The 144,179-nt window shown below is 45.0% G+C and overlaps 3 protein-coding genes and 1 long non-coding RNA gene across 9 annotated transcripts; 1 reads left to right on the forward strand and 3 right to left on the reverse strand.

Annotated features, from left to right (window-relative positions):
- Nucleotides 1-35,717: 35,717 nt before the first annotated feature.
- On the reverse strand, nucleotides 35,718-40,246 carry LOC100191228 (Endonuclease/Exonuclease/phosphatase family). 3 transcript variants are annotated; one of them, XM_035961741.1, is made up of 5 exons: nucleotides 39,806-40,243; nucleotides 38,551-38,696; nucleotides 38,368-38,478; nucleotides 37,208-37,744; nucleotides 35,718-36,617 (listed from the first exon to the last, which is right to left on the reverse strand). In XM_035961741.1, exons 4-5 carry the CDS (start codon nucleotides 37,733-37,735, stop codon nucleotides 36,018-36,020), a joined length of 1,128 nt encoding a protein of 375 aa, XP_035817634.1. In that variant the 5' UTR covers nucleotides 37,736-37,744; nucleotides 38,368-38,478; nucleotides 38,551-38,696; nucleotides 39,806-40,243; the 3' UTR covers nucleotides 35,718-36,017. The 3 variants fall into 3 exon arrangements, with proteins under 3 accessions (XP_035817634.1, XP_008646247.1, NP_001130134.1); NM_001136662.2 differs by lacking the exon at nucleotides 37,208-37,744 and having other exon boundaries at nucleotides 35,786-36,617; nucleotides 39,806-40,244; XM_008648025.4 differs by lacking the exons at nucleotides 37,208-37,744; nucleotides 38,368-38,478 and having other exon boundaries at nucleotides 39,806-40,246.
- A 16,902-nt stretch (nucleotides 40,247-57,148) lies between these two features.
- On the reverse strand, nucleotides 57,149-58,238 carry LOC103643596 (uncharacterized). The gene is made up of 4 exons (XR_561116.2): nucleotides 58,133-58,238; nucleotides 57,541-57,605; nucleotides 57,374-57,412; nucleotides 57,149-57,189 (listed from the first exon to the last, which is right to left on the reverse strand). It is a non-coding gene; the product is annotated as an uncharacterized lncRNA (long non-coding RNA).
- A 3,305-nt stretch (nucleotides 58,239-61,543) lies between these two features.
- LOC103645415 (uncharacterized) lies at nucleotides 61,544-114,886 on the forward strand. Its single transcript, XM_020543716.1, has 4 exons — nucleotides 61,544-61,592; nucleotides 113,684-113,982; nucleotides 114,185-114,257; nucleotides 114,333-114,886. The coding sequence occupies exons 1-4, from the start codon at nucleotides 61,544-61,546 to the stop codon at nucleotides 114,884-114,886; spliced, it is 975 nt and encodes a 324-aa protein (XP_020399305.1).
- Nucleotides 114,887-119,188: 4,302 nt separating this feature from the next.
- LOC100193040 (uncharacterized) lies at nucleotides 119,189-142,009 on the reverse strand. 4 transcript variants are annotated; one of them, XR_004850428.1, is made up of 14 exons: nucleotides 141,726-141,973; nucleotides 137,424-137,525; nucleotides 136,815-136,892; nucleotides 136,469-136,717; nucleotides 136,122-136,381; nucleotides 135,707-135,860; nucleotides 122,252-122,361; nucleotides 122,094-122,181; nucleotides 121,701-122,012; nucleotides 121,535-121,609; nucleotides 120,869-121,437; nucleotides 120,396-120,752; nucleotides 119,595-119,774; nucleotides 119,189-119,517 (listed from the first exon to the last, which is right to left on the reverse strand). XR_004850428.1 is itself a non-coding variant. In XM_020539678.2 (14 exons), the coding sequence occupies exons 4-14, from the start codon at nucleotides 136,622-136,624 to the stop codon at nucleotides 119,356-119,358; spliced, it is 2,175 nt and encodes a 724-aa protein (XP_020395267.1). In that variant the 5' UTR covers nucleotides 136,625-136,698; nucleotides 136,815-136,892; nucleotides 137,424-137,525; nucleotides 141,726-141,981; the 3' UTR covers nucleotides 119,189-119,355. The 4 variants fall into 4 exon arrangements, 2 of the variants coding, with proteins under 2 accessions (XP_020395267.1, NP_001345528.1); XM_020539678.2 differs by having other exon boundaries at nucleotides 120,396-120,504; nucleotides 136,469-136,698; nucleotides 141,726-141,981; NM_001358599.1 differs by having other exon boundaries at nucleotides 120,396-120,504; nucleotides 141,726-141,900.
- Between the last annotated feature and the right edge of the window lie 2,170 nt (nucleotides 142,010-144,179).

Below are 144,179 nucleotides of genomic sequence, written 5' to 3' on the forward strand. Positions count from 1 at the left end.
CAACATCAATACCTTTCCCCGAGATGATATGAGTTTTAGATATAATAATTCAAAATAACCTTGGGTCAATCTTGGATATAGATCATTTGAGATTGATAGCTTGAGTTAATTGAATTGTCTCTCTCAAGCATCCCAAAGCTTCATACCATCTCCTTCTCCTGCAAAGCTTGTCAAGCATATTTGGGTACCCATCTTTTGATGGGTCCATCAAGGTTAGTCCACAAAGATCTAGGAACCCAAGAGTCCTTTGTGTTAGCACTTGTTAAAACACAAGTTGCAATTTTGGGTTGCCTAGTTATATGAGAATTAATTGACAAGCTCGAAGTGGGATTATTACCAATGGGACAATCCTTGCATTGATGTCCCTTTTTTCGGCATATGTAGCATAGGCGATCCTCAAGTCTTGAAGATTTCTTCTTTCCTTGTTTCTTTCTTGCTACATGGTTAGTGAATATTTTCTTTTCTAACACTATGCCTTTTTGTTTTAAATAGGGACAAGATTTAATTGTCCCTTCTTTGAGCATTTAAAACAAAGTTTATCATCCTTGTTACTAATCAAGTCATTTTTAATATAGGGACATGACCTAATCGAGTGTCCCTTTTCAAAGCATTCACTACACTTCTTACTTCTCTTAGTGTGAAGTGTGACTTGATTGTTACCTTGGATGTTACCTTGTTTGGAGGCATGGTTGAGGCTTTTGGAAGAGTTATTGATTTTCTTCTTTTGTTCCCTCTTCTTGGAAATCCTCACGTCCTTGACCTTTTCTTCAAGGGATTTAGTGCACGCCACGGTTGTTCCCGTCTCAAGCTTCTTCACCATGTGATCACGGTTATCTTGAGAAGGTTGAGCAATGCACTTCCCTTTTAGTTGTGTCAAGCTCATCTTTAGCCTCTCGTTTTCTTCTTTGAGCTTTTGATATGTATCATCTTTTGTTGCTGCAAATTCTAGCTCAAAGGAAGATTTGCTTGTCGACGGACAACAAGCATTAGCACATGGTAATGTAGTTTCAATTTGAATACATGTGCATAGGTGAGGTTGTTGGGATTTTAAGTTTTCTATCACAACCTCATGAGCAATGTTTAATATGATATGATCATCAATAAGATTTTCATGAGAATATAGAAGCATATCATATTTTTCTTGAAAAGCTAGATTTTCATCTTTTAGCTTTTCCACTTGGTCCTTAAGCAAGGTATTCCTATTTACTAATTGAGAGATACAATTTAAAGTGTTATCTTGCTCAATTGAAATAGTTTCATACCTTTGGACCAAATCAACATGAGAGCGCTTTAGCTTCTCATGTTCTTTAGTCAACTCGTCAAAGCATTGCATTTTCATGGAGAGAACATTCTCTAGTCTTTGACGAGCTTCGCTTTGCTCTCTCGCTCTTTCTAGAAGTTTGAGCATGACCGCCTTATCTTCTTGGCTTAGGCGAGCGTAGAGTTGCACGGAGCTTCTTTCTTCCTCCTCATCTTCGTTTGTGCTTCCACTATCATTTTCATTAGCCACACAACACATGTGGGAATCGAAATGGGAAGACAAACCTCTTGGAGAGGTGGATTCGTCGTTTGGTCTCCATCGGTTATTTTCTTTTTCTTCCTTGCAAGGGTTAGTAGCACAAGGACCAAAGGAAGTAAAAGCACAAAATGAACTATCATGTTTGGACTCATCAAATTTAGTTTTAATTCTAGTCCAAATATCATGCGCATCACGAATAGATTCATTATAATTCATTATGAAGGCATGATAATCTTCTTTGCTAAGAGAATTACTTAAGATGTCATAAGCTAGATAGTTTAAGCGTATACATCTTTGATCTTCCTCGGAAGTATTTTTCCTATCATAACTAGGAGGAATAATACTCTTGTCTAAGATTTGTTCTAATTGTGGATCTACGGTTCTAAAAGCATTTATCACTCTAGTGGACCATGAATCATAATTAGAACAATTGGAAAGTAATATCTCAAGAGTTACCTCCTTGTTCTCCTTCGGAGTTGTCTTCTTGTTCTTTTGGGATCTTCTACGAGCCATCACATCGAGTTGTTAGACTCAATATGAAGTGCCTTGCTCTGATACCAATTCAAAGTCGCCTAGAGGGGGGTGGATAGGCGAAACCTGAAAATTAAAACTTTATCCCCCAACTAGATCCCTTGATTAGTGGTTAGAACAAGATATACAATTAGGAGTATACAAAACTAAGTCCTTGCTTGTGAAGAGTATTGCTTTCAAATAATACGAAATTGATAAATCAATACTACTAATAAGTCTATGAGAATAAAGTAAGAAGACTTAGATAAGAAGAGCAATAACACAAGTTATTTCTTGCAATGTGTTGCTTCACTAAATGAGAATTTAACTTAAAGCAACACCAAATAGAATTAGCAAAGAGTAGTGCAAGAAAAACTTAGAAAGGGAAAGAACAAACAAATCACAAGCAATAAGCACACAAGACACGGGTGATTTGTTTTACCGAGGTTCGGCCCTCGAAGGCCTAGTCCCCGTTGAGGAGTCCACAAAGGACAGGTCTTTTTCAACCCTTTCCCTCTCTTCACTGCTCACTCAAGACCGGCGAGCTCTTCTTTTTCTCAAGGATCACTTAAGACCCCGCAAGGACCACCACACTCTTTGGTGTCTCTTGCTAGCTTTTACAAGCCTCCAAAACTTTGGAGGAAGTTCAATGGGAGTCAAAACTCCACGCACAAATGATCACAAGATGTAGTGCTCACTAACTCTCAATAATTCTCACAAGGCACTCTTGCTAGATTCACACTAGAGGCTTTCTTTTGCTAGCTCTCTTTTGTGGCACTTGTGTTGGTTGTAGTGGCCTAAATCTTGCGCATAGGATGGATCAATGAATATATGTGGTTGGGAGGGCTTGAGTATGTCAACTAGATGACTTGGAATGTTGCTTGGGCTCCCACATGTTGAAGTGGCCGGTTGGGGTGGTATTTATAGCCACCAACCAAATTGTAGTCGTTGGTGAAGTCTGCTGGCGATGGGCGCACCGGACAGTGTCCGGTGCGCCGCCACGTCATCCTGCCATTAGGGCTTGGAGCTGGTCGACCGTTGGAGGCTCTGTCCTCATGTGGCACCGGACAGTCCGGTGCCCTCTGACCGCTGCTCTGACTTCTGTCGTGGTACTGTTCATCCGTCAGAGTCGACCGTTGCGCAGGTAGTCGTTGCTCCGCTAGTGCACCGGATAGTCCGGTGGTGCACCGGACACTCTCCGGTGGCTCACCGGACAGTCCGGTGAATTATAGCGGAGCTGCGCCTGGGAAACCCGAAGGTGAAGAGTTCGAGCTGATTCACCCTGGTGCACCGGACACTGTCTGGTGGCGCATCGGACACTGTCTGGTGGCACACCGGACTGTCCGGTGCGCCAGACCAGGGCAGCCTTCGGTTTCCTTTTTGCTCCTTTCTTTTGAGACCTAACTTGTTTTTTTATTAGTTTGTGTTGAACCTTTGGCACCTGTAGAATGTATAATCTTGAACAAACTAGTTAGTCCAATTATTTGTGTTGGGCAATTCAACCACCAAAATCAATTAGGAAAAGGTTTGACCCTATTTCCCTTTCATTGGACGGTTAGAAAGTGCAGCCCCTGGAATAAGATCGATTTGATGCTCAATCCCTCGAATTGGAGGTAGTCCAGCCGGTGTTTCTTGTGGAAACACGTCTTCAAAGTCCTGCAAAAGATCAGCCACAACACTAGGAAGAGATGTTATGTCGTTAGGAGAAATCAAAACATCTTTGTTCACAAGTACAAAGAGCACTTGATATGGGTTGTTCCTCACTTCTCTCAGCTCAGATTTTGTGGCTAGCATAACTAGATGTTCTCTCTCTTCCTTCCTTTTATCTCTTGAATTTGGCTTGTAGCACTCGCTCATCGAATTGTGGATGGCACTCAATTTCTTTTGCTCTTCTCCTCCTCTACTTTTTGCACTAATTTCAGTTTTCTTTTGTAAATGTTCAGCCATGATTTGTTGAGGGGTCATAGGCTTGAGTACAAACTTTCTCCCTTTCAGATCTAGCGTGTATTGATTTGTTCTTCCACAATGCTGAGAATATCGGTCATATTGCCAAGGTCTTCCTAGCAGCATGTGACACACAGACATGGGTGCAACATCGCACTCCACTGTGTCAACATACTCTCCAATCTAGAACAAAACTTTCACCTTATAACCAATCTTGATATCTCCTGACTCATTCAACCATTGGACATGATATGGATGAGGGTGTCGCTGCAACTTCAAACCAAGCTTTTCAACCATCTCACGACTTGCAAGATTATGGCAGCTCCCTCCATCAATGATCACCTTTACTACTTTGTCTTGCACTTTTGCTCGCGTTTGAAAAAGATTATGTCGCTATCCAATTTCAGCTTCTTTCATTTGAACACTCAAGATTTGTGTAACCACAAGAGTAGTACCATGCTCAAATTCACATCCAGTGTGTTCCTCAATTTTATGAGTGTCTTCTACATTTCCTGCTTCAGCTTCCTCTTCACTAGCTGATGTATATTCTCCATCATCATTCACAAGGATCACACGATTATTTGGACACTCCTTTATGACATGACCACGACCTCCACACTTGAAGCACTGAATACCACTACTCTTGGTTGTTGAACCCACTGATGTTGAAGTGGATGCTGCTGGTTTATAACTCGTGTTTGGAGCAGCACCGTTCTTTCCACTAGAATTGTCTTGAATATTGGAACCCAAGCCTCCAGTTGAACCTTTTGTCGCTGAGGATGCAGCAGTAAACCTTGAGATTGATTTGCTTTCTCCAGTCATGGTTTGTGCACCATATGACAAGGGCTTGGTGCTCTTAGCATCTTGTTACATCTGGCGTTCAGCTTTGATGGCTTGATGTACCAAATCAATAAGACTTTGGTATGGCTGAAACTCAACAATACGCTGAATGTTGCGGTGTAACCCAGCCATGAAATGTGCAATGGTTTGCTCCTCGTCTTCATACACATTGGCTCTAATCATGGCCTTCTCCATCTCCTTATAATACTCCTCAACAGAGAAACTTCCTTGCCTCAAATTTTGTAATTTATCAAAAAGATCACACTAGTAATGCTTCGGCACAAAACGAATTCTCATTTCTCGCTTCATCTCTTGCCAAGTAATAATAGGGTCCTCTCCATATTCTTCACGATCACGAAGAAGTTGCTCCCACCAAATCAGAGCATATCCTTCAAACTCAAGAGATGCCATTGCAAGTTTCTTCTCCTCTGAATAATTATGTAGGCGGGAGATTTTCTCCACCTTTAATTCTCATGTGAAATAATCTTCAGGTCAGATCTACCATCAAATTTTGGCATGGTAAACTTAAGTTTCCCAAATCTCTCTTCTTGGTTGACGCCTCTATGATGACGACGACCATAGAGATGTTGGGACTGATCATCATCATTCCCAAATTCAGATTCCTCATTGTCATCATTTCTTCGATTCCGGCCTCTTCCTCTACCACATACAGCACCTTGATTTCTCCTCCCATGTTCACTTGCCCTTCTAGAATAGTTTCCTTCACCTTCTTCCCCATCTTCATCATGGTTTCTTACACCATCAGGGAGTCAACGACGACATCTGATTTCAGCCATAAGTGTCTGAAGATCTTGTGCTGACAGATCTTGCTTGTCTTCTATGCTTTGTTTGAGCTCATTGAATTGTATCATGGTGACACATTCTTCAATCTCAACGTTGGGATCCATCTTCCTGCGAAATTAGTGGCGACAAGGCAACAAGTATAGGTGGAATATGAAGCTATATAGAATCTCACAACATCACCACTCTTATCAACCAAAGCTCTTATGAGTTCCCTGCGGATTGCAAGAGAATGTGTGGTGGTAACAAGGAAGTGGTGGTTAAGCGAATACAAGACCAGAGTACCGATTACGATGGCTTATATGTGGAGCTTGGTGGGGAATAATAAACAAGGGATGCAATCTGAATCCTAGTTGTTGTAAAGTTAAATAACCATCCAACTAGAAGTTCCCTGCCTAGTGCTGACCACAAGATACGAGTGATGTAAGTAGATCAAACACACGCGCAAAGAATTTTCAAATTTGATGCAAATCAAGGAGTATGGTTGGAATGCAAGTGTTGTGATCAGACCCAACCAAAATTTTGCACCAAATGACAATAGCAAACTGGTTGAACAACTTGATGAACTTTCAGCACTTGTGCACATAAACAAACTGATCGTTCTACTTTTCTTTCACAATCTTGTTCAACACTTTTTTTTGGTACTTTTCTTTCTTCTCTTTTTTTTGATACTCTTTTTTATAGAACTAAACACAGAGATCTGCTATGATATTGCACACTTTATAATACTTAACAAAGAACTCAACCAGCAGCTATAACTTAAATAGGATCAAAGTTAACGCGAAGGAAATGATGAGGGTTTTCAGATTTTTCTTTTTGTGGATATTTTCAGATATATATAAGAGGCTGAAAGGAAACACAAAGGATAGAGTGACCAGCAACTAAACAAAGACTCTAAGGACTAAAACTTAACAAAACTCACTTGAACAACAGATTGAAACAAAGGGCTATGGCAAAAATATTTTATGGCTTTTTGGTGGATAGGACGAACACAAAATATATGTAGCTAAGGGTAAATAATTCTACCGTGGCAACTGAGGCTTTGATACCAGATGATGCGTCATGATGCCCGATCTTCACGATGTAGGATCAATCTTCAGATAACTAGCTTCGAAGAAGCCAAGATAACTTGCTGCAAGCAGCGATAACTAGTGCAACCTGACAAATAAAACTTGAAGCCAACCACCGTCTTTAACCGGCAACCTGAATCGAGGATTCGCCCAACCACACTCTCAAAGAACCAACCAACACAGCCTACAATCAATCGAGGAGACCTCGAAGGGAGTAGGAGCACCACTTGGGAGCGGATGAAGCCGCCGCTTCTGCAATCCTGCGAAGGAATTCACAAGAGCAAAGGGGTAGAGATCACTCTCAATATTTGTTAGCACACAGCTGAACAAAAGGGTTTTGTTTTTAGATTATCATAAGATGCCTTACATCTTAGACATATGGGGGTATTTATACTAGTAACAACCAGCCTTAGCAAGGTATAAACATGAAACAAAAGTATTTTCACGTGCTAATGTGAAGGAGCCTCTTCGGGAGATCTGAAGAGCTGTTTTCCGTGTGGCTGTTTGACTTCTGCGCAGCCTTCAGTATTTTGACAATAACTTCTTCTAGGAATCTTCAAATGACGTGGGGCTGGATGCGTTGGAAAGCTGACTTGATAAGCTTTCTCACCATGTATAGCATGCTTATTGAAACTTCGTAGAATGATGCAGTTTAATACGAAAACTTGGTCATCAAACAGATTGTTGACCTTCTGACCAGTCAGCACTAAAGTAGGTCGGCTGCCTTTCTGGTAGATTTGATTAAGCAGACCTTAGAAGCATTGGAAACTAGACTTCAAGAGCTTTCCAAAAAGTACTTATGGGATTTTATAGCTTTTGAGAATCAAAAGATATGACTATTTCTTCTGGACGGTTCTGTTGCGCTGGACTGACTCGGTCATAGCTCTTCTTGCTGATTCGCCCTTGATATGTTTTGTCCTTCCTCTTTGGTGAACCTAAGTAATATTAACATACATGACTTAGGTAGCATAAAGTTCTCATTAGTGTTTAATTGAAATTCAAAAAGTAGCGCGTGCACCTCTTGTTGTAGCTTCTTAGCTCGGCTATGTGTAATTGGTCCATCAAAGACTTGGGTTGGTGATGATATTGGTTGTACTTGAGTTGATGTAGTATGACTTGGGGGTTGTAACGTGTTGCTTAATAGCGTGGTTGTATCAGTCATCTTTGGCGCTTTTCTGTGCCCTCAAGGCATTACTAAGAATTAAACCCTGCAAAGAAGAAGAAAGAATTGAGCATGACAAATAAAATACTTCATTACCAACTTCAAGGTTAACTTTCATACCTTTATACTGTTGTACGCCAGGCTATCAGCAAGATCATCCTTCGACAAAATCGAAAGGCCTTCTTCAAGTTTCGGAAATCCCATACTTTTAGCTATCTCCCGGCAAACGGATATTTCTTTGTTGTCCGGGAGACAGTACAGGAAATCATATTCATTAGTGTCGTTAAACACTAAGGCCCCCTTAGGATATTTTAATTTTTGGGCATAGTGTCTGGCTTCCAGGACTTCTTTTTCGGATAATTTTTCCCCGAAGCATGTCAAAAAATGTAATCAACATCTTCGACTGGAGCTTCGCGGGCAGGGGATTTTGCTTTTTCTGCCACACTTTGCCCTGAGGTTTGCTGATCAGCCTTGTCCTCAGGCGCGACAGCCTTTGTTTCAGTGGGCGCTGAGGGCCCAGCTTCGGCTTCGGCTTGGACTTTGGCAGCTTCAGCAATTTTCTTAGTAGGAGTGGGGCTCAAGGCCTTTGTGGTATCCAGCACAGCATCTAGCACGCTGGCCATCCTCCTCCTCTTGGGAGTTGCGGTAGGAGCCTTTTGCACCTTCGGCAGTTTTGTCTCTGCTGGAGGGCTCATAGTTTCTGGCATTTTCATTATTTCTTCCACCTTTGGCTCTTCGGCCTTAACATCCTTAGCTTCAACTAGCTCGACTGTAGGCATCTTCGACACTACAGTTGGCTCTTCAACGCTCTGCACAATTGGAGCAGCTTGTCTTGCTTCGGCAGTTGAAGAGGCCCCTTCGCCAAGTTCAGGCACTACGGCCGGTTCAATGTATCATGGCTGGTGGGTCAGAACCTTCACCTTTTTGCCCTTCGGCACAACTGTGGTGGCCGAAGCGGCAGTCTTCCTCTTTTTTCCTTGCCCTCGTAGCGGGTAGCGATAATCAGGGTATACGAAGCCAATCGCGTCAAATACCATGTTCAATATTTTCTTCCCCCGGCCCCAGAAGGCTGCGGACAGGGCATCATCTTCAGCCCTGGAATATGTCCCAAGCAGCTCATCGCTGGTAGCTTCAATACATTTCAACCAGTCATCATCTGGCTCATCAAACTTCTCCCTAAATTTGAAGGTATACTTCAATCGAACCAGGCCACCTTCACTGGATTCGGCAACAGTATCCTTCGACATTTCCTAGTTCTCCACAAGTGGCCATACCCTGAAGGCTATGTGCTCTTGAATTAAATCCCTTGTGCCAATAAAGGCGCAAACAGTACTAAAAGCCTTCTGGCATGCTTCAATATCGCCATCAATTTCCACCTTCGACCTCCGGAGGCCGAAGCGAGACCAGATAGGGCGCTGGATAATTTCCTTGATATCTTCTCTTTTAATCAAATCATTTTTAACATAAAACCACTCCTCCATCCAGGCCCCGGGCCATCTTTTCCGGTATTTCGGCACCGGGTAACTTGCATTAGAGCGGGCGATGAACCCATAGCTGCCGAAGTTGTTGTGGTATTGTTCTTTGCCAATAGACTTCGTCTCGTATAAAAGCCCGTGCATACTACAGAAGCACTTCGCGCTCGGCTCCAGTCCCTGGCTTCTTACAGCCCAGACAAACATCCCCATTTTGATTATAGCTTCGGGGGTAATCTGATGAAGAAAAATCTGAAAAATCTTCAATACCTCAACCACAAATTTTCTCAGTGGGAACCGGAGATCTGCTTTCAGGAAGCTTCGATAAATAACAACTTCGTTTTTCTCAAGGACAGGGGTAGTGTTGTCTCCTCCAACTCTGACAATAGACATGTCATGAAAATATCTCCCCCTCATGGCGTCAATATGACTCTGTTTGATAGTCGACTTTCCGAAGATAGTATGACTTGGCCGCCAGGGCCGATCCTCAGAATCTTCATCCCCACTCTCCACGTCATAACTATCACTGTCTTCAGAATCTTCAGATAAACCCTCCATGATCTCCTTAGTAATTTTCTCTGTATTCGTTTTTGCCATGGACTCATAAAATCCAGCGATGAAAGGATCTGCAACTTTTTTCTCTTCATACAGCTTCGTCTCCTCGGTTACTTTCTTCTCTTCAGTCATCTTCTTCTCCCCACTCATCTTCTTCTCTTCAAATTTGGAGCAAACACGCCTCTAAACCGAAGCTCTAAAAACTCGAAAATCAGGCGAGAGCTATTGAGCAAGAGCTAAAAATTTGAGAAAATAAAGCAAATAGCAGAGACAGCGTATCAAATGATGTCGCTCTGGGTTCATATTTATACGCCTAGTGCTATGCAACTTGGCGGGTCCCGTCTGTCATTAACTATCGCTATTCTAGCGAAGGGAAGGTGTTTTTTCAGACCTTCAACTTAAAGCCTTCGTTCACGTCCCAGTCTAAATTCGTTGTTATAACAAATTAATACTGCGAGGGGCTACTGTTGGGGGCCTTCGTCTTCCGAAGGTCCTCAAAAACACGACTAACATGTTTCCCGGGTATAATATGTGTACATTAACCTTCAGGTATGAAATGAAGCTATACATAATATGAAGAGCGCGGTTTGAGAGAAGGCTGAATCAGTGTCGAAGCTACCTGTGAAGAAGCTTCGGCTTAGCGATGGAAAATGAAAGCGACTTAAAGGGGAAAAGGATGTATAGTCCTCGATAGATTTTCCTAAGTAAATAGTAAATGTCAAGGGCATGAATGTAATTCTACACAGGCTACGTCATGTGCCTATAAATAGATGAACAGTGACACCATACTGTTCACGCTGACTGGTATTCACTCGCGCGTCATACTTGAACTTTTGCCTTCTGTCAAGCCGAAGGTACAAATGTAATTCAATATTGTTTATGCTCATTCATGATGATATAATAAAGACATATCAATGATGTCATATGATTATTTATGTTATTTCTCATGTTACATATACTTGTACTTTCATTAATATAAACTGTGATGATGAAGGTACGTCCTTCATAACCTTCGTCTGAAGATCATTATATCCTAAGGGAGATAATGCTTCGAAGGACGAAGAACTTTAACCACTAATGTTTTGTGTTGCCTTGTTCTTAACTCATAGCATTTAAGTACAAGTCCTCAACACGAAGCTCCTCAACATTTTTCTCCAGCCTAGTGTTCGACCATTCACTTATTTCTTGCTTCGCTTTTGCAAGTTCAAAATTTTCATTAGCTTCGGCAAGTTTTTTCCGAAGGTCTTCAACTTCGGCTTTATGAGCTTCGGATTGAGCGTTAAATTTTGCTTCGTCTTTTTTCACTTTATCCACCAATGAAAGCATAATTTTATCTTTTTCCACGGCTTCATTTCTCAGCTCGATAACTTCTGACCGAAGGTTGCCGAGGGCTATCACACAGCTTTCATCTTTAGCATTCTTCTGCGCCCTCAAAGCGTTGCTAAGAATTAAGTCCTGCAAAAAGATAGGATCAGCACAAGATTTCAAGACAATATAATCTATTTTTTAAGTTCATCACTTCCGTACCTTCAGACTATTGCATGCAAGGTTGTCTGCGAGGTCATCCTTTGACATGGCGGAGACGCCAGCTTCAAGCTTCGGAAATCCCATATTTTTGGCCATCTCCCGGCAGACGGATATTTCCTTGTTGTCTAGGAGACAGTATAGGAAATCATCTTCGTCCGTGCCATTGTACACCAAGGCCCCCTTCGGGTATTTTAGTTCTCGGGCGTAGTGTTTGGCTTCTACAATTTCTTCTACAGATAGTCTTTTTCCCAAAGCATGTCGAATAATAAAGTCAAGATCTTCGGACGGTGCTTCGGGAATAGGAGATTTAGCTTTTTCGGGCGCATCCTTCTTCTCCAGAGCCATGCCAGTATCTGGAGATTCTTGCTCAGCTCTCTGCTCAGTTCTAGCAGGCTCTGCCTCAGTGGGCGCTGAGGGCCCAGCTTCGATTTCAGCACGAGCTATAGCGGCTTCGGCTGCCTCTTTAGCAGGGGCAGGAGTCAATACCCTTGTTGTTTCCAGGACGGTGTCCAGCACGCTAGCCATTCTCCTCCTCTTGGGAGCTATTGTGGGAGCCTTTGATACCTTCGGCAATTCTGGCTCTATTGGTGGGCTCAACATTTTTTGCAACCCTATTGTTTTCTCTGGCTCTTTCACCGTCTTTTCTTTGGCTTCGACTGGCCCGGCTGCAAGAACCTTCGGCAATTCATTCAGTTCTTCCCTAGGGGTGGTAGGAGCAGGTTGTTCTGCCTCAGCAGTGGAAGATGTCCCTTTGCCAAGTTTTGGCAATATTTCCGTTTCGATGTATCTTGGTCGGTGTGTTAAGACCATGACCTTTTTGCCATTCGGCACAACAGAGATGGCCAAAGCGATAGCTATAATCAGGGTATATGAAACCAATGACGTCAAAAACTCTATTCAATATTTTCTTGCCTCGGCTTTCGAAGGCCAAGGTCATTGCATCATCTTCGGCTCTAGTGTAGGCCCCAAGCAATTCGTCACCGGTTGCTTCAATACTGCTCAACCACTCATCGTTTGGTTCATCAAACTCGCCTCTGTATCTGAAGGTATATTTTAAATAGACCAGGTCGCCCTGACTTGACCCAGAAGCAGCCTTCTTCGGCATCTCCCATTCACTAACAAGCGGCCATACTCTATAGGCGATGTGTTCTTGAACCAAGTCTCTTGTGCCAATAAAAGTACACACAGTGTTGAAGCTTCTCTGGCATACCTCTATATCGTTCCCAAAAGCAGTGGCTGGCCTCTTGATGCCGAAGTGAGACCAAATGGGACGTTGAATAATTCCTTTTATATCCTCCCTCTCAACTAAATCATTCTTCACATAAAACCATTCCTCCATCCAGGCCCCGGGCCACCTTTTTTGAAATGTTGGAACTGGGTAACTTACATCAAAACGAGGAATGAAGCCATAGCAACCGAAGTTATTGTGATATTGCTCTTTGCCAGTGGCCTTCGACTCGTACAACAGCCCATGCATGTTGTAGAAGCATTTTGCGCTTGGCTCTAGCCCCTGGCTTCTCACGGTCCAAATGAAAATCCCCATCCTGATAATGGCTTCAGGGGTAATTTGATGAAGGATAATTTCGAAAGTCTTCAGCACTTCAACCAGGAATTTGCTTGATGGGAACCGAAGCCCTGCCTTCATGAAGCTCCTGTAAACAACAACTTCATCTTCTTCGGGCGCAGGGGCAGCGTTGTCCCCCCCCCAACTCTCGCAATTGAAATATCTCGAAAATATCTCTCTTTCATAGCGTCAATTTGACTCTGCTTAATAGATGATTTTCCGAAGATAGTATGACTTGGGCGCCAAGGTCGATTTTCAGCATCTTCGTCTTCACTTTCCATATCAAAGCTTCCACTATCGTCGGAATCCTCAGACAAATTAGCTAGTATTTCATTTGTAATCTTCTCTGTGTTCGTTTTTTCCATGGCCTCGTAAAAGCCAGCTAGTGCAGGATCATAAACCTTCTTCTCGTCAGCCATTTGATGGACAATTGAACAAATGTCGAAGCTCACAAAACAAGCAAAATCGGAAAGCAAGAAAATTAAAACTTGAGAAAATAGCACAAGTGATTGAAATGGCGCAGCAGATGTTGTCGCTGCGGGTTTCTATTTATATGACTAGTGCATTGCAACTTGGTGGACCCTATTTGTCATTGACTTTCTCTATTCTAGCGAAGGGAAGGTGTTTTTTCGGACCTTCGGCTAAAGGCTTTCGTTCACGTCACAGTCTGAATTTGATAAACGCAAAAACAAATTAATACTGCGATGGGCTACTTTTGGGGGTCTTCCTCTTCTGAAGGTCCTCAAAAGCACAACTAACATGTTTTCCAGTATAGTATACTGTCACAGGAAGCTTCGGCTTTGAGATGAAGGTGTGCATGGTATGAAAGGCGTGATCTGGAAGAAGGATGAACCAGCTCCGAAGCTGTGGGTGGAGAAGCTTCGGCTTAGCACAAGGACGGTGATGGAGAATGAAACCGACCTAAGGAGGAAAAGACTGCTTAGTCCTCGACAGCTTACCTTTTGGCTAACAGTAAATGCTAGGGACATGAATGTAATTTTGCCCAGGCTGCGTCCTGTGCCTATAAATAGATGAACAGTAACACCGTACTGTTCGCGCTGATTTGTAATCACTCACACGTCACTTCAACTTTTCTACCTTCTGTCAAGTCGAAGGTACAAATATAATTTAAAATATTGTTTATGTTTGTTTATAATTATACAATAGAGATATGAAAAGTCTAATGATTCGGAATGATTATTCTTATTTCCTATGTATTCCATATCTCTGTTTATATCCATGATTATTGAAATGATGAAGGTACATCCTTCAAGACCTTTGTCTGAAGATTATTGTATCCTAAAGAAGACAAAGCTTCTAAGGATGAAGGTCTTTAACCTTTAACACGTGTTGCCCTGTTCTTGATTCATAGCGTTTGAGAACAAGTGATCAAAAGCTACAGAGGGGGGAATATTCTTTCAAAGGGGGAGTAATTGTAACACCCCAGGTGTTACTAGGGTTCCTGCTTGGCACTTTCACCAACCCTATTCTCTCACCCATAAGGAAAATAAAGCAAATTAGGTCACACTTAGAAAGCAAAGCTCTAAATAAATATCAAGGTAGCTTAAGACATTGCCATATTTGCTTCAGGATCATCCAAGGAAGGGAGTAACCAAAACCCCAAGGATGCCCCTACCATAAGCAAGAAAGATCAAATGAGAAAATGATTGAAGCATACTATCATAGCTTGGGCTAGTGACATAAAAGAAGAATGACACACCAAATTCTTACAAAGATTTGTCAGCAAAACACCCAAGGAAAATGTAGCTAAGTTACCCCAAACAAGCTACAAACGAGAGGGGAGTAGGTAAAAATTAGAACTTGCACATTCTGAAAATCAGCCCTCTAACTAAACCTCCAACGTTCATTAGGTTACAGATCCTAAACTAAAAAGTTCCATTGGACAAAGTCGTGACTAATTAGCTAACCTAACTTATGTCAGAAGAAGGCATCAAAACTCGAAGCCAGACACGACCAAACCCTGGCTTTTGCCTCGGTAATAGCCTGTTGGACAGATCACACTTGAGTGTGCGAGATCTTCAGGTCCGCTTGTCAGCGCTTGCCCGCACGTCCGCGCTCGCACTTAGACTCTCTAGACTTCCTCTCTCTTCCTTTTGATTAGAGTTATGTCAATTAGGTGGGGGATTAACTATTTATTTTGTCAATACCTATGTGAGGCATGAAATGTTGCATCATGCTAAGCCTAAATTATTATTTTGTTTGATGCACATGTTTGAATTGGTTTGAATTTGAATTTGATTTGAAATCCATAGAGAAAATAAAAAGAAAAGCAATTAGAAATTCGGAAAAATAGGAAAAAGGAATTCGGCCCGTTAAGCCGGCCCAACCTAGCCCCGGTTTTAGACTACGTGTTGGGGACTTGTTCTCAAATACTATGAATTAAGAACAAGGCAACATAAAATGTTAAATATTAATGCCCTTCGTCCGCTGAAGCATTATCTCCTCAAGGATCTAATGAACTTCGGACGAAGACCATGAGTAGAATATCACGAAGGTCGTACCTTCGTGATTAAACTTACAAAATAATATGAAATAATACATAAAACATGAAACATGAAACATTAAAGATAGATGTATTAGAAATAGGTAACATCATTCACATATTTTATTATATGAATCTAAAATGTTAGAACATAGTGTTTAAGTACATTTATACCTTTGCCTTGACAGACAATAATTCCCGAGCAATGCATTTGCAATTACAGGAATCCGTGAACAGTAAAGGAATATTGTTCACTATTTATAGACACAGGACACAGCCTGTAGGGAATTACAATCATGCCCCTTATAAAAGTTTACAACAATGACTCAGACCCTTATGGGCAAAAAGGTCATTCTATCTTTAAGTCGGTTCGATCCTTCGTCTTCGGACATGCTATAACACCGAAGCTTCATGAGTGGTAGCTTCGGTCATCATGTATAAGCAGCTTTAGCCGAAGCTGTTTCTTCCTGCAGGACCTTCGGCGACGAAGCATGGTCCCAACAGTAGCCCCTTCGCGGTGCTAGATCGTTTTTCGTAACGAGCTTGATCCGTGAAAAAAGTCTCTTAGGCTTCGGGAAGCCGAAGGTCCGAAAAACACCTTCCCTGAGCTCGTTGCCGAGAAACGATACAGTTTCCGAGCGCGGAGCGGTCCCACCATGCAGGTTCACCTTCTTGGTTTTTGCGGCCCGCCGTGCAGTGGGTGCGAGCGACTGTTTGCCCGGTGAAAAAATCCTGACGATTCACCTTCTTACCTGCAACACTATATAAACAGACAGGTAGGTGTGAAGTTACCACAACATTCATTGCTATTGCACTGTTTTGCTGCCAAAAATTTAACCATAGCTGAAGCTTGATTTTTGCATTCAAACGAAGCTCCAGTTTGGATTGTGCTTCGTCACGAGGATAGCTTCGAAAAAAAGGTTATCGACTTCCAAAGAATTTTTTCAAGAAAATTTAAAAACAAATGGCTAGAATACGCTCCACTGCTAGGGTTGAGCGTGATGGAGACGAGACCGAAGCCGTTGAAACTGTTCCGATTTCTGAAGCGATGAGGCGCTCTGGGCTGGTTCCATCAGAGGACACACCTGCTGCCGAAGCAACGCAAGCTGATGTTGAAGAAGTTGGTTTCGAAGATGAGTACAGCTGCGGGATGCCAAGCAAACCTAGTCATTTGGACTTTGGAAAGTCCACCATTTCTGAAGCTGATCTTCCAAAAATGGTGAAGCTGGGCTACTTTAGTGAAACAAAAAAGGAGCTGGTTCGTTTTGGCGGGGAGGAGATTACTCCGAAGCCGGAAAAGAATGAGGTGGTTGTGTTCAAAAGCTTCTTTAAAGCAGGATTAAGATTTCCTTTGAATGGGATGATTGCTGATGTGTTGAAGAAGTTTGGGGTTTACCTTCATCAGCTGACCCCTAACGCTATTGTTAGATTAAGTGTTTATATTTGGGCCCTTCGTAGCCAGGGAGTGGAACCGTTCGGTGAAGGTTTCTGCTGAGTCCATGAACTACACTATCAGACTAAAGCCAGAGGAGATGGTCTTCATGAGAATTTTGGATGTTACAACTTTGCTTATCGCAAGACTACAAAGTTTCTAGTGATAAGCTACCGGAGCAAATGGCCAGCCGTATGGAAATCTGAGTGGTTCTATGTTAAAGTTGATAAAGATGAAGATAAATTGGTCCAGAGTCCACTAGAGCTAGCCTTCGGAGAAACGAGGCCCCGATGCAACATGATAAGGGGGAGCCCGAGCCAAATTGCTTTGGCTGAATTTCGCGTGATTTCAGATCATATTGGCACTAGAGACTTGGTGCAGGAATTTCTGGTTTTTAAAGTGTTCCCAACAATGAGGGATTGGGAGATGCCAAAGCTGGAGGGAGAAAAGAAAAAGGGTGAACTTGTTCAATTGTCGTATTACTACAAGTTTAAGAAACACTTTAAGAAGCCCTGCCAGGAGTGGTTGGACACAATCGAGATTATGTGCAACGATATCCTCGGAAATTATTCTAAGAAAGAAGATCAGTTGATGATTGCAGCCTTCGGCACTCGTCCGAAGCGAAGATTGAATCGTGTGCTAGATGCTTTGAATTTTGATTACCCTGATTATGAACAACTGGGCGGAGATGCCGAAGGCCCGAAGAGAAAGAGGATTGCCATCGCCCTGGACAAAGAAAGCACCAAATTGGCCAAAAAGGAAAAAGAAATTTCTGAAAAACTGAGCCCTGGACCGAAGGTAGCTGTTTCAAAGAAAAGAAAAGCTGCATCTCCAAAACCTGCATCTCCAAAACCAAAGACATCGGCCTGGGAGGAGGAAGCTCCTGCGACACCTTCTGCTGCCGAAGTGGAAGAGATCCTGAAGGTAATGACTGAACCTTTGCCTGTCAAGCTAAGTCCGCTGGCGCCAGAACTGATGAAGTTTTTTCAGAAGGGCAAAGAAGCTTCGGCAGCAGAAAATCCCGCAAAGTCAAAAAAACGAAGAATTATCCAAGTGGCTGATGCCATTCATCAGACACCGCCACCGACCTCGGCGTCAAAAATTGTCACTGCTGATCCCACAGCCATCGGAGCCAAAACCGCCGGAGCCGAAGCCACCGGAGCCGAAGCTACCAGAGCAAGCACTGAAGCCGAAGCCATCGGGGCCGAAACCGGGAACAACGAAGATCCTAACCTGGAAACTACACTTGATGATATTGACAATATGCTTCTGAGAATGGCTGAAGAAGAAGCTGTTGTGGTTGCAGTGAACACGACAACAGAAAAAGGAAAAGATCAGATTGAAGACATTTTGGAAAAAAAAATTTTAATTTTCAAGATATACTTGGACAAGGGTTGTTAGACGCTGAAAAAGAAGAGCTGAAGAAATATGCTATATCCTGTGGATACAAACCAGGGTCTCTGCTATTTGGTGGAGTTAATGAAGGGAAGCTGAGATGCCTTCGGAACCGAACCGAGGCCAAGGTTGTTAGGACCTTCTCCAAAAGTGTTGGCCTGCCGAAGATAGAAGCGGACCTCTGCAGATACCAGCGACAGCATATCGCCGGTAGCCTGCTCTATGCTAATTTCAAGGTAAAAAACTCTCGAATTTTTATTATTATATTTTTTATTTTGAATTAAGTTGTTTTCTGATGAAGGTTGTTTTGGCAGAGTATACTTCTAAGTAAAGTGCTGAGAATGCAACAAGATCTTGAGGATGAAAAGAACGAAGCTACCATCAAAGATCTAGAAAACAAAGTCAAAAATTACGAAGCTGCTCTGAAGGAAAAAGACTCTGTTGTTCAAGATCTTGAAATCAAAGTTAAAGATCACGAAGCTGCCTTGGAAAAGAAGGACTTCGTCATTCATTATATGGAAGGTTCATTGGCTGAAGCCCAAGCCGAAAATAACAGGTTAAACAATGAATTACTCAAAAAGTTAGAAAAATCTGAGCAGGAAAAGAATAACCTCGAAACAAGTCTCAAGACCGAAATCGAGAAGAATTCAAATTTGCAAAAATCATTGAAGGAGCTTCAGGAGAAATGTTTAAATTTCGGCAGCCGATGCGTGCAGCGGCTGAAGGATGTGTTTCACTCAATTGGAGCCAGCTCTGATAAATTTACACCTTCAGCTGAAAACCTGCCCAGCACCTTGGAATACATTGAAGGTGAGGTTGATGCACTTGACGAAGTTATTGCTGGGCATGCTGACTTTTGTGCCCTGCTAGCTTCTCGAGGCACAGCCACCGCTTTCCTGAAGGCTGGTTGTACGCACGGAAAAATTGTAAATAGGCCAAACTTCAGCTTGTCACCAGCAGATTTGGTTGACATCCCAAGCCTAGCCCGAAGCATTGGAAACAGATTTATGACCCAGATTTGGGTAAATGGCGGGCGAAAAATGGCTGGTGACGAAGCTCGGAGCCACCTTAAGCCGGTGAGAAACTTATACTTATTACTTTTACCTTCTCCTTGAAATTTGCACCTTTCTTATTCTGCTTTAATATGTGCAGGATGATGAAGTTGAAGAATGACGGGCTGAAGCTTAACAGTTGCTGTAGAAGTCTTTCCTGCAAAAAATTCTGGAGAAATCTTTGTAATATAATTATGGGAAAAACTTATGTAAATTTGTGCATACCTTGTAATATATATTTTCTCCTTTATCCGTGTACAATCTGCTTTGTTATGAACGAAACTTCACTTTTGAGCCGAAGGCGAAAAACACCTTCCCTTCTTTTCGTACACAACGAAGCATGAAAATTTCCTCTTTCTCCGAAGTTTTTCCTCATAGCCGAAGCATCTGCCTTTTATGTATGGTATGATGATGATCCTATATATGTCTAAATGAATGTTTATGAATGCAAATGTCATGATATAATGCATTGTGCAAATGATTATCCGAATGTACATCCAAAAACCATAATCATAGCCTCAAATCTTTTTGTCGTTTATTTTTCGGCTTCACCGTTTACTTTTCGGTGTATCAGCGCTGACTTTTCGCTGTAAGCCTCCCTTAGGAGCTTCTTCGCCTTTTACTTTCGGCGGAATCAGCGTTTATTTTTCGCTGTAAGCCTCCCTTAGTAGCTTCTTCGCCTTTTACTTTCGACGAAATCAGCGTTTATTTTTCGTTGTAAGCTCTGCATTCCCTTAGGAACGACTTTTGAGCTTCCCCTGCTTTCTTTTCTCTTTCCTTTGCACTCGACGGTGCGTTCTCAGTTTTTACATTTACATCTTTGGGGGATATTGTTCTTATAGAATTTAAAATAAAGAAAAGAAAAATTACATGTTGTGGCCCCATTAAAAACCTTTCTCCCCCTTTGGAAAGGAAAAGGGTACCACAAAAAAGAACAGAAAAAATTACATCAAGCTATACATAATATCGCCGAAGCTCGTCCGCATTCCAAGATCTAGGAATGTCGTTGCCATCCATATCCTTCAATCTGTAGGAACCGGGTCTTGACGAAGATACTACCAGAAAAGGTCCTTCCCACTTCAACTGTAATTTTCCTACTGTCTCTGGGTTGGCTACTCTTCGAAGCACCAAATGTCCTGGTTCAATGTTCTTTAGCCTAACCTTTCTATCACGCCATTTTATTGTTTCAGCTTGGTATTTATTGATGTTTTCCACAGCTTGAAGCCTGATCCCCTCTATAGCATCTTTTTCCACAGAGTAATTAGCTTCAGCTTCGTCTTCTGTCGAAGCTACTATTCTTATTGATCCTACTTTGGCTTCTTCCGGAGTTATTGCTTCGTCACCAAACAATAGTTTGAATGGTGTAAAGCCTGTTGATCTTGATACTGTTGTGTTGTGGCTCCACATCACTTTGATTAATTCGTCTGGCCACTTTCCCCTGGGCTGATTGAAGATTAACTTCATTATTCCTGTCATTATGATGTCATTACCTCTTTCAACAAGTCCATTTGACTCTGGATGTCGGACTGACGCGAAATGGATCTTCGTGCCAATTTGATCGCAAAATTCTCTGAAAGCTTCGGAATCAAATTGTGTCCCATTATCCACAGTAATGGCCTTCGGCACTCCGAAACGACAAACAATATTTTGCCAGAAAAACTTTTAAATAGTGACCGAAGTTATTGTGGCTAAAGGCTTTGCCTCAATCCATTTAGAAAAATATTCCACTGCCACTACAACATATCTTAATTTCCCTTGTGTTGGTGGTAATGGACCTAACAAATCAAGGCCCCACCTTTGCAACGGCCAAGTGGGTTGTATTAACTGAGTTAAAGACGAAGGTTGTTTTTTATCTCTTGCACACTTCTGACAACCTTCGCACTTTTGGACTAATTCCGCTGCATCCGAAGCTGCCTTTGGCCAATAAAATCCTTGACGAAAAACTTTTCCAAGCAAAGGCCTAGATCCAATGTGAGATCCACATAGGCCTGCATGTATTTCCTTCATCAATTCTATACCTTCGGCTCTGGATAAACACTTGAGTAACGGAGAACAGACCCCACGCTTGTATAGTTCCCCTTCTATTATAACATATGGTCGAGCTCTTGCCTCTATCCTCCTGTTATAAGCTTCGTCATCTGAAAGAAAGTTACCCTGAAGGAAAGAGATTATCTCAGTTCTCCAGTCTTCACTATAGACAAGGGATATGTTGAGGACTGCTCTTTCAAGAAGCTCAACCGAAGGTGCTTTTATTGTTTCGAAAAATACTTCCGAAGGTAATGGCAGCCCCTGTGCTGCTGACTTAGCTAATAAATCAGCATATTCATTTTCTCCACGAGGAATATTTTTAACAGAAAATCCTTCAAAGGAAGCCTCAATCCTTCAGACCGTGTCTAAATATTTTTCAAGCTTCGGATCTCTTGCTTTATAACTTTTGTCAATATGACCAGAAATAACCTGGGAATCAGTTTTTTAAGAACCGCCCTTCTGATTCCCATTGCCTTTAGCTTTCGAAGACCCAGGAGTAAAGCTTCGTACTCAGCAATGTTATTTGTGCAACTGAAATCAAGTCTTGTTGCATAACAAGTTTTAACTTTGGAAGATGCGACCAACACAGCAGCTGCTCCTGCTCCGAAGGTTCCCCAAGATCCATCACAAAATATTGTCCAGACTTCGGCATCTTTACTCGCTTCTTCTTCCTGAGCCCCTGGCGTCCAGTCAGCAATGAAGTCTGCCAATGCTTGGGACTGAATCGAAGATCTATGCACATAATCAATACAAAATTCATTGAGTTCCGCAGCCCATTTTCCAACCCTTCCAGTAGCTTCTCTATTTCTCATAATATCCTTCAACGGTTGTGAAGAAGGAACAACTATATTGTATGCCTGAAAATAGTGCCGAAGCTTCCTGGAGGCCATCAAAACAGCATACAGCACCTTCTCCAATTCTGTATATTTTTTCTTTGATAAACTAAGAACTTCGGATACAAAGTATATTGGGGCTTGCTTTTTGACTTGGCCTTCAAGCTTCTCCTGGACAAGTGCTGCACTTACCGCTGAGTGCGAAGCTGCCACATATAACAACAGAGGAGCCCCTGGCGTTGGTGGAGTTAGTGTTGTTAGGTCTATCAAATATTGCTTCAGCTCTTCGAAGGCTTTCTGCTGAACTGGTCCCCATTGAAAAACTTCGGCTGATTTCAGCACTTCAAAAAATGGTAAATTTCTCTCTGCTGATCTAGATATGAATCTGTTGAGAGATGCCAGTCTTCCTGTCAGTCTTTGAGCCCCCTTTTTTGTACTTGGTGGTTCCATTCGAAGGATAGCTTCGATTTTATTTGGATTAGCCTCAATCCCTTTTGTTGAAACTAAACAGCCAAGAAATTTCCCTTTCTTCACTCCGAAGACACATTTTTCTGGATTCAACTTTAAATCGGCCTGTCTAAAATTAGCAAAGGTCTCCTGCAGATCAGCAATGTGATTATCTTGCTTCGTGCTTTTTACAATGATATCATCAACATAAGTTAGCACATTTCTGCCTATCTGAGAATGAAGAACCTTCGCTGTCATTCTGCTGAAGCTTCCTCCAGCATTCTTGAGCCCCTCGGGCATCCGAAGGTAACAATATGTTCCACTAGAGGTTATAAAGCTGGTTTTCAGCTCATCCTCCTTCATCCAAATTTGATGATAGCCTGAATAACAATCCAGCAGACTCATAAGCTCTGATGAAGCTGCTGCATCAACTAGAGAATCTATCCTTGGCAATGGAAACTCGTCCTTCGGACAGGCCTTGTTGAGATAAGTAAAATCAATACACATTCTCCATTTACCATTGGACTTTTTTTTACCATAACAGTGTTAGCCAACTATTCTGGGTATTTTACTTCTCTGATAACTCCGGCACTGAGGAGCCTTTTCACTTCAATCCGAGCACCTTCGGCCTTGTCATCAGACATCTTTCGAAGCCTCTGCTTTCTGGGTCTAAAGGATGGGTCAACATTGAGCGAGTGTTCAATAACATCCCTGTTGACTCCACAAAGATCATTAGCTGACCATGCAAAAACATCTTTGTTGTTGAACAAAAATCTTATCAAGGTTTTCTCTTGTTCTTCAGACAGTTGGGATCCTAATAGCACCTTCTGCTCTGCTATGTCCTCACATAAAAGCATGGGCTTCTGCTGATCGGCCGAAGCAGCTTTCTCCCTTCTAAACTTGTACTGCTCACAAGCTTCAGCTCCATCTATGTTATGGATTGCTTTTGAGTCTGTCCAACTTCCCTCGGCCCTTCTGGCAGCTTCCTGACTTCCATGAATGGCAATAGATCCATGGTCTGAAGGTATCTTCATGCAAAGATATGCTAGATGAAGAATTGCTTCGAAGGCATTAAGAGTACCACGACCAATGATTGCATTGTAAGGGTATTCCATGTCAACAATATCGAACACAACTTGTTCAGTTCTTGTGTTGTTGATAAATCCGAAGGTTACTGGCATTTTGTTTTTTCCAAGTGCTACAATCTGCCTTCCTCCGAAGCCACAAAGGGGATGTGTGGCATCATGGATCTTGTCTTCGGGCTCTTGCATCTGTCTGAAGGCCTTAGCAAATATGATATCAGCTGCACTGCCTGTATCAATCAAAACATTATGGACCAGAAATCCTTTGATCACACAAGAGATAACCATAGCATCATTGTGTGGGTAATCCTTGAGCTGAAGATCCTCTTGAGAGAAGGTAATTGGAATGTGAGACCATCTTGACTTGATGAAGGGTCCTTGTACCCCTACATGTTGTACTCTTCTCTGTGCCTCCTTCTTCTGTTTCTTGTTAGCCGGCTCTGAGCATGAACCACCTGTTATCGGGAGAATCAGCTTCGGAGCCGAAGCAGTTCCAGCTTGGTTCTTGAACGAAGCCATTGTCTCAGGAAAGTGGAAGTGAGTTCACCGGAGGTGGGCGCCAATGTTGGGGACTTGTTCTCAAATACTATGAATTAAGAACAAGGCAACATAAAATGTTAAATATTAATGCCCTTCGTCCGCTGAAGCATTATCTCCTCAAGGATTTAATGAACTTCGGACGAAGACCATGAGTAGAATATCACGAAGGTCGTACCTTCGTGATTAAACTTACAAAATAATATGAAATAATATATAAAACATGAAACATTAAAGATAGATGTATTAGAAATAGGTAACATCATTCACATATTTTATTATATGAATCTAAAATGTTAGAACATAGTGTTTAAGTACATTTATACCTTTGCCTTGACAGACAATAATTCCCGAGCAATGCGTTTGCAATTACAGGAATCCATGAACAGTAAAGGAATAATGTTCACTATTTATAGACACAGGACACAGCCTGTAGGGAATTACAATCATGCCCCTTATAAAAGTTTACAACAATGACTCAGACCCTTATGGGCTAAAAGGTCATTCTATCTTTAAGTCAGTTCGATCCTTCATCTTCGGACATGCTATAACACCGAAGCTTCATGAGTGGTAGCTTCGGTCATCATGTATAAGCAGCTTTAGCCGAAGCTGTTTCTTCCTGCAGGACCTTCGGCGACGAAGCATGGTCCCAACACTACGTGAATGGCCAGGGATACACTACGTAGCGTTTACAAAGACTCTCTGGTGCATAGCTTCTCGTTAGGTTTCTCCAATCGTACAAACACAGTACACCTCCCTAAGGTGGGTGACTAACAAAACCAAATTAAATGAACCTCGACACCCACCCTTAGCAGAGCGAGCACTATGCCCCAACCCCCATTGACGGCCCTACGGCAAAAGCCAACTACACCCCCAAGTTCATTTAATTATTCAGCTAAGGGTGTCCCATTCCATCCTCATGGTTGCTGTTGGGGACTTGTTCTCAAATGCTATGAGTTAAGAACAAGGCAACACAGAAAATGTTAAGCATTAAGATCCTTCGTCCTTCGAAGCATTATTTCCCTTAGGATATAACGATCTCCGGACGAAGGTCATGAAGGATTAACCTTCATCACTACAATATACATTAGTAAAAGACGAAGCATATGAAACATAAAAGATAGCATGAATAATCATGTAACATTATTCATTTAACTTTATTAATTCATCATAAAGAAATAGAAACAATATTGAATTATAAATGTACCTTCGGCTTGGAAGGAGATGAAAATACAAGTGTGACGCAAAAGCAAATGCCAAATCAGCGTGAACAGTACGGGGGTACTGTTCACCTATTTATAGGCACGGGGTACAACCCATACAAAATTACATACATGCCCTTTACATTTGGTGATAATTCTATAGCATTCTATCGAGGTCTAAATGGCCTTTTCATCTTTAAGTCGGTTCCCCTTTCTGCGAACATGCCGAAGCTTTCCTGCTTCACAGCTTCGGCACTGTGTCAACCTTCGTATCTTTTGAGCTTCTCCCTTTCTGATTCAAGTCCGAAGATACCTGTTCACACATTATACTCCAGAAACATTGTTAAATCATGTTTTTGAGGACCTTCGGAAGCCGAAGGCCCCCAACAGTAGCCCCTCGCAATATTAATTTGTTTGAAATAATAAATTCAGATTGCGATATGAACGAAGGCTTTATGCCGAAGGTCCGAAAAAACACCTTCCCTTTGCTAGAATAGCAACATTCAATGACAAGTGGGGTCTTTCAACTTTCAACGCATCAAGCGTATAAATACGGCCATACCGCAAACTTATTTTGCACGCTTTCTGGCCAACCACTCCTGCTCACTCATTTTTTAGCTCTTGTGCACTGTGAACTGCTAAGTTTTTAGCTTTGAAGCTTCGGCTTTTAGAAACAGTTTTTTAGCGCTTCCGAAGATGTCTGAAGCTGCTAAGAAGGCTGCTGCTGAGATGAAGCTGAGTCTTGATGAAGAGAAGAACCTAGGGTTTCTTATAGCGATGTCGAAGTCCAACACAGAAAAGATTACCAAGGAAATTCTGGAGGGGCTGTCTGAAGATACTGGTGACAGTGAAAGTTATGATATGGACAGCGGTGGCGAAGACTCCGAAGATCGCCCCTGGCGACCAAGCCATTCAGTTTATGGGAAATCAACTATCAAAGAGAATCATCTTGTTAATATGAGAGGAAGGTATTTCCGGGATCTGTCCATTGTGAGGGCGGACGAAGGGGAAAAAACTTGTCCACACCCTGAAGAAAATGAAGTTGTGGTGTACCGAAGCTTTTTGAAAGCTGGATTGCGATTCCCCTTGAGTAGCTTCGTCGTGGAGGTGTTGAAAATCTTCGAAGTTTATCTTCATCAACTTACTCCCGAGGCAATTATAAGGCTAAATATCTTCGTGTGGGCCGCGAGGAGTCAAGGTCTGAAGCCTGACGCAAGAAGCTTTTGTAATGTTCATGAATTATTATATGAAACAAAGCCTTGGGGCAGAGAACAGTACCATAACAACTTTGGCTGCTACAGCTTCGTTTCTCGGTCCGGGGCAAGCTGTCCCGTACCAACCTTTCGGAAGAGATGGCCCGGGGATTGGATGACAGAATGGTTTTATGTGAAGAATGACTTATCAGCACGAGAAGACATCAAAGGTATAATTATGCGTCCTATTTGGCAAAGCTTCGGCCTTCGGAGGCCGAAGGTTGAAATGAACGAAGCCGCCGAAGAGTGCCAAAGAGCCTTCGGCGTTGTCTGCTCTTTTATAGGAACAAGGGACTTAGTACAAGAACATATCGCCTTCAGGGTGTGGCCGCTTGCTGAGAAATGGGAAATGCCACAAGAAACCATAAAAGAGGCCGACGAAGGTAAGCTTGTGAGACTGAAGTACACTTTCAAATTTGGAGATAAATTTATTGAGCCAGATGATGAGTGGTTGAAAAGCATTGACAATTTAAGTGATGAGCTACTCGGGACCTACTCGAAGGCTGAAGATAATGCAATGTCAGCAGCCTTCGGAGGCCGAAAAAAGAAGAGACTGAATCGGGTATTTGATGCCATTGGGTTTGTCTACCCTGATTACTGCTATCCCATTCGAAGGCAGAAGAGAAAAAACACAATCTCTGCAAAAGAAGAAGCTGCAGCTGCTCCTAGCGAGCCAGAACCGAAGAGGAAAAAGATAAAGGTTCTTACGCAACGGCCGCGTTATATTGAACCAGCTTCGGTGCCGGAGTTTACCGGGAAAACTTCTTCAGCCACCGAAGCTAAAAAACTAATCGAGCCAGCCTTGTTGCCAGAGATCGCAGAAACGGCCGAAGTGCCACCAAAGATAGAATCAGAACAATCAAACATTTTGTTGTCAGAAACAAAAGAGAAAACCGAAGCGCCGCTCACAGAAAAAATTGAGGAGGTAAGAGAAGCAACTGAGGGCTCCAAAACATCAGAAGTTTTGAGTCCTACAGCAATCATTGGGACAGCAAAAAACCAAAAGGGGCCATCAGTGACCCCAAAAAGGAAAAGAATGGTAAATGTACTAGACGTCTTGGAGACAATTAAGTCTTCAAGCACAATTCCAAAAAAGAGTGTTGAAGTTGCTGAAGCTTCTACTGAGGCTTCGGCTCAACAAGCTGAAGCTGAAGCTGGGCCTTCAGAGCCCTACAAGGAGCAACCTTTTGAAGCCGAAGCAATAAAAATTCCAGAACCAGTATTAGTTGAAGAAACTGACACCGCCATCCCCGAAGCACCTGCCAGCACGCGTGATTACATGATACGACATGCTTCGGGGAAGAAGCTATCTGAAGAAGAAACTCATGAAGCCATCCATTATGCAAAGGAACTAAAATATCCGAAGGGGGCAATAATATTCAATGGAACGAATGAAGATGACTTCTTATACTGCCTGCCTGACAACAAAGAGCTATCTGTCTGCCGAGAAATGGCCAGAAGTATTGGTTTCCCGAAGCTTGAATCTGGATTAAGCGCCATGACGAAAGAAGATCTCGCAGACAGTCTTGCGTACAACAGCCTGAAGGTATAGGAATTAAACACTTGAAAAACCCCCTTATTTTTACGCAACTCATTCCTTTTTTCTTATATGAATTCTTTTTCGTATAGGGCCTGATCCTAAGCAACGCACTAAGAGCCCAAAAGAGCGCCGAAGATGAAAGCTATGATATTGCGTTTAATAATTTACGCTCCGAAGTTATCAGACTGAGAAACGAAGCTTTGGAAAAAGATAAAATTCTGCTGACACTGGTAGATAAAGTGAAAAAAGACGAAGCTGCTTCAAAGGCCCAGGCCGAAGCTCAAAAACGCGAGATTAAAGATCTTCAGAAACAGCTGGCTAGAGCTAAAGAGGAGCGCGCGCTTGAGGAAACGAAACGAGAACTTAGTGATTTTATGGTCAACAAATTGGAATCAAAAGTTAAGGAGCTTCGCACATCTCAGGGGAAATGCTATGTCAAATCTGTAGAATGTGTGAATAAAATCAAATCCAGCTTCGCCAGCGTAGGCGCCTTTTCCAGCGAAGAGAATTTCTCTCGAGGCAATCCCGAAGGTCCGCTGGAATGGATTAGCCACGAAGCAGAGGCCTTCGAAGAGATTCTGAACAGTCGTGGCGACATATGCGCTTTTTCGGGCGCCAGAGGAATTGCTTCTGTCTTAGAGAAGAAAGGTTGCGGGCATGTAAAATTTTTAGCTCAATCCGAAGCTACCTTATCTTCCGAAGACGTCAAGGACCCCTCGGCCGAAGCAAGCGTGGTTGGTGGCAAATTTTTTACTGATATCTGGAACGACGGCGGCCGAGGAATGGCGCGAGAGATCATTGAAAGAAGCGAAAAAGGCATTCACGATGCTAGAAGAGTAGCAGACGCTGCCGAAAGGAGTAGGGAGCCCGAAAGACAGTTAGGTACCAACTAGTCGTTCTTGTTGCGTTGTAATTTTTATTTTAAACTTTGCTCGCGATTTGTAAAAGTACTGAAGAAGTGTTCTCTTCGCTCAGAAACTGTTGGACGATCTGCCGACCCCCACACAAAAGGGGATGAAGAAATTAATCAAATGGCCGAAACTATCATGGACAAGGTTGTTGACCAACTTCTGAATGAAGCCGCCGAAGCAGTATTGAGGGAAGATTAGGTGCTATTTGGAAAAAACATTTAAAGTGTAATCTATGCAACACTTTGTACATTTGAATGTAATATACAAGTCTCTTTTCATTATTGAATTCTTTACGATGCATGAAACTTTAAATACATACCACTTTTGAGCCTTCGGCGAAAAAACACCTTCCCTTCTTTTCATGCGTCGTGAAGAAGATAGCCTTCGTCAAAATTATTCTGATGAATGACATCGATGCCTCGTGAAAACATTTTCCGAAGCTATTTTCCGAAGCTATGCAACTTTGATATTGATCTGATAAAGTTCGCCCATGTTTCGTGAAAATATTCCCCGAAACTGTATTCCGAAGCTATATAATTTCAATGTCACTTTTTCAAAGCATCCCTTCGAAGGTTGAGAGTGTCCCCTTCTCTTGCCAAATGCGATATGATGTATGATGCTTATGCTATGCAAAATGATGTGATGATGTTATGTTATGCATGTGACATTTGTTCCGAAGGTACACATAAAATATATTCGTAAGCTCTGCATTCCCTTAGGAACGTCTTTGGAGCTTCTTCGTCTTTTACTTAGACGGCATCAGCGTTGACTTTTCGCTGTAAGCCTCCCTTAGGAGCTTCTTCGTCTTTTACTTAGACGGTATCAGCGTTGACTTTTCGCTGTAAGCCTCCCTTAGGAGCTTCTTCGTCTTTTACTTAGACGGTATCAGCGTTGATTTTTCGCTGTAGGCTCTGCATTCCTTTAGGAACGACTTCTGAGCAGAAAGCTTACGCTGCGCTCCCTTTGGAACGACTTTTTGTGACTTTATAAACTTACTCTGCGTTCCTTAGAACGACTTTTTGTTACTCCGAAGGATTTTTAGTCCGAAGGTCCTTCTTGGTGACGGAAGAAATTTTAGGCTTCGGCAACTTAGGCCTGTGAATCAAATAAATTTTTCTCGTGGAAACAACGAAATTATTACATGGAAACTATCAATGTTTTTTGCTTCACAGAAAATAAAACTGAATAGAAAAGACTGTTATCAAAGGTAGGATATGTCAATAAATGTGCTTCGACTCTGGCACAGTGCTGTTGACTGTGCGAGCTTCGGACTGTTCTCTGAAGTCCCTCTGCTGTGGAGCGTATTGACTCCCTTCTGGCTGTTGACCTTGCTGCAATGGAGGTGGAGGCGGAAGCTGCTGCCAGGAAGCTTGAGGTTGACTTGCCGAAGCTACAGAAGCCGCAGGGTGGTTGTCTATGTATTGTGGGACATAAGGCGGATGAAACGAAGCAGTATGCATAACCTGCTTCGACTGAGCTTGTTGAGATGCAGCTTCGGCTAGTTCCTTTTGCTTCTGGATTGTAACATGGCACGTCCTAGTGGTGTGGCCCTTGCCCTCTCCACAGAATAAGCAAAACAGTCTCCTTGGCTGATCTCCGAATCTTCCGCCGAAGCCCCTGGCGCCTCTGCCTCTTGGAGCTGGTGGCCGAAAGGAAGTTTGTTGTTGCCCCGAAGCCTGTGAGGAGCACTGCGGCCTGTTTTGCTGACTCCCCTTATCATCATTCTGAGTGCTGTGAATGGAACGGACATGCCTCGGGTAGTATCTTCCTCCGAAGCCCCTGGTCATCTCAGAAAATCTGAAGGCCTCCTCCCTTCTTTGGCGAAAGTCATTGTCAGCACGAATGTACTCATCCATCTTTTGGAGCAATTTCTCCAAGGTCTGAGGAGGCTTCCGAGCAAAGTATTGAGCTGCAGGTCCAGGACGAAGCCCCTTGATCATGGCTTCGATAACGATTTCATTGGGCACCGTTGGTGCCTGCGCCCTCAATCGTAAGAACCTTCGGACATACGCCTGAAGGTATTCTTCGTGATCCTGAATACACTGGAAGAGGGCTTGAGCTGTAACCGGCTTCGTTTGAAATCCTTGAAAGCTGGTCAGTAACATATCCTTCAGCTTCTGCCATGAAGTGATTGTTCCTGGCCGAAGGGAGGAATACCAGGTCTGAGCAACATTCCTGACGGCCATGACGAAAGACTTCGCCATGATTGCAGCATTGCCCCCGTACGAAGACACTGTTGCTTCGTAGCTCATCAAGAATTGCTTCGGGTCGGAGTGGCCGTCAAACATGGGGAGCTGGGGTGGCTTATAGGATGGAGGCCAAGGAGTAGCCTGCAGCTCAGCAGACAGAGGAGAAGCATCATCAAAAACAAAATTTCCCTGATGGAAATTATCATACCAGTCGTCTTCGTTGACGAAGCCCTCCTGATGAAGGTCTTTCTGATGAGGCCTTCTGTTCTGCTCATCGTGAGTGAGATGGCGAACTTCCTCAGAAGCTTCGTCAATTTGCCTTTGCAGCTCAGCTAGGCGGGCCATCTTCTCCTTCTTCCTCTGCACTTGTTGATGTAGCATCTCCATCTCTCTGATTTCTTGGTCTAGCTCTTCTTCCTCAAGCGTCGGGCTAACAGCTTTTCTCTTCTGGCTTCTGGCCTCCCGAAGAGAGACGGTCTCCTGGTTGTGGTCCAGCGGTTGTAGTGCTGCAGCCCCAGCCGCTGAAGCTTTCTTCGGCGCCATAGCGAAGGTCTATAGCTTCCGAAGGTGTTCACGAAGACTCGAAGTGGAAGTGAGTTCACCGGAGGTGGGCGCCAATGTTGGGGACTTGTTCTCAAATGCTATGAGTTAAGAACAAGGCAACACAGAAAATGTTAAGCATTAAGATCCTTCGTCCTTCGAAGCATTATTTCCCTTAGGATATAACGATCTCCGGACGAAGGTCATGAAGGATTAACCTTCATCACTACAATATACATTAGTAAAAGACGAAGCATATGAAACATAAAAGATAGCATGAATAATCATGTAACATTATTCATTTAACTTTATTAATTCATCATAAAGAAATAGAAACAATATTGAATTATAAATGTACCTTCGGCTTGGAAGGAGATGAAAATACAAGTGTGACGCAAAAGCAAATGCCAAATCAGCGTGAACAGTACGGGGGTACTGTTCACCTATTTATAGGCACGGGGTACAACCCATACAAAATTACATACATGCCCTTTACATTTGGTGATAATTCTATAGCATTCTATCGAGGTCTAAATGGCCTTTTCATCTTTAAGTCGGTTCCCCTTTCTGCGAACATGCCGAAGCTTTCCTGCTTCACAGCTTCGGCACTGTGTCAACCTTCGTATCTTTTGAGCTTCTCCCTTTCTGATTCAAGTCCGAAGATACCTGTTCACACATTATACTCCAGAAACATTGTTAAATCATGTTTTTGAGGACCTTCGGAAGCCGAAGGCCCCCAACAGTTGCACTATTATCCTAGGTGGACACTCAACGAACAGGTCCTTACGGAGAGGTACTCAGGAAAACAGTGAGTCCCCTAAAGTGCCATAAGAATATCATCATAATCAAGATAACATCATATCATAAATATTCGCATCATGTTTGTTGATTAAAGTGGAGCAATAGCATGAAGCTAACCATAATAATCCAAAAGGTAAACAAGGACATGATAAATACAGACTAGTCAATCCTTAGGATTCAATTAAGTAATGCGGGGCAGTGAATTTTAAAGAAAGTAGGACATAATATGTTAGAGGACACTTGCCTTCACCAGGTTGTTGCTCAGGAAGATCTTCAGCAACACACTCAGGAACCATGGGTTGCTCGTTGTCTAAAAAAGCGATGATGCATTCAATACATTTGAATAAATACAAAGAAACAATACACCAAACATGTACAATCAAGTGAACACAAACTCGAAAGAACAGCATAAACACGAGAGGTAGACTTAGGTTCTAGGGTGCATTAATACACCTAGAGGTTCGTGATTCTCTAAGTATTGCTATCTCGAGGATCATATAATTTAAATTCATGTATCCTAATAGATTACCAAAATTATACCAGGGATGGGTTCATATCATATTAACTTACAAAGTTAACCATCTAATTACCATTAGGGTTTTCTTTTAATGCACAACCCATCACTAATACTAATCTATAGACTAAGAATAAAATTAATACATGCAGACAGTAAATGATTATAATTTAAAAAGATAGAGAATAATCTTATGAACATTTTGCAATTTGAATCACTCAATTTGGAGCTCATATGCAAAAAATATGAAATAAACAAGTTTTGGAATTCAAAATACAAAACTAGGTCTAAATCTGCGATTAAACAAAAGGCTAGGGTTCTTTCTACAAAATTATAGGGGCCTGCGCGCGAAACTGAGGGACAGCGGGTTGAATCTCGGAAACCCGAGGGGCTTCTTAGCAAACCTACCGCGCGAAGGGGTATCGGTAGATCTCGACCGCACGATCGCGAACGAACGGCCACGATTAGATCTGAGCGCGACCAGACAGAACCAGCGTCAGGGGTCGCAGGCACTGACAGACGGGGCCAGGGGCATGGCGCGCTGACGCGGCTGATTTCCACAGATCTGAACTATTAGATCTGGGACGGACGGTTGTGATCGGGTGCGCTGGGGTTTTGCAGCTCGGTGTCCGGCGTTGCCTCTCCGCGGTCGCCGGGGATAAGGCAGACGCAGTCGCCGGTGAGGGCTGGAACGGGCTAGGGAGGTCCGACAAACTCATTGGTGGGACTCCGGCCGCGAGAACGGGAGAACGACGGAGGAAGGTGCTCCGGGCGGGTCGGGCGACTCCAACGAGGAATCTCGGCCGCGGGGAGAGGGTTTCGGGCGCGCTAAGGCCTGGACTGGCTTCAGTAGGGTAAGGGAAACTCCACTGACCAACGCAGGGGCACGACATGAGGCTAAATCGGCCTGTCTTCGCGCGAGCGCGGCGAACCGACGCGGTCAAACTTCGGCGAGGCCAAAAATAGCTAAAGCAAGGCAGAATTAAGATAAACCAGGGACGGAAGCGACTTCCTCACCTCGGGACGGAGCTCGGGGTGGCTTCGCGCAGTTTCCGGTGGGCTAGACGGCCGGTAGCACGACTGCGGATCTCCGGCGAGCGCGAGCGGCGAGGGCAGAGCACGAGAGAGCGAGCGTGTGCGAAATGAGGCAGGGGAGAGAGAGCGGGTGTGGGCAGGGCTCAAAAGGGAGCTAGGGCGCGTGGGCAAGCGGCGTGGGTGGTCTCCACGGCGAACGCGCGAACGTGGGTCAGCGGCGGTTGCAGGGAAGACAGAGCTGACAGGGCTGGCCCACCGCGCAGCGAGACAGAGTGAGCGTGTGGCCGAACGGTTCATGGTGCTGACGAGGAAGGCCCGCAGCGTAGAGAGGGAGTGGGTGCGCGCACGCGAGAGAAACGGCACCGACAGGTCAGCCCCACCGGGCAAAGGGAGGGAGAGAGTGCGCGGGCGCAGGTCGTCGCTGACAGGTAGGACCCACCTGTCAGGTGACAAGGGCACACGCGCGGCCTGGCTGGGCTGGGCTGACTTAACAGGCCGATTTCCGTTTTTCTATTTTTTCTGGATTTCTAATTGCTTTTCTTTTTATTTTCTCTATGGATTTCAAATCAAATTCAAACATGTGCATCAAACAAAAGAATAATTTAGGCTCAGCATGATGCAACATTTCATGCCTCACATAGGTTTTGACAAAATAAATAGTTAATCACTCACCTAATTGACATAACTCTAATCAAAAGAAAGAGAGAGACAAGAGGTAACACCTGAATTTGGTAGGCATTTAGAGAAAAAATCTATACCCCCAAATGGTGTTACATATACCCTTACACGGGTGCTCCAACAAGGACTAGTGATGCCAACTCTTCGATACATCGAAAAAAAATAGAGTAGTCATCTAAACCCTTTGCTTTACTTTCCGCATTTCATTTGAGAAATTTATTTTTGAGCACTTACATTACATTTTTAGTGTATGTCATGATTGTTTAGAATTGTTCTAGAGTACTTAGCATTATTTGATCTAGCTAGTTTGGCATAGCTTACAGATTTAAATAAAAGTTATACCAAAATAACGCTTCTGTAATAGCTTATCTTTAGCTGCTTCTCAGAATAAACTAAAAATATGCAATAAATAGAACTCACAATAAACTAAAAACAGATAATAAGTGAAAGTTGTTTTTCATCATTGTTTCAAATAACCTGATTTTCTAATAAACAGCAGGTCTCAAACTGTTATGGAAAATACGGCGACTTATGGAGAGTTATATGTAAAGACGGAGACGAATGTATATTCGTTTTAGGGGTGCATCTACACCCCTAAAAATACAAACCAAGTTATAATGAGTTTATTTTTATCTTATATGCACCATCACCTATGCACAAGACAATCACACCATCAAGTTTGTTATAGCTTCGCTACCGTGTAAAGAATGGTTTGTCTCTAGAAACTTTGCATGTTGTGTGACCCACAAGGGATTCGCAGATGCTGGCACAAGCAATATAATGACTTAATGAGAGGTGTTTTTACTGGCTTTCCGTGTGGCCATAATAGTAAGACATCGAGAGGGCATGTTTTTTAGCCAACCCAAAGTTTGATAAGAAACTAAGCATCAGGTATCAACAAGTAGCCATCTGGTAATAATACCACCATTTGCACGTCCTAGCAAACTGATGCCTCCACCAAATTTACAAAATCCAGAGGCAATCACTAAAATGTGGACAGTGGAACCGCTCTATATTCCTAAATCGCAAAAGAACATGAAATGTCCTGCAATCACTAAAATGTGGACAGTGTAACGGTTGTTCAGACGTTGTCATCCTTTTGCTGGGTGATGGTCAAAACAAGCCCAAAGTGGTCACTTGGAAAGACAGGCAGTTCAATCCTTTGGTTCTCTTTCCGAATCTTCTTCTCCTTGAAGTAGGAGACACCAGGTATTGCCTCCTTCCCGATCATCTCAATGCTGTCCATCTTGAAGTCTGCTAGCTTGCACACAAACCGGTCCAATCGCTTCTGCAGCTTGCGGTTGCCTGACAGCATGCCATTGGCCTTGGTGTCGTAGGTCCAGCCATCCTCTCCAGGTTTCAGCTCAACCCAAGCATCAGTCCACCCATCCTGCAGAGGGAAAGGGCCGTCTCCCTTGTCGTCCCAGTTCATGTCCCCACAGAGTATGGCATTGGGGAAGCCTCCCAGAATTTCCAGGGATTGCTTTGCCTGAGCCACACGTTCTTTGCTATACATCTGATCCCACTTGGGAGGTGCAGGGCATGGGCTCTCGAGGTGGGTTGTGGCCAAAATCAACTTTGTGATCTCTCCTGTCCTAACACTTGCGATGCATAGTTCTCTTCCCATTGTTGAATTCGAAAATGGGATGCAGTCAGATGGCTTCGTCGGCATTTTGCTCAACTGTAATTATTGAGGTCAAAAGAAATCAGTAAAAATAAATGAACTCTGAGAAAAGAAAGGAAAAATGCCAACCTCACAATTTCCAAAGGAAGGTCAACTATAGATTTGAGATGATTCTATCCATGAGCCACATGAATCCCAATCAAAATAGCCATTTGTAACTTGTGAGGATTTACTGTATATGTGAAGTTATGAAACATGTAGTCAAATTGCTTTAGACTGATGAAAAATGCTTCACTAAAAATATGCATAAGTGCTTGGATTGACCATAGTGCAAAATGAAACTATTCTAACACACGCATCCATATTCTCCAGGCATTATATCAACCAAAAATGTGTAATAGATGACATGACCAGTCAAAGAAAATATTTAGCAATTTCTTTGGGAATCTTACAAATAGTTTTCCATGCAGGTTCTGTTACAAGAAATTGAGTGAGAACCACAGTTATTAAAGCGGTAAAATGTTAAAATGTTATGAACCAACTTTTTTTAACATTTAAACGTTTAAGCGAACGTTGAAACGTCTTTTCAGACTTGACATAGAAGTTCAAATATAGAATAAGTTCATACATAAGTTGAGTTCACAAACCAAATAGTATAAAAAGAAACAGATCAAGTTCAACAACTTCTTTGGAGCTGCAATTGGGTGGGGCTTCAATTGGAAAATTGCTTTGTTTCTTTTGGCAGTTGTTCCAGGACTTGGCACGGTACATGAGGAAGCCTTGGATGATGCTGACATTGACCTGCTTCCCATAACTTGGACATCATCATCTTGTCCTGCTTCATCTTCCAATACATCGTCATCTAGGTACAACGGCCTAGCCCGCTTCCCGTTATTCAAAGCTTCGTTCATCTCTTTAGAAATCTCTCTAGTAGTGTTAGGACACTTGACAATGTCTCCATAGCCACCAGCTAGATGTTGTTTCACCCTCTTAATACCTCCTTTTATTTGTTTGGGGCACAAAGCACATTGAATCAGCTCTCGCTTTCCCGCCTCAACATAGTATGCATATTTCCATCCTGGATCATTTGACTTTGGCCTTCGTGACTGATCTTTGAGTGGGTCATAGGAGTGATTACTTTGACCGACAGACAATGCCTCGCTATTTGTTGCCATTGAAATTCACTGTGAGCAAATAGAGATTGATTCACTATGAGCAAAATCAACAAATCTTGGGCGCTGGCTACTGGTCTTGTGGAGGAAGGAGGGAGGAAGGGGAGCCGCAGAGGTGACAGGTCATAGGTCGATGGAGAGCGGCAGCGGCGCGGCGCAGTGGCCTGTGGCCGGGCAGTCTGCGGCGCAGTGGCATGTGGGAGGAGGGAGGAGGGGGAGCCGAGGTCAGTGGAGGGCGGCAGGCCGGCGGCGTACCTGGGGGCCGGCTGAGGAGCGCGGCCGTAGCTCCACGCGCTGGCTGGGCAGCCGTCTAGGAGAGCTACACGCGCTGGCTGAGGAAGAGGAGGCCTCCACACGCGCTAGCTAGAAACCTAAAGGCCCTCGAAGGCCCACTAATGACTAGAACATCCTAAAATGCCCTAAAACGCGTTTAAGACGCTTAAGCGACGATTAAACGTCCAAAACGGACGTTCTACGCCACTTTACTGAACGCTCAGACGTTCTAGCTCCTAATCACATTTTATCTCTTAAACGACGCTTAAACGACATTTAAGTGACGTTTTAATAACAATGGTGAGAACATTCATCGAGAAGCTGGAAACAATATCAGACGTAAAATTTGCGAGAAGAAATACCTGCATGCAGTAATACGGCATCTGAATAGCATTCTCATGTGACAACAAGCATGTGTATTGTTGCCACCAGTCAGATTTTTGCATAAGCATATATATGTATGGTGTAACCTCCTGCCCCACAGTTCCACATATTAGAACCATAAGGACGGGGAAAGAAAATAACTCATAGCTCAAAGCGTCAACCTGGAAGCATATGAAGTCTGGGCAGTGCTGCTTTATAAGATCCCCGAGAGCATCCATCCTACTTCTCAATTCCAAATCCTCCCGGAACCAGACATTGTATGTCATGATTTTGAAGGTCTTCTTATCCAAACAAATCTCAAGATTTCCTGTGGACACAAATCTGGATTTTCATGTGACCGTAGCAAACTAAAATGCATCAAAAAAAACTAACAGCTTCAAAAATAGATTGAACTTTGAACCTGCATCACAACTAGCTAGTTTTGAAGTTTATGATGTGACATCGAACAGAAAAAATAAGGAACATCCATTGGATAACCCTCCTACAAGTTATTTTAGCATCGAGCTAAATACCCCCTCTGCTCTGCATTGTTTATTCATCAAACTGAGTAATAGTCATCGATTACATGATAAACACTATCTCCTTCCTTTATATTGATGTTTTGACCTCGTTCCTGGATATTAGAAGTAATTAAAAACCGACCACACACCTTAAGTAAAGCTATGTCTATTGCTACTTATTCTCATTATTTTCTCCCACAACACCAATTGTGATCAACAAAGAGTTAAAAATGTAAATTTTCAGCTCAGACAGTGTCAAATAAAAAAAGATTTACTGAAGTTCCAAAAAATTTTTTTGGATTGGGACCCAGGTCAGATTTATGCTTGGCTTGGTCACTTCCTGTGCTCTCGGAATTTGCAAATGGTTTTAGTGGTTTGCAATTTCGCTTGACACGAACAAGCTTGTACAAAACAAATATCAAATCAAATAAAAGATCAGATTCCAGTGAATAGAACTTGTAGTAGTCCATAAACACAAGTTGTGATCAAAGTACAACTGTGGTTCTACCACCAATACGTTGTTCAGTGTTAGCATGTAAAATAGGGTACCTTTACATTACATTCAGATTTTTTTTTACAACACACACTTTGAAAGCAATTTGAGGGGAACCAGAAGTACCACAGACCATGTAAATTTTACACCAAACTAAAACAATGGGACTAGAAAAATATTTTCTTCTCTAAAAAGTATGTACATAAAAGGGAGATAGGTAACATAACATAGATACAGTATTCGACAGTAGCACCATAGCACGAGGAAATGACATGCATAAATCCTAGACGCCCTGAAAGCGCAAGAACCACAAGAACGGATCTACAGATAACGGAACGAGAAAAGCGACCCCATTCACCAACGCAAACAGAAACATCCCAATCAATCTACACGCCAATGCAGTTCAAAGGGCCGCGAACGAACCTTTCTTGGTGGCGGGCCCCTTTCCCGCAATATCGCAGAGTTCGACCACCTCCGGCGATGCATCGTGCTCCCTCTTCCTCCCAAACCGCTGGGGTGGAGGAGAGGCACTGCGTTCATTCTTCCTCCGGCTCCGCTTGGGCGAGGCTAACGCGAGGGCGGCGCCCACGACGACGGGGCTGTCGATGTCAACCTCCACTGGGCGCGAGGCCTCGCACGCCACGCAGGAATCGGAGTGGTCAGGGTTGAGCAACGTGCACCGCACGCAGCTCCACTCCGAGGCGACCGGAGGCGTCGTTGGCGAGCGGGAGGGGGAGGGCATGGTCGTGGCTTGGGGAAAACTGGCGAAGATGCGGCAGCGGCGGCGACGGCGGCGGAGTTAAAAGGAAACACCTGGTGGCCTTTTCGAATTCGAAATAGCGGGTCACGGCTGATCTGAATTCTGAACCCTTGGTTGACCCCATCGGACGGATCCCGTCAATAGTACGTTGAGTTTTGGGTAGATACATTTGATTTTGTTTGGTTGAATAAATAAAACAGTGTCGATGATCTGCATCTACTCATATTTTGATGTTATTTTGATGTGCCGTTGTTGTCATGCTTCTAAGATCTAACTAGGTAGGTGTCCGTGTGATACCATGAAACACAAACTGCGAGCCTCCAATGAACTTAGAGCCCTACCAACGGGCGGCGTGAATACAATGGTGAGTGCACGTGCGTTGCGACGGAAGTAAAAAAAATTGTATGAAATATATAAACGGAACGACAAATATCACTATGATATGTAAAATCCATGTGTGATTCCTCTCAATGACTGTAAGATTATTGTATACATGACTGGAGATATTTAGTCTTCAAACTGTCCAGAACAACCGCATGGTGGTTCTATGTCCCTGAACCAGCACACTACACAGACTGTGGAATCATAACCCCCTCTTTTTCTGGTGCTACTAAGCCGTTATTTGTCAAACTGAAGACTGAATTCCAATGATACCTGCAAATTATTTATAGCCAGATGTATTTGTAAGTGTCATTGATCATATGACTTAGTAAAACAATTAAATATTTTGATAGATCACTCGGTCTTTTGCTAGTCGAATGTTCTGAGACCAAACGAACCACGCACGGGTCATAGTTTTAGTTGATCCAATTCTCACGTCTACATAAAACGGCCAACTGGGCACAATTCCAATTGACTCGATTAATCAATATGAGTATATGACTGCAGTTTTCCTACTCACAACGAGTTGCATTAGTCATTGCGGTTCTACTGTGTATGGCTGGATCCCAGGGGAAGGTGGGATGTGTCGCCTGTGCCTTTGTTACCTTATTTCTGTCGGCGTTTCGAGACAGGGGGGTCCCTAAGCCGACGAGTGAGTGTGCTGCGTGCCCCAGCCCAGATGGGTCGAGCGCGTGGGCGAGCGCGGAGGGGGGAGAGGCGAGGCGGCCGGAGCCGAGCGTGAGAGAGGTGGAAGTCCCGCGGCCTTCGTGTTCGTCCCGCGCCCAGGTCAGGTGCGCTTGCAGTAGGGGGGTTACAAGCGTCCACGCGGGTGAGGGAAGCGAGCGGCCCCAAGAGAGCGCCTGTCCCGTCCTCGGTCCCGCGCGGCCAACCTTCTCTGAGAAGGCCCTGGTCCTTCCTTTTATAGTCGTAAGGAGAGGACCCAGGTGTACAATGGGGATGTAGCAGAGTGCTACGTGTCTAGCGGAGGGAGAGCTAGCGCCCTAGGTACATGCCGATGTGGCAGCCGGAGAGATTTGGGCATCCTGCTGGCGTGATGTCGTGGCTATCGGAGGTGCGGCGGAGCCTGATGGAGGGACAGCTGTTGGAGCGGTCGAGTCCCTGCTGACGTTGTCCTGCTTCCGTAAGAGAGCTGGGGGCCGCCGTCGTCATAGAGCTTGTGGAGCGCCATCATTGCCCCTCTGGCGGAGCTGGCCGGACGAGACGCCGGTCTTGTTCTCCGTGACCCGAGTCGATTCGGGGTAGGATGATGATGACGTCTCCTGTCGACGTGGCGGTCTGTGCTCTAGGCAGGGCGACGTGGGGTTTCCTCCGAAGCCGAGGTTGAGTCTTGCCTTCAGTTGCCGTGGCCGAGCCCGAGCCAAGGGGTCGGGCGAGGCGGAGGTCGTTCGGCCGAGGCCAGGGCGGAGTCCGAGCCCTGGGGTCGGGCGGAGCGGAGTTCGTCGTCTTCCGGGTCTTAGCCCGAGTCCGAGCCCTGGGGTCGGGCGGAGCGGAGTTCGTCGTGTTCCGGGTCTTAGCCCGAGTCCGAGCCCTGGGGTCGGGCGGAGCGGAGTTCGCCGTCTTCCGGGTCTTAGCCCGAGTCCGAGCCCTGGGGTCGGGCGGAGTGGAGTTCGCCGTCTTCCGGGTCTTTGCCCGAGTCCGAGCCCTGGGGTCGGGCGGAGCGGAGTTCGCCGTCTTCCGGGTCTTAGCCCGAGTCCGAGCCCTGGGGTCGGGCGGAGCGGAGTTCGCCGTCTTCCGGGTCTTTGCCCGAGTCCGAGCCCTGGGGTCGGGCGGAGCGGAGTTCGCCGTCTTCCGGGTCTTTGCCCGAGTCCGAGCCCTGGGGTCGGGCGGAGCGGAGTTCGCCGTCTTCCGGGTCTTAGCCCGAGTCCGAGCCCTGGGGTCGGGCGGAGCGGAGTTCGTCGTGGCGCCCTTGGCAAGGCCTGATTGCCTGTCAGACTCACTCTATCGAGTGGCACTGCAGTCGGAGTGGCGCAGGTGGCGCTGTCCTTCTGTTAGACTGGCCAGTGGAGCGGTGGAGTGCCGGCGGTCACCTCGGCTCTGCCGAGGGCGCGTGTCAGGATAGAGGTGTCAGGCCACCTTTGCGTTAAATGCCCCTGCAATTTGGTCAGTCGGTGTGGTGATTTAGTCAAGGTTGCTTCTGAGAGAAGCCAAGACCTTGGGCAAGCCGGTGATGTGTCCGCCATAAAAAGGGGGCCTCGGGCGAGACGGAAGTCTCTCGAGGTCGGCTGCCTTCGGCCGAGGCTAGGCTCGGGTGAAGCGTGATCGAGTCACTCGTGTGGACTGATCCCTGACTTAATCGTGCCCATCAGGCCTTCGCAGCTTTATGCTGATGGGGGTTACCAGCTGAGAATTAGGCGTCTTGAGGGTACCCCTAATTATGGTCCCCGACAGTAGCCCCCGAGCCTCGAAGGGAGTGTTAGCACTCTCTTGGAGGCTTTTGTCGCACTTTTTTGCAAGGGGACCAGCCTTTCTCGGTTGCATTTCGTTCCGGTGGGTGCGCGCGAGCGCACCCGCCGGGTGTAGCCCCCGAGGCCTCGGAGGAGTGGTTACACTCCTTCGAGGTCTTAATACTTCGCTTTACGCTCCGGCTGGTCTGGTCGTTCCCTCATGCGAACTGGCCGTAGCCCGGGTGCACGGTCGGGGCCCAAGCTCTCGGGCTGGTATGTTGACGCTGTCAACGATTTGGCCGGAGCCGGTTTTTGCGAGAGCAGCCCCCGAGCCTCTGCACAGGGCGAGAGGACGATCAGGGACAGACTCGGCTTTTTACATACGCCCCTACGTCGCCTTTCCGCAAGGAGGAGGGGGGAGTGCGCCATGTTACCCTCGATGGGCACCGAACATGGTGTCTCCGGTGAGCTGCAAGCGGGTAATCCGAGTGGACGTCCGTGCCCCGTTCGTTGGGGGTCGGCTAGGGGCCCAGAGGCACGCCCAAAAGTACCTGCGGGTGATTTGCCGGACCCGGTCCCCTGGCGACGGGGTCCGAGGGCTCGATGCCTCCCTCCGATGGGATTCCGTTACAAGATCGTTCCCGCTGGTCTCGGAAATGTCCTAGGGTACCTCGGGAGCGCAGCCCGAGCCTCGGTTATGTATCGAACGTACCCCTGGTCATCCCTCGCTCGGTGTCTGAGGCGACTGTGAACCCTTCGGGGGCCAGCCTTCGAACCCCTGATCAGTAATGGGCGCGGAGCCCGAGTAGCCTGAGGCGGCCATGGAGCCCTTCGGGGGGCTGGCCTTCGAACCCCTGACCAGTAGTGGGTGTCGGGCCCACGCGATCTGAGGCGGCTGTTGAACCCTTGGGGGGCCAGCCTTCGAACCCCTGATCAGTAATGGGGGGCTCGGAGCCCGGTTCCTTCGCGGAGAAGGATCCCTTTCGGGGTGTCCCCCTTCCCCGGTCCCTGTTGCAAGAGATAGAGAAAGAGGAAAACGGAAAAGGATACGAAATCGGACGACCTGGCGTACCTTTTCTGACGCGGTTATTACGGCGAAGGTGAAGCGTCGCGCGCTCCTCCTGCCAGAAGCGCCGCGTGTCCCGCCGCGGAGTTAATGCGACGGGGCGAGTGGTTGGCGGGGCGGCCGTTGCGCGCGTGCGATCCGTTCGAGGAACGGGTCACGGGTGCACCGTCTTCACGCCGCGAGAGGAGGTTCTCTTGCTGTCTCAGGATGGGACGTGAGCCTGGCTGACGACGTGACCGCTGCGCCCGCCCGCCTGCTACTGCTATTACTGTCGGCCCGCTTTCGGTCGCTTTGACCGACGCGCCAGTCTGGCGCTGTTAGGTCGCCTCGAGTCGTGGCATGGGCTTCGCAACCGAAGAGGCGCGATGGTGGCACATGTGGCGGTGCGGTCGCTTGCATGCAGCAACTGGCGCGCCGGTTGTTCGACGCGTGGGCCTGGGTTCCAAGCTGGCGTGTCAGAAGTCGGAGAAGCGCGTCCATCTGGCGCGGTTGCATGCCGCCTGCATGGCTGCCCGCCCCTTCTGCCCGTTGGTCTGGGCGAAAATGGGGGGTCGCCTGTAACCGCTGGACGGCCGTGCGCACCAAGCGCGGCGGTTTGGCTTCTTCTGCCCTGAGCCGGCTTGCATGACATGCAGGACCCAGCCCCCGAGTCGCAGGGGAGGGCCTTGGAGCGTGTTGGAGAAGACTCGGCCCGCGGCGCCTGGGGGCGCACGTAGGGGGAGTTGCCTTTAAAAGGAGGGGGGCTCCTTTCGTAAGGCAACCATGTCTTCTTCCTCCCTTAAGCGCCGGGTCTTCCCGTCTTCCAAGCCCCCGGATGGGGGATATCCGCCGCCTTTCCGCCTCCTCGTTGGAGGAACGCAACTCCATGGGAGTTGGTACCTCTCAGCCATCGTTCGGCTTCAAGGATTTTCATCAGGCAGCCTGGTTGCTCCCTTCCGCCGGTGGCCACCCAAGACGGTGACCTCCAGCTCCTGGATGGGGAGAGACAGACCAGGCTGTGATCCCGCCCTCAGCGTCGGGTGTGTTCGTCACCCTCGCTGGGGCGGGGGCCGAGGCGAGCCGGGGCTCTGCCTCGCGTGCGGGTCGGCGAACCACCTCCTCTTCCAGCTTCTGGTGGTGGCAACCGTCCTCCCGCGTCGCGACGGAGTCGTCCTCCAGTCATGCCGGGGAAGGCGAACTGTTGCTGTTCAGCTAGGACGCAACATTCCGTCTTCCTCCTCGCATTCGGGGCGAGGACGGCAGCGAGGATCTACCGGAGCGCTCGGGAGCGGCCCGCTCTTTGGCTTTGATGGCTTGTTCGCATCCCTTGAGTGGGACCGCGAACAAGAGCCTTTCGGTGACTGCGTTCACCTGAGGCCATGGCTGCCGTCGCAGAGGTCGTCGCCCCGCAGGCCCGAGGTCGCTTGTACCCTCGGGGACGGAACCGGAGTCCCGTTTGTGATGGCACCTTGGATGCCAGTGAGTTCGTTCATTGTGGCTGTCGAGGCCTGAACGTGTATGTAATTTCGGCACGGAGCCGTGTTTTTTTTTTCTCATTTTTGAGCACTAAGTCTCGCCTGTTTGATTGTCTGAACCGCTTCACCAAGCATGAGTTGCCCCATGTCAAGGTGACGGGTGAGGTATCCGTATCCCGGAGGCGTAGGAATCCCTCGGCCCGTTCGGCCTTGTTATGTGAGGCTCCTCTAGCTTAGTTGAAGAGATCCCTCGGCCGCCCTTTGGTGGATTGAGGCCGGGGGTAGCGACATCAGTATGAACAGAGGCGGAGTTGACTCGAGAATGGGGAACCTGGTTGGCCGGAGCCTAGCCGTGTTGCCCGTCAGCGGAGCCGACGCCCAAGTCGGTCAGTCGAGGCCTCGGATCGGGCTAGCGCCCTTGGAAGCCGGTTGCCCGAGGCCTCAGGGGTAACCGGTTGAGCCGCCTGCTCGGGCCGGATTCCTGGAGGAGCCCCTGAACCTCGGCGCCGCCCGAGGCTGGGTCGGAATTTGCTGTAGACGTCGTCGATGCCGAGGGTGCTACGGCTCCCTTCGGCGTGAAGACCCGAGCCTGCAGGATCAGGTCATCTTGTAGCGTGCGCTTTCTGCGGCCGCCGAGGCCAGAAGAACACGCCCTCGCCGCGCTTGCGAAGCTGCGTCTTTTTTCCTCCTGCTTCGAGCATCTGGACTCTGTCGGTAACAGGGACGTTTGTGTGAGCAAGAGTTGCTTTTCGCGGAAGGGACGAGTGAGGTATCCGTATCCCAGAGGCGTGGGAATCCCTCGGCTCGGTCGGCCTTGCCACTTACGCGTACTTTCACCCGTCCATGAGGCCCTGTCCCCGACTTAGTCGAGAAAGCTTGAAGGACTGCTTCGGCAGGAGAGCTTCCGAACGTGATGACTCGTTCGGTCCACGGAGTCGCTTTACCCGAGCGCAAGTTACTTATCGCAGAAAGGGACGAGTGAGGTATCCGTATCCCAGAGGCGTAGGAGTCCCTCGGCTCGGTCAGCCTTGGCTGCTTACGTGTACCTCGTCGTTTCCAGGATCCGCTTTCCGAAGTAGTCAAGAGGCACGGAAGAAACCCTGCTAAAAAGAGATCCTTTTTCGAGGAAAAATTCGACGCAGAGGGGGTCTCCCCCCTTTTAGCCCCCGAGGGAGGGTCGAGCTTTGCCGGGGCTAGGCCGACCCTTCCTTGACAACTAAACTTTGCGTAGGTGCGAGGTATATGGACAACTTGAAAACATCTTAAGGGTAGAAGCGACGTAGCTGTTTGATGTTCCAAGCGTTGCCGTAGATCTCGCCTTGATTGTTGGCCAGCTTGTATGTTCCGGGCTTCAGAACTTTGGCGATGACGAATGGCCCTTCCCAGGGGGGCGTGAGCTTGTGCCTCCCTCGGGCATCTTGTCGCAGCCGAAGCACCAGGTCGCCCACCTGGAGTTCTCGGGACCGGACCCCTCGGGCGTGGTAGCGTCGCAGGGACTGTTGATACCGCGCCGAGTGTAGCAAAGCCCTGTCCCGAGCTTCCTCCAGCTGGTCCAGCGATTCCTCTCGGCTAGCTTGGTTGCTTTGTTCGGTGTATGCCCTCGCCCTCGGGGAGCCGTATTCCAGGTCAGTGGGCAAGATAGCTTCAGCCCCGTAGACCAGGAAAAACGGCGTGAAGCCCGTGGCACGACTCGGCGTCGTCCTTAGGCTCCAGACCACCGAGGGGAGTTCCTTCATCCATCGCCTGCCGAACTTGTTGAGGTCGTTGTAGATCCGAGGCTTGAGCCCTTGTAGAATCATGCCGTTGGCACGCTCTACTTGCCCATTCGACATGGGATGAGCCACGGCGGCCCAGTCCACCCGGATATGGTGATCCTCGCAAAAATCCAAGAATTTTTTGCCGGTGAACTGGGTGCCATTGTCGGTGATGATGGAGTTTGGGACCCCGAAGCGATGGATGATATTGGTGAAGAATGCCACCGCCTGCTCGAACCTGATGCTGTTCAGAGGTCGGACCTCGATCCACTTGGAGAATTTGTCGATGGCGACCAGCAGGTGCGTGTAGCCCCCGGGCGCCTTCTGCAAGGGGCCGACGAGGTCCAGACCCCATACAGCGAAGGGCCAGGTGATGGGTATTGTCTGCAGAGCCTGAGCGGGCAGGTGTGTCCGCTTCGCATAGAATTGGCACCCTTCGCAGGTGCGGACAATTCTAGTGGCGTCAGCCACCGCCGTTGGCCAGTAGAAGCCTTGCCGGAAAGCATTTCCAACAAGGGCTCGGGGTGCTGCGTGGTGGCCGCAAGCCCCCGAGTGTACTTCTTGCAGCAGTTCCCGACCTTCGGCGATGGAGATGCATCGCTGGAGGATGCCCGAGGGGCTGCGATGGTAGAGCTCCTCTTTGTCGCCCAGCAAGACGAATGACTTGGCGCGTCGCGCTACCCGCCGAGCCTCGACTTGGTCGAGGGGTAGCTCTCCTCGACGGAGATATTGCAGGTACGGGGCCTGCCAATCTTGGTCTGGCGCGGCCCCGCTCTGCCCTTCCTCGATGTTCAATGCCCCGCCCTCGGGGGCCGAGGGTACCTCGGGCTGAGCCGAGGGTACCTCGGGCCGAGCCGAGGGTACCTCGGGCTGAGCCGAGGGTACCTCGGGCTCGGGCGCGTCGTCGAGCTTGACGGAGGGTTGATGCAGGTCCCGGGAGAAGACGTCCGGGGGGACTGTCGTTCGCCCCGAGGCTATCTTCGCCAGCTCGTCTGCGGTTTCGTTGTAGCGCCGAGCGATGTGGTTGAGCTCGAGCCCGAAGAACTTGTCTTCCAGGCGCCGAACCTCGTCGCAGTAGGCCTCCATCTTCGGGTCGCGGCAGTGGGAGTTCTTCATGACTTGGTCGATGACGAGCTGCGAATCACCGCGGGCGTCGAGGCGTCTGACCCCTAGCTCGATGGCGATCCGCAATCCGTTGACCAGAGCTTCGTACTCGGCCACATTGTTGGACGCCGGGAAGTGGAGGCGCAGCACGTAGCGCAAGTGCTTTCCGAGGGGCGAGATGAAGAGCAGGCCCGCACCGGCCCCCGTCTTCATCAGCGACCCGTCGAAAAACATGGTCCAGAGCTCCGGTTGGATCGGAGTCGTTGGTAGTTGGGTATCGACCCATTCGGCCATGAAATCCGCCAACACTTGGGACTTGATGGCCTTCCGAGGGGCGAACGAGATCGTTTCGCCCATGATCTCCACCGCCCACTTTGCGATTCTGCCCGAGGCCTCTCGGCACTGGATGATCTCCCCCAGGGGGAAGGATGACACCACAGTCACCGGATGGGACTCGAAGTAGTGTCGTAGCTTCCGCCTTGTCAGGATCACAGCGTACAGCAGCTTTTGAACTTGTGGGTAGCGGATCTTGGTCTCGGACAGCACTTCGCTGATGAAGTAGACCGGCCTCTGAACGGGCAATGTATGCCCTTCCTCCTGCCTCTCGACCACAATCGCGGCGCTAACCACCTGAGTGGTCGCGGCAACGTAGACCAAGAGGACTTCTCCGTCCGCCGGCGGCACCAAGACTGGCGCCTTTGTAAGGAGTGCCTTCAGGTTGCCGAGGGCTTCCTCGGCCTCAGGGGTCCAAGCGAAACATTCGGCCTTCCTTAAGAGGCGGTACAGAGGCAGACCTCTTTCGCTGAGGCGTGAGATGAAGCGGCTCAGGGCCGCGAGGCATCCCATGACCCTCTGTACCCCTTTTAAGTCCTTGATGGGTCCCATGCTGGTGATGGCCGCGATCTTCTCCGGGTTGGCCTCGATGCCTCGCTCGGAGACGATGAACCCTAGGAGCATGCCTCGGGGCACCCCGAAGACACACTTCTCAGGATTAAGCTTGACTCCTTTCGCCTTGAGACACCGGAATGTCACTTCAAGGTCGGAGAGGAGGTCGGAAGCCTTCCGAGTCTTGACTACGATGTCATCGACGTAGGCCTCGACCGTGCGACCGATGTGTTCGCCGAACACATGGTTCATGCACCGCTGGTACGTCGTGCCTGCATTCCTCAAGCCGAACGGCATGGTGACATAGCAGTACATGCCGAACGGCGTGATGAAAGAAGTCGCGAGCTGGTCGGACTCTTTCATTCGGATCTGGTGATACCCTGAGTAGGCATCGAGGAAGGACAGGGTTTCGCACCCAGCAGTGGAATCCACGATTTGGTCGATGCGAGGCAGAGGGTAGGGAACCTTCGGACATGCTTTGTTGAGACCAGTGTAGTCTACACACATCCGCCATTTCCCCCCTTTCTTCCTCACAAGCACAGGGTTGGCAAGCCATTCGGGATGGAATACCTCTTTGATGAACCCTGCCGCCATTAGCTTGTGGATCTCTTTGCCAATCGCTCTGCGCTTCTCCTCGTCGAATCGGCGCAGAGGCTGTCTGACGGGTCGGGCTCCGGCCCGAATATCCAGCGAGTGCTCGGCGACATCCCTCGGTATGCCGGGCATGTCCGAGGGACTCCACGCAAAGACGTCGGCGTTCGCGCGGAGAAAGTCGACGAGCACTGCTTCCTATTTGGGGTCGAGCCCGGAGCCGATCCGGATCTGCTTGGTGGTGTCGCCACTGGGGTCGAGGGGGACGGCCTTGACCGTCTCCGCTGGCTCGAAGTTGCCGGCATGGCGCTTCACGTCTGGGACCTCCTTGGAGAGGTTCTCCAGGTCGGCGATGAGGGCCTCGGACTCGGCGAGGGCCTCGGCGTACTCCACGCACTCCACGTCGCATTCGAATGCGTGTTTGTACGTGGGGCCGACAGTGATGACCCCGTTGGGGCCCGACATCTTGAGCTTCAGGTAGGTGTAGTTGGGGACGGCCATGAACTTCGCGTAGCATGGCCTCCCTAGCACGGCGTGGTAGGTTCCTCGGAACCCGACCACTTCGAACGTCAGGGTCTCCCTTCGGAAGTTGGAGGGTGTCCCGAAGCAGACTGGGAGGTCGAGTCGCCCGAGGGGCTGGACGCGCTTCCCAGGGATGATCCCGTGGAAGGGCGCAGCGCCTGCTCGGACGGAGGACGGATCGACGCGCAGGAGCTTGAGGGTCTCGGCGTAGATGATATTGAGGCAGCTGCCCCCGTCCATCAGGACCTTGGTGAGCCTGACATCGCCGACAACGGGGTCGACGACGAGCGGGTATTTCCCCGGGCTTGGCACATGGTCGGGGTGGTCGGCCCGGTCGAAAGTGATGGGCTTGTCGGACCAGTCTAGGTAGACTGGCGCCGCCACCTTCACCGAGCAGACCTCCCGGCGCTCTTGCTTGCGGTGCCGAGCCGAGGTACTCGCCGCATGCCCTCCATAGATCATGTAGCAGTCGCGGACCTCGGGGAACCCCCCTGCTAGGTGATCTTCGTTCTTGTCGTCGTCGTGGGCCCTGCCACCCTCGGCGGGTGGCCCGGCCCTGTGGAAATGACGCCGAAGCATAACGCACTCCTCGAGGGTGTGCTTGACGGGCCCCTGATGGTAGGGGCACGGCTCCTTGAGCATCTTGTCGAAGAGGTTTGCACCTCCGGGGGGCTTCCGAGGGTTCTTATACTCGGCGGCGGCGACAAGGTCCGCGTCGGCGGCGTCGCGTTTCGATTGCGACTTCTTCTTGCCTTTCTTCTTGGCGCCGCGCGGAGCAGACGCCTCGGGGGCTTCTTCCGATGGGCGGCCCTGGGGCTGCTTGTCCTTTCGGAAGATAGCCTCGACCGCCTCCTGGCCAGAGGCGAACTTGGTGGCGATGTCCATCAGCTCGCTCGCCCTGGTGGGGGTTTTGCGACCCAGCTTGCTCACCAGGTCGCGGCAAGTGGTGCCGGCGAGGAACGCGCCGATGACATCCGAGTCGGTGATGTTGGGCAGCTCGGTGCGCTGCTTCGAGAATCGCCGGATGTAGTCCCGGAGCGACTCCCCCGGCTGTCGCCGGTAGCTTCGAAGGTCCCAGGAATTCCCGGGGCGCACGTATGTGCCCTGGAAATTGCCAGCGAAGGCTTGGACCAAGTCGTCCCAGTTGGAAATCTGCCCCGGAGGCAGGTGCTCCAACCAGGCACGAGCAGTGTCGGAGAGGAACAGGGGGAGGTTGCGGATGATGAGGTTGTCGTCGTCCGTTCCACCCAGTTGGCAGGCAAGGCGGTAGTCCGCGAGCCACAGCTCCGGTCTCGTTTCCCCCGAGTACTTTACGATAGTAGTCGGGGGTCGGAACCGGGTCGGGAATGGCGCCCGTCGGATGGCCCGACTGAAAGCCTGTGGACCGGGTGGTTCGGGCGAAGGACTCCGATCCTCCCCGCTGTCGTAACGTCCCCCACGCCTGGGGTGATAGCCTCGGCGCACCCTTTCGTCGAGGTGAGCCCGACGGTCGCGTCGATGGTGCTCGTTGCCGAGGTGGCCCGGGGCCGCAGGCGCGGTGTTGCGCGTGCGCCCGGTGTAGACCGAGGCTTCCCGCATGAATCGGGAAGTCGCGGCATGAGGTTCCGAGGGATATCCTTGCCTTCGGGATGCAGTGCTCTCGGCCCGCCGGGCCGCGGCGCCTTCCAGGAGATTCTTGAGTTCTCCCTGGATCCGCCGACCCTCGGTGGTTGACGGCTCCGGCATCGCGCGGATGAGCATTGCTGCGGTTGCCAGGTTCTGACCGACCCCGCTGGATGCGGGCGGCGGCCTGATCCTGACGTCGTTGGCGACGCGGTGCTGGAGACCTTGGGGCAGATGACGTATTTCTCCGGCCAGGGGTTGGCCCACCCATGCCTGTCCGACGTCCCGACGGATCGGCTCAAGCGCTCCTGTTCCCTCGTTGAGCCTGGCCTGCGCCTCGCGGACTTGCTCGAGTTGTGGGTCGTAACCCCCCGCCGGAGCGGGGACCACAGCTAGCTCCCGTGGGATGTCGGCGCGAGGCACCGGCCTAGGGAGATCACCATCCTCCGGCATGCCAAGATGGTTGCCTTCGGTGGGATCCCCTAGCTCGATGTGGAAACATTCGCGGCTTGGGCCGCAGCTCTCGTCGCCATGGCTGCGGCTTCCATCGGAACAGTCGGACAGACAGTAGTCACATGCGGTCATAAAGTCCCGCACGGCACTGGGGTTGCCAAGTCCGGAGAAATCCCAACCGATGCTGGGGTCGTCATCTTCCTCGGACCCAGAGGGCCCGTAGGTCGAGACGTCCGTCAGTCGGTCCCAAGGCGACCGCATACAGAACCTCAGTGGGGTTGCACTCGCCTCAATGAGAGCGCCCTCCAAATCGAGGTCGTTTGGCGGGTGGAGGCCGAGTCGAAATGACGCAAGATGGGAGTTAGTCGTTACCTTTTGGTCGACGAGGAGCGACGTAGTCACATCGGGGACTGGTTGCGCCGTCATCTCTGGTTCGAGGGCGACGTCTTGCAGGCTTTCCGCGAGCGCGCCGGCGTCGTCTTCTTGCTCAGGGTCAGCGTGCCGCGGGGGGACGGCGCTCGCCTCCGTCTCGAACACGAGGTCGACGTCCGGCGTGCCTTCCGTCGGGGCGTCGGGGGCGTCGATTCGCTCGACGGCTGACGAAGCGCGGCCTCCCGTCTGGCCTTGACGGCTCCGCCTTCCCCTCCGTTGGCGGGGGAGAGAACGGAGCGAGCCCGAATATAGCTCTTCCACCACGCGGGGAAGACGTCGTCGATTCCGCCGCCGGCGAGCGGGTTGTCGGCCGCCATTGTCGTGGTCGCACGGTGGTGGAAGAAGTATCATGTCGTAGCTGCCGTCGAAGGACATGAACTCGAGAGCCCCAAAACGAAGCACCGTCCCGGGCCGGAGAGGTTGCTGGAAACTGCCCATCTGGAGCTTGACGGGGAGCTATTCATCAGCACGCAGCAGGCCCCTACCTGGCGCGCCAACTGTCGGCGTTTCGAGACAGGGGGGTCCCTAAGCCGACGAGTGAGTGTGCTGCGTGCCCCAGCCCAGATGGGTCGAGCGCGTGTGCGAGCGCGGAGGGGGGAGAGGCGAGGCGGCCGGAGCCGAGCGTGAGAGAGGTGGAAGTCCCGCGGCCTTCGTGTTCGTCCCGCGCCCAGGTCAGGTGCGCTTGCAGTAGGGGGGTTACAAGCGTCCACGCGGGTGAGGGAAGCGAGCGGCCCCAAGAGAGCGCCTGTCCCGTCCTCGGTCCCGCGCGGCCAACCTTCTCTGAGAAGGCCCTGGTCCTTCCTTTTATAGTCGTAAGGAGAGGACCCAGGTGTACAATGGGGATGTAGCAGAGTGCTACGTGTCTAGCGGAGGGAGAGCTAGCGCCCTAGGTACATGCCGATGTGGCAGCCGGAGAGATTTGGGCATCCTGCTGGCGTGATGTCGTGGCTATCGGAGGTGCGGCGGAGCCTGATGGAGGGACAGCTGTTGGAGCGGTCGAGTCCCTGCTGACGTTGTCCTGCTTCCGTAAGAGAGCTGGGGGCCGCCGTCGTCATAGAGCTTGTGGAGCGCCATCATTGCCCCTCTGGCGGAGCTGGCCGGACGAGACGCCGGTCTTGTTCTCCGTGACCCGAGTCGATTCGGGGTAGGATGATGATGACGTCTCCTGTCGACGTGGCGGTCTGTGCTCTAGGCAGGGCGACGTGGGGTTTCCTCCGAAGCCGAGGTTGAGTCTTGCCTTCAGTTGCCGTGGCCGAGCCCGAGCCAAGGGGTCGGGCGAGGCGGAGGTCGTTCGGCCGAGGCCAGGGCGGAGTCCGAGCCCTGGGGTCGGGCGGAGCGGAGTTCGTCGTCTTCCGGGTCTTAGCCCGAGTCCGAGCCTTGGGGTCGGGCGGAGCGGAGTTCGTCGTTTTCCGGGTCTTAGCCCGAGTCCGAGCCCTGGGGTCGGGCGGAGCGGAGTTCGCCGTCTTCCGGGTCTTAGCCCGAGTCCGAGCCCTGGGGTCGGGCGGAGCGGAGTTCGCCGTCTTCCGGGTCTTTGCCCGAGTCCGAGCCCTGGGGTCGGGCGGAGCGGAGTTCGCCGTCTTCCGGGTCTTAGCCCGAGTCCGAGCCCTGGGGTCGGGCGGAGCGGAGTTCGCCGTCTTCCGGGTCTTTGCCCGAGTCCGAGCCCTGGGGTCGGGCGGAGCGGAGTTCGCCGTCTTCCGGGTCTTTGCCCGAGTCCGAGCCCTGGGGTCGGGCGGAGCGGAGTTCGCCGTCTTCCGGGTCTTAGCCCGAGTCCGAGCCCTGGGGTCGGGCGGAGCGGAGTTCGTCGTGGCGCCCTTGGCAAGGCCTGATTGCCTGTCAGACTCACTCTATCGAGTGGCACTGCAGTCGGAGTGGCGCAGGTGGCGCTGTCCTTCTGTCAGACTGGCCAGTGGAGCGGTGGAGTGACGGCGGTCACCTCGGCTCTGCCGGGGGCGCGTGTCAGGATAGAGGTGTCAGGCCACCTTTGCGTTAAATGCCCCTGCAATTTGGTCAGTCGGTGTGGTGATTTAGTCAAGGTTGCTTCTGAGCGAAGCCAAGACCTTGGGCAAGCCGGTGATGTGTCCGCCATAAAAAGGGGGCCTCGGGCGAGACGGAAGTCTCTCGAGGTCGGCTGCCTTCGGCCGAGGCTAGGCTCGGGTGAAGCGTGATCGAGTCACTCGTGTGGACTGATCCCTGACTTAATCGTGCCCATCAGGCCTTCGCAGCTTTATGCTGATGGGGGTTACCAGCTGAGAATTAGGCGTCTTGAGGGTACCCCTAATTATGGTCCCCGACAATTTCTATAATCAGATTGGATACAGTCCGAATCGAAGAAGGGAACCATTTCTTTACTGAATGTATTAGTTGGCTTCAGTTGACAACTTGGTGCTTCTGCCTTGGAGTAGTTCACTGGAATTTTCTTATATCTAGGGGGAAAATACTCATAAGGTGCACAGCTAAGCAGCTACAAGATATAAGGTGCCACCTGCAAAATACCTGTTGAGGGTAATAACCTGCTTTTCTGTAAATGGCAAATGTCCAAGACCATGCTCCATTACCTTAAACAGCAAATCCATAAATCAACTAAATGAATTAAATTGGCCTTGAAGTTGAGAAGGGAAATAAAGACACTGAAATAAAGTAGTACCAAACCGATCAATCGATCCGAATAAAATACGAAGTCAGGTGTGGTGATGTCCTTATCACGGATAAGAGTATGCATTCCTCGGATCTGTCAAATTCATCATTACAAAAGGCAAGAAATTACAAAATTGGCAAAATAAGAAACCATTGATAAAGATTTGTAGATTTACCTGAAAAGTTGATTGAACAACATGAACATTTGGATAGATTTTGCACAAGTCATGCTGACCAAGTTTTGTACGGATATGTTGAACAATCAGATCAACTGCTACACGATTATCACCACCTCGAGGAATGATCACGTCAGCATACTTCTTTGAAGGCAAAACAAAATCATCGAGCTTCTAAACTCCTAATTCTATGTCCAATGGATTTGTGATCAGTGAAAGTAGTGTGTACAATTTACGAACATATACAGTTTCAACAATGCTACAAGATAGATGGTGATTCACTACCTTCTCCCTACTGGGGGTCTCTCCATAAGATGGTTTGTAGGTGGTTCTGTCGCCAATGCAAGGGCACCCAAAGTATGCATAATTAGGTTAACCCACAGCAACTGTCAGCCAAGGGAGCAAAAATTAGAATTCCACCAAACACATCTTTTTTGAAATATTGTCTGGACATGCACAGAACTGAAGAAATTGCAGCTTTTACAAGTTAAATGATGATAAATAATGCAACTACCAATAGATCTCAGAGCTGAACTCAAACCTGAACAGCATTCAACAGCACGTTTCCAGAACTGACAGCAGCAACTACATTGATTATCAGAGCTGCGACGTTGACCGTTAGTTGGAATTGTATAAACTTCACATCTTGTGTAGACCTAACTAATTCAGATTAAATGAATTTAAGTGCTGAAGACTTAACATATTGTTAGAAAATAAAAATGCAGATTTTAGGATATAATCCTACGGTGCAAAACATGTCATCAGACTCAAGCTCAAATTAGGTTGAGATTTATAATTCGAAGAGGTCTTTCCATCCTGGCTTCAAGGTTCACACGACAAGAAAATATTTTACATGTATCATCATTGGGCTATTTAGCATGATTCTTCTGAGTTATAAAAACTTACGAGCAGTACATTGAGGTAAGGAGGAGAGGGCCGACTTTACATCTCGAATGAGGGGACAACCACTCTGTTCGCTCCCTCACCCCCTGCTCGCTGTCACAGCCTATATCAAAGTATTAGTAGAGCATGATAAGTTGAATCAAAACCAGTCATTGTAATTCAGGACACAAATGCAAAACATAAATCAAGAAGCCAAGAATCATTCCACGCATGGTTACATATTTATAATCACAATATATAGTGAGTTCATGCACAAATGGATTCATTGACAGAACTAATATCTGAACCTTCAAGTGGTAGATTTTGTTGATTCACCAGTTTGTAGTCACTACACAGTAGTGCAGGTGCAGCTCCTGCAAGGTAAAAGGATCTTCTCAACCAGATATCAAGTAGTCCAAAGAAAAGTGATAATTTTACAAGATGTGATAAAGCCTAAGTCTTTCGACAAACATCAAATTCGATATATAACCTTTGCATTTCTGTGCCAGAACAGAAGTTTAACAGAACAGTTCAGTTATGTGAGAACAAGAGAAAAGAAAGTCATATTTTTAGGTCTTTCTAATGCTGTTACTAACAAACATAACAAAAAAAGTAGGTGATAATGACTGGCAAGTGACACTGTGACATGCTCTAGAATTGGTTCTTTTTGCTTCTCTACATCAGGCTCCTTCCTTTTCCTGTATGCCTGGAAAAGGTCCCAAAGTTAATGTTCTTTAATACCCATCATTCAAAAATCATGGAACAAAGGTATTGTTTCTTGATATTGTATCTTACTGTCAGTTATTAATTAAGACCAACAACTTATCAATCACCGATTCATCAAAGTATCCAAGGAAAGAAGATTTGGGAGGAATAAGTCATGATAGTACCTAGTTCCCAGCACAACTTGGAAGACTCCAAAAGTACACCTGTAAGAAAACTATTGTAGGCTAGGAGCTAGAGAGGAAAATGTTATGAACAACAAAATATATTTGTTTGCCGCATGGACAATATGTAAAGGTGTAGTTATATGCAAGAGCAAGATGTTGGATAATACATGAAATTATTTTTGTATCCCTTCAAATGTACACCATTGACTTTCATATCCACATATAGCATTACCTGGCACAACAACAAAAAATGTCAATGATCAATAAGTACTACAAATAGTAAAACATTTGAGTAGGAGAATACTCCTTCAGTAGAATTGGCAAAATAAGAGGAAGAACCTAAGGGTAAAGCACACCACTCCGGTCTCTCGAGCAAACAAAATTATAACTATAAATTAGATAACTTGCAAAGGAGAGGATGGGCCACTGTTTTAATTCACAAACTTTGCTCCCATCAACCTGAGAACACAAAGGTTATTGCTTTATATTGTTCCTTTGCACAGGATGTTTGAAAAAAAATCAAATTGGATTTACATGGTTAACTGTAGCTCTAGTCTGGAATTGCAAAAAAAATGGATTTACATGGTTGTTCTGGTGGTAATGAGAAAGGAAGCAAGTGACATTGTTGTCTACATCTTGTCAAACCGTTGCAATACACCAAACCAGTGTGTTCAAAAATCAAATATAACAACCAAATAGCATATACTATGTCATTAGGGGAGATATTGCTCAAACAAAGCTAGCATTAGGGAGTTAAACCTTTTGTATAGATTTAGATCTGCTGGCACATGACCCTCGCGGCGGCGACGTACGTGCATGGTAGAATCTTTGGCTCGCATAGCTGCAAGAAGTTGATGCACATAAGAACATACCTGTAGGTTCATGTATACAAAAAATAAAGATCAGAACCCAAATCTGTAAAAAAAAGATAAATAAATCTCTCATCATATTTACTCTCGCGCATCATGAAGCTGACAAGATAGTAAAAACAGCACAAAGGTTTAAAATACTCAAATCTGCAAAAAAATAATCCTATACAGATTTCTCATATTAGCCCAAGATATGAAAATACCAACACTAAGATGAGAATATATGGACCATGGGAAGAGATTCATAGCATTGCTGAAGTACACATTTACGTCAGAACTCTAGAGTAGAAAGCTAAAAAAGGCTTAGAATCATGGTGGATGCAGATAACTTCTCTAGCTACTAAACTTCGCCTCATATCTGTATTCTGAAGTTCTGAACTTAAATCCACATAATAATAATGGGTTCATGTATCCATATTACATGTACTTATGCTACCTTGATCATGTATAAATATGATATCTAAACCACATAGCAGTAATATAAACAAACATGTAATCTAAATATTTGTGAACAACGTCGATAAATTGAAAAGACTATATGTATCAGATGTGTCATTCAAATTAATAATGGAACTTTCAAGCATACCTTCCATTGAACGAGACATCTTTATCACCCTTATTGTAGTGTAGAGCTGCCACGGGTTTTCTTCCAGGATCTTGTAACTGTTGCCTCAGCGACATTGAATAGACTGCACAGCCCACAACAGAAATGAAAATGAAGATCCCATACTTATGCACAATCAAGTTTGAAGTACTCAACTAATCATCCACTAACCATCCCCTGATCCCATGTAGTAATGTGTAAATAAAGTGAATATTTATACCTTGTAAACTCATGACGGAACTCCTAGGTAGCAACACCAATAAACTGATGAAGTACTAAATTATCAAGATAAGATATGGACCATGGGAAGAGACAACCAAGATAAAAGTTGCCCCAATGCTACATTGGAATGTGTTACTAACTTATGATTATGACCTATATATAAGGCATTTACACATTAAGATGGCAATCGGCCAATGATGACACAATATATTGTGTTGCACTTTAGTGATGAATTGCAAGTACGAATTGAATAACATGAATAAAATATTGAAAGAAACAAATAGGAAAGCGTGGGTGAATAATAGTATAATACCATGACTCAAATTCTTGATGCAATGAGAATATATCAAGCAAAATGAAGTTCAATAGTGACCAAAGCTCTGCTAGATTATTCTGCAGGGGTGTTCCAGTGAAAAGAAACTTATTATCCATTGGTATGCGCTTAGCTCCCTCAATGATAGACACTTAGAATTTTTCAGCCGATGCCCCTGGATAAAGAAATATGGAACTGACTTGTGCATACAAAAAAGGAAAAACATCTTTAAACTGTGAGCACAACTAAATAGTCAATGATTTCTTATCCAGAATCAAAAGATTTCTTATCCACTTCTAAATAGTCGGTGATTTCTTTATAGCACTTCATCACTGGTTCAACTTTAAACTGTGAGCAAAACTCCAGCAGAGAACCTAGCAGCCATTATGCAATCTATACAGACAACATAATGAAAGACAGGGATTCACTTTCCAAGCTTGTCCAGATTTTAAGAAAACAACACATAAAGCATGTCAAAGAAGCTTACCTGACAATATTTTTTGTAATAGGTGGCATCAAAGAGGGTTGGAGTTCTGGTAACTTTTGCTGCCTAGATTGCAAAGAAGAATTTAGTCCTAGATATTGGAGATTCTAGAAACCTGCATAGATCGTCTCTGGTTCTTTGAAATTTTGATATCGTCACCATGTTTAAGCGTTGGAAACCTGCATCAATGGTCTCCGGACAAATTTAAACGCACGCAGTCCTGTGCTCTAGTACAAGGCTGCATGCCTGCCGTGTCAAATTTTGTCATTAGGAGCACATCACTCCATGAAGTTATACGAGGAACTCCCAGAAATCCATCCAGTGTTGTGGCTCGTGTTGGGTAGGCCACCCCTCTGTTCCTGAATCAGTGGTAAACTTCTCATAAGGCATGATGAGTAGCTAGCACCGTTCAGGTAAAAGCTGACAGTGTTGCCATTTGAACTGTATATCCCTGATCTAGCAGCTTAAATTTTCATCTTTCTCCACAAAGAAAAATCTTAAATTTTGAAATGCGTGAAATACGAGAAAAGAAAAATAAAGACAAGAAAAGGTTAAAATTAACTTCGATAGCTATAATGTTTGAACCTATTAACGGTGTATAAAGTTGCAATTTCGGTGGCCTGAGAAAGTTCTGAGGCGGCTCAGAAGAGTGCAAGTTCTGCATCTGGCTCAAGAAATCCAACTCGACGTTAGATTGTCGCTGAGGATTGGCTTGAGTTATCTGAAATTGCCGGTGCTGCTGGCCGGAGGGTCGCAACGGAGGCAACTGGGCAGGGTCAGCCGTGATGTAATGCATGTATTAATACATGAAACGGATCAGACTCCCCACTTAGCTCCCCTGACTCTCCATTGCTCGCTATTCGTTCCCGACGGTCGGCTCACGCTCGTCGCCAATGGATGAGCCGCCGCAGGCATCGTCGGTTCTCCCACCCGACGAGATCACTTCCCCGCTAGAGTCGACAGGTAGCGACTTGACCCTGCTCAGAGCGATGTCCGCCCCTGCACTCTCACTATCCGAGGCGGGGTGGTTCCTCACTGTTGACAGCACCAGGTTGGGTGCACCAGACAACAACCAATATAGGTCTAGAAGGTTCGCATATGAGGAAAACGACGCTTTGGAGCAAACGGGTTGGAGAAGGGGAAGGCTATTACCATTGTGCAGGACGATTCTGGACTCCTCGGTGTTGATGTTGTAGAGGACTCCCGATGTACGACTCCACGGACCTGGGCGCCCCACCGCTGTCGCTGGGGCCGGAGGCGGGCGCGGAGCCGAGGAGGAGGGCGCCGACGGTGGCGAAGCCCATGGTGGCTGGTGGTGCTCGCCCATAATTCTGCGACTGGTGGTGCTCGATCGGGGTTTCGAGGGGAGGGTGGGGATGACACGTCGGAGCTTGGGAGAGGCGCGGAGCGGGGTTCGGGGGAAGGCAGGATGATGCGGCTGATGGGGCGGGGCAACGGATGGGGAGGCGACTGTCACGACGGGGGAGGTGGGTAGGCGGCGCGTCCGGGCAGGAGCATGGGTGCACTGTGGACGCCATCGACGGAGAACGGGTCGAGCGAGGACCATCAATGCATCCCCGAAATCCATCAACGGATGGAAGGGCGAGGTTAGGGCGACAGAGACCAGGGCGTGTGCGGCGGCTGGTCCGTCCACCATGGTCGTCGATGGAAGGGCACGATGGGGGAGGATTTCGGCGCGGCTGCAGAACCATGGATGGAAGGACGCGGTTAGGGCGATGCAGACCTCACAGCGGATTCTGCGGAGGTGATGGCGGCGACGGAGCGGTGGGATTGAGCCATGGCGCGAAGGGGGCAGGGACTGCGTGATGCGCGGGGTGTCGGAGCGATGATGGAAGGCGTTGATGGCGAGGATCCTCGGTCCGATGGCAGAACAGGCCCTGTGAACGCCTACATTAGGCACTTAAGTAGTAGTAGAGATATTTAGTTGAGGCTCTGTTCTAAAAAAGTTAGTAGAGGGTTATTTTCAATTTATTACTCCCTTTGTTACTAATTTATAATTCGTTTGATTTTTTTACCAAGTTTGATCGACTCGTCTTATTTCAAATTTTAAAAATAAAAAAATTCAAAGCCCTACTTAGTGTTATATGCTAAACCATATCACAATAAAAATTAAAAATAATTATGATTTTTTAATAAGACCAACCGATCAAACTTAGAATAAAAAAGTCAAACAAATTATATATTAGAATGGAGCGAGTATGAACCAATACACATGGCACACATATGTTTGTGGCAACTAGTAAGGTGTTTGTATCGGCGCTACGTCACATGCCAATGGTTGTGGTGCCACGCAGTGCTTTTCGTAGTTGGCGAGATCAATGGTAGCTCAATGGTTCGTGCACAACACAACGGAACACGAAGGTTTATACAGGTTCGAGTCATCTGAATGTGTAACATCCTACATCATATGCTTTGTGTTGATGGAATTGATCTAAGTTTGAGGTTATATAATAGAGTGCTCTATTATACTACGAGTGATGTGGAATTGTTTTGTAGGGGTACCTATCCCTTATATAGATGATGATACTAGGTTTTACAAGCTTAGACTTATCGCTACACCTAAACATACAAAGTCTATTCGGATCTGCGGACGACATTGCATGCATGGTGATTCTGTTCTGACTCATAGGCGACATAAATCTCCACATTGGCTTCATTGGAAATAGTTGTTACGATGTCTTTACATTTCAAGAAAGCTTCCTGCCATCTTTGGGTCTGAGTTAGCTAGATAGCTTGTGGACTTAATTATCTGGTCCACTCAAGCCCTCTAACAGCCCATGAACTCAATCCACGCTGTGAGACCCTAGGGATATCTATCTCCCACAAGCCCTTGAGACTCAAACTAATTTAGAGGTTAATTAGTTCGAGGCTCCAAGAATAAGAGTATCCTTTATTCATGAAGACCATATTGGTGATGTATTCTACCGAGTTAAGAAACTGTTTTTCTTCATCATATTTTTCCATTGGGGTGTAGCCCCCCGAGCTTCGACCTAACTTGAGTAGAAATCAACTCGAAGGTCCAAAAAATGTTATCAAATGAGTCTCTCAACTCATCTCATACTAGGTCAACTGGTGTCGTGTCATGCTTGCATGTATGATATCCAACTAAAGATTGTTCGAATGACGGTTACCCGAATTATGCATGAGATGTTATCTGGGGTCTCTAAGTTCTTTGGCAACAACAGCATTGATGACCCACATGCACATGTCTTTGTCCCAAAGACCTCAAACGACTATGCATGTGTACTAGATAACTTAAAAGAATCTATCCGAGTATCCCAGGGACCTCGAATAAACCACTTGCAACCAAGATCGCAAGATTAAGCAAACATAAATAATGTACCGAAGTTTTGTAGCGGAATTCATATTACAATAAGTTTACAAATTACAATATTGGAGTGAGTACAAATTTGGTACAAAAGTAATACAACTTTGAATGATATGAATTACAATTTTAAATCCAAAATACATTGCTAGCTTAAATGACAATCCTTAGGATGAAGTACAGAAAAAGCCTTCACCTTCAACAACATGGTGGGATGAAACCCTGAGTACATAAGTACTCCACAAGACTTAGTGGACTAAAGAAAAAGACTCCAAGGGTATGCTGGCTTTGGGGACTCAAGGTAAGGTTAAGCAAGAATCAAGGACTCTTTTGTAGAAATGCTTACTAATAATTAATACTTAAGCCATATTTTAGATTATCAACATAAATACTTTCTTGAATCTGGCCTATTCTAGATCAAACACTTGTCATTCATCGTCTTCATTTTACTAGATCACTTATTAAACTACGATGAGTGGTTGGAGGGTTGAGTCTCCGTAACCGAAAAGCAACGACGATTCGAACCGATTATACCCAGTTGGGGATCTCCAATCACACAACGTATGTACCAGTTAACCCTTGCATATGTCAATCCGCCTTCATATCCTCCAAGACCAAAAAGGGTACATGCCACCCGAGAGCAAAGTACTCCACCCTCTAGCCATAGCTAGGTGGGTACACGCTACTTTCGTCATCTCTCTGCTCCTAGTGTGTGTGGCAGTTCTAGTAATAGGATAACTGAGACAAGGCTTCCCAAAGTATGTGGCTAGTTGCAAAGTCTCAACCACAACAGGCCTACATCGAAACGGTCCTTAATCGACACAGACGGAAACACTACACTGAGACTCCCTTCCTGATGCAAGTTACACATCAGGTCTCATATTAATCAAATATCTCAAGTTCTTTCACATATAACAATAAATAGTAATCAAAATAAATTTCAAAACCCTAACTCATTAAGCAGAGCTAAGCATCACTAGTTTTCATAAACAAGATTCAAGGATTATATTCAATTATTCAAGGATGTTAATGCATCAATTTGTTTGATCACACAACTCCTATCACTTAATACATCATATAAAATGATAAAAACTTTGTAAACAACAAGATAAGTGGTAAATGCATTGGGGCTTGCCTGAATTCTCATACTATGTTAATGTGTGTTAGATGATATCTGCTTGGCGAGCAGCTTTTGTCCTAACACTCCTTCAGTTCGTCCATCTTCATATTCATCGATCGATATCGTCATGTGGTTTTCTCTGATCCACGTCCTTCATTTCGCATGATTCTCAATTAGGGTGCTTAAGGAGATGTGTGATGCATATGAATGAACATTCATAGGAATGGCACAAGATAATATGATGCTACACAATAGGGAATTAAACACTTAATGGCGAGACATATTACAACACTCATAAGCAAACACTAGATATTAATATATCATTAAGCACAACAATCACGCTTCACCAGCTTAACCAGATCTAACTCAAACATCAAGAAACATTAAACTCTATACAAGTCATATACCTTCATTAGCTAGCGCATAACAATGAAAGACTAACAATACTACTCACCAATCTTGGACATCTAAAACTCAGAACATTGACAGAAGCATTTCAAGTAGCTTTCTAACTATGTTTTCAGACTAACCTGTATAGCATACTAACTAAATAAAATAACACATTTTTCTTATATCTAATGGATAAAACATTATCAAATAGTATAGAGTTCCACAAAATTGCATTCTCAACAACCTATATATCTAAAACACTTGTGTGCACTTTCCATTGTGAAATTCTCATGTTTCAATTGAAATCAACTTATCGATGCTAGCAGACCGCATGTGCTCTCTAGGGCACGGACCGTCCGGCCTCCCCAGGCGGACCGTCCACAAGTGGACTTTTAGTCGGCCGAGGCAGACAACAGCAGTCACATTTGTTCTATTTCCCACGTCGTCTCTCTCTCCACTCGTTTGAGAAAAGTTTGTCGTTTGCGTGGTTGGAGATTCAGATTCGAGCGGACTGTTCGGGAGAGTTCTTGAAGCTCATCAACAATGTCTTCTTATCACGGTTTTGGTGGTCTGAAGAAGAAGCTAGCAGGACATTTTTTGTCTAAGCGTCATTGTGCAGATGACTCTGATTATAACCCTGTCACCGATTGAGAGGCCCAATCATCAGTTGAGGGCAGTATCTATTTGGATGCTGAAGATGCACCTCATATGCATCCTGATTATCCTATTAACGTCACAGGATGGACATATCCAAGGATGAGATTCTCCATGGTTGAATATTCTTCTAAGAGGACTGTTGATCAGTTTTCTCTTCCTAGTGACACCAATATAAGCATTTTCATACTCAGCTGTAGTTTGATATTTTCTAAGTGTAAGGAAAATGGACCTCGGGTCATTTGGCTTAATAGATTTTTGTGTTTGATGATTAACACAACCTGTGAACTAATGTATTTCCCAAGTATTTGTGTGTTGTAGTTCACAGGATGCGAAGTGGATTGGACTGAGGCTCTGAGGATGCAACACCTCAAAGAAGACATTATAAGACTCATAGAAGACATTACAAAGTAATATTGAAGACACTTTATACATGCTAAGAGTCTAACACATCAAAAAGTAGAAGTGAGATACAAAGCTACAAAACAAAAGTGAAGTTGACAAAGTTGAGAGGAAGGGCTGACTGAATTGGAAGTGTTTCACAAAATCAAATCTATTCAAACTGACATGGCTTCAACTCTGAAATGTAGATAATTTTATAAGCTTTCCAAAAAGTTCAAGATCATCAAAATCGGAGTTTGGAGCTAAAAGTTATGCCCACAGTACGAAGTCGGAATTGCTGAAAAACTGCAGTACCATATGGGATGTCCGGTGCACACTGGCCTGTCCGGTGTGCCAAATTTACTCAAACTGATATGGCTTCAACTCTAGGATGTAGAGAATTTCATAAGCTTTCCAAAAAGTACAAGATCATCGAAATCGGAGTTCGGGGCTAAAAGTTATGGCCAAAATATGACAAGCAGACATGGGTTGTCCGGTGTGCCATGTCCGGTGCGCCATCTTCGGAAGCTCCAAAGGCTACTTTTAACGGCTAGTACACGTGGCATGGCTGGTGCACCTGTCCGGTGTGCCACAGAAAGCTACAGAACTGCTTTCCAATGGCTATATTTGAGTTGGGCCTATATATACTTCACCCAACCGGCCATTTGGAGGTGTGGGAGCCCAAGCAACATACCAAGGCATATTGTAGACATTTCCAAGTACTCAAACACCCAAGTGCTTAATAAAATCACTCGGTGATTAGCGTAGGTGCTTTGCGAAGTGCTTAGGTTAGTTAGACCGCATTAGCGCTTGCTCTAGGTGAACCCTAGTTAGTTGAGTGAGTTTTGTAAAACCACACAACCCCTTGGCTCTTGCGCGAGCCGTTGTAATTGTACCGAGTGGGGCGAGAGTCTTGCGAGACCATGACAACCGCGTTTGTGTCACGGCCGTCACCGTGTACCAGAGGGAACGAGGCCCGCGGCGTTTCGGCCGGAAGCTCGATAGTGGAGACGGCGGGGAGCGTCCGAGAGGAGCCGGAAGCGGAGCACCACTTGCGTGTGGAGAAGGCCCGCGGCTCTCTACGGAGTTACTCGACTGAGGTGCTTGGCCCTCGCGTGGGCTTCCCTTTGTGTAGGGGCACCAACGAGGATTAGTCGGGACCTTGCGTGGTTCCAGATACCTCGGTAAAAATACCGACGTCATCCACGAGAGTTTGCATCTCTACCTTGCTCTTTAACTTCCGCATTTATATTAAGCATTTAAGTTTCAATCTTGTCTTTATGCTTATATAGTATAGATTGAAACTTAGCCATTGCGGTAGAGATAGAAACACTTAGACAAAACCTAGTTTGCACATTCTAATTTGATTATTTGCATAGGTTTTGCTCTAGGGATTTATTTGTGGCCTAGTTTAGTAAAAGTTTTAGAAGTCCTAATTCATCCCCCCTCTTAGGCGTCACCCGTTTCCTACAAGTGGTATCAGAGCCTGGTTTAGCTCATTTGAAACGCTTTAGCTTCACCGCTAAAAGAGCCGACGCTTTTTAGAGGAAGTTATGGATACCCATAGGCCACCACACTTCGACGGCACTAACTTCCCATATTATAGTGCTAGAATGGCTTGTTACCTAGAGGTCGTTGATTTAGGTGTTTGGCGAGTCACTCGTGATGGGATGAAACCCCCAAGAATCCCGAGAAACCCACCACAAGTGAGGAAAAAGAAATTCATTTAAATGCTAGAGCCAAAAATTGCTTGTATGAATCTCTTAGCATGGTTTTTTATCAAGTATTTACCTTGAAAACTGCTAATGAGATTTGGCTAAAATTGCATGAGCTCCATGACGGCACATCAAATGTCCGTGAGCAAAAACATTGCCTAGTCTTAAATGAGTATAATTCTTTTGCTATGAGAGATGATTAGCTTGTTAGAGACATGTATTCTCGTTTAAATCTAATCATCAATGAGCTCAACTCTATTGGCATAAATAAGCTAGGTGATGCGGACATTGTAAGGAAGATTATCTCCCTGCAACCACAACGAAGATATGGGAGCATCATCACCATCTTTCACAACATGGAGGACTGGAGTACCATGACCCCGACCATTGTGATTGGGAAAATCGCGGCTTTTGAGATGTCGAGAAAAATGTGTCGGGGAGAGGAGCCAACTTCCTCAAGGCTATATGCTTTTGCATGTGATGAAAGGAAGGGTAAAAAGAAGGCTCCCACTCCAAGTTCCTCAAGTGAAGAAGAGGAGGAAGAAGAAAGTGATGATAATGAAGATAATCAACCATGAACATCATCCTTCGAGGACGAAGAAACAATCTGACGCGTCGGAAAGGTAATGGGGATGATCCGCAAGATTAATCTAATGGGTGTGCCCCTGCAGGTCGAAGATCTTCTCTTTAACATTGATAGGAAAAAGCAAAGAAAGAGAGGATGCTTCGCATGCGGGGAGAAGGGCCACTTCAGGGACAACTGTCCAACTATGGCCAAACCCAAAAAGGAGAGGAGCAAAGGCAAGGCGCTAACAAGTGTCAGAACTTGGGATGATTCTTCAAGTGATGATGAACCTCCAAGGACGCGCAACCACCAGTCCTCATCATGCTCATCACGGTCATCACACAAATGCCTTATGGCAAGAGGTAACAAAAGCATTCTATCCTCTAGTGATGAAAGTAGTAGTGATGATGAAGGTGAGGGAAAGCCCTCCGTAGATGAGCTTGCGGAAGCCGTTAAATTTTTTAGGATGTTTGCTCTAAGAAAAAAGCTCAACTTAAAACTTTGAAAAATAAGTTGTTTAGCTCCCAAAATGATTATAAAGGTTTGCTAGAAAATTTTGAAACTTTTGCAAATTTAAATAGTGAGCTGTCAACTAAAATTGAGCTATTAGAGTCTAGTGCTCCATCCACTGCTACCGATGATGGCCTTATTAAAAAGAATGGAAAACTTAAGGCTAAGTTAGCTAGCTCTCAAGAAGCTATCGAAAATTTGCTAGGGAAAATGGAAATTCTTAGCATACACAACAATGAGCTAACTACTAAGCTAGAAAACATTGGTAGCACCCCAGAAGTATCTTTGATTGAAATACCTGAAATTATTAAGAAAGATGCTTCTACTTCCTGCTTTGATTTAATTGATGATTCTAACCCCTGCAATCAAGTTCTTGTTAAGAATGTTATTATAGAAACCTGTTCTGACGAGATTGCAAAGGAAAATGAGCAATTAAAGCAAGAAGTGGCTCGCCTCGGAAAAGCCTTGTATAACAAGAAATGCAAAGCCAAACAAATCCGACCTCCACAGGATAACACCACTGCGGGAGTGAAAAAGCCTATGGAGGGTGAAATGTGTTTTATAGATTATGCCACAAGGAAGGCCACAAGTCTTTCTAATGCAAGGCGATGATCGGGGATAAGCAAAGGCAAAAGCTCAAGCAAAAGCCATCAAGCAAAATCTCCAACACCTACATCAAAAAGGTGGACAAAAGGCCGCTACACCATATTTGATCAAGAAGAAAAAGAATGGAAAGATGATAGCAATCAAGGCCAACAAGCAAGCCAACAAAGGAAAGGGGGCCAAATGCATCTGGGTGCCAAAGGAAATAATTTCAACCATGAAAAGCACCAAGAAGGTTTGGATCTCGAAAGGGAAGTGAGTGGACCGAAGGTCATACGGGAAATTTGGTGACTTGGCAAATTTGGGATGTATATCATGCGATACATCATATTGGATCAAATTTATTGCCAAGTGGATTAGTGAATATTTTGGACCCAAATTTCCCCACCCATGACTAAGGTAACTAGATTTATTGCATTCCTTATTTTTAGATATGCATATCTATTTTTTCTTGTATCTAGTTTTACCTCTCATGCCTAGTATTACAATTTGTACTTACTTTTACTTAAACGCATGCATACTAGGTAAATCACATAGTAGGACTGCTTGTTTTCAACTCATACACTTAAGCAAACCTAAATGGTTTAAAATGTGTATTTAAGCACGACACATAACTTCTTTATCACTCCATAGTAAATGATACATCAATTAATAATTTTAAATGCTACAGGTAAAACACTCATATTCTACAAGTTGTATCATTTAACTTATATGTGCCAAAGTTCGAATTATATATAATTTGCCCCTCTTGATATCAAATCAAAGTGCATGTCTCCTACAAGACTTCAAAACTTGTATGCACAAATCCTGGGGGAGGTTACTCTATAATCTAAGACTCTGAGACTAACACCTTTTCAAGTCTATTTTTATGTGATAGTCTCATTGTAAGGAAAATGAAGTCCCGGAGAATGACAACAAACTTCCACTGCAAAATCTCCAAGAACTTTCATGTCTCACAAGCCTGCCATTGGTTTTCAATTGGTCCGCCATTGACTTTCGATTGGTATCTTTGAGACTACATTAAGTATCATTTACATGTCTTCTCCAATATTTGATTAGAGTATATTTCATATCTTATACTTCCCATGTTGCTATAAATGCATATACTATTAACTCATATTTTGTTACCTATGCACAAAGGAAGTTAGTATATTCAAATTATGTCTTCACCTCTATTTCTCACATGCTTTTTCCTAAGTAGAAGATATCTGTCAGGGGGAGTTTTTCTTCGTCTCTAAAGGGGGAGAAAATTCTTTCTAAAAGATAACACTCATTTAGGGGGAGTAATCCTTTAGTGCTTCTATTGATATTAATTGATAATTCTTTAGAGAGGGAAAGTCTTATTTGCTTCCTATATGCTTTTAATGTCTTCCTTTTCGATGGTTGATGCCAGAGGGGGAGAAGTTGTAGGGACCAAAGCAATGAAAATGTTATCAAACACCAAACACCACCAAATTAAAATTTTGATCTTTCACGTGGTTTTTGCATTTTGGTCTAAAATAGGAAGTAAGTGAATTATGGAGTTAGGGGGAGGCTTAAGTCCATAATCTCACATTATGGGGACAAACATGCATCCTAGCAAGTAGATTGTATATTTATATTCAAATGTTTGTAATATTTGCTTGCTTTGGTTGTGTTGTCATCAATCACCAAAAAGAGGGAGATTGTAAGTGTTGGGGGCCTTCGGCCTACGAAGGTCCTCAAAAACATGATTTAACGATGTTTCTGGAGTATAATGTGTGAACAGGTATCTTCGGACTCGAATCGGTACCACAGTGGGATAAGCCCAAAGAATACGAAGGTCGACACAGCGCCGAAGCTGTGAGCAGGAAAGCTTCGGCGTGATAGCAGAAAAGGAAACCGACTTAAAGATGAAAAGGCTATTCAGACCTCGGTGGATTACTATAGAATTACTACCAAATGTAAAGGGCATGGATGTAATTTTATATGAGCTATGTCCCGTGCCTATAAATAGGTGAACAGTGCCCCCGTACTGTTCACGCTGACTTGGCATTTACTTTTGTGTCACGCTTGTATTTTTACCTTCTTTCAAGCCGAAGGTACATTTGTAATTTGATATCATTTCTATTTTTCCATAATAATAATATAGAAATGAGTTGATAATTATGCATAATTGTTTACGTTATATTCCATATGATTCCTTCTTCATTATTATATGTTGTGTTGATGAAGGTATGTCCTTCATAACCTTCGTTTGAAAATCATTATATCCGAAGGGAAATAATGCTTCGAAGGACGAAGGACTTTAACGTTTAACATTTTTTGTGTTGCCTTGTTCTTAACTTATAGCATTTGAGAACAAGTCCCCAACATTGGCGCCCACCTCCGGTGAACTCACTTCCACTCTTTGAGTTTTGAACACCTTTCGCAATCATAAACCTTCGCTATGGCACCAAAGAAAGCTTCAGCAACTGGGGCTGCAGCTCTGCAACCGCTGGACCCCAATCAGGAGACTCTCTCCCTTCGGGAGGCCCGAAGCCAGAAGAGGAAGGCTGTCAGCCCGACACTGCAAGAGGATGAGCTAGACCAAGAAATCAGAGACATGGAGATGCTTCATCAACAGGTGCAGAGGAAGAAGGAAAAGATGGCCAGGCTAGCTGAACTGCAAAGGCAGATAGACGAAGCCTCTGAAGAAGTTCGTCATCTTACTCAGGATGAGCAGAACCGAAGACCTCAGCACAAAGATCTTCATCAGGAGGATTTCTTCAACGAAGATGACTGGTATGAGAATTTCCACCATGGAAATTTTGCTTTTGATGATGCTTCTCCTCTGTCCGCTGAGCTGCAGGCTACACCTTGGCCTCCGTCCTACAAGCCACCCTAGCTTCCTATATTTGACGGCCATTCAGACCCGAAGCAGTTTTTGATGAGCTACGAAGCAACAATATCTTCGTATGGTGGCAATACTGCAGTCATGGCAAAATCTTTTGTTATGGCTGTCAGGAGTGTTGCTCAAACCTGGTATTCCTCCCTTCGACAAGGAACGATCACTTCATGGCAAAAGCTGAAGGACATGTTGTTAACCAGCTTCCAAGGGTTTCAGACGAAGCCGGTCACTACTCAAGCTCTATTCCAGTGCACCCAGGATCACGAAGAATACCTTCAGGCGTATGTTCGGAGGTTCTTACGTTTGAGGGCACAGGCGCCAACAGTGCCCAACGAAATTGTCATTGAGGCCATGATCAAGGGACTTCGGCCAGGACCTTCAGCTCAGTACTTTGCTAGGAAGCCTCCTCAAACTTTGGAGAAGCTGCTCCAGAAGATGGACGAGTATATTCGGGCCGACAATGATTTTCGTCAAAGAAGGGAGGAGGCTTTCAGGTTTTTCGAAATGACCAGGGGCTTCGGAGGAAGATTTTATCCGAGGCACGTCAGGTCAATTCACAACTCTACTCAAAATGATGATAAGGGGAGTCAGCAGTAAAGGCCACAGGGCTCTTCACAGGCTTTGGGGCAACAGCAAAGCTCCTTCCGGCCGCCAGCTCCAAGAGGCAGAGGCGCCAGGGGCTTCGGTGGAAGATTTGGAGATCAATCAAGGAGAACATTTTGCTTGTTCTGTGGTGAAAACAAGGGCCATACCACCAGGATGTGCCATGTTACCATCCAGAAGCAAAAGGAGATAGCCGAAGCTGCAGCACAACAGGGTCAGCCGAAGCAGATCATGCACACTGCTTCGTATCATTCGCCTTATATCCCAGAATATGTAGGCAACCACCCTGCAGTTTCTGTAGCTTCGGCGAGTCAACCTCAAGCTTCCTGGCAACAGCCTCCGCCTCCACCACCGCTGCAACAAGGCCAGCAGCCAGAAGGGGGCCAATATGCTCAACACCAAAGGGACTTCAGAGAACAGTCCGAAGCTCGCACAGTCAATAGCACTGTGCCAGAGTCGAAGCACATTTATTGACAAATATCCTACCTTGATAGTAGTCTTTTCCATTCAGTTTTATTTTCTGTTAATAAAGGACACTTTTTAAATCTCACGTAATGATTTCGTTGTCTGCCACAAGGAAAATATATCTCCTCTACAGGCTTAAGTTGTTGAAGCTTAAAGATTTGCGATAGCAAGAAGGACCTTCGAATTATCAAGAGTTTATTTTAAAAGGCACGGCATGAATTCTTCGAAGCAACAAAAAGTCGTTCCAAGGAACGCAGAGTAAGTTTGCTGAAGTTTCAAAAAGCCGTTCCAAAGGGAGCGCAGTGTAAGTTTTCTGCTCAAAAGTCGTTCCAAAGGGAATGCAGAGCTTACAGCGAAAAATAAACGCTGATACCGCCTAAGTAAAAGGCGAAGCGCGAAAAGTCAACGCGAATACCGCCGAAAGTAAAAGGTGAAGAAGCTCCTAAGGGAGGCTTACAGCGAAAAATAAACGCTGATTCCGCTGAAGTAAAAGGCGAAGAAGCTCCTAAGGGAGGCTTACAGCAAAAAGTCAACGCTGATTTAAAAAGATTATGTGTTTTATTGCAGGGATGTGCGTGTATCTTCGGAATAAATACCATTTTACATAGCATAACATCATCATATCATTTCGCATAGCATAAGCATCATACATCATGCTGCATATACAAGAAGGGGACACAATATTGATCTTCGGAAGAATGCTTTGAAAAAGGGAAAATCATGCTAAGTCACAAGGAGATACAATATTGATCTTCGAAGTGTAGCTTCGGAAAATATTTTCACGAAGCTTGGATATTCTTCATCAGAACACTATGGATATCGTTGTGATAAATGAAAATTCTTCTTCACGAAGCATGAAAAGAAGGGAAGGTGTTTTTTCGTCAAAGACTCAAAAACGGTACGTATGTAAATTTCATGCATCGTAAAGAATTGAACCATAAAAAACAAGTATATTACATTCAGGGTTACAAGATATTATGCATATTACATTTCAGATGTTTTTACAATAGCACCTAGTCTTCCCTAAGTACTACTTCTGCAGCTTCGTTCAGGAGTTGATTGACAACTTGATCCATGATAGCTTCAGCCATCTTTTTAATTTCATCATCATCTTTCGGGTGAGGGCCCGGAGGCGCTTCAGTAGGATCTGAGGGAGGACAGGATACGGCTACATTGCTATTACAAATTGCAAACGAAGTTTAAAATCAAAAATTATAACACAATAAAAACCATTAGTTAATACCTATTTGCCCTTCGGGCTCTGCGCTTTTCTCAGCAGCCTCTGCTACTTTTCTAGCGTCATGAATGCCTTTTTCGCTTTTTTGGATAATTTCTCGGGCCATTTCTCGACCACCATTGTCCCAGATATCGGTGAAAAATTTTCCACCAACCATGCTAGCTTCGGCTGAAGGATCTTTTGCTTCTTCGAAGGACAAAGTAGCTTCGGACTGTGCTAAAATCTTTATATGCTCACAGCCCTTTCTCTCCAAAATGGTGGCAATCCCCCTGGCACCTGAAAAAGCGCATATGTCTCCGCGGCTATTTAAAATTTCCTCAAAGGCCTCAGCTTCGTGATTAATCCATTCGATGGGACCTTCGGGGTTGCCTCTTGTAAAGTTTTCTTCGCTCGAAAATGCGCCAACGCTGGCGAAGCTAGCTTTCATTTTCTTAACACACTCCATAGATTTGTCATAGCATCTTTTCTTGGACGAACGAAGCTCTTCAACAGTTCCTTCTAAATGATTTGCCCATTGGTCGCTAAGTTCTCGCTTCGTTTCTTCAAGTATGCGTTCTTCTTTAGCTCGGGCTAATTGCTTCCGAAGATCGTCAATCTCGTGCTTTTGAGCTGCAGCTTGTGCTTTAGAGGCAGCTTCGTCCTCCTTTATTTTATCCACCAATGTAACTAGAATTTTGTCCTTTTCCAAGGCTTCGTTTCTTAGTCTGATAACCTCTGTTCGGAGGTTGTTGAAAGCAATTTCATAGCTCTCGTCTTCGGCATTCTTTTGCGCTCTCAGCGCGTTGCTTAGTATTAAACCCTATATATAAAAGAGTTAGTATAAGAATAAAAGAATAGATTTCAAATCATAAAGTTTCCAAATGCGCAGATCTCGTACCTTCAGGCTATTATACGCAAGGCTGTCCGCAAGTTCGTCCTTTGTCATCGCGCAGAGGCCAGCCTCCAGTTTCGGAAACCCCATGCTTCGGGCCATTTCCCAGCAGACGAGTAATTCTTTGTTATCCGGGAGGCAGTATAGGAAATCTTCTTCATTTGTACCATTGAACACTAGTGCCCCCTTCGGATATTTCAATTCTTTGGCATAGTGATTAGCTTCAAAAACTTCTTCTTCTGATAACTTTTTCCCCGAAGCATGTCGAACAATATAATCAAGGACTTTGGGGGATGCTTCGGGGGCAACAGCACTGATTTCTTCAACAAGAATTGGCTCCGTTATTTTTTCTTCCTCGGTTTCCAAGGATTTTACCTTCGTGGGCTCTGAAGGCCCAGCTTCAGTCTCAGCTTGTTGCTTTGGAGCTTTAGTATCAAGGATTTCAGTTTCCGCTTCGGAAGTTTCAACAGTCTTCTTCGGAGTCGTGCTTGAGGACTTAATTGTCTCCAGTACATCTAGCACATTGACCATTCTTTTTCTTTTCGGGGTCACTGCTGGGCCCTTTTGGTTTTTTATTGTCTCAACACTTGCTGAAGGACTTAAAATTTCCAATATTTTCGTTCCTTCAGTTCTCGGTTTTTCTGCTTTCTCTGCTGAGGGTGCTTCAGTTTTTTCTTCGATCTTCGACACTGAAGTTGGTTCTTTAATATCGATGGCCGAAGAGGTTTCACCGGCGAACTCAGGCACTGTAGCTGGTTCAATGTAGCGTGGCCGGTGTGTGAGAACCTTTACCCTTTGTCTCTTCGGCGCTGGCTCGCTGGGAGCGGCTGAAGCAGTTTCCTGTGCAGAAGTTGCGCTTTTTCTTTTTTGGCCCCGCGCTGGATAGCGGTAGTCGGGGTACACGAACCCAATTGCGTCAAACACTCGGTTCAGTCTTTTCTTTTTCCGGCCTCCGAAGGCTGCTGACAATGCAGTATCTTCAGCCTTTGAATAAACCCCAAGTAGTTCATCACTTAAATTTTCAATGCTTTTTAGCCAGTCATCATCCGGCTCAACGAATTTATCTCCGAACTTGAAAGCATACTTCAGCCTGATAAGTCCACCTTCGTCAGCCTCTTTTATGGTCTCTTGCGGCATCTCCCATTTTTCCGCAAGCGGCCATACTCTGAAGGCAATATGCTCTTGGACCAGATCCCTCGTTCCAATAAAAGAGCAAATAACTCCGAAGGCTCTCTGACATTCTTCGGCAGCTTCATTCATTTCAACCTTCGGCCTCCGTAGGCCGAAGCGTTGCCAAATAGGGCACATAATTATACCTTTAATATCTTCCCGTGTTTTCAGGTCATTCTTCACATAAAACCATTCTGTCATTCAGTCACCGGGCCATCTTTTCCGAAAGGTTGGCACAGGACAGCTTGACCCAGACCGAGAGACGAAACTGTAGCAGCCGAAATTATTGTGATATTGCTCCTTACCCCAGGGTTTTGTCTCGTATAACAATTCGTGTATGTTGCAGAAACTTTTCGCATCAGGTTCCAGACCTTGGCTTCTCACGGCCCACACGAAGATATTCATCCTTATGATTGCTTCGGGGGTAAGTTGGTGAAGATAGATTTCAAATATTTTCAGCACCTCTACAACAAAGCTGCTCAGGGGAAATCGTAATCCAGCTTTCAAAAAGCTTCGGAACACTACGACTTCATTTTCCTCAGGGGTCGGACAAGTCTTTTCTCCTTCGTCGGCCCTCACAATGGACAAGTCCTGAAAATATCTTCCCCTCATGTTGACAAGATGATTTTCTTTGATACTTGATTTGCCGAAAACCGCATGGCTTGGTCGCCAAGGGCGATCTTCGGAGTCTTCATCACCGCTATCCGCATCATAACTGTCGCTGTCATCAGTATCTTCAGATAAACCTTCTAAAATCTCTTTGGTGATCTTTTCTGTGTTGGTTTTCGACATTGCTTCAAGAAACCCCAGGTTTTTCTCTTCAGAGAGACTCAGCTTCATCTTGATAGCAGCCTTTTTGTCTTCAGACATCTTCGAAAATGCTAAAAAACTGTTTTCAAAGCCGAAGCTTAAAAACTTAAAAAGCCAAGCAAGTGTTGGTGCGCAAGAGCTAAAAGTTGAGTAAGCAAGAGCAGATGGCAAGAAAGCGTACCAAGTGAGCTCGTGGTATGCTCTTATTTATACGCCCAGTGCATTGAAAATTGGAAAACCCCGCTTGTCAGTGAATGTTGCTATTCTAGCAAAGGAAAGGTGTTTTTTCGGACCTTCGGCTTAAGGCCTTCGTCCATGTCGCAATCTAAATTTATTATTCTAACAAATTAATATTGTGAGGGGCTACTGTTGGGGGCCTTCGGCCTACGAAGGTCCTCAAAAACATGATTTGACGATGTTTCTGGAGTATAATGTGTGAACAGGTATCTTCGGACTCGAATCGGTACCATAGTGGGAGAAGCCCAAAGAATACGAAGGTCGACACAGCGCCGAAGCTGTGAGCAGGAAAGCTTCGGCGTGATAGCAGAAAAGGAAACCGACTTAAAGATGAAAAGGCTATTCAGACCTCGGTGGATTACTATAGAATTACTACCAAATGTAAAGGGCATGGATGTAATTTTATATGAGCTATGTCCCGTGCCTATAAATAGGTGAACAGTGCCCCCGTACTGTTCACGCTGACTTGGCATTTACTTTTGTGTCACGCTTGTATTTTTACCTTCTTTCAAGCCGAAGGTACATTTGTAATTTGATATCATTTCTATTTTTCCATAATAATAATATAGAAATGAGTTGATAATTATGCATAATTGTTTACGTTATATTCCATATGATTCCTTCTTCATTATTATATGTTGTGTTGATGAAGGTATGTCCTTCATAACCTTCGTTTGAAAATCATTATATCCCAAGGGAAATAATGCTTCGAAGGACGAAGGACTTTAACGTTTAACATTTTTTGTGTTGCCTTGTTCTTAACTTATAGCATTTGAGAACAAGTCCCCAACAGTAAGGAAAATGGACCCCGGGCCATTTGGCTTAATATATTTTGGTGTTTGATGATTAACACAACCTGTGAACTAATGTATTTCCCAAGTATTTGTGTGTTGTAGTTCACAGGATGCGAAGTGGATTGGACTGAGGCTCTGAGGATGCAACACCTCAAAGAGGACATTATAAGACTCACAGAAGACATTACAAAGTAATATTGAAGACACTTTATACATGCTAAGAGTCCAACACATCAAGAAGTAGAAGTGAGATACAAAGCTACAAAACAAAAGTGAAGTTGACAAAGTTGAGAGGAAGGGCTGACTGAATTGGAAGTGTTTCACAAAATCAAATCTATTCAAACTGACATGGCTTCAACTCTGAGATGTAGATAATTTTATAAGCTTTCCAAAAAGTTCAAGATCATCAAAATCGGAGTTCGGAGCTAAAAGTTATGCCCACAATACGAAGTCGGAATTGCTGAAAAACTGCAGTAGCATATGGGATGTCCGGTGCACACTGGCCTGTCCGGTGTGCCAAATTTACTCAAACTGATATGGCTTCAACTCTGGGATGTAGAGAATTTCATAATCTTTCCAAAAAGTACAAGATCATCAAAATCGGAGTTCGGAGTTAAAAGTTATAGCCACAATACAACAAGCGGACATGGGTTGTCCGGTGCACACCGGACCGTCCGATGCGCCATGTCCGGTGCGCCATCTTCGGAAGCTCCAACGACTACTTTTAACGGCTAGTACACGTGGCATGTCCGGTGCACCACATAAAGCTGCAGAACTGCTTTCCAACGGCTATATTTGAGTTGGGGCCTATATATACTTCACCCAACCGGCCATTTGGAGGTGTGGGAGCCCAAGCAACATACCAAGGCATATTGTAGACATTTCCAAGTGCTCAAACACCCAAGTGCTTAATAGAATCACTCAGTGATTAGAGTAGGTGCTTTGCGAAGTGCTTAGGTTAGTTAGACCGCATTAGCGCTTGCTCTAGGTGAACCCTAGTTAGTTGAGTGAGTTTTGTAAAACCACACAACCCCTCGGCTCTTACGCGAGCCGTTGTAATTGTACCGAGTGGGGCGAGAGTCTTGCGAGACCGTGACAACTGCGTTTGTGTCACGGCCGTCACCGTGTACCAGAGGGAACGAGGCCCGCGGTGTTTCGGCCGGAAGCTCGATAGTGGAGACGACGGGGAGCGTCCGAGAGGAGCCGGAAGCAGAGCACCACTTGCGTGTGGAGAAGGTCCGCGACTCTCTACGGAGTTACTCGACCGAGGTGCTTGGCCCTCGCGTGGGCTTCCCTTTGCGTAGGGGCACCAACGAGGATTAGTCGGGACCTTGCGTGGTTCCAGATACCTCGGTAAAAATACCGATGTCATCCACGAGAGTTTGCATCTCTACCTTGCTCTTTAACTTCCACATTTATATTAATCATTTAAGTTTCAATCTTGTCTTTATGCTTATATAGTATAGATTGAAACTTAGCCATTGCGGTAGAGATAGCAACACTTAGACAAAACCTAGTTTGCACATTCTAATTTGATTACTTGCATAGGTTTTGCTCTAGGGATTTATTTGTGGCCTAGTTTAGTAAAAGTTTTAGAAGTTCTAATTCACTCCCCCCCTCTTAGGCGTCACCCGTTTTCTACACTAGGGAACTCTTATGGACATCAAGTTCCATAAGCATCAGGTGATTGACTAGGACTATATGCAAGGTTAGACAGTCATGGAGGGATTGCTCGCTAAGTTCCAGGAATGTGGCTTATATGAATTCATGGGATAACGGACTGATTTCAATGAACTGACATTCAAGCAGTTTCTTGCTACTTCTAAAATTAATATTGAAGATCGGTTGATTTTATGGATGACTGGATTTAAGCGATATGTGGCTACTTTTGCTAAGTTTTCCACTGCGAACAGTCTGGACTATGATATGATCTCTCATGGGGTAAATCTTTATGCTAAGTATCAGTTTGTAGAATATGATCAATATTATGAACCTGCCAGACTGGGTACTCCTATGTGTTTTGGAGAGACTTCAGGACTGAGGCATCATCGTGCTGTGATCAACAAAATTGCTAGGGTCACTATTCTTCCCAAGAGTGGGGTCAAAATCAGGATTAGAGATAATTTTTGGAATATCATTGATCATGTAATGAAGGGGGGAAGTGATGAATGTTGTTCTATTTATGATGAGGCAACTAAATGATCTCAAGATGGATAAAAATCAGAACTTGGCCTATGCTCCATACATTATGGCTCTGATCAAAGCCAAAACCTGATTTGAGGGGCGGTGTGAGATAACTCACACCCCATTTAGGCCTTTCAAGAATGAGATTGGCTTTCTTATCAGGCCTCTCACTCCCTTTATGATGATAAGGGAGTGCCTGCAGATGACTTCGCTGCTCAGCCTAAGGCACATCTAGCTTAGCAAAATGCCTCCTCCTCCACCTCCTCAGCAGCAAGGACAGTACTAGTAGCCTGTACCTGGCTATTTTGATCCTTATTTTCAGCAGATGTAGCATGGGCTCCAGACTCATAAGGATGGACAATTCCAGGGCATGATGACACATGTGCATGGCCGCTTTGATGATATGCAATCTCATTTTGATGGCAATACTATGCTCTACATGCTAGTTTCTCTATTGTTGACACCCAGCTAGATGGGGTCCATTCACAGTTTGCTGATCTTCACACTCATATTCAAGATACTGTGCATGATCCCATTATGAGCACAATGAACAACATGCAAAAAAGCTTTCAAGACAATATGGGTGCTCTGTCTAGTCAATTCGAGACTCTATCTACCAGTGACAACATTCATTCACTGGATGAGATGCAGAAGCAGCTACAAAATGATTTCAGTTAGTTCACCTCTATCTTTGAAAGCTTCAGCTCCTACTACTACAGTATGTATCCGCGTCCCCCACCTGGTGCACAGTGACACCCCTTTGTGGAAATTGAAGCCAAAGGGAGAGAGAAATGAAGAAATGAAATTGGGATGGCAATTAGGGGGAGCTCGCATGTGGACTTTCGAACATTTACATTGCATATTTATTATGTCTATGTATTATTATGTTTTATATTGCTAAGTTATTGAACTATGTTATTTCGAACTGTGTTTGACTTCTTAAGGTTCTATCAATTCAAAATCTTGTGAACTTGTAATGTTTAATCGAAGTGTTATTTCACTTGCTGCGTTTATTTTTCATATTATTATACGTATGTACCTTGATAACCATGATTATAGGAAGATCTCCGCCAAAACTCTGATATATTATGTGTGTGAATTCATCAACTGGATAGTCTTCATGCACACATATAGGGGGGAGATATTCCTACACTTTGAGTTTTCTGTGCCGACTTATCAACATTTCAGATGAACTTTAAAATCAAGATAAGTCACTCAAAACTCATCTCGAATCTTTCTTATACCTAGTATGTAAGGAAGGTTTGAAAAACAAAATCTACTTTTATATAAAATATGCAGTGTTATCATCAATTACCAAAAAGGGGGAGATGGTGAATCATCTAGGCCCCTTAGTGGTGTTTTGGTAATTAATGACAACTGATTTTGGACTAACAATTCTTGGAGAAATAAGAATGCAGGATTGGACCACAGGAAACAGTAAAGTCTTTGAGACGCATAACCATTCGTTGTGGATCAAGTGAAGGCAAAGGTATAACATAGGTTTTGTTTTTGCCGGTCAATAAGAGTTTAGAGAAGAAATTGACTGGATTAATAGGCTAGACAGTCGTACTATTAAGAGGGGTTAATGAACTTGATCAGTGTAAAACTTAGTGCCTCATAGAGCATAAACCGTTGCATTTGCATGAGGGCTAACAACGCTTTGTTTTTTATAAAATACAAAGTCTTTTGTACAAGCGCAAAATAAAATCTCTTAATTTTGTGGTCGGTGGAAGGTTCGGGCCAGGAGGTCGGACCGTCCGTGACTCTGCCAGAGAAGTCTGTTGGCGCACCTGTCTCTGTAACCCTGCGCGGACAATCCGAGCCAGGAGGTCGTACAGTCCGCATGAGCCAAATTGAGTTTCGACAGGGACAGTGTGTTTTTGAGTCATTGCACTACGGACTGTTCGGGGTTTTTAGCCGGGCGGTATGTGGTCCTGGTGCGGACCGTCCGACAATGCTTGGCAGACAATCCGCCCGAGTTGTTTAAATTGGTCAGTGCTCTGGTATTCCATATTGACAGGTCCCGGACCGTCCAACCTAGGCGGGCGGACTGTCCAGGCTTGACTTTTTCTGACAGCACTGACAGGTTTCAAACGGTCTTTATAGTCGTTATTGGTACGTTAGACCATCCGGCCATGGGGCGTGGACCGTCCGCATGTGTGCGGAAGATGTGCTACTTGCACATAAGGGCTAGGTTTGAGTTCAGGGCTATAAATAGAAGTGGAGCTCGTGTGTGAGGTCTCTCTTGGCCTGTCCTAGCACACATTGAGCTCATTTGTGATCCTCTAACTCAAACTCTCACACTCGTTACTTGAGATTGAATTCTAGTGAGTGATTGAGAGGTTCTAGTGCATTTGCATCCTTTGTGATCTTTTGAGCCACTAGGTGGTACACCGGGCAAGCGTCATCGACTTTTTACTCTTGGAGGTTACCACCTCCTAGATGGCTCGGGTGTTGTCTCCATCGAGCTCTCTGTGAAGATTGTTGAGGAGCTGCGGTGTTGATTGTGAGGGGTTCGCGCCCACCTCGACGGAGCGGCAAAGGCGACGCTAGTGGAATCGAGGTATTAAGTGAGTTCTTGTCCACTTGGCTCAAAGATCAAGCCATGTCTTGTTAGAGGAGCAAGTGAGAGCTTGAATTCCTCCTTAACGTGGATTAAGGGTGATCGACAAATCACCGATACCACATGATAAATTTCGGTGTCATTCTCTCACTTTTTACTCATTACTTACAAGTAGTTAGTAATTTGTGTATTGTCTATCTTTTGTAGTGTTGGCATAAATTGCTCATCATATTTTGTTAACCTATCAAAGCTAGGAAATTTATATTTCTTGTTGTTTTTATTCAATTTCTCTAGTGTCTTTTATTTTAGTCAAAACGGTCTATTCACCCCGTCTAGCCGGTGTCCTAGATCCTATAGGAACTCCGACACAACTCTGATGGCCTCAAGCAGGTTGGCCTCTTTATCATCTACAGACATATGGTGACAGGCTCCTTCTAGATTAGACATTGTCAGTTTAGTTATTATCTCTTCCCCACATGGGTACGCTAACCTTATTGTCCTCTTGTCACAACTAACAGTTGTTTGGTTCTTGTGTAGCCAATTCATCCCTAGGGTGACATCTATCCCTTGAGTACCCATTACTACTAGGTTAGTGGGGAAATCTATCCCCCTTATTTCAATCCTTAGATTTGGCACATCTTATCTGACTGAACCTTTCTCCCAACTGAATTAACCCTTAGAGGCGAAATCATTGGTTCGACAGGGATGTTATGTGCTTCTACCCATGATGTAGCAACAAAATAATGTGTGGCACCAGTATCAATTTGTAGTTTTGTTGGATGGGATTCGACTAGAAACATACCTAATGCCACATCTGGTGCATCCTAGATTGCTTCGGCCTCTAAGTGGTTCGCCTTCCCACAGTTGTAGGCTTGGCCACAGCCTCCTGATGCCTGCTATGGTGCTCCTTGTCTTGCTGGGGTGTTGAAAACTGACTATTGTTGAGCTGCTTTCTTCAGGCATTGCATCGCCCAGTGACCTTGCTCTCCACAATGGAAGCATCCTCGGTCTCCTCCTTGTGCTGGTGTTGCTTGGTTGCTGGGGCAAGAAGGCAAGGTGCCTCACTGCTCTGCCTCTGGTACTGACTTCCTCCTAGTTGACTGTGCTTGCGGTACTTCGGTTGTTGCTTCTGAGGGGACTGTCTCTGGAATTGCTGTTGATGTGGACGCTGACTCTGATGCTGATATCTCTGATGGTGACTCTACTTGAACAGCTAGGGTGGGTTGTCTGAGAAACGGGGACGGCTGCTGCTCCCGGCTTGCGGTCCACCAATCTTGCGCTTCCGATCTTCCATCTCCCGGTGCTTCCTCTCAGTCATTATAGCTCTATCCATCAAATGTTGGAAGGTAGGAAAGGTATGGTTCATCAACTAGTAGTGCAGGGGGTCAACCAAACCTCTCAAGAACTTGTATTGCCTCTTGGCATCAGTGTTGACATCCTCGGGTGCATAACAAGATAGTTGAAGAAATTTTCCCATGTACTCACTGACAGACAGGGGTCCTTGCTTTAGTGCTAGAAATTCTTCCTTCCTCACTATCATCAAGCCTTCTAGAACGTGATACCGGTGGAAGTTGTCTCTGAACTCCTCCCAAGTGATGGCTTTAGGGTCGACATGGGTGGCGAGGTAGGACTCCCACTAAGATTGAGCTTCTCCCCTTAGTAGACGGGGACCATAAAGAACCTCCTCTCTATCATTGCGTTGGGCGGTGTGCAGCTCCTGCTCCACTGTGCGCAGCCAGTCTTCGGTGTCCATGGGTCTGTAGAGTGGGCAAACATAGGGAGATAACCTCTCATGAACTCCGCACACTTTTCTCTTGGCATCTGCGACATCTGCACCTACGGTTCAGGTTGAGGTTGCTGTTGAGCTTGCTGCATGACTGCCAATGTCTGCTCGATTGCTTGCACTACTTGGGTCTGCATGAAGAACATCTGCTCCACTAACATTGGGGGGTGGTGGAGGCAATTGTGGGGTGCCTCATCCTATGGGGCTTGCTGCTCCTACTGGGCACGCCTCCCACCTCGACACCAGTTGTCAGACATCTATGGAAGGCATTCATACATCAGAATTGATCTTGCAGTCTTTCAGCATAAGAAAAGGTACATAGAGATCTTCATAACATTGAACAAACGAGCATCTTCACTGAATCTCAACACGGCCAAACGCAGCTTCTCAGATAAAGAGGAAAGTAGAAGTAAAAGGTTGCCCAACTAAATGACTAACTTTATTAATATTAATAACTAAACCAAATTGCGGGGACACCCACATTTTGGTGACAATCATTACAAAGATCCAAATCCAATAGGAGTTCACCATAACAAACATAGAAACACAGGATAAGCAAACTACCCTGACTAACTATGACTTACTAAGATTAAGACATCTAACTTAAGCATTTATTACAAACTCCAAAACTAGCGATCTAAGGCTCCAAGTCTATCCTGGTCCTACAGTCAAGGGTGCCATAAGCATGATGACAACAGGGCGGCGAGCGGTAAGGGTGCTGAGTCCCAACAGGAGCGGGGGAACCATCCTCCTGATGGCGGCGCTCCGTGTGCTCAACACGCAGTTTCGCGTTCTCCGCACGAGCCTTGCCCAATTCGTATAGAGCCTGGTCCAGCTTGGTGTTGAGTACAACGACCAGGTTGACCATGCTGCTCAACTTGGGATTGCCCTCACCAACGGGTGAGACAATCACACCTCCGGGACTACCAGTCGAACACGAGGGTAGTACTTCAAGTCGAGACCATCAGCCACCCCACTGAACAACAAAAGTACTACAAAAGTGCACGTCGTGTAGCATCTTGCATGGCTGACTTAGTAGTGTCCCGCTCAATGAAAGAATAATGCTCTCAGTAGGCCTCTACACATTAGAGATCATCGTCCGAATGGCGCACCAAGCAGGTAGCCTCCCATTGGTCCGGGTATAACCCGCGACTGTGCTGGTAGACTACACAGTGGTACTCGATTAACCAAGTGTGTCGATCGAAGGCCCAACACAGCAAGGTGTCGAGAGCGTCGTGGAAATGAAAACCACGAGCGGCATCACGAGTGATGGGTCGGGCGACCCATCCTTTTGGCTCCTGCTCCTCCGAAGGCTCCATGCTGTGGCTCGAACTGCCACCGTCGTCATCGTCGTCTTCGTCAGGGTCTCCTGCAGCAGCTGTGGTTCCCTTTGGTGGTGCAGGGAGCACCTCTAGCTGGGGCATAGAGGAGGGATGCCTCCTAGACTCCACCTCCTGCTAAGGCGAGGGGGAAGAGTCCTACTGCTCCCTCTCCTGACGTTAGTGTTGGGGGTTTGCTTCATCGCCGAAGGTCCTGTAAGAACAAACACCTTCGGAAGATCAACACAGAAGCAACACCGAAGCTACCATCCAGGAAGCTTCGGCATAGCGACACACCTTGAGACAAAGGGTTGCACCGACTTAAAGATGAAAGGACCGATCAGCCCATGATAATTTGTGTCATGATTGCAACCAGTTGTAAAGGACATAAATGTAATTTCACACAGGCTGCACCCTGTGCCTATAAATAGATGAACAATACCCTTGTACTGTTCACACTGACTTATACTCGCTCGTGCATCACGCCTGTACTTTTGCCTTCTGTCAACCGAAGGTACATATGTAATTCAATATTGTTCTTATTTATTCATGGTTATACAATACAAGATATATTAATAGTGTCATATGATTATCCATGTTATTTCTTACGTTTCATATGCTTCGTCTTTCATTGATATATGCTACGATGATGAAGGTACATCCTTCATAACCTTTGTCTGAAGATCATTATATCCTTAGGGAAATAATGCTACGAAGGACGAAGGGCATTAACCATTAACCTATTTTTGTGTTGCCTTGTTCTTAACTCATAGCATTTGAGAAGAAGTTCCCAACATTGGTGCCCACCTCCGGTGAACTCACTTCCACTTTTGAGCTGAGCTGATGGCTTCGTTCAACAACCACGTCGAAGCACCTTCGGCTACGAAGTTGGTGCTCCCGATAACATGCGGCTCAAGTTCAGAGCCGACTAACAAGAAGCAGAAGAAGGAAGCACAGAGAAGGGTACAACATGTTGGGGTACAGGGACCCTTCATTAAGTCAAAATGGTCTCACATCCCAATCACCTTCTCTCAAAAGGACCTTCAGCTCAAAGATTACCCTCACAATGATGTTATGGTCATATCTTGTGTCATCAAAGGATTTCTGGTCCATAATGTTCTGGTTGATACAGGCAGTGCAGCGGATATCATATTTGCTAAGGCCTTCAGACAGATGCAAGAGCCAGAAGACAAGATTCATGATGCTACACACCCTCTTTGTGGCTTCGGAGGAAGGCAGGTTGTAGCGCTCGGCAAAATCACAATGCCAGTGACCTTCGGCTTTGTCCATAACACAAGGACTAAACAGGTTGTCTTTGACATTGTTGACATGGAGTACCCATATAATGCAATCATTGGTCGAGGGACACTTAATGCTTTCGAAGCAATACTTCATCCAGCATACCTATGCATGAAGATATCTTTGGAACAAGGGCCCATTGCTGTCCATGGGAGTCAAGAAGCTGCCAGAAAAGCCGAAGGAAACTGGACAGATTCAAAGGCAATTCATAATATAGATGGAGCTGAAGCCTATGAGCAGTACAAATACAAAAGAGAGAAGGCTGCTTCGGCGGATCAGCCAAAGCCTATGCTTCTATGTGAAGATATAGCAGAGCAAAAGGTACTGCTGGGGTCTCAGCTATCTGAAGAGCAAGAGAAAACTTTGATAAGATTTCTATTCAACAACAAAGATGTTTTTGCTTGGTCAGCCAATGATCTTTGTGGAGTCAACAGAGATGTCATTGAACATTCACTCAATGTGGATCCATCCTTCAGGCCAAGAAAACAAAGGCTTCAGAAAATGTCTGACGACAAAGCTGAAGGTGCTCGGAACAAAGTGAAAAGATTTCTTAGTGCTGGTGTTATCAGAGAGGTGAAATACCCAGAGTGGCTAGCCAATACTGTTATGGTGAAGAAGGCCAACGGTAAATGGAGAATGTGTATTGATTTTACAGATCTTAACAAGGCTTGTCCAAAGGACGAATTTCCATTGCCAAGAATAGATTCTCTAATAGACGCAGCAGCTTCTTCAGAGCTCATGAGTCTACTAGACTGTTACTCAGGCTACCACCAAATCTGGATGAAGAAGGAAGATGAGCCGAAGACTAGCTTCATAACCCCTAGTGGCACATATTGCTATCTTTGGATGTCTGAGGGGCTTAAAATGCTGGAGGAAGCTTCAGCAGAATGACAACCAAGGTGCTTCATTCTCAAATAGGCAGGAATGTACTGACCTATGTTGATGATATCATAGTGAAAATCACGAAGCAAGAAAATCACATTGCTGATTTGCAAGAGACATTTGCCAATTTTAGGCAAGCTAGCCTAAAGTTAAATCCAGAAAAGTGTGTTTTTGGGGTGAAGAAGAGCAAGTTCCTTGGTTGTTTAGTATCAACGAAGGGAATTGAAGCCAACCCAAGCAAGATCAAAGCTATTCTTCGGATGGAGCCGCCAAGCACAAAGAAGGGGGCCCAACGTCTGGCAGGAAGACTCACATCATTAAATAGATTCATATCTAGATTAGCAGAAAGAAACCTGCCATTCTTTGAAATACTAAAGTCAGCCGAAGTTTTCCAATGGGGATCGGTTCAACAAAAAGCCTTCAAAGAGCTGAAGCAATATCTGATTGATTTAACAACGTTAACTCCACCTGCGCCAGGGGCTCCATTGCTCTTATATGTGACGGCTTCGCATTCTGCAGTGAGTGCGGCGCTGGTACAGGAGAAGATAGATGGCCAAGTCAAAAAACAAGCTCCAGTGTACTTCGTCTCCGAAGTTTAAAGTCTATCAAAGAATAATTATACATAATTGGAGAAGGTGTTGTATGCTGTGTTAATGGCCTCCAGGAAGCTTCGACATTATTTTCAAGCATATCACATAATTGTTCCTTCGTTGCAGCCTCTAAAGGACATAATGAGGAACAGAGAAGCAACTGGAAGAATTGGAAAATGGGTTGTGGAGCTCAATGAATTTGCTATTGACTATGTGCATAGATCTTCAACTCAGTCCCAGGCGTTAGCAGACTTCATCGCCGATTGGACGCCAGGGGCTCAGGAAGAAGAAATAAATAAAAACACCGAAGCTTGGACAGTGTTCTATGATGATTCTTGGGGAACCTTCGGTGCAGGAGCGGCTGCTGTCCTAGTAGCACCTTCGAAAGTCAAAACATGTTACGCAGCCAAGCTTGATTTTAATTGTACAAATAATATTGTTGAATACGAAGCACTCCTATTGGGGCTTTGTAAGTTAAGGGCAATGGAAATAAGAAGGGCTATCCTAAAAACTGATTCTCAAGTCATTTCTGTCCATGTGGACAAAAGTAGCAAGGCAAGAGATCCGAAGCTTGAAAAATATCTGGATACAGTTCGAAGGTTGGAGGCTTCTTTCGAAGGTTTTTCTGTCAAGAATATTCTAAGAGGTGAAAATGAGCATGCAGATCTTCTAGCCAAATCAGCGTCTTAGGGGCTCCCTCTTCCTTCGGAAGTATTTTTTGAAACAATAAAGGCACATTCGGTTGAACTCATGGAGAGAGCAGTGCTTGTCATTTCTCCAGTACATAGTGAAGATTGAAGGACTAAAATCATATCCTTCCTCCAAGGTAATTGTCTTTCGGATGACGAAGTTTATAATAAGAGAATGGAAGCAAGGACGGGACCGTATGTGATAATAGAAGGGGAATTATATAAACATGGAGTTTGTTCTCCACTCCTCAAGTGTTTATCAAGAGCCGAAGGTATTGAATTAATGAAGGAGATACATGCAGGTCTGTGTGGATCTCATATTGGGTCTAAGCCCTTGCTGGGAAAAGTGTTTAGACAAGGATTTTTCTGGCCGAAGGCAGCTTCGGATGCAGCAGAGCTAGTTTAAAAGTGTGAAAATTGTCAAAAATGTGCAAGAGACCAGAAACAACCTTCATCTCTCACTCAGTTAATACAGCCTACCTGGCCATTGCAAAGATGGGGCCTGGATTTGTTAGGCCCGCTTCCACCAGCGCAAGGTAATTTAAAATATGTTGTGGTGGCTGTAGAATACTTCTCCAAGTGGATTGAAGCGAAGCCTTTAGCTACAATAACCTCGGTTACAGTCCAGAAATTTTTCTGGCAAAATATTGTTTGTCGCTTTGGCGTGCCGAAGGCTATAACTGTGGACAATGGAACACAGTTTGATGCCGAAACATTCAAGGATTTCTGTGATCAGATTGGCATGAAAATTCTTTTTGCATCAGTTAGGCATCCAGAGTCAAATGGGTTGGTCGAAAGAGCAAATGGTATTATAATGATAGGAATAATGAAGCTAATCTTCAATCAGCCCAGAGGAAAGTGGCCAGATGAGTTGATTAAAGTGGTGTGGAGCCACAATACAACCATATCAAGATCAACAGGTTTCACACCGTTCAAATTATTATTTGGCGATGAAGTTACAACCCCAGAAGAAGCTAAAGCAGGGTCAATAAGAACAGCAGCTTCGGCAGAAGACGAAGTTGATTATCATATAGCAAAAGATACTATAGAAGGGACCAGACTTTAGGCTGTGGAGAACATCAATAAATATCAAGCCGAAACAATAAAATGGCAAGACAGAAAAGTTCGATTGAAAAATATTAAGCCAAGTCATTTGGTGCTTCGAGAGTGGCCAATCCGGACACAATAGGCAAACTACAACTGAAGTGGGAAGGACCTTTTCTGGTGGTATCTTCGTCAAGGCCCGGTTCTTACAGATTGAAGGATATGGACGGCAATGACATTCCTAGATCTTGGAATGCGGATGAGCTTCGACGATATTATGTGTAATTTGATGTAATCTTTTTTCATTTTTTCCTATCGCACCCTTTTCCTTTCCAAAGGGGGAGAAAGGTTTTTAATGGGGCCATGGCTTGTATTTTTCCTTTCTTATTTAGCTCTACGAGATCAAAATCCCCCAAAAAAGAATGTAAAATGTAAAATTTGAGCATGCACCATCGAGTGAAGAAAAAAGGAAAAAATCAGGGAGAAGCTCAAAAGTCGTCCCTAAGGGGATGTAGAGCACGACGAAGCTACAAAAAGTCATTTATAAGGGAGCGCAGCGTAAGTTTTCTGCTCAAAAGTCGTTCCCAAGGGAATGCAAAGCCAAATACCACCGAAATATAAGGCGAAGAAGTTCAAAAGACGTTCCTAAGGGGATGTAGAACTTATACCGTCGAAATAGAAGGCGAAGAAGTTCAAAGGTCGTTCCTAAGAGGATGCAGAATTTACACCGAAAAGTCAACGGTGAACGCTGAAAATAAACGGTGAAGAAGGCTCCAAAGTCGTTCCTAAGGGATTCAGAGTTTCGGTGTGGCTTCGTAAGCGTGTGTTTGGACATTCATTTGCACGATTACATCACATCGTTCATTGCATTCATACACATTCATTTAGACATTCGTAGGATCATCATCATAACATAGAGTACAAACATATACTTCGGCTCTGATGACAAGGCTTCGATGAGCATAAAAAAAGCAGAGTTATGCTTTGTTGTGTACGAAAAGAAGGGAAGGTGTTTTTCGCCTTCGGCTCAAAAAATGCAAGTTTCGTCCACATCAAAGCAGTTCATACATGGATGGAAAGGTAAAAATATATTACAGGGTATGGACAAATTTATAGAGCAGTGTTTGATTCCTAAATTACAAAATCTTTTACAAAGTTAATTCAAAAATTTCTCTAGAGCTTTTTCGCAGCAGCTTCATCACTATCCGTCAAGCTTCGAATCATTGCTTTTCGGCTTCGTCATCCTGTACACAACAAGGTGGTATAAGGTAAACACAAATCTCAAGGAAAGGGTAAGCAATAGGTACAAGTGTATTACCGGCTTGAGATGGCTTCAAGCTTCGTCACCAGCTAAGTCTTGCCCACCCTTCGTCTAGATTTGTGTTATGAATCTATTTCCAATGCTTCGGGCCAGGCAGGGAATGTCATTTAAATCCGCTGGTGATAAACTGAAGTTCAGTCTGTTCACGGTCTTCCCATGCGTGCAACCAGTCTTCATGAAAGCAACAGCTGTGCGCGAGAAGCTAGCAGGGCATAGAAGTCATCGTGCCCAGCTATAACTTCGTCAAGCGCATCAACTTTGCCTCAATGTGTTCGAAGGTGCCTGGCAGGTCTTTAACCGAAGGTTCAAATTTTTCAGAACTAGCTCCAACTGAGTTGAAGACCTACTTCAGCCGTTGCACGCACCGGTCGCCGAAGTCTAGACATTTATCCTAAGCTCCTTCAATGATTTTTGCAAATTCGAACTCTTTTCGACTTCAGCTTCAAGCTTCGCAACAAAATTCTTCTTTTCTTGTTCGAAGCTTTCTGACTTCGTGAGGAGTTCACTGTTTAATCTGGCAATTTTGACTTGGGCTTCTGCCAGTGAACCCTCCATTGTTTGAAGAACAAAATCTTTCTTTTCAAGAGCAGCTTCATGATCTTTGATTTTTCTTTCCAAGCCTTCAATTATAACCTCATTTTTCTTATCTTCGAGGTCCTGTTGCATCCTCAAGGCTTTGCTTAGTAGCTGTTGGTGACTTGTTCTCAAATGCTTCGAGTTAAGAACAAGGCAATATAAAAAGTGTTAAATATTAAGGTCCTTCGTCCTTTAAGACATTATGTCCCTTCGGATATAATGAATTCTGGACGAAGGTTATGAAAGAAAAAATCTTCGTAAGCACAATAGATGATAAGGAGAATATTCATATGTGAAATACGAAGAATAATATAGATATTATCATCAACTTATTTTTATTTTTATTATCATATTCAGAATAACAAGTTATAAATGTACCTTCGATTTGACGGAAAGTAAAGGTACAAGCGTGATGCAAAAAGCGAATGCCAAGTCAGCGTGAACAGTACGGGGGTACTGTTCATCTATTTATAGGCAAGGGACGCAGCCCATGTAGAATTACATTCATGCCCTTTACATTTATCAATAACTCTATAGTAATTCTTCGAGGTCTAATTTTCCTTTTCATCTTTAAGTTGGTTCCCCTTCTTTGCTGTTATGCCGAAGCTTTTCTACGCACAGCTTCGTGATCACTTTATCCTTCGTCATAATCGCCTTTCGTCTCGCTCAGGCTTCGTCCTGATCATACTCTTGTATATTCATGACCCGATTCCGAAGATGTCTGTTCACATATTTCACTTGGAAAACATTGTCAAATTATGTTTTTGAGGACCTTCGGTAGCCGAAGGCCCCCAACAGTAGCCCCTCGCAATATTAATTTACTAGAATGATAAATTCATATTGCGACATGGACGAAGGCCTTAGGCCGAAGGTCCGAAAAAACACCTTCCCTTTGCTAGAATAGCAACAGTCATTGACAAGCGGGACCCTCCAGTTTTCAACGCACTAGGTGTATAAATAAGAGCTCACCACGAGTTTATTTGGCACGCTTTCTTGCCATCTGCTCTTGCTCACTCAACTTTTAGCCTGTGCGCAACAACACTTGCTTGGCATTTTTAAAATTTTAAGCTTCGGTTTCGAGAGCACTTTCTCAGTATTTGCGAAGATGTCTGAAGATAAGAAAGTTGTTGCTGAATCGAAGCTGAGCCTTTCTGAGGAGATGCATCTCGGCTTTCTTCAATCAATAGCAAAGACCAATACAGAGAAGATTACTAGGGAGATTTTGGAGGGTTTATCTGAAGACACTGGTGACAGTGATAGTTATGATGTGGATAGTGGTGGTGAAGATTCCGAAGATCGACCTTGGCGACCAAGCCATGCGGTTTTTGGTAAATCAAGTATTAAACAAAGCCATCTTGTCAATTTAAGGGGTAGATATTTTCGGGACTTGTCTATTGTGAGGGCTGACGAAGGAGAGAAAACTTGTCCGACTCCTGAGGAGAATGAAGTCATAATATTCCAAAGCTTCTTAAAGGCTGGACTGCGGTTTCCCTTGAGCAGTTTTGTCGTGGAAGTGCTGAAGATATTTGAAATCTTCCTTCATCAACTTACTCCTGAAGCAATCATAAGGATGGGCATCTTCGTCTGGGTCGTGAGGAGCCAAGGTTTAGAACCAAATGCAAAAAGTTTCTGCAACATACATGAGCTATTGTATGAGACAAAACCCTGGGGTAAAGAGCAGTATCACAACAATTTTGGCTGCTACAGCTTTGGCGCCCGGTCTGGGTCAAGCTGTCTCGTGCCAACCTTTCGAAAGAGGTGGCCCGACGACTGGATGACGGAATGGTTTTATGTGAAGAGTGACTTGAAAACACAGGAAGATATTAAAGAAATCATTATGCGCCCTATCTGGCAACGCTTCAGCCTCCGGAGGCCGAAGGTGGAAATGAATGAAGCAGCCGAAGAATGCCAGAGAGCCTTCGGTGTGGTTTGCTCTTTTATTGGGACAAGGGATTTGGTCCAAGAACACATTGCCTTCAGAATATGGCCACATGGAGAAAAGTGGGAAATGTCGAAGGAGACTGTTAGAGAAACTGACGAAGGTGGATTAGTTAGGCTGAAATACACATTCCAATATGGAGATAAATTCGTCGAGCCAGATGATGACTAGCTAAAAAGTATTGAGGCCATAAGTGATGAATTGCTTGGATTATACTCGAAAGCCGAAGACACTGCACTATCAGCGGCCTTCGGAGGCCGAAAGAAGAAGAGACTCAACCGAGTATTTGATGCAATTGGGTTTGTCTACCCCGACTACCGTTATCCAACGCGGGGTCAAAAAAGAAAGAACACATCTTCTGCAAAGGAGGTTGCTTCAGCCGCTCCTAGCGAGCCGGCGCCGAAGAGGAAAAGGGTAAAGGTTCTTACACACCGTCCACGTTATATTGAACCGGCCACAGTGCCTGAGTTTGTCGGTGAGACCTCCTCGGCCACCGAAGCTAAAGAACCAACCCCCCTTCGAATATTGAAGGGCTGGCCGAAGTGCCGGTGACGGAAAAAATAGAAGAACCGAGGGCTGAAGAAACAAAGACATCGGAAATTCTAAGTCCTTCAGCAAAAATTGAGGTGCCAATGCCAATGACGACCCCAAAGAGAAAAAGAATGGTTAATGTACTGGATGTATTGGAGACAATAAAGTCTTCAAGCACTACTCCGAAGAAATTTGGCGAGACTTCCGAAGTGCAAATCGAAGCATTTGATGCCGAAGCTTCAAAGCATCAATCTGAGACTGAAGCTGGGCCCTCAGAGCCCACCAAGGTGAAATCCTTGGAAGCCGAAGAAACAAAAATAGCAGAAGAAATTTCGGCTGAAAAAACTGGCACTGCCGCCCCCGAAGCATCTTCCGAAGCCTTCGATTATATTTTACGTCATGCTTCGGGGAAAAAATTGACTGAAAAAGAAAAGCAAGAAGCCCAATTTTACGCCCAAAAACTGAAATATCCAAAGGGGGCGTTGATATTCAACGGCAGTGGAGAAGAAGACTTTTTGTATTGTCTCCCTGACAGCAAGGAGATTTTTGTCTGTCGGGAGATGAGCAAGAGCTTCGGATTCCCAACGCTAGAAAACGGGCTCTCGGTGTTATCAAAAGACGAGCTAGCCGACAGCTTGGCGTACAATAGCATGAAGGTGCAAAAAATGAGGGTTTTGTATTATTTGTTGAAATCAAAAAAAAATCATTTGTTTAAACTTATTGAAACCAAACTTTTTTGCAGGGTCTCATACTTAGCAATGCCCTCAGGGCTCAAAAAGATGCTGAAGACGAAGGGTGCGTTATGGCCCTGAGCAACCTTCGTTCCGAAGTAATTGAACTAAGGAACGAAGGTCTCAAAAAAGATAAAATATTATATTCATTGATAAATAGAATAAAAGAAGACAAAGCTACTTTTAAAGCTCAAGCTGAGGCTCAGAAGCGTGAAATTGAAGATCTTCGAAAACAACTAGCCAGAGCTAAAGAGGAGTGCACACTTGAAGAAACAAAACGAGAAATCAGTGAACAATGGGCAAATCATTTGGAGAAAAATGTTGAAGAGCTTCGTGCATCTAAGAAAAGATGCTATAAAAAATCTATGGAATGTGTTAAGACAATAAAAACCAGCTTCGCCAGCGTTGGCGCATTCTCAAGTGAGGAGAGCTTCGTAAGGGGTGACCCCGAAGGCCCAATTGGATGGATCAGCCACGAAGCTGAAGCTTTTGAAGAAATTTTAAGTAGTCGAGGAGACATATGCGCCTTTTCAGGTGCCAGGGGAATTGCTACCATTTTGGAGAGGAAAGGCTGTGACCACGTGAAATTCTTGGCACAAACCGAAACCGCCTTGTCCTCCGAAGATATAAAAGACCCCTCGGCCGAAGCGAGCCTGGTTGGTGGAAAATTTTTCACCGACATCTGGGACAATGGTGGTCGTGAAATGGCCCAAGAAATTATTCGAAAAAGCGAGAAAGGCATTCATGACGCTAGAAAAGTAGCAGAGGCCACTGAAAAAAGTGCGGATCCCGAAGGGCAATTAGGTATTGACTAGTGGTTTTCGGCTCTTTGTTGTAATTTTTGATTTCAGACTTGTTTACGTTTTGTAATAAGGCCGTACTTTCTCCTTCCTCAGAACCTACCGAGCCATCGGCGGACCCCCACGCAAAGGGGGACGACGAAATTAGAAAAATGGTCGAAGCCATCATGGATAAAGTTGTTGATCAACTACTAAACGAAGCTGCCGAAATAGTTATGAGGGAAGATTAGATGTTATTGTAAAAACATTTAGAATGTAACATTTGTTGAGAAACATGTATAATATTTTGTAACTTTGAATGTAATATATTAGCTGTTTTTGGTTCTATTCTTTATGATGCATGAAACTTCTTATACATACCGTTTTTGAGCCTTCGGCGAAAAAACACCTTCCCTTCTTTTCATGCTTCGTAAATAATATCCGTGTTCTCATAAGATCAGTATCCAATCCTCTTAAAATCAATAACCATAGATCTTTCCATTTTAGAGTTTGACGAAGGTATAACTCTTCAATAGCTATTTTTTGTGCCTTGTCACTATTTCTTCGAAACAATCTTCGAATATCAATACTGAGACCCCCTTCTTGCGTTGTTGATGCAATATGATGTATGATGTTATGCTATGCGAATGATGTAATGATGTGATGTTATGCAAAATGATATTTGTCGAAGGTCGACGTTTTTTCACTGCAAGCCTCCCTTAGGAGCTTCTTCGCCTTTTACTTCAGCGGGATCAGCATTTATTTTTCGCTGTAAGCCTCCCTTTGGAGCTTCTTCGCCTTTTACTTTCAGCGGAATCAGCGTTTATTTTTCGATGTAAGCCTCCCTTAGGAGCTTCTTCGCCTTTTACTTTCAGCGGAATCAGCGTTTATTTTTCGCTGTAAGCCTCCCTTAGGAGCTTCTTCGCCTTTTACTTTCAGCGGAATCAGCGTTTATTTTTTGCTGTAAGCTCTGCATTCCCTTCGGAACGACTTTTGAGCAGAAAACTTACTCTGTGCTCCCTTAGGAATGACTTTTTGCTGCTTCGAAGAAATTATATTGTGTTCCTTAGAACAAATTTTTGATAATTCGAAGGTCCTCCTTGCCACCATAAATTCTTATGCTTCGGCAACTTGAGCCTATGGAGAAGATATATTTTCATTATGGTAAAAAAACGAAACTGTTACAAGAGATTGAAAACAACAAAAAGCACTTAAGCCTCCCGTAATTGTTCCTTATTAAGAAGAAAATAATACTGAATGTGAAAAGCTGCTGTCGGGGTAGGATATTTGTCAGTAAATGTGCTTCGACTCTGGCACAGTGCTATTGACTGTGCGAGCTTCGGACTCTTCCCTGAAGTCCCGTTGGAGGTGAGTGTGATGACTCCCTTCTGGCTGCTGGCCTCGTTGCGTTGGTGGTGGAGGTGGAGGCTGTTGCCAAGATGCTTGGGGTTGGCTTGCCGAAGCAACAGAAGCTGCAGGGTGGTTGCCTACATATTCTGGAATGTAAGGCGAATGGTACGGAGCAGTATGCATGACTTGCTTCAGCTGACTCTGTTGCGCTGCAGCTTCTGCTATCTCCTTTTGCTTCTGGATGGTAACATGGTACATCCTGGTAGTATGGCCCTTGTCCTCACCACAGAATAGACAATAAATGTTCCTTGGCTGATCCCCAAATCTTCCTCCGAAGCCCCTGGCGCCTCTGCCCCTTGGAGCTGGCGGCCGGAAAGAGCTTTGCTGCTGCCCCGAAGCTTGCGAGGAGTACTGTGGCCTTTGCTGTTGACTCCCTCTATCATCACTCTGAGTAGAGTTGTGAATTGACCTGACGTGCCTCAGATGAAATCTTCCTCCGAAGCCCCTAGTCATTTCAGAGAACCTGTATGCTTCCTCCCTTCTTTGGCGGAAGTCATTGTCAGCTCGAATATACTCGTCCATCTTCTGGAGCAGCTTCTCCAAAGTTTGAGGAGGCTTCCTGGCAAAGTATTGAGCTAAAGGTCCCGGCCGAAGCCCCTTAATCATGGCCTCAATGACAATTTCATTGGGCACTGTTGGTGCCTGTGCCCTTAGACGCAGGAACCTTCGGACATACGCCTGAAGGTATTCTTCGTGGTCCTGGGTACACTGGAATAAATCTTGAGCAGTGACCGGCTTCGTTTGAAACCCTTGGAAGCTGGTTATCAACATGTCCTTCAGCTTTTGCCATGAGGTGATTGTTCCTGGCCGAAGAGAGGAGTACCAGGTTTGTGCAACACTCTTGACAGCCATGACAAAAGACTTTGCCATGACTGCAGTATTGCCACCATACGAAGATATGGTTGCTTCATAACTCATCAAGAATTGCTTCGGGTCTGAATGACCGTCGTACATGGGGAGCTGGGGTGGCTTGTAAGACTGGGGCCAAGGTGTAGCCTGCAGTTCTGTTGACAGAGGAGAAGTATCATCAAAAGCAAAATTTCCATGATGGAAATCTTCATACCAGTCGTCCTCGTTGTAGAAGCCCTCCTGATGAAGCTCTCTGTGCGGAGGCTATCGGTTCTGGTCATCTTGAGCAAGATGGCGAACTTCTTCAGAGGCTTCGTCTATCTGCCTTTGCAGGTCAGCTAGACGAGCCATCTTTTCCTTCTTTCGTTGGACCTGTTGATGGAGCATCTCCAAGTTTTGGATTTCTTGATCCATGTCGTCCTCCGGAGGCATTGGACTGGTGGCCTTCCTCTTCTGGCTTCGGGCCTCCCTAAGAGAAAGGACATCCTGATTGGTATCCAGCGGCTGCAGAGCGGTAGCCCCTGTTGCTGAAGCTTTCTTCGGCGGCATGGTGAAGGTGATGCTTGCCAAAGGTGTTCAAAACTCAAAAAATGGAAGTGAGTTCACCGGAGGTGGGCGCCAATGTTGGTGACTTGTTCTCAAATGCTTCGAGTTAAGAACAAGGCAACATAAAAAGTGTTAAATATTAAGGTCCTTCGTCCTTTAAGACATTATGTCCCTTCGGATATAATGAATTCTGGACGAAGGTTATGAAAGAAAAAATCTTCGTAAGCACAATAGATGATAAGGAAGAATTCATATGCGAAATACGAAGAATAATATAGATATTATCATCAACTTATTTTTATTTTTATTATCATATTCAGAATAACAAGTTATAAATGTACCTTCGATTTGACGGAAAGTAAAGGTACAAGTGTGATGCAAAAAGCGAATGCCAAGTCAGCGTGAACAGTACGAGGGTACTGTTCATCTATTTATAGGCAAGGGACGCAGCCCATGTAGAATTACATTCATGCCCTTTACATTTATCAATAACTCTATAGTAATTCTTCGAGGTCTAATTTGCCTTTTCATCTTTAAGTCGGTTCCCCTTCTTTGCTATTATGCCGAAGCTTTTCTACGCACAGCTTCGTGATCACTTTATCCTTCGTCATAATCGCCTTTCGTCTCGCTCAGGCTTTGTCCTGATCATACTCTTGTATATTCATGACCCGATTCCGAAGATGCATGTTCACATATTTCACTTGGAAAACATTGTCAAATTATGTTTTTGAGGACCTTCGGAAGCCGAAGGCCCCCAACAGTAGCATACTCTGTGTAAAATAACCTTCGTCAGAAATCACTTTCATCGTAAAACAATGAAAAAGTCGAAGGAAAAATTTTACCTTGAAATTAGAATAGAATAAACTGCCGACGATATGCTGTCGTCGGTAGCGGCTGATGTCAGCTTCAAGCTTCGGGAAACCAAGACTCTTCGATAGAGTGTTGATAACCTTCGCTCCAGTTCGATCTCGGATGCACCCTAAGATTTCCTCGTTAATTCTGCCGAAGAGCAACGCCCCTGGCTGGTAGGCACAGGATATAGCATACTCCTGTAGCTCCTCTTTTTCAGCCTTAGATAATTCTTGACCAATTATATTTTGAAAATTGAAGCCTTTTTCCTCCGAAGTATCTTCGGCGACTGCCTTCCCTTTTTCAGGCATTGTGGCCAGGGTTTCTTTGGCGGCTGCAACAGCTTCTTCCGCAGCCATATCCAAGAGCATTCTATCAATATCAGATAATGTGCTCTTCAGATTGGTTTCTTCAGCAGTTGCAACTTCGGCAGTAGCAGCTTCAGTAGGAGCAGCTTCGGAAGAAGCAGCAACTTCGGCAGCTGGTGTTATTTTTGATGTTGAGGCCGGGGGTGGCGTATCTTCAATAGCTTCTATAACAGTAACAATCCTCCGCCTTTTTGGCCTAATCACCTTCTTCGCTGCCGAAGATTCCTCCTTCTTCTGTAAAAGTTCGTCAGATGCGGCCCCAGTGGACTTAGCAGCTTGATAGGTAAAGATTCGGTCAGTACCTTTAAATTTTTTTTCTACATCAGCAGCAGAAGGTGTTGAAGGGGTTTCTTCCTCTATCTCAGTTGTTTTTTTGCTTCGGAGCTATAGCCTTTCTCTTCTTTGGAGCAGCCACCTTTGGCTCAGGGCTGGATTTTCTCTTTTTTAAAGCTTCTTCATCTTCTTTCACCATCCTAGCAGCTTGTCTGCTCAGAACACTAACAAACCTCTTTCTCTTTTGCCCTTCGGCACCCTTGTTCAATCGCTCATAGTCAGGATATTCAAAGTTCAAGGCATCCATCACCCGATTCAACCTTCGCTTTGGTCGGGTACCGAAGGCTGCAGTCATCAGTTGATCCTCTTTTTTGGTGTAATTTCCTAGCACTTCATTACACACTGTTTCAATCATTTCCAGCCACTCTTGGCAAGGTTCTTTAAATTGTTTCTCAAATTTAAACCGATAAGGAAGTCGCACAAGCTCAAGTCCCTTCTTTGTTCCTTTTAGTTTCGGCATGCTAAATTCGCTCAAAGTCGGAGATGTTCTGTTAGCCAAGTATTCTTGAACTAGATCTCTGGTGCTGATCTGTTCGGCTACCACCCTGAATTCTGCCACAGCCTGTTGGCACGGTGACCCCGACGTCATGCGGCACAAGGGCCTAGTCAACACGAAGCTTAAGCTCAGCGGGCTCAGTATCAGCGCCTTCACCTTCTCCCTCTTCTCATCGGCCTTGACATAGAACCGCTCACTTTTCCAGCCGGTTGGCCACTTGGTGCGGTAGCTTAGCATCGGGGCCTTCATATCCTTGCGGTAAGCAAAGTTGTAACGGCCAAAATTCTCATGAAGCCCATCTTCTCTGGCCTTCGTTTGATAATGTAGCTCATGCACCCAGCAGAAAGCTTCAGCATTAGGGTCCACTCCTTGGCTTCGAAGGGCCCAGATGAAGACGCTAAGCCTAACGATAGCGTTAGGGGTCAGCTGATGAAGATATATTTCATAATTATCTAAAACTTCTCCAATCATCTCATTCAAGGGAAACCGCAATCCCGCTCTAAAAAAGCTCTTAAAAACCACCACTTCATCTTTTTTGGGCTCTGGGGTGGTTTATTCGCCGACAAAACAAAGAAGCTTCTTCTCTGTCTCCCCGAAGTAGCCCAGCTTTATCATCATGGGTATATCAGCTTCAGAAATGGTAGATTTACCAAAATCTAAGTGGCTAGGTTTTGATGGGATCAGAATGATATAATCTTCTTCTTCATCAGTGATTTCTTCCTCAACATCTTGTTCAGTTTTGGCAGCAGGTGCACCTTGTTCAATGACTTCCTCTATCACAACCAGTCCTGATTGTCTCATCACTTTAGAAATCGGGGCAGTCTCGATAGCTTCGACCTCCTCTCTGTCACAGGTCACTCTCGCAGTTGAACGTACTCTAGCCATCTGATGTTGAATCTCTTACAGTTCTTACAAAGTTGATGATTTTTACAGTTTTGACGAAGCTCCCTCTTATGCCAAAGCTAAAACAAAATGATGCTTTGCTCGAGAATGCAATGAAAAAGCTTCGGCCATGGTTAAATTTTTCAGCAGCACAACAGTGCAATGGCAATGAATGTTGTGGTAACTTCACACCTACCCGTCTGTTTATATAGTGCTCCAGGTGGGAAGGTGAATCGTCAAGTCGCTCGCACCCGCTGAACAGTTACCCGCACCCACTGAATGATGGACCACTCGGCGCGTGGGAGCTGAATTGCCAAATCGCACGTACCCGCTGCATGGTGGGCCACCTCGCGCTTGGAATATTTTAATCGTTTCTCGGCAACGAGCTCAGGGAAGGTGTTTTCGGACCTTCGGCATTCCGAAGCCTTGGAGAATTTTTCACGGATCAAGCTCGTTATGAAAAACGATCTAGCACCGTGAAGGGGCTACTGTTGGGGGTCTGCTTCATCGCCGAAGGTCCTATAAGAAGAAGCACCTTTGGAAGACCAACACAGAAGCAACACCGAAGCTACCATCCAAGAAGCTTCGGCATAGCGACACGCCTTGAGACGAAGGGTTGCACCGACTTAAAGATGAAAGGACCGATCATCCCATGATAATTTGTGTCATGATTGCAACCAGTTGTAAAGGACATAAATGTAATTTCACATAGGCTACGCCCTGTGCCTATAAATAGATGAACAGTACCCTTGTACTATTCACGCTGACTTGTACTCGCTCGTGCATCACGCATGTACTTTTGTCTTCTGTCAACCGAAGGTACAGATGTAATTCAATATTGTTCTTATTTATTCATGGTTATACAATACAAGATATATTAATAGTGTCATATGATTATCCATGTTATTTCTTACATTTCATATGCTTCGTCTTTCATTGATATATGCTACGATGATGAAGGTACGTCCTTCATAACCTTCGTCCGAAGATCGTTATATGCTTAGGGAAATAATGCTTCGAAGGACGAAGGGCATTAACCATTAACCTATTTTTGTGTTGTCTTGTTCTTAACTCATAGCAAGAACAAGTCCCCAACAGTTAGCGCTCCTGCTCCTCGCGCAGGTGGTATTGCAGTCTCTCTAGGTGGCTCGACTATCCAGACACTGTGCGGCAAAAGTGGATGCTCCGCAAGGCGAGAGGGCAGGAAAGGGATCACCGACTTACATGTGGTGCACCTAAGACGAGCCATCTACAAAAGATATTGTAAGCATAAGAGTAAGAACAGAATTATATGACCAACAAGTAAACCATATGCAGAATAAGATAATTTTTTGTAAGGTGAGTATATATATGTGGTATAACATAGAATTGGTTGAGATGACCAACTTTTGAAGTAACACCAAAGGTCAAGGTGAGAATAAGGGTCTATATATAGTCCTTAGAGCGACCATTCTAGTTTTGGTTAGCGGTCCTATAGTCAGCAAGGCTTTGATACCACTTATGTCACACCCAGTTTTTGGAAGGCAAACCGAATGCGAACCATGTACGTGTCAGGATAAGAAATTCACATACACAATGATTATGTAATTTGACATCATCACACATTGCTTAAAATAATAGCATAATTAAGTACTTTATTACATCATGATGTCCAAAACATACACAAAGTCATTAACTTAAACCACAATCAAAGTGTTGAACGAAACGCAGTACAATAAGGCCTTCACAGGCAGTTGACTGGGGGTTTGCCACTAATCTATTCTAGAACTCGTCGAAGTCCTGAAACTCCTGAAAATCCTCCATGTTGCCTTCATCTTCTCCTAAGAACAGGTTGCAATAGGGACAACCTGGAGTTTGGTGTTTTTAAGCAAGGGTGAGTACACATCAACGTACTCAGCGCATGTCCTATTTGGCTAAAGTGGACTAGTTGTATGAGGGGTTAAGCTTAAAGTAGTTACTTTTAGTTGGTCAGGTATTTATTTCTAGTAGAGAGCCAAGTTTTAACAATAATCCCAAGTTTTTACCCAAACAGTACTCCTTCCAAGAGGAAATACCAGAAACCACCATTATTATAAACATCATCATTGAGCATCATCATAAAGGTACCCAGAGTAACTCTAATCAAAGGAGCTCCCAAGGCTGCTCATAATCGTGAGCACAACTGATATACCAGTTTCTAACCCTCTATAGAGGTTGCACACTTTACCCACGAGCCGTGATTCCCTTTCTGCCCAAGGAGCGCTACTCCCCATTGACCACTACCTAGGTGGCCTGGAAGGGTATCACTATGTAGCCTTTACAAAGATTCCCTAGAGGTCATAGTCGCCCGTTAGGTTTCTCCAGTTTGATAAACACAGTACCTCTCCCCACAGGAAGGGTGACTAACAAAAGCAACACGAAAGAACCTCGGCACCCAACCTCAGCAGAGCAAGTACTGTGCCCGGACCCCATTGACAGCACGACGGCGAAGCCGACTACACCACGAGTTCCTTTAATTAATCAGCTAAGGGTATCCCATACCACCTTCATGGTTGTATTATTTTTCCGGATGGTCATCCAACGAATAGGTCCTTACGGAGAGGTACTCAGGAAACAGTTTGAGTCACCTAAAGTATCACAAGTTCATCATCATGACTAGAATAACATCATCATGTTCATTGATTAAAGTAAAGCAATATCATGATACTAATCATAGTAACCAATTCCTAAAGGATAACCAAGGACAAGAAAACAGAACACTAGTCAATCCTTAGGTCGATCATAGTATGCAGGATAATGAATTATAACGTAAGTAGGACATAACGGGTCAGAGAACACTTGCCTTCACCAGGTTGCTGCTCAGGGAAGTCTCTTGCAACACACTCGGGAACCACGAACTGCTCGTTGTCTACACAAAGCAATCATTCATTCAACACACTTGGAGAATAATAAAAGAACAGTACACCAAATATATGCAACAGAGTGAACACAGGTTCAATAAAGGGGTAAAGACACATAGGTGACATCTAGGTTTTGGGGTACATCACTATACCTAATGGTCTATTGTTCTCTAAATAGGTCTATCTTAGTAAATTACTTACTTAAACAAAGTTATTCTAGGGATGGGGTCATACACTAAATGGGATTAGATCTACAAGGTTAAACACTTGAATATTCATTAGGGCTTTCACTTTTATTTTAATTCTAATAAAGATTGTATAGCCTTACACTAACCTAGAGACTAACCACAAAACTGAGACATGGAAAAAATGAATGAAAATAATTTAAATAGATAGAGAATAACATAATGAACATTTTGCAATTTTGGCGTTCATAAGCAAAAGTTATGAATTTTGGAAGTTTTAGAATTCAAAAACCCTAATTTAGACACTATTTCTGTGATTAAAATAAAGTCTAGGGGTCTCTCTGCAAGAAACCAGGGACTCAGGTGAAATAAATCAGGACGACGAATTTGTTTCTAAGAAATCAGGGGTCCCTTTAACAAAATGGTCGAGCGAAGGGGTATCGGGCATTCCTGGCCATCCGATCTTAGATCGACGACTGAGATCAAACCCCGCAGGCGAGCATGCGCGCGCGAGCGCGAGCGCGCACTTACAGGCAGGCCAGGGCGGGCAGTGGCCTAGGGTGAGGGCGGGACCGACTGGCCGGGCCCAGCGGAAGGGGCACGGGTGAGGGGGGAATCTGGGCGGTCAGATCTTAAGGGGACGATCAGGATTAGATCTGGTTTATTTGAGACGGAGCCATCCGATCTAGGATAGATGTCTGAGATTAGACGTCCAAATCTGGTCGGCTCTCCCTAGGTGCTAGTGGCAGCGGCGCCCGTGTCCATGGCAGAACTTCGCCGGAGACGAGGGCGCGGGCACGCTGGGGGTCTAAGGCGATGGGGAGGGCTCAGAGAGGTCGAGGGGAGTGTGGTGAACACGGGCGTGGGCACGACACCGACGCAGAGGCACCGGAAGGTAGTCGTCCACGGTGAGGTGGCTCGGTGGCGGCGCGACCTCACTCCGATGAGAAATCGCGTGCAACCGAGAGCAGGGAAGGGAGAAATAAAGGATGGGGGAGGTGGGTTACCTCGATGGGTCTCTTGGGACCTTGAGCGGTGACAGGGACGAAGCGAGGACTCGGGTCGACGGCGGCGGTGCTGCGGCTGCGCGGAGGGAAGTCTGGTGAGCGTGGGTAGAGAGAAACAGAGGGGAGGGGCGAATTGAGGGGTGTCCCAGGTCGCAGACGCAGAGGCAAAACTCACCGAGGCAACAAACTCGGTGAGGACTCGACGGCGACCACGAAACAAGCTCGAGACCACGGCGAACAACGGCGATGTCTTCTTTGGCGTGCGCATGGCGCGAGGCGAGGACGGGAGCTCTGCGGGTGTGCGAGTGAGGGAGGGGAGGGGGTGAGTGGGGGCGCAGCTTCAAAAGGGGTCGGGCACGTGGGGAGGTGGCCGGGAGACGCGCGACGTGGACGCGTCCATGGTGGGGCGTGTGCGCGGACAATTGGGGAGGACAGGACTAAGAGGCGGGGTCCATGGGTCAACGGAAGGGGCGCACGAGCGAGCGGGCGGCGCCGATAGGCGGGGCCATGCTGATAGAGAGATATGGGGCAATGGGTGCGCGCGTGATCGAGGGAATCAGCGCCGACAGGCGGTTTCCACCGCGAAGAGAGAGAGAGAGAGCGCGGGCGCGCGCGGGCACGAGCGAACTGGGCCGACTGGGCCGAAAGGCTAAGAGAGAGGGTGTTTGGGCTGCTTTGGCTTTTCTTTTTAAATCAGAATTTTTAATTCCTTTTCTTTTTGTTTTCTCTAATGAATTCAAATCCAACCAACCACAAATTCAAATTTGAATATTTCAAACATGTGTATCAACCAAAAACAAAGCTTAAGCTCAGCATGACAACATTTCATGTCTCCCCTAGGTTTTAATGTACTAAAGTAATAATTACATCTCCAAATAATTAACCAAAACTCTACTGAAGGAAGAGAAAAAAATCTATAGAGAATAGAAAAGAGGTAAAACATTAATTTGGTAGATATTAGAGAAGAGATTTTATACCCCAAATTCAGGGTGTTACATGTGTGGTGATGTCCAATTATGTAATCGCTGTGTACGTGAATTTCTGATCATGACACGTACATGGTTTACACTCGGTTTGCCTTCCAGAACCGGGTGTGACATTCCTGGATTGGGGTTGACCGACAAGGACGTCGGTCTTCTAAGGGGGATGGATTGTGATATCGTGACCCTAATGGATGGTGATATCCTAGCCAAGACTTGATAGAATTAATAGAGTACTCATACCAAAAAGGTGCATCTTCTTTTTCGGAAGTCTGTCTCGAAAGAACCTTCAAGTTAAGTGTGCTTGGCTTGTAGCAAATTGGGATGAGTGACCGGCCGGGAAGTTTTCTCGGGTGCGTATGAGTGAGGATGAAGTGTGTACAAAAAACTCGTGTTGGTCTGTGGGGATAGTCTATGGTACTAAAGAGCTGACAGGAGTAAATACCGTCGGTCCGAGATTGGACGGGGTGTTACAAAATCACCCTTCTTCACCCTAAATCGGGGAAACACCACAAAGTGATGTGACTCCATCTGACTCGAAGGCATTTGAGCCCCCATTGCTCATGTTCACGTAAAGCCAATGATCCGTCCACTGCCCCTAGCGATTTTTGGCACACAACACACGTTCAATAATCTTCTCCGAAGTCTTCCCAATCTTTGTACTAAAGGTGCAGCTTCCAAACTAATTTAGCAATCCACCAACTGTCCTTTTGCCAATGCAAGTAGTAGAACTTAATGAACACCTCTATCGAAGGCATCCGTACGTAGGTCACGGTCGCCTAGGCATACTTTGCTAGAGCAACGAGAGCATTAGTTGTAAGCTAATGCAACTACACCTAAAACCTCTCGAGGACCTCGATAAGAAAATTGTGGCACAGCAAGCGAAGTCCAACACTAAAGAATTCCTTAAAGCCATGACTTCGCCCTCCGGTGGCAGCGTTGTTTTCGAGGGGTGTCACAGGGTGGGCCATAGTGGCTCGCCTGCGGCCTGGGCATAAAATCTAGTGAATTTTGGGTTTGCAGGGTTATTATTTCATAATTAAACTGTTGTACGGTATATTTCAGAAATGTAGTAGGTAACCGAGGGTACGAGCATACTTTGTACACGAGACCCCAGTCTAGACCCTTGAGAGGGACTCTTGACAAGATGGCTAAGCTAACATGTTTCTCGTTTTCCTCGTACATAATTGCTCCCACCTGCTCCCGAGTGTCTAGGCCCGCTTGTCAGGATCCAACAGACGGGTATGAGGGTAATTTAGTCCCCATGAAGGATTGAAATAGGGAAAATTTAGTCCTCGTCTGGTTCACGGTTCGTGGGATGGGGATCCCCATCCCCGTTCCTGGCGTGCTCACCCCGCGAACTTCTCTTGGTCTAAATTAGTACATTGACTTATTAAAATTATATTAAAAACTCAATACATAGTCTATTATAAACTAGCAAACTAAACTCTAAAGTAGATATCTTTTGTATTTTAAACCGTGCTTGTCTAATTTATATTAATTTGGTATAACTATTTTAAAATTGTCTCTAAATATTGCACTTCCTAACAGGCAGCTGCACTTCCTGTATCAACCAAAATATTATGGACCAGAAATCCTTTGATCACACAAGAGATAACCATAGCATCATTGTGTGGGTAATCCTTGAGCTGGAGATCCTCTTGAGAAAAGGTAATTGGGATGTGAGACCATCTTGATTTGATGAAGGGTCCTTATACCCCTACGTGTTGTACTCTTCTCTGTGCCTCCTTCTTTTGTTTCTTGTTGGCCGGCTCTGAGCATGAACCGCCTGTTATCGGGAGAATCAGCTTCAGAGCCGAAGCAGTTCCAGCTTGATTCTTTGTCGAAGCCATCAGCTCAAAAAAGTGGAAGTGAGTTCACCGGAGGTGGGCGCCAATGTTGGAGACTTGTTCTCAAATGCTTTGAATCAAGAACAAGGCAACATAAAATGTTAAATATTGATGTCCTTCGTCCGTTGAAGCATTATCTCCTCAAGGATTTAATGAACTTTGGACGAAGACCATGAGCAAAACATCACGAAGGTCATACCTTCGTGATCAGACTTATAAAACAATATGAAATAAAATAAAAAACATGGAGTATTAGAAAGAGATATGCCATAAATAGATAACATTGTTCACATATTTCCTTATATGAATTTAAATACCAAAACATTATATTTAGGCATATTTATACCTTTGCCTTGGCAGAAAACAATAATTCCAGGGCAGTGCGTTTGCGATTACAGGATTCTGTGAACAGTAAAGGAATATTGTTCACTATTTATAGGCACAGGACACAGCCTGTAAGGAATTACAATCATACCCCTTATAAAAGTTTACAACAATGACTCAGACCCTTATGGACTAAAAGGTCATTCTATCTTTAAGTCGGTTCGATCCTTCATCTCCGGATACGCTATAACACCGAAGCTTCATGAGTGGTAGCTTTGGCATCACGTATAAGCAGCTTTAGCTGAAGTTGTTTCTTCCTGCAGGACCTTCGGCGACGAAGCATGGTCCCAACAGCGGGGATAATTTTCCCGATGGGGTGTGGGATGGAAGAAAAATCTCCCCGTGAACGTTCACGGGACGAGAAATGTTTCTCCCCGCGGAGACAGGATAGGGAGCCATTCCCGACGGAGAAGTCATGTTTGTCATCTCTAATTATATATCACTAGTAATATAAGATGTTTCTCCCCGCGGAGACAGGATAGGGAGCCATTCCCGACGGAGAAGTCATGTTTGTCATCCCTAATTATATATCACTAGTAATATAAGATTAACATAATTATTTATTTACCATATAAGTATTTTTAATGTTATAAATGGTGTATATCATTTTTATAGTACCATTATTAAAATTTAAATCATTTATAATTAGTAATTAGTGATAAAAATAAGTTTTAAATGGTTTCATCATATACTTTTTCCTTAATAGATATAGATAGTGTTGGATATTGCAAGGTTTTGTGGAATACGAATATGAAATCAGATAGAGAAAAATACTATAAATCAAATTTGAATATATCTATTTAACATTCATATTAAAATTAAATGTCAATATGGATATTTATATTAGTATTTTTAACGAATACAAATATAGATACTTCAGATGTACATGCATCCATATTCATAGTGGTCTCTATCCTACTCCTTATCTCACTCCTTATTTTAAACTCCTATACACAAAAAATATAAAATAGTGTTATATACGCCCGCATGCACGAGTGCACGACGTTGGTGGAGTTGGCCTAGGTCGGTGTCTGGGCTGGGCTTGTGACCTGGGCCGTTTTAATCTGTTAAGGCGGTTCACGTGTCTGAGATGGCGATGGCATAAGTCGGTGGTTGTAACGGTTCTGGACATGGAACAAGAACAACTCAGAATCCTCTCCACTACCTCTGTCATTCCCTGTCTGAATTTTTGTTCTTCTCCATAAGGCCTTGTTCGCTTGGCCCGGGAACGGTCTGGATTGGAAATAAACCTCCTTGGATCAGCCCCCCTTGGATGAAATCCTGACCCACATAGCAACACTATTCGTTTCAGCCCACTCGGGCGTCAACCCCGGCCCACCCCGGGCGTTCCCTCCTCATCCCGGTCGGGGTACAAGCCTCATCCCTTCGGCGTGGAAACAACCAACGTTCTCGCTGGCGGCGCGCGAGGCTGCTATGGCGGTCTACGGGATGAAGGCGACTCCACGAGTTCACTGTCTCACCAACTGAACGGCTGGCGTCGGCGGCAACAAGATCCACGGGACGGAGGCGGAGGCGGCAGAGGCAGCTAAGGGACGAAGGCGCCCAAGATCTGCCGTGGCTTCTTCACCGCCTAATCCAAGCGAACAAGGCTGTGGTGGCTACTTCTCGCCGGTATATACGTCCTTCTCCTCCTCTAGCTCCTTCCATCTACTGGCCATGAACTAGAAATCTTGGTGCTAGGGTTCCATGTACTGACGAGGCCCTGTGTTCGTGTCATGCCCAATCACGATTCTTGAGATTTTGTAGCACCAATCTTGAATTGTGAACTAACACTTGCAGTGGACTCGTGGAGTCGCCTACCAATTTTGGTTGATCTCGGAGCTGTCCTCGCTGCGGTTGCTGCAGGACGCCTCCGTCTCCTTATTCAGGTTGATCAGCTGTCTCCTTGTTCAGGTTGTTCAGTGCCAGTATCTGCATCAGAAGCGATCAATTAATCGCTGGCTGTTATAAATTAGTGTAAAAATGTTCTGGCCCACCCAACCAAAATGTTCTGTTGATATGCCAAGTAACCGGAGAGGAGATGATCGTCTAATCATGTTCTATTGTTATATATTTCAAGTTTTGAACTGTGAACTAAGACTTTTATGGCTTTTGGTTGAAAGTGAGGTTGCAACTTAGGAAGAGGAGAGATGAGGATGATGATGTCCTTCGTCTAATCAGTTTTAGTTTTTGACGGGTCTGTAAAACTGGGTAGCAAGTGAGGTTGCAGCTTGCTGCCAATTCTCTCTTCTCCACGCATTGTAGTTAGCCTGATTGGTTTACTTGTGTATTTAGTAACCTCCCCTAATTGGATCTGTTGGAACTCTATGTAAGAGGGTAAATAAAGAAAGTCACATATTCGCATGGTTGTACGTATTATATTTGTAGATGTATTTTTAACAAAAACCCGTTATATTTCTAGATTATTCCTGCACCGGTTCAAGTTGGAGAAGACGAACTTCCACCGTCTTGGGATCCAATATCCTCTTCATTAGGTACTTGTTATATCCTAAATGTTTTTTCTTACATCCTTTTTCGCTTATGTTGGTGTTTATTTTCTACAATGAATTTCTTTTTAGTTAGCAATGGATGTGGCATTAAGTGATCACCTTAGGAAGAGGAGAGATGAGGATGATGATGATATGATGCTGTTTTTTTACCTATGCTACATATGTTGGGTTCTAGTTCCAACACAGTAAGGAAAAAAATGCAAAGGAATACATCAAAATTAAGTGGCGAAGAACATGTTCAGGAGTTGCTGCAAGGTCATGTGAAGAACTGTCGGGTAGCGTTCAGGATGGAGCCTAAAATTTTCAAATCATTGGTGAATTATCTTAGAAGGGAGAGGCCGGTTCATGATACCAGGATTAAGGTCGAGGAAAAGCTAGCATTCTTATTATACATGCTCAGCCATAATGCCTCATTTGAAGACCTAATAGAAGAATTTGGGCATAGTTGTGATACATATCATCATCACATAAAGCATTTTTTGACCTAGTTGTTCCTACCCTCTCCAAGCAATTTCTGAAGCCACCAAATCCTATTCATGTCCATCAACAAATTGAAAAGAATCCTAGGTTTTATCCCTACTTCAAGGTGATTACATGGACTATTCCATGTTATGTCAATAATTGTTATTTTCCTTCCAATGTTTAGAAATTCACGTGTAGTTTTTTCTATGCAGAATTGCATTGGCGCAATCGATGGCACTCATGTGCCTATATCGATATCACCAGACAAAGCCTCTCCATTTAGGAATAGGAAGGGCAGCCTTACTCAAAATGTAATGGTAGCATGTGATTTTGATCTCAATGTAACTTTCATATCTACTGGGTGGGAGGGGTCTGCGATGGATGCTAGAGTTCTTAGAGCTGCAATGAACAGTGGCTTCCAAGTAACCCCAGGGAAGTTTTATTTAGTAGATGGTGGTTATGCCAACACACCATCTTTTCTTGCCCCATATCGTGGACTCAGGTATCGTTTGAAGGAATATGGTGCAGGTCGTCGAAGACCTCAGATCTACAAGGAGATCTTCAACCATCGCCATACAGTGCTGAGGAATCATATTGAGAGGGCCTTAGGACTTATAGAGAAACGCTTCCCCATCCTTAAAGTTGCCACATTTCATAAAATAGAAAACCAAGTGAAGATACCGGTAGCCGCTGCTGTGTTGCACAACATTATTTGATCTCTCAAATGAGATGAACAATGGTTAGAAGATCAACAAGAAAATGTTCAAGGCAATGTTGTTGACCTTCCAGATGGAGATCAAAGCAACGATCAGGGCAATGAACAAGGCAACAATCTTAGAGACAAAATTGCACAAAAAATGTGGACCGATTATCAACAACATAGAAATAATTAGTTGTGCATTCAAATAGGATTTAATGTTATAGAGATTGTAATAATTTATGATGTGTAATGAGTATCCTCCTAGTTTGGAAATGAAACAGTTTTCTTTGTGATAATGAGTATTCTCTAAAATTTAGTATGATTTAGCCTTATTAGTATCATGTTCTAATTATGCTCATGTTATAAGTTAACATGGTTGGAAGGGGGTCTACAAGATTAAACATGTTTGGAAGAGGGTCACCGAGATTAAACATGCTCTTATCCAAAGGTGCACAAAAGAAAAAAAACTCCTACAAATGCTGCTTCAAAGACACATGGACGCTCTCCGAAAGGTATACATGTTGATTCTTTCTAATTTGTCTTGGTTCTTTCTTATGTTGCTGATGTGCTGATTTGTAGGGAAAACAAGAGCAAATTGGAATTCTAAGACCCTTGTTGACTTGTTACATGAACGCAATACTCTTGAATATAAGGGTAACAATGGTTGGACACCTGATGCATGGAACAAGATTGCTAAGGAATTTCAAGAGAGGGAAAGATATGCAGGTTTCTCAAAAATCCAAATCCAAGAAAAGGAAAAAGAGTTAAAGAGAGATTACAAGATATTGAAAGATGCAAGAAAACAAAGCGGGGTTTCTTGGGATGAGATGAGGTGTATGATTCAAGTTGATCCACAAATATGGGACAACATAATCAAAGTAAGTTTATTTCTCCAATGATCGTTACATTTCATAGTAGTGTATATGAAATAAGCTGTTATGCTAGTATAGGAAAAATGATTGCAGCAGTTTTATAGCATCTTCTATGTACATATTTTCTGTGTAGTTACTTTATGGATAACATTTAGGACATGTCCTATAATTTCTTTTAGTAAATAAGTTGTTTGACTTTATTGTGCAGTCATTTCCAAAGGCTAAGAAATTTCGCAACAAATCTTTCCCTCTTTTTGAAACTTTGGGAGACCTACATGATGGTTAGTTTCACCATGTCACATCTATGCTTGTTTACCATGTTGTACTATTCCTTACACTAAAACTTCCATGTACAGGCAATACTGTTGAAGGGACCTACAATTTCACTTCTACTCAACCAAATGGTCCATATCTCACACAAATTGGGACTGGAGATGTTCCTATCAACGTAGAAGACCATGAAGATGTGAGAGAGCTTCTGGCAGACCACGAACAAAATGAAGTAGAAGACAGAGTGTATGAAGTTGAAGGAGTGGATGTAAATGCTGGTAAACAAGACAAAAGACCAAAAAGGACTATTGTTGTTTCAAGGAATGGAGAAGAAAAAGGACTAAAGAGACAAAAGAAGAGTTCCAACATAGAGGTATTGATGGAGAGGTACCTAGACATTAGAAGCAAACAAGCTGAAGATGAAGCAACACTATTAGCAAGAGAAATGGAGGCAGGAGGAGCTGATGACTTCTCAATTAAGAATTGCATATCAGTTCTAAACACATTGGAGGTCACAAAGGAGGAGAAGGTCAAAGCCTATAAGGTGTTTAAGGACCCTGACAATCGCCAAATTTTGTTGAGCGCATGCAATGATGATAGAGAGGCTGCATTGATGTGGTTGAGGGACGAGATGGCTTAGCAAGTATACCTAAGGTTAACTGCAAATCCTAACTCGATTTTGCATAGCTTGCATTATAAGAGGTCATGAATTCTGCACAATAAGTATACAGATGATATGATAGCTCATGAGTTGTCTAGTTTTATACCTTAGTCTTGTTGCATGATAAGGGCTTGTTTAGCTTTATCTTTCTTTGCACTCCCTTTCTTACTTTCTTTCTTTCTCCCTTTCTTTCTTAGTCTCGTTGCATGATAAGGGCTTGTTTAGTTTGTTGCAAGGTCATGATAAGGCCTGAAATGCTCCATCAGAAATGCTCAAATCAGACGCCAGGTTGCGTTGAGCGATGCAACAGAATCAGATCAGTGAGGAAGAAATGATGAAAAAAGAAATCACCCTAACATTGTCTATTTGTAACTGATATTTTAAAAGGCAACTTCTTGTTGCCCACTAAATGTGATATCAATGTAGTTTTGACATCTTTAATGCAGTTTTTGCTGGATTTGATTTTAATGTAGTTTTTTTTACAAATTCAGTTTTTTTGTGCAGGAATGCTTCAATGTTTGTGTGTCTGGCTGTGGGTCATCAGGTGTGAAGTTTAGTCCGGTGAACAATATAATTATACATATGCCATGTGTGAAGCTTAGTTGGTCAAAGTAATTTAGATGGTCCTTGAGGTCAGTTTGCTTGTTAGTGTTGCACTATTAGATGAAAATATAATCAATTTGTCCTCTTTTGATTTTTAATAGGCATCTGTGTTTCTATACATTATAAATGTCATGTCTTGGCACTACATTTCAGTTGTAAACTTGGAGGTCAATAACAAGTTGTATCTGTTTGAATGTGAATGGCATGGCTGGTAAAAATAAGTGAACTAACTTGGAATTTAGTGGCATACCGGTATATTGCCTTGTTTTCAGAATCCCTGGCAAACCGAATAACAATGGCAGAGACAGGGAATAGCTACACGGGTAAATATTCCCAGCAGGGATTGAGTGGCATAATAGGGATCCACTTGATCCCGGGGTGGAAAAAATCAGCTAAGGGATTTGATCCGTAACTGCCGAACAAAGCCTTCTTGTTCTTCAAAAAAACGCGTCTCCCCTTTGTCCTCCTACCAACTCACATGATCCAAATAAATTAGGAGAGGAGTGATAGTGACCTCGCATTGGGAACTGCTCCGAGAGGTGTTTAGGGCCTGTTTGAACCACATGTGCTAAATTTTATAAGGTTCTTAAAGTTTAGCATGTCTTGAGGAGCTAAATTACTATTGGGTGCTAAAGGATCTATTTGGTTCAGCTTTTTCTGGCCAGCTTTTCTGAGAATCTGGATTTGGAGAGAATTTAGCTGTGGGGAGAATCTGAGTATCGTGGGGATTACATGCGGAGGAAGACGAGTGGTCCAAAAAGTTCAAGATCTATAAAGCGACGGATTTCTACTATCGTGACTACTCGGTCGATTTTGTGTTAATGTTGATTTTGGACGGTTTTTACCAAGTAATTCTTATAGAAGCTGGCTGAAAAGCTGGGGCATTTGGAGGCCTGCAGCAGGTTTTGGTGCCTAGAAGCTGAAAAAAGCTCAAACAAATACGGCTAAAGTTTAGCACTTCACTTTAAACATCTTTAACACTCTTGTTTGGATTTCACAGTACTATAGCTCCATAGATCCAAACATACCCTTAGTCTAACTACTCGTGCAGTCGCACCTTCAATATCCATAATACAAGTACTAAGGAAATACTAAAGTAGACTTTAGGGATATACTACTAAAATACTTTCATTTAGAGCTATTTTGGAAGCCCATCTTCCTAAGAAAAATTAGTTAATTTTCCCTTGGAAAAATAGAAATCTCTTAGAAAAATGAAGTTCTTAAACTATCCCTAAAAAGTGTTCATGTCAAGTCACAGTAATAGATATTTATGATAATTAGATTAATCATGGAAAATTATTTTTATAAAAAATTATTATTAATGATTCAAAATCTTCGGTGTGATAATTTTAGACTAGAATTCGGTTCCGCCGTCTCTAGCAAATTGTGCATATGATCGTGCAAAACAATGTTTTGCACTGTAAAGTGTATTGTTTACAGTGTACAGTTTAAAATATGAGATGAGATAGGAAAACTGCTGGCGACAATCTAAAGATCTGTTTGGTTCAGCTATAAATTCTTGAAAATCTAATTATAGTGGTGAGCTATGAGAAAGCTGTTGTGAGCTGACAATGTGATAAAACTAGAATTAATTTGGTTGAAACTACTGTCAACTATAGATTCTATAAGAGCATGATAACTTATATCATAGATAAATGAATCTGAAAAATCCAGAGTAGAAGGTAATTCTGAATTAAACTATCGAAATCTATAAATTTTGATGAATCTATTCTGCTGTTGTATCCATTTAGTTGAGATTTTAGATTTTTAGCAGCAAATATGCAGAGGCAATGCAACGGAGGCGAAGGCCGGTGGCCCAAAACTAATAGGGGTCCAATATTTAGTATCTATCTATACCACTATATAATTCACAAGTTTAAACTTTGAAAACTCATCCAACCAAATAATCCACACACCTATAATCTTCACTACATCCACCAAATAAATTGCACACATACTTAACACACCATGAAAACCAACGGTTTAGATTGTTGAATAACCTCATCTCCCTTGCTTAAATCTAATGGATAATATTATTTGAATCATCTCTCATCCTTCAATCCTCCCCTCTCAGCGTCTCCACTGTTGTTAACCCCTCCCCTCGCGCTGCCACCATCGTCGTCCACCCCCTCTCCTCCCCTTCCAAGAAACGTAGCATTAGCACGGGCTATATGGTAGTAATAAAATAGTAGGGGTAGCCAACAAGCCAGTATCGTCGCTAGCATATGGACGCATGCCGCACACGGACCGCGCAACACGCGCTGCCCACTGCCCAACTGTCATACCCACACCTCCACACGAGTGCGCTTCTGTGCGACCACACCCTCCACGCGATCGTCGTTCGCCATCTCGCCGGTCTAGCCATTCATGATTCTAGGACGCTGGGCACCACTGCGCAGGCACCAAGCACGCACGATCGAGCGATCAGGATTCAAGTTAACCTGCAATCGTCGTTCTTATTTCTCAACATGCGAAGTGCTAATCTGCACCGTTGTATATTATCTAGCGTCTTAGATATTTTAAAAATTAATTTCAGTGCACATCATCAATTACCTACGAAATGCTAATCTGCATTGTACCGTTGTATATTATAGAATTTTTATATAGTCTAGACAGCCACCTCAATCAGTTCGCGAGTCCCTCAAAATCATAGGACCGGGGCTGCAAATCTGATTAGTAAGCTGAACCAAATGCATACTAAGTTCGAAATGGATATCCAAATTTACGGCCCGTTAGAAACCAAATGCGCCAACGACGGCAGCCGTGGAGATTAGTGCGAGCGTCTCGCTGCCAAACTGGCCTTCAGCCTTTCATCAAGGCCGCCGCGGAGTCCAGTTTCGTCGTCAACAACCGCCGTTGGCTGCCGGACTTCAAGCGCAGGATCGCTTGGCTGTTCACCGTGCATTTCCAGGCGCCCGTGACCGAAAAGCGCTTCGTGGACATGATACAGGGCTACAGGCCCGGCGACGAGCACGCCACTTCCGAAGACGGCTGGACATAACTGACGCGTTCGAGTTCCAGACCAAGACCAAAGCGGTCGTTGGGTAGTATTGATGGTCAAACAGGTCATCCGGCACTGGTATTGGCACTAACCCTATCAGACATATCTTGCCGTACCGTGTCGGCACTAGTGTCTAACCAGCGACAAAGTCACTACACTATAGTGCTTAATCATATCGTGTCAGCGCTATACAACGTTAACACATAATAGTGTTCGTACCAGCCTAAACAAAGCTAAAAATATAGAAGATCTTTAAGATTATATATATAATTTTAAAACTTATATATTTATATCATTATAAAATAAATTCATTATATTTAAAATCATAATAAATAACAATTTACAATCTCATGCATATATCATAATCACATCTATATACCATCGGTTGGTCTAAGTCATGTCTAACTATGTCGGTCACTTAATCGTATCATACTATTGTCAGCCCATCGCGTCGGGGTGATGACCCAAACACAGCACTAGACACGTATCGTACCTACACTGGTACTATATGAATCATGCTCATGCTATACCGAAGCACTACTAGAAATACCGTATTTAGTGTATGCCCATTTAACACCTATTTGGCCATCCATAGCTAGGAGTAGCATAAGTGACGAGATGGCTAGCTGCATGGTCGGCGAGCGGGAAGCGATCATCTTAGCCTCAAGCCAGACTTGTTTTTCATCGGTAATTGCAACGTTTTTTTATTCACAACAATAAAATATTATTTTCTGCAAGAGGGACCAAAAGAATTAAATAAAAGTACCCTCCGAGGTGACGTTGCTTGTTACAGAGGACGTGCCAAGTCATTTCGGGACAACAAGTTTGCACAACGGAAAGCTGTTCAAACCATTTCAGACAGAATATGCCGGTATCTGACAAAGTCCGATGTGGCCTTGAAGCTCGGAGTGAACTCGCAGAAGAAGCTCAGCACTGCAGCCAGGTTGTGGGCGCTGTTCTTCGCCAGGGCTTTCTCCAGAAATAGGGCAGGCTGCACGGTGATCACCTGGGCGAATCCTCGCGTCAGTCATCGGCGTATGCAAGGTGAAAGGGGGAAGAGCGAATCAAAGCAAAGCCAAGGACCTTGTATTTTCTGGCATAGCGCAGGGCCTCCAAGTAGTACCCATCTTGCAGCATCGCAGTCACGTAGTCGTGATGCAGGCCTCGCTCCCTCAGCATGTCCATGCCCAGCTTCCTCGTTGGCGGGTGCTGCAGACCCAGCTCCATAAGTTGCATTGCCAGTTCTTTACACGGCTCAAGAATCTGCAGGAAGTGGTCGAAAGCCAAAATGAAGGCAGCAGCATGTTTCCGAGTGTTTTATGATAAACAACACCAACATCACTAGTCAACCGGAATGTGAACCACAAGTTTTCTTTAATTACTAGCGGTAGTGCATACAAGTCTTAAAACAATTCTTGTAAAAAAACTTAAAACAATAGCCCAGAAATACAGATTAGCAAAATGTGATTCTCCAATATTAAATTCCAGAGGGTTCAACCATAAAATACGCTAAGACTCTAAGAGGCCAGATTCTACAGAATCCAGGTAAAATGTAAACATACTTGTTGTCTGAGGGGGCAAAAGACAAATGCAAATTATATGACATGGCAAAGCAGTAGCCTCATTTGTATACATGCAAAGTAACTCTAAATTGTTGGAACCAATAGGAAAACTACAAGGCACAAGCTAACCATTCTAAATTATAAAATATTTTAGTTTTTCCAGATACACGTAGCTTTTACTATGCACTTAGATATACACTCACTGTATTTAGATACATAGGAAAAGCAGTGTATCTAGAAAAACCAAAACGTCTTGTAATTTGAAACAGATGGAGTACTTCAGAACAAATCGCAGTCCAAAATACAGTTACAATAAACTGACCTTGTTTGACACAAACAATGCTATTTCAGCGTAACGGTTGCTACGAGCTAGTAGTGTCGCCGTCATCACATAAAGGTTGTGAGGAGCCTTAAGCCCAGCCTTTGAGACACTGCAAATAGACAACATAGTTTTTTCTCATCCTGTTTTGTCCTGAGAGCAGATAAGACAACATCCACTACACAAAACACAAAGCATACACTATAACAGAATAAAAAAAATGATTCCACAGGAAACTCTCATTGTCATCATGTTGGCCGATAAAATGGAGTGAATGGTCATTGCATGGAAACGACATGCCAATTGTGGCAGTGATATGGCCAGATTCATTGTTCTTTGCTAACGGCACACCCCAGCATGCTAAATAAACAGCAAATATATGCAGAAAACAAAGTGTTAAATGAACAGCAATTGCACCATGAACTGGAATATTGGCAATCCTCAAGAATTTAAGATACTAAATCAACAAAAATTACCTCCGTAGAAACTCTATGATGACAGCAATAAGATATGCAGGATCACCCATCATTTCATCTTCAACAAGTGTAAAGACAGACTGGAACATCTCAATTGGAGAAATTGCCACGGTTCCAGCATGTTGTCCATGTTGCGTCATTGTGCCTGAAGACAATGGTCGGCTAGCTTCGCCTACAGCTTGCTGTCGTTTGTCGACAGCATCAGATGTATTGTCCACAGAATCAGAAGATATGTTTATATTTAGTAATCCCCTGTCTATTGTATGCTCAACTCCTGGATTTGACTGCACATATATATCCACAGCCTCACTTCCGTGGTCTGGGTTCACAGCAGGACTAACTGTTGTTCCAGGACTGGATTCCTGAGAAACCACATGGGAGCCATCAATAGGCTGACTACCTGACTGCTGATTTTGCTCATGTATTCGCCTAACCCCAGGAAAAGCCCCTCCCATTTTCATCAAACGCGTGTAGGAATCAAGGACAACATCCATCGCCTTAGCAACTGTGGGCACTGACCTCCTTTCCAGGATGATTGTCCGAACTATAGCTAGGCATAGAGTCTTAACCTGATTCATAGCAATTAAGAGGAATTGGTACCGCAATAGTGATAGCTGGAAAAATTGAACACTTTGATTATCGGCAAAGTAGTAAAATAAAAATTACCATGCTTGGGTCAGACTTTCGTCTCTGAAGGAATTCCAAAATTGAAGGAGCATCAGAACTACTAGCAGCAATAGCCTGTAATTCAAGATAAGCATGTTAGAGCAAAAATGCATTCACAATGAAAGAGGTGTGACACAAAAAAAATTGACCATTAGCAACTTCTTACCGCCAGATCTAAATGGAGCTTCCATAAGAGCCCATTCTCAGCATCACAGATGAGGTCTGGAATGAGGAAGTTCCAACCTTCTCCATAGATGGTTCCACCGTATGCACTAGACTGGCTATCCGCAGTCTGAGATACTTGTCTACTATTGATGGGCAGTCCTCTCAATAGCAGTGGAAGTGGTGCAGAAACTGGGGCATAAGAATCCAGGGACACATCGTAAAGCATGACTACTTTTGCATCTATTTGGTGAACCATAATTATGTTGTCAACGGCACTAACTGCAATTCTGCTTGAGTATGTTGGCAGAGTACACTGGAATCAAAAGTTACTGAGTTAGGAAGCAAAGATTGCTTCTAAAAAAAGGAAGACAGCAAAATTATATGTAGTTCAAACCTGTTGTACAACAGCATCACGGTAAAAGCGATATAGATTCAATGACATACTAACTCTGTCAAGCTGCAAGCAATAAATCCTACCATAGCTGTCAAGTTTGAGAAAAAGTCAGTGTAAATGTTTCTTCAAAAGAGATGAGCAAGAGTGAGAGGGCGTACACTGTTACAATGTAAACATCATCTGCAGCTAGAACAGGCTTGTTGTTTGCTTCACTTTTAGACATCATCATCTCAAACTTCGGTATTTTGACAATCCCACCAGCAGAAAACTGAAAAGAAGGAAAGTTTAAAATCTCAGCACACAACTAAAACAAAAAAACAGTGGTTTCTGTTCAGATGTTCAATACTTGAATAAAGATAACTTGAGAAATATTCTTGCTGCGATTATGTAGTCAATCTGAATAAATGTCAGGAGTAAAAAAAGCGAGAAAACCAAGTCACACCTGCAAATATGATTGTGGTACCAAGCTGAAGGGAATCCAACTCTTGGACGGGGCTAGAGAGAAAAGTAGAGAAGGGAAAATCAGACTCGTTAAAGATGATGTGCCGAGAGATCAACAGGCGATGGGTGGAAAGATCGAGACATCGGTATCCCTCATGATCAGTGGGTTGAGCGAGGTGCAAGATTGTGACTTGTGAGGTATTGTGGCGGAAAGGTTAGGATAGCAAGCACATCCAAATACATGACGGTGCTAGCAGGTAGGACTGGTGCCAAACAAGGTGAAGTGAGGGTGTGAGCACAGATTGCCTTGGTGGGAAGGCGATTAAATAGGTGCCATTGTGAAGACTCTCGGCCCAGTAGCGAGCAGGGACGAAGGCCTAAAAGAGCAGAGAGAATACTCTACTACTCTATAAGACTCTAATGTAGACCATCCGTGCACTGTGGTTCTGCCTCCCCACGACGCGTACGACCCACGTATCAGTGTCTACCCCTATCTCTCCCTTCTTTCCCGTGCGCGCAGCGCTTTGCTCTCCCCTTCCACACCCACTCCCCTCTGAGTCTGCACCATGGTCCTCGCCGCAATCCCCTCGCCGATCCACGCCTCGACCATGTAAGGAAACGCATCCCCTCGCCGCAATCCACGCCTCGCCGCTACATAAAAATCCCTACACCTCTTTCTACTCAAACCCTCTGCCCTCATCTAACAAACAGGAACACCCCGCCCCACGCGAAATGTCCGCCTCAGCGTCAGCCCCCTCCCCGCTCGCCCGCCCGCACCGCACAACCTCTGCCTCCGCGCCACCCTCTCCACCTTTGCGAAACCTCCTCCCCTAAACTCACAACCGCCATGCTAATTCCTTGATCTGAGTGGTGAGGTGTTTTGCATCTACTGTGTGCGTGTGATCTGACAATCCGATACAACATACGACAAGTGAGTCCCTTGGTCGAGGGCGCGGCGCTGGAGAGCCACCGTCATCGTCTGCCCCGGGCGCCGCCGACGCCGCGGTGTTCGTTCGGTCCTTCGACGCCGACACCTACACGCGCGGGCCCACTGAGGTCGCCGCCGCCGCGCCCAAGAACGGCTGCCATGGGCTCATCCGCCTCCTCACCGACCGCGTGCAGGCCCACCGAGGCCACCACCGCTAGGCCCAAGCACGGCCACCGCGGCCTTGCCCGCCTCCCCACCGACCACGTCGCGCGCGCCGTCTCCGTACGTACGCAACGTACACCCTTGTTTCGTGTCCATAGCTGCACGCACGCCGTTTTGACGCGACGCGAGGTGCGTTTGCAGGAGCCGTACGAGGCCGACGTGAGGACTGAGGAGGGTGGCAGTGATTGGGGCGCCACTGTTGGGGTGCGCGCCGCGTGTCGTACTGCTGCGTGGAGGAGGCGAACAAGCTGATCCAAGGGTACAACGCCAGGCTCGCGACGAGGCTGGACGAGCTGTGACCGAAGCTGGCCGGCTATCTGTCACTAAATGTCCTTTTTCTAATATTCTTTCTTCGTTATTATAGGGAATGTGGAGTTGTGGACTGTGAAGCGCTTCATTTAATGGGGAGTTGGTTGCTTGGAACTTTGAAGTCAGGTGCTAGGAGCAGCGGAGCTAGAAACGAAATTGGGATGAGCGATGTGCAGGAGTCCAGATGAGCTCACCGCGACTCATCCTTTCCCTTCCTAGCTGCAGATACAGCCATACAGAGTGAGTAGGAGTGCTCCATATGGAAAATTATTAGAGAAAAAGACATTGTGCAGACCATCCTGAAAGTGTACTTTCTTGGGCTAGCTGTTAGCGCAGCCGCATCAACTTCAAATCTGGTATATATACCTAAGATCAATTAACCGGTCTACATAACTTCAAGTTAGACCATTCTCAAGTGCCATGCTACATACAGTTCAGTTCTGATGAGATGGCATTTCCATGTTTTTTCCCGAGGATCAATCTACACAAATATCACATATCCTTTCCCACTGAACCCACCATTTGTGCCGGCTGATAATCCCACGGGTTGTAACATGACAGTCTTTCACATCCCAAAAGAGTGGAAAGGTGTGCTATTTACATAATATTTGGTAATATTTCTTTTCTGTACAAGAATCATGATATGTTGGTGCTAATTGCCACCCAATTTTCTGTTTTATGTTCTGAATCCTTCTATTGCATTTAAACTAGCATAAGCAACTCGAATACTAAGAACTTTAGATAACGTGACAGTGACACTGTCCTCGTCCTTTTCTTTTCTCCCTCAATACCTCTGTGCTATGATGATTTGAATGATGTTGCCATTATATCGAATATTTGTCATGTTCGAGAAGATATATGTGGTTCATGATATTGAAAAGGAATCTCTGACAGTAGGAGACCTATCGTGAAGTTCTGGGTTGGTTTTCACATTGTCGGTGCGATTCTTGATAAGGCGAGGATCTTCAGTAGCCAAACATCTTGAAATTTTCTCCTTTTTGTTTTGCAGATACCGGAAGAGATGAGAAAAGTACTTGCGAGCTGTTTCAACATTATTCCTGGATAATTTTAACATCATAAGCTCATGCAACTAGCTCCGTTGCCGCCTCTGCGTCATAATATTGATGGTTCTTCGTTCTGAAGCGCAGCTAGCTGTCGACCCTAATTTCCTCTTTCCTCCAATATATTAGCTATTAGCAGCAGCTAGCATCACCTAAAGAGACAAAGCAGAGATGCCAACGATACACCTTTTTCCCTCTAGCACGCCTACTGCCATTGGAAAGCACAATTTAGTGCAAGCATGTAGGATGTTATGTTTAATTCCCAGCAGCAGTTGGCCACACGCTTCAAGCCGCACGCCGCTCGCTGCTCGGCGCTCTCCTCTCCCGACCACAGCTACACCACACGACTGTAAGCTCGTGAAGGTGAGCTCCAATTTCTCTCTGTAATTCACAAGATTTTTATTTTTTTATTGAACAATATGTGTTTTCTGTCCGCCCTTGCCAAGAGTACTAGTTTCTCCTTTGGCACCGCGAGAAAACAAGAGTAAGCGTAGAGAGGCAAGGAATTAGTGCTCGTCAGAGGAAGAAACACTAAGAAAGGGTGTTGAACAGTATGTTTTATCTTGATGTGATTTATTTTATTATTATTTGACATCTCAGCTTTCTTGTTCAAAAACAATTGTGTTTAGAAGATTGCTCTGTTGTATGCTCTTCATCGTTATATTGTGCTTGTTTCATGTGTAGGTATGGTAGTGGCAATTGGAAGGATATTTTAGATAACAATCCTGACGTTGTTTTATCGGCGGAACACCTGTTTGTATTTGGTTATTATAGTGAACTTGTTCTGGTTGCCAATCAAGGTACTGACGGGTTGTATGTATGATTATCCCATAATGTAATGGAGAAACATGTAGGTGTCAAGTAACTGGAACCCCTAACGCTTCAGACAGGACAAACTTTACACTAGATCACCTTTCTAATGGTTTACTAGGGTGAAGTAGCTAGCATGTTACCACTGTTGTCATGATGTATTTAGATAGAGTGTTGTGTTCAGCTGTTTGGGGGATCACTTTCCTAATCTGTTGGTGCAGAGTTCGACCTCTAATGATTCGGATCACCGTCCGCGGGTTCTTGGGCTGAATGATAACAAAATGCAAAGGGCCATTTCCATTTTTGATCTTTTTGTCCTAAACTGTTAGATGCTTATGTGTATTATTGTAATCAGTCTAAGGATTATGGGCATTGTTCTACTTTGTGTTTGTCCCCCTTAATCTGCTTTGGTAAAGTGTTTGTGCTTCCCATCTGTAACGTGGTTTGCCATTAACTTTTTTTATTAATAGATCGTCGTTTAAAAAACAATAATAGTTGCTTCCTCAATGCTATAAAATCTAGATCATCGTCAGCAATTTAAATACCATAGATATTCTTCAATATCCTTCTCTCTAGATATATAAGGCTACTGAGAGGAGACCTAATGGTCTGAGTTGAAGACGCCGCAGACTGTATAGGGGCCCAGAGCTTTCACATCGGTCGAGAAGACATCAGGCAGCAAGATCCATCAAGGACAAGACAAAAGGGTCAAACTCCATAGAACAAGAGTTATTAATAGTAAACTGGCGAACAGATAACAAATTTCGGATGATGTTAGGGACAACAAGAATGTTCTTGTGGCAAAAGGAACTAGGAAAAACTGAATCGCATACTAAGGTTTGGAAGAATGTTACCATTTTCGACAATGATAGAAAAAGGGTGGGGTATGGGAGGAGAGCATATGAGCATTCGGAGTGGTGTGGTAGGAGGCACTAGTTAGCCACCCAGTCGATGACAATAGGAGTCAGTCTTTGTGATAAACGAGTGAGCTGCAATCCCACCCAACAAGACACGGAGTCCACGGGTGAACTAGGTGGGGCGATCATGGAAGTAGTGGAGGTTGGTATGGTGCCAGAAGAGCCATAGGAGGTGATCCAAGGGCACCTAGAGCTGCCAAAGGTGGGCGTAGCGAGGATGTCGGCTGCAATAGTTGTGGTAGGCATAGCGACGGACCACCTATGGTCGGGCCAGGCCACATAAAGATGTGGCTGGGCCACAGGATGTAGAGTGACAACCAAGGAGTTTCGCCCTTCCCGCTACCACCACATTGGCCACCCCTCCATCGGCGGTGGCTACCACTAGCACCAGAACTGGTAGGAGATGAGGGCCTCCCGATGTTGATGGAGTAGGCGAGCGCAAGAGCAGGCCCCTAGGTGTTGTAGTGGAAGGAGTGGTTAACTAAAGCTGCCCACTAGTGCTGGAGCTGTTGAGGGTAGTGGTGGTGTCAGAGCGGACCTAGGCCCCGTTGGTGAGCTCCTTGAGGACGAGATCGTTGAGAACAATGTGGAAGGAGGGAAACGACATGAACCGCCTGATCTAGGTCTGTAGATGATTGTAACGCTCGTTGAGGCCTCGAAGAAGATTAAGAACGAGAGTACGATCCGAAACAGGCTCGCCGAGGTCACGTAAGGAGCCCGCTATGTCCATCTAGCGACAGTACTCGCTAATGAAAGTCCCTAGACGAAGTCACAAAGGTGACGTCGAAGTGGAGGGCACGGACCTCGCAGTTAGTGAGGAACTGCTCCTTAGTGACAACCCAGGCCTAGCAATCAGTGTCGCCGCGTTCGCGGACGATGTCATATAGCTTGTCAGTGATGGTGTCGAGGATCCAAGAGAGGATTATGTTGTCCATTAGTGCCAAGACGGGACCGTTGGACAAACAACGTCGGTGACGATGTGGTCATAGAGGGTGTAGCGATGCAGAACGAGGACGGAGTCACATTAGCGAGCATAGGTGGAGAAAGCCGAGTCGAGGACTACGAGAACCAACAATCAAATGTTCTAGACACCAACCACCTAAGCATAGAGGTTGGCGATGATAGTAGCCTCGTAATCCTAAAAACATTTATATCATCGAACTCGAGGAAGGAGTCGGTGACCACAGCACCCCAGAGCTCCGTAGGCTAGCGAGCAAGAGTATCAATGGTGGCACGCTCTTGCTCCCAAGAGAGAGCAGCAGCCCGCTCACACTCCCAAGCAACGACAAAGGCGGACTTGGCAACGACGATGGTAGCAGCAAGGGCGAAGTGGCGGTAGCAACATTGCCAAGGGAAAGCGGTCCACAATGGCGTTGCGCAGGGCCAGGGTGCCATCGCGCCAAAGAAGAATGGGAGGGGGCTACGACAAGTGTGCTAGGGAAGCAGCCATGTCCAAGACGATTATGCCGCGCCTACGGAGCTGCGCGCTTCGGTCGCATCCGTGCTTGCAGTGACCACTTGCACGACGACATTCAGGGCCAAGGCAGCATCAACGACAATTGCCCTGTTTGTTTCGACTTCTTGCTGGTTCATCAGAATCGGTTTCTGGCAGCCAAACGTTTCGCTTCTCGGTTGCTTTTGTGATAATCGTTTCTGTGAAAAATGCCCAAATCAACTGAATGTAGAACCCATCGAGTCATCGTAACAGGATGAATTCGTCGCTTCCTAAACCCTAAACCATGCAAACTCAATCATCTTCATCCGCACGCAAGCCTCGCGATACCTAGATTCTCGTGACAGCTAGATTACCCAGAAATCTATATTCTCAGAAAAGCTATTCAGAAAAAAGTTGCCCCGAACAAACCCAATGAAGATGGGTGGCGCACTAGCTAGAGAGAGAGGAGGTGGCGGCAACACCCAAGGAGGGGGCACGCCAACCATGGTGGTGTCGCCAACAACTGCAAGGCTCCAGGGTGAGTCTATCTCAAAATACCACGATAGATGAAAACAATCCAATACACTATAATGATAGGAGATATTGTTACATAGCCTAGGCTTACAACCCTGATGGGCCTCTTGGGCAGGGCTCTAGACCTAAGACACACTAACAGTCTAATAGATTCTACAACCTTATTTGCATATATGTATTTGCTTTCACCCCTATGTTTTACCTAGAACATACTCTGTCCATTCTAAATTATAAGACATTTTGGCTTTCTAGATACATATCTTTTGCTATGCACTTAGAATCTTAGATATACAATATTTCTAGATACATAGTAAAAGCAATGTATCTAGAAAAGCCAAAAGGTCTTATGATTTGAAAGGAAGGAGTACAATCACAGGCAAAAAATTTAGCAATGACTCAAAAGCTTCCTTCAATAATTCTGCCTATATTATCTCAACATAGCAGGTTCTAAACCCTGGTAAAGGAGGGTTGTGATAGGCTTGACAAACCAACCTTGAACCTAGCCATTCTAATGGAGACAAAACCCAAAAGAAACCTGTTAGGGCATATCCCTCTTAGCGACGTGCCATCTTGGAACCCAAGTATGGTAATAAATGGGCAACGATCGAGTCAACACCCCCTTGGTGACGCGTCGTGTCATGATATGGGTGTCATAGTGTCAAGTGGGCAAGGATCAGGTTGCTCCTTCCTTAGTGGCATGCTACATTGACACCTGGGTATAGTGAAAAATAAGCAAGGGTCTTCACATTATCAATGGGTGCAAAGGGTTAAAAAGCTAGTCGAACCAACTAGGATTCTTCGGGGTAGTTCGAATGTAGGGTTGCTTACAGGTAAGTTAAGGGAGTTAAGACGGCGAATAGAAGGCGTGTAAACATAGTTGTTAAGGCGTCTATTAAGCGACGCTTAAGCGGTAAGGCACCGATTAGCAGCAAGGCGTCCTTGTCGCCTTAGATTGGAGTGTAAGGCGTCCACCTTGGCCAATATGGCGTCGCTCTCGCGCCTTGAATCTTGCTAAGGCAATTGATTTGAAGATGACTTGAAGACCTGTAGGCATTGATTTAAGGGATGAAACCGAGCAAGCGAGAGGAAGCGCGGAGGCGATGGCGGGCATAGGCAGTCGTGGCGCGTAGGGCCCAGGTGGCCACCGCTGCAGAGCTCTGGGAGAGGTGCAACAGCGGCGTGAGGGAGAGGAAGAGGAGAACGGTGGGAGAGGGAGTGAGGGGAGCGACGGCACTAGGGGAGAGGGAGAAAGATGAGCGGCGACGTGGTGGAGAGGGAGACAGAGCAGCTGAGGGAGAGGGTTGCTGGCTTGACGTGTATCAGGGTGGCGGCTGAGAGAGTAATAGGAGAAGGGTAAGTTAGGTCAAGCAGTGGGTTGGCTAGGCTGGTGGCCCATATGTCCTTAATCCCCTTTATTTTTTCTTATCTTTTGACTTCTCTATTGAATCAATAAATCTATTAGTTATGTATTTATTTTTTCCTAATCTTCTACTACTATCTATTAGTTATGTTGAATTTTAAGTCTATTATGTTGTCTTATGTTGAACTTGTACTCCTATTTAGTACTATCATCCCTACCTATTTAAGACTATATTCCTATATTTTTATATTAGTAAGGCATCGCCTCGCCTTACCGCCTTAAAAACTATGTGTAAATACCTTATATGTCCAAGAGACTAAATAGAAGGGCCAAAAGACTAAGGAGGAAAACAATACCGACTTCAAGCTTTGGTACACAGGGACAAATGCAAATAGAAATGGAGTAGGACGGTTTGATTCATAAGGGCCTCAAGAATGGTGTGGTGGATGTGAGAAGGCAAGGTGATAGGATTATCTTAGTCAAGCTTGTCGTGGGTGATTTGTTCAACGTAATTAGTGTGTATGCCCCCAAGGAGGACACCATGAGTGCTAAGAGATTTTTCTACAAAGACTTAGATGGCATGGTTAGAGCTATACAAACTAGTGGAAAGCTTTTCATACGAGATATCAATTGGCATGTAGATAAGAGTGCAAGTTTTGAGGTGATTCATGGAGGTTTTGGGTATGGTAGTTGTAATCAAGAGGGAGATGAAGTCTTTGGACTTTGTAGTAACTTTTCACCTATTGATAGCCAATACTTTCTTTAGGAAGGGAGAATCCCAGTTAGTGACCTATAGTAGTGGACAACACTCTAGTCATATTGACTTTGCCCTAACAAGAAGAGAGGATAAACGAACATGTTTGGATTGCAAGGTGATACCTAGAGAATGTGTTGTCTCTCAATATAAGCTTGTAGTGGCGGGCTTTGAAATTCAGGTGAATGCCTGTAGAGATAAACAAACCAAGATTGCGAGAACAAAGTGGTGAAAACTAAAAGGGGAGACATCACAGGTCTTCAAGGAAAGGGTCATCAAAGAGGGCACTTGGAAGCAAGATGACGCAAACAACATGTGAGAGAAGTGGCAACCTGTATTTGATAAATGGCCTCAGAGGTGTGTGGAGCAACCGAATGGAGTGGAGGCGAAGCTAAACATACTTGGTGGTAGATCGAGGAAGTACATAGGGTTATCAAGGAGAAGGAATGTTATAGATGTATGTACAAGGACAGGAGAGTGGATAATATAGAGAAGTACAAGGTAGAAAAAACAAGAGAGCACAAAGTGTGGTAAGTGTGGCGAAGGGTACGGCGTATGAAGACATTTACCAACATTTGAGTACAAAGACAAAAGGGGCCGTAAGGCGTCAGTTGTACCCCGGTCTATTTTAGACCTTGTTTCTTTCTTCTTTTAATATAATGATACGCAGCTCTCCTGCGTGTTCGAGAAAAAAAACAAAGACAAAAGGGTACAATGGCATCTATAGGATGGCTAGGATTCGTGGGAGAATGACAAGGGACTCCAATCTAGTTAAGTGCATTAAGGACGTGTTTGGCATGGCTCTATAGCAAAACTCCAAGGAGGACCTGGTCAGAGCCTGCCAAACACCCTAACTCCAGAGTTGTAAACTCTATGGAGTTTTCAGAGCAGCATTATAATTTTTTGGAGTATTTCTTTTGCTGCTCCAAAATCTCTAAAAAAGCAGCCTAGACATGAAGTTTGGAGTTATTTACCCGCCACTGCCACTGGTTATGAGAAAGCAATCTAAACTCTAGAGCAAAGCTACTCCATCCAAAGTTTTGGAGTAGAGCTACTCTGAAGTGGAGCAGAGTCATGCCAAACATGCCCTAAGGATGAAACATAGCACCTCTTGGTGAAGAAAAATGAGATCAAACATAGATAGTGTGAGTATTGTTTAATGTGGAGAATGGAGACAACCTTTCAGTTGGATGACTCTTTTGATGACACCAATAAACACTTTGTGCATAAGATCCAAGAATTTGAGGTTAGAGAGGCATTGAAAATGATGAAAGGTGGTAAGTCGGCGAGCACTGATGGTATCCCAATCGAGGCACAAAGATGCCTTAAGGACATGGCTATAGTATGGCTAACCAGTTTGTTCAACCATATCTTCCAGTCGAACAAGATGCCTAGCGAGTGGAGTAGTATATTAGTACCAATTTACAAGAATAAAAGAGATTCAAATTTGTACCAATTACAAGGGAATTAAGTTGGCGAGCCACGCTATAAAGCTATGAGAGAGTTATCGAGCATCGTCTGGGAGGAATAACAAAGATTTCTATTAACCAATTTGTTTTCTTGCCAGAAAGTCAACCATACAACCCATTTTCTTAATAAGACAAGTGATGGAGCAGTGTAGGGAGCAGAATGACCTACACATGGTTTTCATCAACTTGGAGAAGACTTATCACGAAATACTAAAGAATATTATGTGGTGGGATTTGAACAAACATAAAGCTCTAATAAAGTATGTTGGACTCATTGAAAACATGTAGAACAATGTTGTGACTAGTATTAGAAAAAGTCATGGAGACACGAATGATTTTCATATTAGAATGGGACTACATCAAGGGTCGGCTTTAAGCCCTTACCTTTTTGCCTTGGTGATGGATGAGGTCACAAGGGGCATAGAATCGAATATCCCTTCGTGAATGCTTCTTTCGAACGATGTAGTGCTAGTTGACGAAAGTCGAGCAAGAGTAAATAGGAAATTGGAGTTGTTGCAGGAGACTCTAGAGTCCAAAGGTTGTAGACTAGTAGAACTAAAGTTAAATACATAAGATGTGACTCCGACAACACTACACATGAGAAAGGAGAGGTTAGTTTGGAAAATCAAGTAGTGGCCGGGAAGATATTTTCTATAGTTAGGATCGATGCTACAAAGAGATGGGGATATTGATGAAGATGTTAGCATAGCATCAAAGCAGGGTGGAGGAAGTGACGCCAAGCATATGTTGTTCTATGTGACAAGGGAATACGATAGAAGCTAAAAGGCAAGTTTTATAGGACGGTAGACATGGTATGTTGTATGGTGTAGAATGTTGGTATCAAGGTTTTAAGGGTCTGTTTGGTTGGGCTGTGGCTATGAAAAAAGTTGTTGTGGGTTGTGGGCTGTGAAAAGAGTTGTTGTTGGCTGTGAACTGCTAAAAAGCTAAAAAAAATTGTTTGGTGGAAACCACTAAAAGTCGCTAAAAATTATTCCATATATATTTTCACAGTTCCACCTGAAAGTTGCTAAAAGCAGGTCCAGAGGTGCTTTCAGTTTTGCACTACAAGAAAGTCGGCTTTTAGAAAAAGTTGCTTTCCAGATTCAGCCCTTTGGTTTGACTTTTGGCTTTTAGGGGGCAAAAGCCAAAGCCAAAAGCCAAACCAAACACACCCTAAAATCGCCTAGTCGACTCTAGTCGCCTGAGCACCGATAAGATGACTAATCGCGATTAGTCGTCGATTTGCTTGATTAGTCAAGCCTAATCGACTCCTAGTCATCCACCTATAACAAGACCATATGTATATATATAGCTGTAGCAGGATTGCAGTACAGTTGTACATTATAGTTGTAGCAGGCATGCACAATACCATTGAACAAGTGAACAAGCAAAAGAACAAAGGGATTACTGTCTGAAGAGGTGTTCATCTCGGTCTAAAGTTCAAAACAGACTATAAACTGTGAACTCTGAAAAAGTCCGATGTTCTCTAGAGTGGTTAGGAGAACTGTGAAGAAGTCCGAACTGTGAACTCTGAAGTCTGAACTACAAAGTTTAGGATAGTCGCACGTTGAACGGTGGACTCCGGTGGACGCATGAAGCAGAGGCGGGCACCGCACACTGGAGGGCGGAGGCTCGAGCAGAGGCCTCTGCAACAGCCACACGATTGAGCAGAGGGCCGCCAGAGCAGAGGGCCGCGATGGAGTAGAGGGCCATCGGAGCAGAGGGGCGCAGTCGCACGCTGGAGAAGGGGCGGTGGCTACTGTGCGGCTGCTGTGGTACAGTAGGGCAACACGAGGTTACTACTTTTTACTGATGGTGGGCCAGTCGTCGGCCCATAGAACAGAGGACAAATTACTGGCCCAAACCAGGCATAAACTAGTCGGTCATAACACCTAATCGGGCGACTAATCGCGATTAGTCAGTGACTAGGACGACTAACCGGTTCCTAGTCGCCCTAATCGAGTCGAAGCTCCTAATCGTGCTTACTCCGGCGATAAGGCCGACTAATCACGACGCGATTAGTCAGACGACTTAAAACCTTGATTGGTCTACAAAAAGACCAGGTTAAATAGATAAGTGTTGCAGAAAAACGTATGTTGTGTTGAATTTGTGACCATACAAGAAGGGGTTGAGTCCAAAATGATGATATACGTGATAGGCTAAGGGTAACGCCAAATGAAGAAAAGCTTGACCAATTGAGATGGTTTGGACATGTCCAACTGAGACCACCAGAGACACCAGTGCATAGTGTGATACTAAGGTGTGATAGTAATAGGAAGAGAGGTGGTGAAGGGTCAAAGTTGATATGGGAATATGCAGTAAAATAAGAAGACTTCAAAGGCTGGAATATATTGAAAGATTTAGCCTTGAATAGAAGTGAATGAAAAACAGTTGTCCACGTGCCTAATACTTGATTTATGGCTTTTGTTGGATTTCAACTCTAGCCTACCCCAACTTGCTTGGGACTAAAAGGCTTTGATGTTGTTGTTTGTGACTCAAAAGCTTCCTTGAACCCATGGTTATTAAGGTGACGCTAAAGCGGTAAGACGGGCTTGGACCGTAAGGCGTCATGTCGCCTTACTCTCGGGCAAGGCGAGGCATGGCGGCGGCGTGCAGGGCGCTGGGAGGGCGCGGCGGCGCACATGGCGCACGCAGCAACGGTCGCGCAGGGAGAGGGAGAGGAGAGCTGCGGGAAAGGAAGAGAGAGGAGAGCGGTGGTGGCGCGGGAGAGAGGGACATAAAGGAGAGCGGCGGCTATGGCTGAGAGGTGAGCGGCGAGAGACTGGGAGAGAGAGGCAGTTAGGTTTAACCTAAGTGTTGGGCTTGTGGGCTTTTTTCTTTTTTTCTTTTACCTTGTTCCTCTGTTTCTGGGCTTTTTTTCCTTTTTCCCTTTCCCTTTTTCTCTCTTCTACAAGGCTTCTACAAAGCTGAAATATGCATAATATGCTTTATGATTGTGCTGCCTTACTTATTAAGTATGAATTAGTGATACATATATAATATTTGGTCTAATTTTTTATAATTATCTAAATAATTAAGGTGTCGCCTCACCTTATGCTTTATCAACTAAAAGATAAAAAGGGAGTGGGTCGCCTTATGTCGCCTTACCGTCTTAATAACTATGCTTGAATCTATAAGATGTTCTATACATATCATTAATATAAATTTACTCTGAAAGAAAAATGGCAGACTTAAAGAACAGATCCATCTGTTCACACAGAAATCAAAAATTTCTCAGTTAGGGAATTGCCTTATAGCCAGGACAACCACAGCATCAGCAAGCATGTGACTGAGATTTTGGCATGTCTTGAAGAGGAAAAATGATGTCTTTACTTGGAGTTTCAATGATTTTGTCTCAAGTACGTGACATTACCTGATAGCCAGTAAACATCGTGCATTGCATTCCAGAAGCAAGTAGAATCAGCCTACTTTCATGTGTGTAAAGATACCAGCTCACATTGAACTTCTTCGATTCCACCAAGTGAAAAGCATGGGGCTGAGGCTCGTAGGCAAGAAGATCAAGACCACTGCAACAGAAACTTACTGCATAAATAGCTTAAGGATATGATTGCCATAGAACTAAATTATGAAATAATTTGACATTATATTACAATTAAGCTGATGATATTTTAGGGAAAAAGCTAATAAGATAATTTGAACACAAATAATAGAGTGGCTTATTAGTCTAACTGATAAACAGCTTATAGTTACATCCTTCTATATGTCAATGGGATTAATTTTAGACAATTTCTGTTCCTAAAGTTGTAACTGTAACAAGTTGCACATACCTTGTTTTTACAAGTATAACATCACATGTTGGGCAATCTGTCCAGAAAAAGCCAAGTACAGTTTCTGAATCAGCTCTGCACTTTTTGCTACAAGTCTCCCCTGTTTCCCTATTTCTAAACTCAATTTCATGTCTGGATCGTTGAATCCCAATAACTTTATGATCCAGCGAATATCGAACTGACAAGACAGGTCCTTCATTAACTGGATCAGAGTTTGGAGGTCCAGATGGAGTAGGTAGAATTGTTTTCCAGTACAATATCTGCAGTAATTAGATATGTTAACTTTATCAATAACCGTATTTCTCGAAACAAATAGAAAATCATCAACTGATTAAATGCTCATATACCCGATCAGCAGTTGGAGCTATAAGGAACTTATTTGCATCATCATAGAACAGACCCTGAGTGTCTGGTATGTCACATCGCAGCGGAGGATGCTGAACATAAGCATGAGACAGTGCCCCAGATGTGCCCAAGCCCCCTTGTATCTGATTGCCCAACATTTTCTTTGTCTCTTGCGTGCTTAGGCTCTACTGATTGTTTAGCCAAGAAAATGAGGTTCTACTTTTTAAGATGACTGAAAAATAGAAAAGGATCTGCAATCAACATGGTACAGTTTTTAACATTACATAATAACAAAGCACCACAATACCAACTTTTTTTTGGTTTCAAAGTAAGGACTTAGATTCTCACCAAAAATCCGCAGCAATTACCAAAAGAGATTAGTATCAAACTTCCTATAAATATGGAGCCTCAAGCCTTGTTCTTAACCTTTCAAGGCAGAAGAGAGAGCATGATTACAAAGTTGATAATTTAAAGACAAGTAGGCAATAAAACAATTCATGTTTCAGACATTCTAAATAATAACATAAATACACGTGTTTCATCTTTAAGGAAGGTACTCAACCAATGGACCACAACACTGAAGGGTAAAGGCGACAGATTAGAGAACAAGAGATATGGTCTATATACACTCAAGATTGTTTGGCCTTGGTGTATAGATTGCTTTCTTATACCACTTAGTTTTAATTGGACAAATTCCTAATGAAGCAATATCTCCAAGCCAAGCCACTTCGTCTAGTGCAATGATAACAATTCGTACTAGTGAACCAAACCTCAACAGTATGGTCTTCTTAAGTATATACTTTCATTTCTAAAGGGTGTAGACAGCAGGAGATTAATTTAGGATTCAAGGTCATCCAGTGCTGAGGATAATGGCCCCTTACATACAAATTGGACACATAAGTATATGCACCTAAGTAATTCAAGCCTATATATTTGTTTAATGGCGCAGGAAATTACCACAGTCTGCATGCATGCTCTGAGTGCTAGAAACTCCTTGGAACACATATTATGTTCAATCTCAGGGACCTTTGCTGCTATGCATCTCCCATAATCTTTTGCCTACAGTACATAACAAAACAAGAACAAGTGCACCATAAGTAGAGCAAGGACCAGGCAAGGTGGCACTAGATTTCTTGAAAACAGGTATTCTTCATAAAAGCACACAACCATAGGTAGCAAATTTTCTGTATGCTATCACTCAAACAGGGAAATGTAACATGATTCAATACTTAAAAGCATGTAAATAACTGACACTTGTCAGGTAGAATGCTTTTGTAGTTAGTCACATTTCAGATTGAGCCACTAAATAGGTTAACATCGCAGATCTATAACAAATAAGGCTGTATTCCTAAGAAAATACAATTGGACATTGGCCACTGCAAAGAAATACCTGAACATAGTTATTAAGGCGAGCGCCCCCTTTTAAGCGAAAAGGCATAAGGCGAGGCTATATATATATATATATATATATATATATATATATATATATATATATATATATATATATATATATATATATATATATATATATATATATATATATATATATATATATATATATATAGGGCGATGGTAATTGGAGCCCAGGGCTTCCATTAGTATGGGAAGCCCCAGTCAGGTATATCTACGCGCGCTCGATCTGGTTCTGGTTCTGGCTCGAGTGGATTGCAGCGTAAAACGTCACCTAAAACAGCGTAAATGAGTACGAAATTTAGCGTAAATCTTATATCTGTTTTGTAACAGCAAACGAGGCCTAAAATTACGGCGTAAAAATCGCATGCAGCCGATCGTGCGCGGGTTCTGGCTCGGGCGAATTCCAGCGTAAAACGTGAGCTAAAACAGCGTAAATGAGTACGAAATTTAGCGTAATTCCAAAATCTGTTTTGTAACAGCAAACAGAGCCTAAAATTACGGCGTAAAAATCGTGTGCACCCGATCGTGCGCGGGTTCTGGATCGGGTGGATTTTAGCGTAAAACGTGAACCAAAACAGCGTAAATGAGTACAAATTTTATCGTAAATCATCGATCTGTTTCGTAACGACAAATGGGTCTCGAATTACGGCATGAAAATCGCCACAGGCGCTGTCTCGGGCGGATTTCGGCATAAAACGTGAACCAAAACAACGTAAATGAGTATGAATTTTAGCGTAAATCATCGATTGATTTCGTAACGGCAAATGGGGACAAATTACGGCGTAAAAATCGTGCGCGGGTTCTGGCTCGAGCGGATTTAAGTGTAAATCGTGAACCAAAACAGCGTAAATGATGGGTTCTGGCTCGAGCGGATTTAAGTGTAAATCGTGAACCAAAACAGCGTTAATGAGTATAATTTTTAGCGTAAATGAATAGAAATATCAGAAACAGACAAATAAATGGAAGCGGATCCATGAACTGAAATATAGGTCATAAAATCCTATTGACATTGGCATAAATATGTATACAAAATAGCATAAAAATAGGATCGTCGTCCTGCGGAACCAGCGCTTCGCATCTGGGATGCGCCACCACTTCGTGCCTAGGGGAGGATGCCGTCGTCGCTAGCGCCTAGGGAAATCCGCCGTCGCGACCGCTGGCACATCGCCGTCGTGCGCACCTCATGGGGCCGCCGCCGCGTGCGTGCCCTCGGGATCCGATGCCGCAGCGTGTCCCTAGATTCGCCGTCGCGCCACAGGAATCCGCCATCGCGAGCGTGTCCCCAGATCCGCCGTCGCGCCTCAGGGATCCGCCGTCGCGAGCGTGTCCCCAGATCCGTCGTCGCGCCACAGATGCTGGAGCGGCGGTGGCGGTGGCCATCGCAGAGACGGACGGGACAACCGCCGTTGTCACCGGGCCTAGGGTGCGCTGCCGTCGTCCGTCCGCTTCAAGAGCGCCGTCACCGCTTGCTCGCCTGCCTCGGAGCGTCGTTGTCGCTCGTTCCTGGTGGAGCGCCGCCGTCGGTCGCCTGCCTCGAGGTGACACCGATGCTGGCCCCCAGGATCACCGCCGCTCGCACGCCCTAGAGAACCGCCGCCGCCGCTAAAACCTAATTCCTGGCGGCGTGGGGGTGTTTTTATAGTAGTGGCGTGGGCCGGATCGTGGGCCCGATGCACGTAATATGCGCAGACTATATTTGCATAAACTGATACACACATCAGCATAACTCGTATTATATTTTGGCGTAAGCAGTTAGGTACAATAAGCCAAAAAGGGTCCGGTGCGGTCGCGCACCTGGTCGGTACGTGGTCGGGGCTTCCTATAGTTAAATAGAGCCTAGGGCTCTAAATACATATACTATATATATATATATATATGTATATATATATGTATATATATATATGTATATATATATGTATATATATGTATGTATATATATATATATATGGCAACGTATCCTGTGTAAAAGGTTCTCCTGTGTAAACATGCTAAAACGCCTTAACAACCTTTAGATCCAGAATCAAAGGCTAATTTTAATCCCACCTAACCGCCACCGCACCAGATTACCAGGAGGGGGTTCTTTAGAAAAAACACAAGATTATCAGGTGGGATCAAGATTAGCCTTTGATTCTAGATCCAAAGGTTGTTAAGACGTTTTAGCATGTTTACACAGGAGAACCTTTTACACAGGATACGTTGCCTATATATATATATATATATATATATATATATATATATATATATATATATATATATATATATATGTATATATATATATATATATATATACCAAATATTATTTATATATCACTAATTCGAAAGTAATAAGCATGGTACCACAACTGTAAGGCTTGATAAGCCCATTTCAGCCTAGTAGAAGAGACAAACATGAAAAAGAAAAGGAAAAATAAAGAAGCCCACAAATAATTGGCCCAGCCCAGCCCAACAATTTTAGGGTTAGCTCATATCTCCCTCAGCCGGCAGCCATTGCAGCTTCTCCCTCTCGGCCGTGGATTCCCTCAGCCGCCAGCTTCTCCCTCTCCCTCCCCCCAGCTCTCCTTCTCCCTCCCCGCAGGTCTCTTCCTTCTCCCTGTGTGCCACTGCCTCCGCGCGCTTGCTCCCTGCATGCCGCCACTTCCTCTTCCCCGCGCCTTACTGCGCGGACAAGGCGACGTCCAGCTCGTCTTACCGAAGCGTCACTGCAATGCCTTAATAACCTTGTACCTGAACAAGAATTTTAGCTGCACCTAGTGGCGGAGGACCTACTATGGCAGCTGCCATACCTCAAAGACGTGTGTGGTGTAATGGTTATTGTATACTATTTCCATTTAATAAGTTACAAGTTCAAATCTTGCTATGTGCAGTATCTCTTAACTTTGCTTGGATTGATTACGTGATGTTGCCTACAAATAGTGTTTAGGGCATGTTTGGTTCCTTTAGTCCAGGGACTAAAGTTTAGTCCCTACCCTGTTTGGTTGTAACGACTTAAAGTATTCAGAGCACATTAAATGAATCATAAGAAGACCAAAATACCCCTTAGCATTCTCCCGTAATTAGTGCAACTGAAATAAATGAGGGGCAAAAAATGAAATTAATATGATTTAGTCTCTTTTAGTCACCCCCTTGAGAGACTAGAGACTAAAGCAGTTTAGTCTCTGTTTTAGTCCTACCGTTTATCAATTTAGAAACTAAATGAGACTAAAATGAAGGGATTAATCTTTAGTCTCTCAAACCAAACGGGTCCTTAATCGGGAAGACTTTAACAGGGGTAAAATAGGCACTATAGCAGAACTGGACTCACAACAAATGGGGTAATTTAGCGAGGAACCGATGTATTGTGAGGTATTTTAGCTATTGACAATGTTAGTGGGATATTTTGGCGAGCGGTAATGTATAGGGACTCAAATAATCAATTTTAGCAGAACTGAAGGACAATGGGATGCTCAACTGACACGAAGAGGAATGACGAGGAAACTTAAGGCGAAGAACAACTAGCAAACATCTAGGAGCACTCTAGGAGTCTGCGTAGAAAAATCAGTATATATAAAATCTATAAAGCAGTTCGCAGCCGGACCAAAAAGACTAGACCCCAAAGCCACGCAACTCCGCAAATCTACCACCAACCGAATACCGGACCGCACGAGCAACAAACGGCTAGCCACAAATCACAAGGTCGATCGATTCATGCCAGCACCAACTAAACGGCATTCCATAAGCCAAAGTACTTAGATTAGCAGTACTAGTACTCCACGCATCTCCCGGGTGGAGAACTGAGCAGAACGAATCACGAGTCGTCTCTAATAAACCATATACAGCAGGGAGGGTTCCCGAGAGAGGCGGCGGCACCTGGGACGCGCAGACCGCGAGGATCCGGACCAGAGCGGAGGAGGAGGATGCCGGCTTCCGCTCCTTCATCCGTGTCCTGCCCAGTGCTCACTGCTCAGGACGACATGCCCTGCGCAGACCACAACAAAGGAGACGCAACCGTGGAATATCCCGTGGAAGAGCAGCGAAATTCGAGGGGGTATTCGCGAACCAGGAGGTGGGGACTGGAAACAAAACAGCGAGGTTGGAGATGGAGACCAACGCTTAGCATTATAATAGCATCTCAGCTACCCAAAAGTATCCCCTAAATAATTTTTTTAGAAAAATATAAAAATATGTCTCCAACAGTTCTTCTAAAGCGCTCTCAACTTTTTCATAACACTTAAAACTTCCTTATTTATATCTACAAATGAGGTTTTTGGGCTCCCTAGAAATAATCTGCCCTGTCAGGAATCTGTTGGTTCATCGACTTAGTGCAAGTACTCTTTTCTTCACCTTAGCCATGGTACATCGGTCCATAAAGCTGTCGCTTGGCCTTCACCTTCACTTAGTCCCTCGAAGACCTTTCCTTGCTATCTTCACCCTATCAAGCAATTCTTTAGTCATATCATATTGAGCATCCATCGAAAGAATCATTTTTTCAATATTGTGAACTTTGCTTGAATGTCATCTAGATATAAATGTTATGATCAATCAAGCTCTAGTATGATTCTCATAAAAGCATATATAGACTAATAGTAATGCGGTCAAGCCAATTCACGATTCTTCATATCTTATTCACTTTGACTTGACTGGTCCTCTTAATCACTTCAACTTCTATTCTGATATGTATGCAGTGATTTCTCAGGTCTTGTCCATATATATATATATATATATATATATATATATATATATATATATATATATATATATATATATATATTCAAACCAATACAGAGACCATATTATATTCATTTGCATTTTCTCATTGGTTATTTAACCTTGTGTTGAATCTTTGTTCACTGGTCACTATACACTATTCAAGTATGTTCATCATACTGAATTTCCTGTTCAACACTTAGCAAACTTGTTAGACTTTTAGATGTGTTGTTATCCATATCACCAAAACTCACAAAAGGGATGAATGCACTTTCACATATGATTATATCTCAAAAGCACTTAAGTGAAACCATTTAAAAATCATCGGATCATGATTTATTCTCCATCTTTAAGTACAGTTATCATGTGAGGGTCTAGGTTGCTCTTAACCGTGAGCACGACTGATATATCAGTTTTACACTATGCAGAGGTGGTACAACTTTACCCACAAGCCATGTATCCCCTCTAGCCTGGGTTGTACGGACCCTTAAACACTACCGAGGTGAATGGCTAGGGATCCACTATGAGGCTTTCACATAAGACACTTAGTACGGAACAACCCGCTAAGGATTCTAAGTCGGTGTGGAGGTCCTCTGGGAGAGACAGCTTAGCCAATACTACGTCCCCATGTTAACGTGAGCCGCCACCATCAACCGCTCCCCCTCTTGCCCATATTTCAGGTAGGGTTGTTAGGCACTAAGTGTGGGGGACAGATATCCCCCAGGTCCACTAGAAGGCGAGAAGGCCTCGCGCGGGGCCACAGGCCAGTTACCCCGCAAGGCCATCCCTTCGTGGGCCAGACTAGAGCTACTAGCGGAATAGGGCGACCTGCGAAGGCAACGGACTTAAGCCCAAATAATCCATCGGCTCGTGCGCTATCCGCAGAAACCACCCGACTCTCCCGCGCATGGCGTCCTCAAATATCGGGGCAGATTAGGGATAAGTCGGCAAGATTGTAGAGAGATCAGTTCAGTCGGTTCACTATTATTTAGGATACATATGATCCTCATGTACGTATGGAGTGCCCCACGGTCGTGTATATAAGGCCTAGGGGGTACCCCATCATTTCCATCGACCATCTACCTATCTCATTAGCTTTACTCTATTCAGGAGACCTCGCTTGTAACCCACCACATATAGATCCACCCTAGGAAGTAGGGTATTACGCCTCTCTAAGCGGTCCAAACCTGTAGAAAATCGCATGTCCCTCTCTCGTGCGTCCAGCACGAACCATTGAGTTACAATCAACAACACTGTCCTACCCAAAATCACAGCAAAGGGTAACCCTGGGTATGCGGTCGGACTCTAAACCAACAACTGGCGCGCCAGGTAGGGGGTGTGTCGTTGATCCAAGATAACTCAATGGCCATCACCTCCAAGTGCAAGATCGACCTTCGCCCTGGGACCATGTTCTGCTTTGGAACCATCTCGTCCATAGCGGATGAAGAGGGAACTTTGCACCACGTAGCAGACCAGCCAGAAATCCCGAGGGGAGCCAGAGCGGAACAACGGTGGCGCCACCACCCGCATCCCGAGCGAAGATGACCTCTTACAAACCGAAAGTCAGGAGCTCGCCTACCCGAAAAACTCTGATGTCCACCTCGCCCACAAAGTTGT

This window comes from Zea mays, chromosome 1 (genome assembly GCF_902167145.1).
Source record: "Zea mays cultivar B73 chromosome 1, Zm-B73-REFERENCE-NAM-5.0, whole genome shotgun sequence".
NCBI lineage: Eukaryota > Viridiplantae > Streptophyta > Magnoliopsida > Poales > Poaceae > Zea > Zea mays.

Coding starts and splice junctions, on each gene's coding strand:
- LOC103645415 (XM_020543716.1), top strand. CDS start 61,544: ATGGGGGAGGATTTCGGCGCGGCTGCAGAACCATGGATGGAAGGACGC. Junction 113,983..114,184: donor TATGGGACAACATAATCAAA/GTAAGTTTATTT, acceptor TTTATTGTGCAG/TCATTTCCAAAGGCTAAGAA. Junction 114,258..114,332: donor TTTGGGAGACCTACATGATG/GTTAGTTTCACC, acceptor TTCCATGTACAG/GCAATACTGTTGAAGGGACC.
- LOC100193040 (XM_020539678.2), bottom strand. CDS start 136,624: ATGTTGGGCAATCAGATACAAGGGGGCTTGGGCACATCTGGGGCACTG. Junction 136,382..136,468: donor TAGCTCCAACTGCTGATCGG/GTATATGAGCAT, acceptor TAATTACTGCAG/ATATTGTACTGGAAAACAAT. Junction 122,013..122,093: donor GTGATGCTGTTGTACAACAG/GTTTGAACTACA, acceptor TTTTGATTCCAG/TGTACTCTGCCAACATACTC.
- LOC100191228 (NM_001136662.2), bottom strand. CDS start 40,124: ATGCCCTCCCCCTCCCGCTCGCCAACGACGCCTCCGGTCGCCTCGGAG. Junction 38,697..39,805: donor GGGGCCCGCCACCAAGAAAG/GTTCGTTCGCGG, acceptor TTGTGTCCACAG/GAAATCTTGAGATTTGTTTG. Junction 36,618..38,367: donor TGCCGTATTACTGCATGCAG/GTATTTCTTCTC, acceptor CAATAATTACAG/TTGAGCAAAATGCCGACGAA.